Source organism: Galleria mellonella, unplaced genomic scaffold, assembly GCF_026898425.1.
Source record: "Galleria mellonella isolate WM207_F2 unplaced genomic scaffold, CSIRO_AGI_GalMel_v1 utg64, whole genome shotgun sequence".
NCBI classification, from domain to species: domain Eukaryota; kingdom Metazoa; phylum Arthropoda; class Insecta; order Lepidoptera; family Pyralidae; genus Galleria; species Galleria mellonella.
In genome coordinates, this window is record NW_026442133.1 from 3,710,409 (window position 1) to 3,846,341 (window position 135,933).

The following is a 135,933-nucleotide window of genomic DNA, read 5'->3' on the forward strand; positions in this document are numbered from 1 at the left end:
TTTCCAATAATTGTTTCGATTTATTCTGAATTCTTCTTCAAGGGGTATAAATATTTACGAGTATTATTATTATTTAACGGATATTTATTATGATACTGACTACTAATACCAAAATTATGTTGTATAATATATTTTGCAATGAAGTTTGACCTTACTGAAATGAGTGTAGACTTTATATTTTTAGATACAAATAAAACTTTAATAACAGCCGCTAATATGCCTATATGCATACGGCAAATTAATGAACTCACTGTGTTTTTGTCAATTGTTTCTACCTCATCCGGAAGTCACCTTCAGGAGGAGTTTAGGGCTTTGTGTCTTGCCTCGCACGTGTGCTAGTTTCACGTGTTTGTTTAACAAATGCAATAAATAATATAAACGAGTATCATTATTATATAACGAATATTTATTATGATACTTACACTTAATATCAAAATTATACCGTATTGTACAGTTTGCAATGCAGTTTAACCTTATTTAAAGGTTTAATCATATAAACTATTCTGTTTTTTTTTTCTGTTCATAGCTGAAGCACAAGGTGAGTTTAGACCTTTCATATTTAAATACAAATGAATTTTAATAACACAAAAAATTCATATGTATAAATATTATATCATTCAACCTTTAATATGTCTATATACACACGGGAAACTAATGAACTCACTGTGTATTTATCGTTTCCAACAATATAGTCTGTTTTTAATTCTTACTTTACACTTAATTTTTATTTTTTTACTTTTTTTTATATTAAATTACTTATAATTTTTTGTACTAGATTATAATTTTTACATATTCTATATAATCATAAATGATACCGTTTTTGGAAGAAAAGTGCATTTAATCCATCTAGCCATTAGGAACTATTCATGTTATGTAATACCGTTTTTGTGATGAAGTATTTGTTCAATATTAGTGTTAGGAATAAAATACCATTTTAATCAACTTAAACAATACAAAACGCAAAGTTAATACCATATGATTGCTATATTATCTAATAATCAGCCGTAATTAGAAATAATAGAAAATATAACTGAAAGTGGAACGTAGTGAGCAGATAGGAAACAGTGAGGTCTATCTTAACACAATATTATAAATGTGATTGTTTATTTGTTTGTTACTTATTTGCGCCTTAACGACTCAACGAATCTCCATGTTTGGTATAGACATACTATATGGAATGGAAAAGGATATAAGTTATATAGTTTTTTATCCCAATCAGTAAACATATTCCGATCACGCAGACGAAGTCGTGGGTTAAAAGCTGGTAGCAAATACAAAATTATTTTCATTTTCAATTTAAAAAGTAAAACAATGTATTTTTTTTTATTGTTTGTTTACATAAACATTATTGTTTATCTCTATAGCTGCATCAAACGGTGAGTTAACATTTAGTATATTATAAAAATAAATAAAAATACTAATTTGATTGAACGTAGATATATCTAAATTTTCAAACGAGCATAGCTATCAATTTATGTTATTTATTTTTATCTCTGTAGCAACAGCCACCGGTGAGTTAACATTTGGTGAATTAAATAAGTAAAAAAAATACTATTTTTGTTTGAAAATAGAAAAATCTTATTGTTAAAAGTTTCGTAAGTGCATATTATATTTTAATGTACTTATTTATATTGAAATATAATGTGATTAAGGACCCTGAATGGTTTCAAAACTTGTCGAGCTTCCTCGACCAAATAACACATAAATTAAACCAGTGGTAACTACTGGCAAAACCTCCCTTCTGGTAGAGATTTATGGCTAAATTGATAATCATGATTATATCTGTCATAAGATGATTTTGCTTCATACCTAGCAAATGCAAAAGCGGAGGAAAAACCTACTGGTTTTTGCTCACAAAAATATTGTAAGACGAACACGGAAGAATATTAAAAGGACAACATAACAAATACGTATTCTTTATGAAATAAACCTTTCGACAATGATTTAAATGATTAGCTTAGGATAAAATGTATATAGTCTAAGACATATCACAATATCAATATATTTAACTTTTTTTCCTAATTTTATACAAGAAGAAGAGTCTGGAGATGAAGGTATGTAGAGAGATTGAATCTTAAATACTAACTTAAAAAAACATATTTTATATAATTAACATATTTCGTTACGTAAAATAAAAAAAAAACCAGACAATACAGCGCCTACTGATCAAATAATTTGAATATTATTTGGCTTCAGAACCCGAAATATTGATTCAATAATTTTCTTCACACTCGTCAATATTTTGCTTCGAAAGAATGGGCATCTTCAATTGTCATTCTTATATTATTATGTTATAATCGTCAATAGCAGTCTTAAAAAAACAGCATATCGGTCATAATTTCACCTAGAACATTCACCTCTCTATTTGCCTCTTTGTTTTATGCTAATTAGGCATTTTTTAAAAACTTAAAAAGGTATATTAAGGTTTCTTCAGAATCGGCAATGCGCACATGATAGTCCTAGTGTTTCAGGTGTCCATAGGCTACAATAACTGTTTACTATCAGATGGGCTGTTTGAAATCTTCGTGGTAAAAATAAATAAATAAATAACCAAATACACCAAGCTTTTAACAATTATCTGACATATCAGATGAGGTTTGAACTTATTCGTATATAGTCTGTAACATAACAAAACACAATAAAATTAATATTTTCCCCAATTCCATAGAAAAAGATTCTGGAGATGAAGGTATAATATTCTAGAAGTAATATTCTTTTATACGATTTTAATCGGATAAAGTAATGCTAAGTAGATAGTCTTTAAAAAAACCAATGCATCAACATTTTAGCAATGGTCTGAAATTAGATTTGAATTTATATAGTCCACAGCAAAACAAACAATATAATCAATGTTGATTATATTGTTTGTTTTGCTGTAGACTGTATTAGATATATATCTAATTCATTATATCCATTACAATTAACAAACATACAGGCAGACAAAATTTATATAAATTATAGTTACGGCTTCTGTTACTTTAATTAAGATCCCATATATCATATCAATATTCCTTAAATAACTCCTACGCCTCGTCTAGTCATAATTGCATTACTTCATCAAGATTATAAATACTAATACAGTATATATGATATCGGTCGTTAACTGTCCACTGCTGAACGTAGGCCTCCCCCATAAAGAATATATACTTTATAATGAATACAATAAATATTTTTTCTAATTTCAACGAAAAATAAAATTAATCTCCTTTTAAAACGAACGAACGAAATTAACATATTTTAATAGAAAAAATTGAAACAAATATTTAAATCGTAACACAATACAGCGGCAAAAGATGAAATTTTTTGCAAAAGTTTGGACTTTGAGTGTGAAATTTTGAATACTAATTCACTCATACAAATCTGGGGTAAATAGCAGTAGATACAATAATTTAAAATAAAACTTTGCAAAAAAAATCAATTTTCTCTTATTCTTATGTGCATAAATATTAAAATATATTGTAAAAAGTTATTAAAAAATCGTTTAATAGCCTAGAACTCAATTAAAAACACACAGTGAGACTTTTTTCTAAGTACAGAAAATGGTATTTGGAAGAACAAAATACAAATTTTATTTATGCAACTATTAATATATAAATTCAAACGCTATAAGTATTCGCAATATCAAATTTTTCTTTGATTGTTATTGTAATGGCCATAGAATAACAATAATGTTATATTTAAAAGAAAAATTAACTAATAGAAATTTAATAATAAATATCAATATCCAAATTGACATTACACTTAAAATAAGGAAACTAGAGGAAAGTATCATACAATTTTTTTTTTCTTATTACAGGTCATGAATAATCGACCTGCGTTCCCTAGTAAAGAAGGTTTGTTGGACATAATATTAAAACAATATATCATATACGACCATAGATTTTATTTTAAAAGTTGCATTTAATATATAATATAAAATTTTATCAAACGTAAATATGTTAGAGCATTGTGGCCAACAGTTGTTATATTTAAATCTGTTGTTCACAAATCATCAAATACTTGTTGATATATGTAATTGTCCAATGATAAAAACTATCGTTTAAAATGTACGATTATTAGTAATTAGTTCTCCACTGCTAACAGCTAAGAGAGCTATTTGAAAACAATTTTATAATGGTCATTATTCTATATTTGGGATTTTAAATTTCGGTCAGAATAACGAGAGATTTGACTTCGAATTTTATTCTATCAAGCTGTCGCGAGACTATGTTTTCCAATATTAACAAACTAGTAACCTATTGATAGTTTGAGTTAAACAAAAAAATAACCGATACCAGAAATGGAAGGTAGGTGAGAATGAAAACAAATCATTTATCCTGTCGTGACGATTTCGCAATAGTTATTAACGACGGTTTCCAGGAGGGACCACGTGGAGGTCAACTGGCTGGTTGGGTATATTGCTAGCAATGGAGCCCTAAGTCTCCATTATTAACAATCCCTTCCCCCCAAAGCAGTGAGACTGTTAAACTCATTACTAAAAATCCCTTTCCCCCAAACTGAAATATTAACCAATATACACAATTTATAATACCTTCCTAATCAAGACAGCTAATATTTATTTAATAAGTATTCGCTGAGAAAGGATTTTTGAAAATTTCTACTTTAAGGCGACACCACGTGGACAATAGCTAGTGCTATATAAAATATAAAAAAAATTTACAGTATTAAATACGCATTTAATTAATAATACAATAATAATTTGTAAGGCAATGCTTCAGATATAAATAATTATTTCTTTTTTATATTTCCAGTACGAGACGACGACTGCACGCTACCTAGTTACATGGCATTGAAATACGGATATCGATCTAGACAATTATTATATTATATATTCCTTTTCGAATTTGTTATAGCTAAAAATTGTAAATCAAAATTCATGTAATAAAGAAGCATCCACAAAAAGTGTTTTATTTTTTGATGATCATTTATACGTCAATAAGCCAAAATATTGAACTAGTATAATACTAAAAATTGAGAAGATTGATTTTTGCATTTTCGCTTTTATACTAAATAGATTACCTAAACACACAAATAGTATAAATTTTAAATAAGAAATATATTTCATCGAACTAGGTATATCTGCTTGTACAGATCTGCGTATTCATGTTTTGCATATCAAAAAGAATTTTGTCCCTCAAAATACATTACGTTTTCTTTGAAAATAAAATGAGGTGTTTATAGTATAGCGACGCAGAAGCTCTGTCACTATTGAACGTAATAGCTATATTACGAATACAAAGCAGGAGAATATAGGCTACATCTGAAACAGAATCTAATTTAAAAATAAATAACCCTACGTCAGACATATACAGGATACGCGTTTACTTCTTCAAGTTTTTTAGTATTGTATTTGTATATTTTCTAAGTAATCAAAATTTATGGGTCTAATATAGCAAGTATCAAACACACAAAAAATACAGGCGAATAAAAACACGTTTCTTTTTAGAAGTAGCTTAAAAATATAGCACATAATCTTTGTCTAGTACTCATACGAATAGATACTATAAAGATTATACCACTGAGCACCATCTTGAGTATACTCAAAGTGTTTACCGTTTTTCAGAACTACAGTATTATAATACTGTTGTAAGGCAAGATACACCTTTACTTATTACGGTATTATAAACTAACTATATCGTACTCATATGTTTTATACAATTTATATGTCAAAGTACAATCAAAATTTTACAAAAAATAATGATTCACTTTCAAATCTTAATTAAGACTGTATATCATAATTTACGTTTGTTTACAAACTTTCAACCAACTTAAAAAAAAGGTTTTAAATTAGAATGTTTTTTTTTTATATTTTTATACCTCATAATTCCGTCAGTTGTAAGCCGATTTAGAAATTTTTTTTTTTTTATGTGGTAGAATACTTATAGATTAGTTCCATAGAAATTTTATCAAAATTAGTTGAGTAGTTTAGTTTTTAAATCAATATATTTATGGTTTTGCCACAAATGAAGTCGGTTTTTTATGAAACATAATTTAATTGTGACAATTTACCTACTTAGACAAATTCTTATAATTTTATATCATAAAGGGCAAAAAGTAGAATTTATTTTGCATACCTATCCATATGTTTCTGTCCTACTATTCCCACTTGGACAGAGAGAATTTCGTTTAGGCGACGAAATGGTGCATGTAACATGATGAAAGTAGCTGCACTACATCTGTACCTATAGGCAAATCTCATTTTTTATTTTTATTTTTTTATACAACTTAGAATGGCAAACAAGCTGACGGCCCACTTGATGGAAAGTGGTAACCGTTGCCTATAGACATGAGCAGTACCATGGACATAACAGAATATACTGTTTCGCCTCTGATACCCCCCATGCGTTGCCATTCCTGAAGACTCAGATGTTATTCCTCTGTACCCTGTAAATTCACGCCATATCCCACCCTTCAAACAGAAACACAGCCATGCAAACACAACTGCTTCACGTTCATTTAACTTTACTACATTCCTCATCCATCGAATTTGAAAATAACCTTTTATTATGATGACATAATAATGATCAAAATTAATATACTTTTCAAGGTATACAATATCATACAATACCACCTTTTATCATGCACTAGTACTATATATGTACATACCAAAAATTCCAGCAAATCCAGCATAAACCATTTTTACCTCATACAAAAATACAAGATGAAGTAAAAAGGAAAAGTCCGTTGTAAAAACATTATCTGTGCAGGTCTAATATCATATTTATATTGGGAAAGTAATTGCTAACAAAGTGGTTTAACAGCCCCGTTACTATATCCTAACAGATTGACCTGGGGGGAAAGGGGTTGATAGCAATGGAGTTTGACAGCCCCATTGCTAGCAATATGCCCTATCAGGTCGACCTCCACGTGGTTCCCCCTGGAAACCATCGTGAAGAATTCTTATTGAATTCGTCACGATGGGCTAACTGGCCTGCTTCATCCTCACCTATCATCTTTCACTGGTGCTACGCCGGTGTATACCGATAGCGCGGGTGGGGTTACCATTCCATTATCACCCATAAAACAGATCGACCTCCGCGCGGTTTCACTTGAAAACCACTATGTTTAATTATTGCTAAATTGGTCACGATAGGCTAACTGACCTGCTTTAATTTTCACCTATCATCTCTTTCTGGTAGGCATATACCATATATATGGTGCAGGCGGGGTTACCATTTCATCTTTGCCCATTGAAAAATATCATATTTATATACTTGAGAGAGCTAAAATATACCTCATTTGTAACATACATATACCTATTAATATAGTTTTTATAAAAATAAAAATGCCATATCATCATCATCATCATCATCATCATGTCGGCTATAAACTGACTACCGCTGAATATAGGCCTATTAAGACGCTTTGCCAGTAGTTGCCACGCTTGGCAGGCAGATTGGTAACCACAGGTTTTGATGATGTCTTAAGAGTGGCACTGCTGCCCATCCCTCAACTATTAAGTTCATTTCATTGCCTTTTATGATACCCACAAAAAGGAAGCTGTGGCCTTTTCTATGCCGGGACCACAAGCCAATATCATATGTGTAGGATAAAATTGATTACCAAATTAAAAGGATTAACAAAAATATCATCTTAAAAGATAAACTAAAATTTTTTACCAAAGAAAACAGGGTTGAAATATGGCAAAACATTATGAGCCTCTCATACTAACTTAATAGCTGAACGTATTTATTTCTTTTTTTTTTATATTTATTAAGCAATATTTTTTGGTGGAAATATTCATATTCTCTGGTAAACAAACAGTATAAAATTGTATAGTTTATTTAACTTTATATTACTACATACATTCCCATTCCAGCATTATACACGACATACATAAATTATTTGGAACCATACAATCTATTGACAGACAAGTCTAAAAAGACTGCTAGAATTATTTTACATAATTATTTTCAACTTGACTGTACCTAGTTTATCACAGATTTAAAATTTACAAATGTACATGTTTTGAATATACTATCTTTACATTATTGCACATAAATATATATATATGTGTATATATTACAAAATTATAACTTATTTAATATACATGACATGACATGAATCTGATTATTCACAATGGTTACATGTTCGTTAAATTATTTGTACATTTTTATATAATTTAGTTACTTGAAACACATTGTCTAATTTTCTTTTATCTTCTTAAAAAGAAGCCCTGGTAGAAGTATCTCGGCAGTGCGCGACCTGAAAAATTAAAATAAAATAAATGAAAACCATGAAAGTTACTGAAGCTTACGAAGCGGAATGTATATTTGTTCACTCAGGACCGACTCAGAGAGAAGGGCAAATTGTAATTTTTTTTATGCAACTTAGAATGGCAAATAAGCTGACAGCCTACCTGATGGAAAGTGCTAACCGTCGCCTATAGACATGAGCAGTACTATGTCCATGCGTTGTTATTCCTGAGGACTCAGATGTTCCTCTTTCTTCTTGAAGTCTTTGATAAAGTTTATTTCAATAATCTTAAAACTCTTAAACACGATAAAATCTGGTCTCCTCTCCGAGCCGTTCTGTGTGAATGGAACACTAAAATATGTGAATTTAATGTAGGTACATTATACAGGTTAAATCAAAATTATTATCATTATTATAAATCATTTTTATCAGATAAACTGAATATTTTTCCCAGAGAAACATAAGTAGAAAGATAGCAAAAACATTTTGAACCTCCCATATTAAAACGGCGCATCCAATTGTCAAGTTAGTATCATCGTATCATTTGTTATCTGTCCATTACTGGATCTATGTCTAGAGCTAGGCTAATGCTTCCCCCATAGACTGTCATAAGGAATAGTATAGAAAAAAATAATTTTTATAGCATTTCAAAGTTTCAGTTTTACTGATAAAAACTACATTTTTTTATGTAACTTAGAATGGTAAACAAGCTAACAACCCACCTGATGGAAAGTAATCATCGTCTATAGACATAAATAGTGTCATGGACATAATAGAGTATACTGGTTCACCCATGATACCCTCCATGCATTACCATTCCTTAAGACTAAAGTGTTATGCCTCTATACCCTGTAAATCTACTACCATATTCCACCCTTTAACCGAAACACAGCCATGCAAACACAACTGCTTTGAAACAAACAAACACGGTTGAAACACGAATAGGAATACCTACAATTATTTTAATTTCAACCTGTATGCCCATTAAAAAATAATACAATACTAGCTTCATACGTTTCAATATATTGTAATTAGTCAAGTGAAATAAATTTAATGCCAATTATATTTCGTAACTCGTTTCGTGCATCATGCATAAAGTTTTGACGTAATGTTAATTAAACTTAAGTTTAATAACAATTAATAACAGCTTCAATAAAATTGTTGTTTTTTGTAGTGTAAAAATAAGCAGTGAAACTGCCATAAGTGTCAAGAGCATGCATAAGCAATATTACTAGTTCATATCAACATTATGACTTATGGTACTGACTATAATTATATGACGTGGCTTCACCTACGTAAATCAGTATATAAAGTGCTAAGATATGATATAACCTAACCATATACTAAATTTCAATCAAATCTGTTCAGCATTTTTTATATGAAAAAGTAACAAACATCCAGCTATCAATCCATCGTTACAAACTTTCACATGTATATTATTAACAGGAACTCTGTTTTACTACTTATGTAAAAGTTACACAAATAAATGAAATATGAGATAAAAAATACTCCAGAACTTTAATATTACTACCGATATGGTTTTAACTGACTTGCACATATTTTTTAGCCTAAAGCGAAAAACAAGCCGTTTCTATTTGATATTTCATTGCAGTTAGAAATAAAGTCAAATACATTATATACCTGAATACCTACTTACTAATTTTTTTTAAATTTATTGCCTACTCATAAATAATATAAGCATATTAAAAAAAAATAAGATACACGGAAAATAAAACAATAAAATGTTAACAATGTAATTTTATAAACATTTTCAATATGAATTAGGAGAATAATCATTCAAGTTTAGTTGTACCAGAAAGCGTTCGAAGCCAGCCGAGCGAAAAAAGCGTTTCTGAATACAACTTTAAAGTAACAAATCGTTTGTTCACCACGCGCGTCGGATTTCACGCTCGTCGGTTCGGAAATGCACAAAGTTTCCTTTTGTGGCGTTTCTCATAACTTGATTTGTGACGGCGCAACCCTTCAGCCGAGTTCCGGCATGGCACGGCGCCGCAGTGGCGAGACGCGTCACTTCCTACGTGAGGCTCGGATATAGTACCGGCGCTTAAGACGTGTGAAGTAGCGGGTAAATAATATAGATAAAATGTTCCAACGTTACATTTGCCTCCGTAAAAAAATTGCAAGCTCAATCGCGACAAAATACTGTTAGTAAATTAATAAATAAAAATAAGAATATACATCATCGTCATAATATCAACCGTATTATTTATCGTATTATAACCTTGCATTCAGCAGTGGACAGTTAATGTCCACTGCTGAACATAAGCCTCCAGCATAAGAGAAGCTGCTACCTGTCTCTCGACCACTAAGTTAGAGTAGTAACTTCTTCAGACACCCACAGGAAAAGAAGGGGTATTCTTACTTTAAAAGGAACAAAATGTTCTTATATTAAAAATTATAAGACACATCGCAGGTATTATAAGAATAAGCGTATAAAAATATTCTACTAACAATCATTTCTACTAATAAAATTTTAAACAATTAGTTCAGATACATAACAAAAATTATTATTTATTTATTTTTAAGTATAACATTTGAGTCGATTGGTACTAATGTATGTTTAAAACGACAAAAAAACTGTCAGTTTATTAATCGTTTTAAATTTCTTTTAGAGATAAGCTCGATCTTGTGCTCTATTATGTTTAATTGTTTTTCTGATATAATTCCTTTTTATGTACAATAAAGAATAAAAAATAAAATTAGCGATTACAAACTTTTACTCGGAATTTTTAGTTTAAAGAATATGTTCGATATGTGATTGAAAATCTATCTTCTATGTGTACAAAGCGATTTACCTAGACTGACAAACCAAGTGATCCATCTAACTGCTGGGATTAGAAACTTAAAATTTACTAATGTTTTTCTAAGTCTCAAACCTATGCCTGTCTACCTTAGACTTCGTCTGTACCAAGAAAAGATTTTTTCAAAATTCTCACAAGACCATAATATAAATGTGTTGTGCAAATACTTGATTGATTGATAGTAAACGGATAGTATATAATTTACAAGGATCACTCATTAAAACACTAATATAAAAATAAATTTTTAGCAAACTTTTATTTAAAATTAGCAAATATTAAATTTATCGCATGTGACCCTGTATAAACGAACAAAATGTAAGACTATCTCTTACCGAAATGACAATATCAAATGTATTTTGATATTGTCAAACTAAGAGTTAGTGCATATAGGTGGCTTACGATAATATGGGGTGCCATATTCTGCAGCGAATTACTCAATGAATGTGATTGATGATTAATGTGTATCTACGATATATAAAAATAAACCAATAAAATGATTAAAATATAGCAATGATAAAAACTCCCATTAGGTATATACCTACTTTTACGCTTACGCTCAACATTATGTTGCCTACTTTACTATAGAGTAACAGTACTGAACAAGTATTACAGATGTGCAAAATATCAAGTAGACAAGAACCCTTGTTCATTAAAATGAGAACTATATATACTCATTGACGATGTGGGCTTCCAAATATGAATATATGTTATTTTAAGTTTAATCATTGTATATTTACAAAACGCACACAGAAGTTATTATTATTGGTTTAAAGTGATGATTAGTCATTCTCATCGTCATTTCAAATGTTCAGAGTTCGTCGTTAAATATCCCTTTTTTTGAAGCCCATCCTCCCCAAGTACTGGCACCAGGAATGATCCTGTGGTATTTGAAACTATCATGCAACATTCAAAATAAACATTTTTTACAAAATATTAATACTACATTTGCCTATTATAACTATAGCAATTACGACACTTGTCAGATTGACCTCCATAGAGGAAGGACTCTTGGAATTAATCATGGTTAATACACTCTTCACTCAGGTGATGACCCAACTAATCCTACCTCATCATCCTTCTTAATCTGGCACCCCGCCGCCAATTTAAATTAATAGTAGAGACGCTGTTACTATTCCATTTACATCTATTAAAAAAAAACTCTACCTAAACAACTAAGTTGTATGATTGAAAATGTATTTTATGTCTGTGTACTTCACAAAACGAAACAATTGTTTTAACAGAGGGTGGAAAAACGGATATGTCTCGAAAAGTTTCCCCAGAGTTTCCAACTTAAGACAGTTTCATAAGCTTTTTTGCTGTGACAGCTAAGACATGTATTTTCTCTTATAAAGAAAGGAATTGTTTGTTTTGTCTCGGACATAGTTCTGCTATCGTTCTCATGTCCACGTATTTTATTTAATTACATATATGTCAGTACTCTCTCTTTATAAAATAGAAACAGTCCAGTCAAATTATTAAATAACTTTAACATTGTAATGTTTGTCAAAAAATTGGAAATATTTTATAGATAAGCTAGTTTTCTGCCCGCTACCTCGTACACGTGAATTTTAGAAGAAGGAAAACTAGTGAAGTAGCTAAATTCTAAATGACGTATCTAGATAAAACATTCCAAACTATGTTGGAATAAAACTGTGAAAACTGTATTTAATTTAAAAGACATCATATATTTTCATATATTATTTATAGCAGTCATCATCACTATTATAGCATTCGTTGCAATATAATCATTTAAATCTACGTTCGTAATAAAGAGGCAAATTTTTACAAATGACTCACACCATACCTACATTTAAGGGATGAAATAGAGCCCCGTTTTCTAATGTGAATTAATTTAACAAACACACATGACAGAGAGCCCTTCGTTTTTGAGTGAGCAAACATATAAATATGCATTGAATAAACATCACAAAAAGCCGGACTAGAAATGGTACAGGCGGGCATGGAGTCGCAATTAATTTCATAAGTATAAACTCTTTTATTAAATCATAAAATGTGCGCGCCGCTGCACATTGACCCCGAACAATACTGGAGCGTATCCAGGGTGTTGAATTATATTGAAAGGTTCTGAGTTATGTCTTATGTCTATAATAATATTTCAATTCGATTTGTGTCTTTCTTCTGTACTATAATAAAATCTTAAGAATCTAAATGTGTCGATACTGAGTTATAATTTTATTGAACTGCAATAGAACTCAAGTCAGCCTGCCTAAGAATTTAAAGAAATGCTTCAATATATTTTAATTAAATTTTCTAATTAAGTAAGCGTAAGCTTTAAATAAAAACTGCTGTATATTATTTATTATATCAAAATCACAATCAACTGAATATACTGAACCTTTGATTGTATGAAATCTAATAGATAATTTCTGTAAAAATCTCATAATTATGTTTAATCATATTTAAATTGTTTTTGTATATGAAATTTATCTATATTTAATAATATTATAGTATCAATGTAATTCTAAAGAAATTAGAAATAACAAATTGTTTATAAAAAATAATCCTATCTTATTATTGTTTTAATGATTAACAATATTTTTTTATATTTTTGTCCTAAACCTGAATACAGCCCAGTAATGCTGGACTAGCGATATGTCAATTTCATAATTAAAATGCGTTTGACCGTGTTCCGAAGGGCCCACGAGATTAAGAGAGAGCGAAAATTGAATATTTCAGTGGACGGATAAAAACGATCCCCAAAATTTACCTAAATGAAGTTAACAAGGAATCTCTCTGAACGTAATTAAAAGTTTACCGATGAATAATTCAAATCTCGATAATAATATAAATTACTAACTGTGAATTGTGCTTTTTCTCATATGAATTATATAAAAAATTGTAACCATTCAAATCTCTATGCGTGATTAAGTAACAAATAGTTTGGATATTTCTTAACATATCAGCCGTTACCTGTCCAATACTAACATAGGCATCCCCAAAAATAGGGGGGGGGGGGGGGGGTTTGCTCGTAGTTGCCACACTTGTCAGACGAGTTGACAACCGCAGTTAAGCCTTAATGATATTTTAAGAGGGACGCTACTATCCAACCCTCGACCATAATTTCCCTTAGTCATCTCTTACGACGCCCACGAGAAGAGGTTAAAATCAATCAAGAATATAAATAAATATGTGAACAGATCTGATAAATACATTCGTTTCAAATACAGACAGCCGCAAAACATCTGAGACACTGTTACAAAAGACCGATCAACTATCGGTATCTAACAATTTGCCCTTGAATTAAAATATTTCGAACCATGTCACACAATCATTTTTAACATTTCCGTTACAACTCATGATATCTGATTGATTGCCTTTCCCTATCGTAATGTCTAAGCCTACAATCAACAATATAAGTAATAAAATATATGAATGTATTTCTATATACGAAAATGCTTGGTATAAATAATATATACTCTTAAATCCATATTATTACAATATCGGTGTATCTTTCATCCGTTAATAAATTTATTATTATGTATGATACATAATAAAATAAGTAATATCGAAGAGCGAAGAAAGTCCAATTTGGACGCGAAACATAATGCTCTTAAGGATAGACCACCTACGGTCATCACTACATAGTATAAAACAAAGTCGCTGTCGCTGTCTGTCCGTCCCTATGTATGCTTAAATCTTTAAAACTAACCAACGAATTTTAATAGTAGTAGTATTTTTTATAAACTGTAACTAATTGAGATAGGTTCTCTAACTATGGTTAGGATTTCAGTTATTTTAAATAACCGTGCAACGGAACGTAAAACCGGATCATGAAACCAAACAAAAATTTGTATTTTCTACCTGACTGCCTTCGCCTTACAGCATTCTCAAAGGTAACTTTTGTGTAGACGGATACGCGGTTGCATGAAAATTTCAATATGTATTCGCATAGTTCGACTTGTGTTCCTTAATGAAAATTGTTTAGTTATGACTACTTTCGCTGATTTTCAGCTTATAGTCCTTTATTCATTACATAAATAATATATTCTACTTTCCAACAATATTGTAAGTGTGAAATTCTGTAAACAGGACTAAATGTATTTTGATTGGTACATGAATACTTACTTATTTAGGTATTTTATCCCAGATCATTCCGGGATATACTTATAATTTATAGTGAATCAACACCTCAGCCGTTAACTGGCCACTGCTGAACATAGGCCTCTCCCATTAGGAAGGTTTTACCAGTTGTCCACCCGCCTACCAAGCGTGGTACCAAATGCATTTAGCCTTTGGTGATTTTTAAAGAGGGACGTTGCTACCCATCCCTCTTCGACTCTTCTGACACCCATGGGAAAGGAAAGGGTGGCCTATTGTATATCAAGACCACACAGCGATTAATAATGAATATGAGCCTTTATTTTCCAGTCGCTTAATGTAACTGTATATAAATAGTAAGAATAGATGTTACATCTTTCACAAATGTAAAACGACAAATTTACTTGAAATTTGTGACAATTTTTTTACTTAATAAAAAAACCGCAAATATTGTTAACGTTTCAAGTGTTTAAATTCCGAAATTGAACAAGCTCGTTATATATTACAGTAGTACATTTTTAAATACAGAACATAGATATATAAAAGAGATAAATAGTGAATGAAGTGACCTTCGCACTCGCAAATCGGTCTCCGGTTTCCCTCTATTTATTTAGACAATAAGTTATTTTCTTTTGTGGTCAATTGTTATATCTATATCAATCACGATTCGGTCTATTTGATTTTGTGACTAGTCGCTGCACGATTTTTTTTTTTACTTTTAATTCTAAAGACCAAAATAATTAGCATATAAGCTGTCCGTAAAGGTAAAGCTGTTAACGGAACTCTCCATTGAATTATAATTACAATAATATTCTACTATAATTCTTTGATATACAATATAATACAAAAAAGAAAGTCCATTAGATTTCAAGGTCACTTTATTTTTAAACAACTTTTAACAAAGAAGATTCTGAATTCATCTGTCTGTGTTAAACGACTAGGTACATTGACATTTCTGATAAATATTACTAGAATTAATGGGGGTTTACTCCCGTATTAGTTAATCTCGTATTAATTCTGTAATCACTGAAGTGCCTTTAAAGTATTTTTATTTGCGGATAAAAAATTGGTTATTGCAAATCAAAACCAATTTATCGCCCAATTCCATGTTGTAATTTGGATTATTTTTAATGTATTGTGTAAATAGTTTGGTTACTAACAATATAATAATTGGCTTTTTAATATAGATTTAAGAATTTGTAGTCATTAAAAAAAATCTCCCTAAATCTCATAAAAAATTTGACTAAAATCGGTTAAGGGGTTTAATCTGTTTCGAGCATCGTTAAAATAAGATATTTACATACAATTTTATTAATACCCGTCAGCATTATTTAGGTTTAATTAAGTACCATTACAACATAAAACCAACTATTTGAATATGTACACAACATTACAATAAAAAAAAAACTATTTACACCAGATAAGGAATACATAAAAATATCATGTAGGCATATTTCATAATAGCGATTTAGTAAAATGTCAAGTATATTTGTGCGATTTCCACTTCTAATAGGTACTTACCTAGTTTTAAATAGATAAAAATTATAAGCGGTTTGTCCAATTTCAACTAAATACTCTTGCAATATGTCTAATCATGTGAAATAAGCAAAAAACCGCTTTTTATTAGCATATTAGCTTTTCTCTACCTATTTTTTTTTTTATTTCCAATTAACGCTTGCGTTAATTGAGCGTAAAATGTATCAGAAATATCGATACAGTCCATCTGAGTAGGTATCTAGTAAAAAGAAGTATTTACTAGAGGGTAAGGATTATAGTAATAATAACCATATTCCCTGTTAGGTCGACCTCCACGCGGTTTCTCCTAGGAACAATCGTGATTAATTCTTGATGAATTCGTCACGATGAGCTAACTAACATGACTTCATCGTCATCTTTCGTCACTCACTGGTACTCTTCCAGCACTATATACCGAAAGCTAAGTTAACATTCCTTTTTCAAACCATTAAAATAGAAGGGAAAGGATTGTTGGTAATACGGACTGCCAGTCCTATTACTAACAATGTACCCTGTCAGATCGACCTCCACATGGTCCCTAAAAATTATAGTGGTGAATTCCAAATCATGCCAGCATATGCCAATAGCGCAGGCGGGAATTTTTTTTCAATCAGTGACGATAGAATTCACTGTGAGATATATAATATGTTTGTATAGTTGAGGATGAAAGTAGGTTGATTAGCTCATCGTAACGAATTCAACAAGAATTAACTACAATAGTTTTCAGGAGGAATCGCGTGAAAGTCGCCCTGATAGGGTGTTTTGATAGCAATGGAGCTAGAGATCCCATTACTAAGAATCCCTTTCCAACCGCACAGGCGGGGTTACCATTTCATGCAATAAAAAAAAAAAGGAAAATAAATTTTTACGTTTCATTCAGATCTGTTCAGCCATTTAAGAGTAATTGAATAAGAAAATTTCAAAGAACTTCACAAATTTCCCATTCAAATATAATATTAGTGATATTAATAGGATAACGACTTTTTTCTTTCAAAAGATACAACATTATGTAGGTATGTATTATATACTTACCATTATGACAGCTTTGATATATGTATGTATATAGAAATTACATTCTATTTTTAAAATATGTGCAAAATTCCTTAAAAAAATTTACTATATATCTATACAATAACCATTTCAATACCATACCTCACCATATATTAATACCAAACTGCATCACCTGCAACTTATATATACAACCTTAGTATCAGGCGCTTGCAATGTGCACACATGCTTATTACAGTGCAAATTAAAACTAAAGGGTCACCAATAAAACATATTACAATTCACGATATTTATTTATATAAAATATAATTACAATGGATCTATTTACAACCACATCCATAATAAAAAAAAACAACTACCTTTATACAATACAAAATTATTTCTTTTAAACCCTTGGGCTATATTCTTAACAATCAAGTTTTAATGAAATTGTATTAACCTTATCCAGGTGCCTACGTGTGGTGTGGGGATTCATGCAAAAACTATCCATGCACTTAAAGCTTCCATTAATTAACAAATAAATTATATTGAACTATACAGGTCTTTGTGTGTCATCAAAAAATTATATAGATTTAATTCAATGGAGTAATGTAGTGAAAATAAAAAATAATGAAATCTAAAAACAAAGAGCAATTAGAAATGTATATACAGGTTGATATTGAAATTTAAAATACCTTCTCAAGGTTGTATCCTGCTATTGATACACAACATGTTCTTCTAAGAAAAAAAAAACAATAACAACAAAACAATTGTTTACCTCTTATACTAACATGGCTTATCCAGCTAAATTAGTAGGAGAGACTCCAAATATTTGTCATTTTCTAATCACTTTCTTAAAAGGTATGATGTTTTTGATATCATTCTATATAAACTTAAATAGACTAATAAGAATAAACTTCTTTTCTTTGAGATTTGATGTCACACAAGGATAATGTATAGTATAATATTGTACCTAATCCAAGCAAATTAAAACAGAACAGTTAATTTGTACTAAGTTGACTAGGTTCATCGTCCATATGGTTTACCTTGGGAACCGGGCGGGACAAAGCCATATCCTGAAGCGCCTACAACGACGCCGCTAGTCTGGGATGGGTCTCCAGGCGGGGAGGGGGGGAACACTACTGGGCCTGGAAAATAAATTGTATAAATTACAATAAATGAAAATGTAATAATTTTTATTCTTGTATATTTAATACAGACCGAAGTCAATTCTACCGCACAAATAAAAATTCAGTTTATAATGAGAATATAGCATGACAATACGGAAGCAAAATGTAATCAATTAAAATAATTTAATATATTATTTAATATATGAATTAATTGTCCCAACAAGAAGAAACTCTTAAATAAAAAAAAACACCAACGTCAATCGTGGCAAAACCAGTTATTTTGATTTGTTTTACCGAACCGAATTTGATTAAGTACTAAGTATGTCCTTTCGGAAAAAGAACGTTTTCAAAATCGGTATATAAATGACGGGGTTATGAGGTAAAAAACAAAAAAAATCAATCGAATTTTTTATCTCCTACTTTTTTTAAGTTTTTTTAACCGATTAAAGATTTAGTAATAATAGATACCATTATACTTCTTATAATGCGACATCTAATTTCAAACTGAAAAGAACATATAATACTATTATTTTTGTAAATAGTAATAATAATTTGAAAGTCCCCCTTTTTCAAATTTGATTTTTTTTGACATAACCTTGTAATAACTAAGAAGATTTAATACCTTAATTTAAGGAGTATTTAATTGTCTACTAATCACAATTTATATTATTAAGCTAGCATTATTGTTTTTCGAGATTTATCGGTTTTTTAAGTGCCCTGGATTCATTGCTTTCGAGTGTATTTTATATATAGAAAACACCCAAACCAATACAAAACAAACATACTCATGAATACAAAATATTTATATGGTACAGTAATAAAACCCACGCAGGTGAGATATACATTGCTTCAGTGTGTTAATCACTAAATCACTAAGTAGTGACAGCAAGAAAAAATCCCCAACTCTTACGTATCTATGGATAAATATGAATGGCAAAAGATGACTTGAAAAAACCGGTACGATCCTTTCGACAATTTTTAATAACATAATATTGTTATAAAACGAAGCTTGTTTAATCAATTGCTATAATTTATTTACGTTTTCACTTACGATAATCGCATTAATGTTATGTGCATATTACGTAAAGTATCAGTAATCAAAACCAGCTTAAATATGAATTCTGCACAATCTGAAATTATAATTACATTTTTATACTTAGTAGATAATATTTGTGACAGAAAGTAGTAATTTATTTATGTAAATAAAAAATAGCCACATTTCCGAGCTATTGCGTAGTTACTAAGCTGGGACGGAAGCAGTGCTATAGGAAATCAGATTACAAACATCTAAGACCCATCTTAGAACACCCATACAAGTTAATTTCTTAATTAACCCATTTAAACGTTATTTACAAATTTTATAAATGTTAAAATACAAGCGGACTTGACTAAATTTAAATTACGACATAAATTGTGACGTAAATGTCAAACATATAATTTCCGCAATCGTAAACGGATCTTCTTTTAATTTTTATTTTTATTAATCTGTTTATAAATAAATATTAATATTTACTACAAATAAACAAAACTTGTAAGATGAATAATAGATGGCGCTATTGACACAAAATAAATATGAATACGTCCCTCTTAAAACATCATCAAAGGCTAACGGTAGCGGTTGCCAATCCGCCTGCTAAGCGTGGTAACTACTGGCGAAACCCCCCAAGGGGGAAGCTTTAGACCAGCAGAAGACAGTTAAAGGCTAATATAATGATGACATATAAATAGGTTTATTTTTACCATCGCAGTGGAAATAAAAACTAAATTTTCAAATTAAGATACTGTGTTATAAGGAACCACACAAAAAAAATTGGGACCCATTTATAAAAGTTTATTTCTTGCACTGACTTCCAAAACCATTATCTATATTTAAACTCCGAATGGACTTAAAGTGAGTTTAGGTTATGAAATAAACTGTGACATTTATAATGTACAACTTCCGTACCTACTATTTACGCCTTACGCGGAATTTTACTGTCCGATTTATTTGCAAATGAACTTGTATGAATTATAACTGATAATTTCCTTGCAAATTAATCAAAAACAAACGAAGTTGCAAAAGATGAATTGAAAATTCTCAATGAATTCAAATCATTTAAGATTTTGTTAAATAAAAGCATTACTGGCAATAACAAAGATTTTGATATAATTAAAGTGCTAAAAAGGATTCATTAAAAAAGATTAGAATCAGTACAGACAAGTAATACGCATACAGACAAATCCTCAATTTTTTGAAGACTGTTTAAAAAAAGACAAAAGTTATTAAGATTTGTTTTTAACTAGCCAATAATAAATATTTATTTAACTTAAGCGCGTTATCTAAAACAATATTCTGTTTCCATCTATTGTACATAAGAAAGAAACGGCAAAACACAATTCAAATTACACCACGAGCATTCTAAATAATTACAGTAGCTATGTTACAACATATACCCAAAAAACAAATACATTTAATACTTTCACGGCTACCTTGATTTAGTAAATTATATATTGGCTGTAGACATGTTAATGTTTAGAATGTTAAAAATATCATTGAACTGAATATAAGCCTGTTTTACAACATGGTCAATGGGCCTAGGCAAAAAAATAAACCAATTTTTTTTATACCTACTAGAGGTAGGTGAGGGGAGGGCTTGGTATTAATGCTGACTACCAGTACCATTGCTAGCAATATACCCCGTCCAGTCGACCTCTACGTGGTCCCCCTGGAAACCGTCGTGCTGAATTCCAAGTGTATTTATCACGATGGGCTAACTAACCTGCTCTATCGTTTTCACTTATCATTCACTGGTTCCCCGCCGGTGTATACCGATAGCACAGGCGGGGTTACCATTCTATAATCATCCATTAAAAAAAACTAGAGGTAGGTAAACGATATCTTATTCGTCGTCTCTATATGACAAATAAGATACTGGTTGTATTTATTTTTATTGCAGATATAAACTTTACCATGGACATCACAGCTTATATTGTGTCGTTAATTCCTGTGATCTAAGACGTTAGATATATCTATACCTGATATCAAAAATTATTTTTATTTCTTATTCTATAGGCCAAAACACAACAAAATAAGTTTCACAACAAAAATATGTAAAGCTATTCTATCGAGTTTACTGTAATCAATCTAAGAGTAAAGTATTTAAAAAATAACCAAGTTTTGTTGAAATTACTCACAGAAACACTCTAAGTGAAATTAGTAACGAGTTAAAACATTCAATGTCAAATGATTGAAATGAAATTGAGCATTAGCAGACTATCCTATAATTGTATTAAATATAAGTTAGTTTACATTTTCGACAAGATATATTGAAGCAAACTATTGCTTTACTATTTCAGCTAACGATACTTTAATGCAATTCAATTCAAAGTATAAAAATATTGCATTCTCTCTCTTTCTCTTCATGACGGGAAATGAACATTTAGCATTAATTTCAACAGTCAAGGATACAATAAAGTGCAGATACAAATAAAGTATGCAACTCGTTTTATTGCACTTTCGCTTATTTTAACCAAAACCGATTTAATATAGACTAAATAGGTATAGTTGTATTCGTGTTTCTTTAACATTAATTCTTGCCTTTTCCTGTATTACAATTAATTTTAACAGGACAAAAGGAAATGTTGAACTTAATTAACATGTTATAAACATATCATTATCCTTACTAATATTATTTATATAATAAACGTAAAAGTGAGTTCGTTTCTTTGTTTGCTACCTCTTAACGCCTTAACGACCATAATTGACTACTCATTATAAAATTTGCTATAAATGTACTAGATATATAAAATGAAGAAAGACATAAGCTACTCTTTATCCTAGGGGGAAGGGATTGTTAGTAATGCGGGCTACCAGTCACATTGCTAGCAATATACCTTGTCAGGTCGACCTCCGCGCGGTTCCCCTGGAAGCCATCGTGCTGAATTCCAAGTGTATCTATCATGGCCTGACTGACTGAGCTTTTTTATTATTCATTCCCCGTGCCCCCCAACGTATACCGTTAGCGCAGGCAGGGTTACCATTCCATTATCACCCATTGAAAAAAACTCTTTATCCTGATCGGTCAATATATCCCAATGGTTATAGTAAATCATATAAGTAACAAAGGTTTCATTAACATGTTACTGATAAATCTATAGCAATAACACCAGAACTTAAGAACAGATTAATAATAAATATAAGCTAGGAGTGTAAGTAAATCAGGTACACTATAGTAATGAAAATTCATTACTACTTTGTAGTTAAACTCATTTCTCACGAACGAAAAACCCAACTAGCGACCAACAAATGAACCGAAAAATTCTTAACGCGGCATTTCCGTATCGTGAATATATATAGATACTACCTGATAGATATCAGTGGCTTTGCCCACGTCCAGTTAATAAGTTACTAGTAGTTTTTTTTTTTTTTTATTATAGTTATTATAAGTTATATATATATATATATATATATATATATATATATATATATATATATATATATATATATATATATATATATATATATATATATATATATATATATATATATATATATATATATATATATATATATATATATATATATATATATATAACTTATAATATATATATATATATATTTCAGAAAAAAATTAATGATCTGTCCCATTCATGATTCTTACCCGACCCAAAGGTCCCCATGACACTTGCGGCATTTCCGCGTTGGATTGCTAGAGATATCCTTTGAGCCAGATACGAACCAGAACGGCAATCATGGCTAATGATGAATGTTATTTTATTATAATGTTATATTGTAATGTTTAGTAATAAATCTGAAATAATTTACTTTTTAATTGTTACTAAAAATTTGAAATTAAATGATTGTAACTTCTGTTTTTAACATTTGCATGCTTGATCTTGAATTTGTAAGATCTAATGTTTTATACTCAAAATCATAGCAAACAAAAGTATTATTATTATCATCAATTCACTCTCAGACATATTACAAAAGTCGATTGCTTGGGTACCTTTGTCCCATTCGTGTTTCTACCGTGAAGCAGTTGTGTCTGCATGGCTGTGTTTCGGTTTGAAGGGTGGGATATGGCGTGAATTTACAGGGTACAGAGAAATAACACCTGAATCCTCAGAAATGGCAACGCATGGGGGGTATCAGGGTCGAAACAGTTATGTCCATGGTACTGATCATGTCTATAGGCGACGGTTACCACTTTCCATCAGATGGGCCGTCAGCTTGTTTGTCATTCTAAGTCGTATATAAAAAAAAAATAAAACAACAGAGTGATTTCAAAATCATTGAGATAAATCGCCTATAAGTATATCTAATGTAATTGACATTTTATAATATGAGTAATAGTTTTCTTATGTACCGCTATATATAAAAATAATGATACTAAAACAATTACATTACAATTACCATGTCCATTATGTAAATAAATGATTTTTACGATCCGATTGATACTACTGACCTATATATTTAATTTGATTTATATAGTGCATGTTTTAAACATGTCGTTCAATATTAACTTATATTTGCTTGTAATTATGTATTCAAGGTTGAATTCTCTTTGTTTTATAATGATCACCATGCTTCCGTAGGCTGTTGTTTTAACCTACAAATACTTTGTACACGTTTATTCAAATAGTTTCATTTTTATCTTTATAAAAAACATAACTCTAAATAATAAGATTGTGTTTTTTCAAAACCAGTTAATTCGATTTAAAAACTAAACTCCTGAATCGACTTTGATAAATTTGTATGCGACCAATCTGAAAGTATATCCTTTCAGATAAAAAAAAATTACCAAATCGGTTTATTACTGACACCGTTATTAGGTGGCAAACATAAAACCGCAACCGAATTGTTATCAATCTTCTTTTTGAATTTGGTTGATATTCGAGCTTATTTAAGAGGTGACCGGGAGAGCCGTTCCCGACCCAGAATGCGAGCGAAGCTACAAAAAGACCCTGGAAAAAATCTTACCCGTAAATATGCCAAATAATAATTAGCGAAACTCTTTGTCTTTGAACCGCGAAGATGCCGTGAGGTAACAATGAAAGAACTCACATTCACAATTACAATTTGATGATGATTATTTAGCAAGACTCGTCTGCTACAATACAGAGATCTTGTGATAACATTTTGACATCAAATCACTACGAACCAGAGCGGACACTGTGATTGCAACCTGTAATTCACATTGCGTTCATAATACGACTTCCACAAGAAACAATTAAATGAAACATGTTCATATAAATTAACAGATAGGAACGGTGCTATTGTGAAATTGATTTAATATGTCTTTGTTTAATTACTATACAACAGTCGCAAATTATTTTGTCCTCATTATTTCTGATTGCAATTTTGAAACGTCCGAAAATGTAATTTAAATTATTAATATCAAACCAAAGAGTTTACTCATTATTCTTTTCATATATACCCACCTCGGTGTTTATATGAAAACAAGTCCATTTAACAGAATTCCAATCAAAAGCAATTATATTTATTTTTAATTGTTTGCCATTGGTATACAAAACACCGACATACAAAATCCCACGCATAAGTTACACATAAAATTCCAATATTTAATATATATTTTTATAAAATTTAAATGAATATTTCTTTAGGTTTAATTACAAATGTCACTGGAAAGTTAAATATATATATGACCAAAAATGAGTGAACGAAATTTAATGAAATGTGTTTTATTTTAGTGCAATTTTTTGTCTGTTCACTCAAAGATTCATCATTTATTAAACATTATTATTTTCTGATGATGTCATGATGATTTACTTTATTACATCTTCACTAGATTGATATTTCCAAACATTCCTTTCACTGGCAAAATTGTTATGTATATCACATAATATAATGGCACACCAAATTAATATAAATACATAAATTAAAGATATTGATACTGTCAATATCTTTCACATATATACATATTAAATACTTTATCTATATGTTAACTACCGTGATTAAGTATACTTCCTTATTTATAAGATAAAACATATGGAAGTAAAAATACCTTCCCATATTTTTTTCGCTTGTCTACTCGTATTTATTTTAATATATTATAACTTTAAATGAAGCTATTAGTAAGTAGATACATTTATTTTTATACTAATCGTATACAAAATACATAATATATATTTAAAACAGGCTAGAAATGTAAACTAAAAATAAAACCGACCAAATGCGAGTTAAACTTTCAAGCAGAGGGTTCCGTATGTAAAAAAAATATTAAATAGGATTTCAATTTCTTAAATACCAGTAAAATATTATTTAAGTATAAAGATATGAAATAAAATATCCTAACATACATGTACAAAAGTCGATTGCTTGGGTACCTCTGTCCTATTCGTGTTTCAACCGTGAAGCAGTTGTGTTTGCACGGCTGTGTTTCGGTTTGAAGGGTGGGATATGGCGTGAATTTACTGGGTACAGAGGAATAACACCTGAGTCCTCAGGAATGGCAACGCATGGGGGTATCATGAGCGAAACAGTATACTCTGTTATGTCCATGATACTGCTTATGTCTATAGGCGACGGTTACCACTTGCCGTCAGGTGAACCGTCAACTTCTTTGCCATTCTAAGTTGTATAAAAAAAAACTTAGACCATTATTAATATTGACATTTAAAATTCCTTATTTTGTGTCTCTAAACTGTTATAACAATATTACAACCGACCGTATGACTAAGTTTGTCAAAAACAATGCTAGTGTTAAGCATTGTTTTGTTTTTCCTGTGATATAAAAAAAAAACAACCCTTGATTGTAACGCTGTGATTCACAAAACAAACAGGAGCTACCAATTATTTATCAATGTCGTTATTTTTATCGTATTGCAACTCAGAATTGCTAACGACTAGACAATCGTGAATGACCACACGAGTTAATAAAGCTTATCACCCACCATCGTAATATAGGATGCATCATATATTATAACATGATACAAATCAAAATACAAATTACACCACCATAATATAGTATAATAATATGATAGAAATCAAAATACAAATTACTGTTTATAATAACTATATAGCAAGAATAGCACCTATGTTATTTGAAGTGTAAATAATAATAAAAATGATTCCTTATCGTGAGCTATGAATATAATCATAATAATCAGCTATAAATTGTCTTTTTGTAACAGATAGGTAGCATTTGTAATAATTGTTACAAATGGTACCTATTATAATATTTTATGAACTTACTATGTTTATTATTTTCGACATGAAATAGAGATAATCGTCAGGTAAGTTCATTAACTTCACATACACACACACACATATATATATATATATATATATATATATATATATATATATATATATATATATATATATATATATATATATATATATATATATATATATATATATATATATATATATATATTATAATCAATTAGAAGACTTTGCGTTTTCTATATTAATGTTTCAGACTTAGAATAATTATGGTATGGTAGAATATTGCCACCATTTATTTTACAGTTCCTAATATAAAAAATAATATATAGCAACGCTCAGTGGAAAAACATCCCAAAATAATACCTACAGAGTACAGAGCAGCATCAAATGCCGCCAACAAACAATGTCAAAACGTTAGAAGGGTCGTTTAATGACAGAATCATGCTCGGCTGAGCAAAAACTTGCGAGGACATTGCACAAGTGTTCGCCGCAGTATACTGTGTCCCTCAATCAGAATTAATTATGGCCGACAAACATTAACAGGCACCGAAATAAATATTATTAAACTACCCTTCTATTTGATATTTAATCTGTTAATGGAAATTTCGAATCGTATTCCATCTATTCGTTCTTAATTTGAATAGCGTAGTTTTCAAAAAAAGATTTCAATTTTAAATGTATCTTGTAAATTTTTAATAAGTATTATTTCAATTTTAACACGATTCAATTATTAATTTGGCTTTGAAGAATTCAACTAACAAGTTTTATTTCATATTATTCAGTGACAATTTCTCAGAATTCTGATTCGTATTATAATTTGAATATTTATCTTTTCTATACAATAAGAGTTTGCTGAGAGCGTTGAAGCCTACTAATTTAACCAAATATGAAATTTCAAATGTAATCTTTTTTTAATAGCTCTTTTTTTATGTGTCTCGCTGTTGAACAAAAGCCAGATTTCTATCCCTAGTCAATGTTTGCCATGCCTTTTCAAAGCTTAGTCTTGACTGACAAAAAATATAATAAGTTGACGTTACAGCGTATCTTCGGCACAATATAACCGAAAGTAACAAATTGTACGCAATTACCATAACCTATCATTACTCACGGACTTATTGTCCCAAATGAAGATGTACATTTTTACTCAATCACAGTCTATATTTTTTTAAACACAGCTATATCGGTAACTTTTTCGACCGTCTGATCCCGGCATAGAATAGGCCATCCATTCCTTCCCCATGGGTGTCCTAAGAGGCGACTAAAGAAACTTAATGGTAGAGGAAAGGGCAGCAGCGTCCTTCTTAAAACATCTCGAAAAGCCAATATGCTGTTGCCAACATGCCTATCAAGCGTGGCAACTACTGGCAAAAATCCTGTATTGGGAAAGGTTTATGTTCAGCAGTAGACAGTTAACGGCTAAAACGATAGCCGCGACTTCGACCACATGATATGCTAAAAATATTTCATGGGTTAATTAGGCAATTTAGCATTTGCTTGTCAATTAGTTGAACTAATAATGCGTCATGAAATAATAAACGAATTCGTTTTTTTAACATTAGTTAGGATAAGGATGAGAAAAATGGAATTAAAAAGGAAATGAAATCAGTTTTATCTTTAAGAAAACTAAGCATGTCAGTACTATGTACTTGCCATACGTACATACATACATATCTGTTACGCCTGTCTCAGAATGCCGCTCTCTCACGCCAAATGCTTCGATTCAAACAAACCTCTTTCGCTTCTTCCACATTCATCAATGAAATGAATGAATGAATGTGTACTTGCCATGATGTTACAAAATTCTTATTCTATTCTTATTGATAGCACAGCTTGAAAACATTTCTTGGCCAATGTACAAGATTGGATATAGGTATATGGTAGTAACTAATTATACCAGCATTTAAACAACATTGTCACATGAGCCCTATTTTCTAATTTTAATTTAATTTCATTCAATAATTACACTAATTAATATTCGTTACTTTCTGTTACTATATCCTTACTAATATTATAAATGTGAAAATGAGTTTGTTTTTTACCTCTTAACACCTTAGTGGTTTAATCAATGACTATGAAATTTAGTATATATGTACTACTAGCAACCCGTCCTGACTTCGCACGAGTATAACGTAGAAACAATGTGGTATCGGTGGGGAGTGATTAAAAATATTACTATTGTATCTATCTAAATAGCTTTCCAAACTCCACATAATTTGTACCTATAAATGTTTTTAAACATTAAAATGGTTATAGAAAGCTGTGTAAAATAGAATGTCATCGTTGGATTTTTAAGGTCCTAATAAAGAGCAATAATTCCATCATATATTATTAGGTATGTTATATTTCAGCATTTTCGATGAAAGCTCTCAGTCGACTTGATTTTTTCAAACACCTTGAGCAATTATCGGCATATTTCAACAAATTAACACGAAACAATATTGAATCATACATATATACCTTCCTCTTAAATCACTCTATCTATTAATGAAAACTGTATTAAAATCCGTTGCACAGTTTAAAAGATCTTAGTGTACAGACAGCGGCAAGCAAGTTTATTTTATACTATGTAGAGCTAAGAGACGAAGAAGAACATAGATAAATAGATAGATACACTTTATTGTCTTTTCCATAAGATTACAATAGTAAACTAATTATAAATATAAACAATTACAAGAAAAAAATTACACAGAAAATAATGGGCGGCCTTTGGATGGAAGTGTAATACTTATACATAGGTTACCTTTTACCCCAGTAAACATATTCCCATGTATTAAATCATTCTTTTTCATTGATTATAATATAGACAAAATTTCAAAATGACCAAATAATTATATTTTCGTGCTTTTAATTACAAATAACTAGCTATATTACAGGTTATTTACTAACCATTTTCTGGAGTCTCACGAACTAGTATATTAATTTTGCGGGCGACACGACGCGGCCAATTGGCCGTTACAGAAATAATTAAAGTAAATTATTCTTATCTATAGGAATAAATACCTAATTACTAAGTGTTTATTTACTATGTACAGTATCGTATAATTGAAACGTTTGCGACACCTCACGCTATTTGCATGCTTATATTTAATAACTTAATTTTGTAATGAAATCAGAATCTAATCTAAAATTTATAAAATATATTTACTTTTAAATGTGTTATTTAGTTTAGTTAATAGTTATCAAACTTGTATAAATCTGTACACGTATGCCTTAAACATATACCTACTACACACTACTTGAAAGAATGGCGTTTACTTTGTGTAAATTTGAAAATAATTGTCCTCTCCCCCCCTTCCTTTTTTTTACATGTGAAAATCTCATCTGAATCTCAATGACAGATTTCTCCATGTAAAAATGGGATTCGCGGAATTTTAGCGGGTTGTAGACCTATCTCGTGGTGCCGGGACCTACGGTTCACTTTTCTTTCTATCGCAACCCCATCATATTACTACCTACCTATTGACAACCGGTATTATAATTCACAAAGTATTGCCTATAACATTATTATAATAAAAATAAGTGTCAAACGCACACAATAATACTAACTGCCTAGTCATTAAACTAGAATACCCTATGTTATGAAAAACTAGGCAAAACCAGGCAACAAAGATTTGAGAGCACAACCCAGAACGCCCAGACACGAACCAATTCGGTGAAATTGACCTGATCGGAAATCGAACCCGTAACCTAATTTACGCAAAACAAAGTGCCCACCACTGCACCACGGAGGTCGTCAATTGTTAATTAATTAAATTATATTCAAATACAATTAAACTTGATCGTCGCCATTCCCTATATTTCAATATGATGCCTTAAGTCAATTTACTTTGATTATACAAGAAATGATAGAAATTTAACCCGCCCGTACTCATCAGTAGGTACATCTTCATTGCATATTAATTCATTTGTAGAATATTAAAGATAAGTAAACCGTGCTAAGTTTTCTAATATTACTCAACTGCTATAAAGTTTGCTTTCGGTAGGTAACCTGTTATTAAGCAATCACTTACAAGTCAATTTATTAGCACTTCAGCATTATTTAAAAGTATTTAATAACATTTAATTATACTAGTCTATGATCATCTAATTATGTAGGTACATTTTTGTTTTTTTTTATTTATCTATATTACACATTTCGTAATCATTACAATTAACATCTTCATATGCCGTGCCTTAAGTGTCCACTGCTGAACATAGGCCTCTTCGTTTGGCAATTTTGCCAGCAGTTTCTACGCTTAGTAGGCGAATTGGCAACCTATGAGAATGGAAGGAATAGCCCATTTTATGCCGGGATCACAGATGTTTATTGCCTAGTTCCCATTAAGAACATTGCAGAATATCCATACACGAGCTAATTAAATGCAGAAAGGTTCATTTTCTAAATTGACCCGACAGGCAATCGAAATCGAGGATCTGATTTACACAAAGCAACATACCCACTACTGCGCGGGGAGAAAGGGTTTGTTAGTAATAGGTTCCAATAGTTCCATTGCTAGCAATATACCCTATCAGGTCAACCTTCACGCGGTTCCCCCTGGAAATCATCATGGTTAATTCTTGTCGTATTCTTTAAGATGGCCGACTGACCTGCCTTCATCTTCAACTATCATCTATCACTGGTACCCCGCCAGCATACCGATAACGTAGACAGGGTTACCATTCCATTTTCAATTATTAAAAAAACCCACTACTGCGCCGCTGCGATCGTATATCAATCATCAAAGTAGAATGTCGATCGAATCGACGTCTACAATGAATGTGGTGCATATATCATATTATATTAGATACAATCTTTAAAAATGATCAGTTCCCAAAACTATTTTACCCTCTTATTAGGCAAAAATGTAATAAAAATAGTCATAACATACCTGCATATTTTAATAAAATATACATTCATCGCGATATTATATATCAAAATAATTGCGCGTTAACTTGAATTATCGTCACTAGTATAGTTGTTAAGCGCAATAATCTAATAAAATATAAACATTAACTATTAAAATAATTCGAATGCAACACTCTGATGTCGTAAGAAAAGGGTCTAGCCCTTGGACTAACAAATGCATTATACATAAACATAAGGTCATTTACTATTTACTTCTGTACAAATTGCACGATGTAAAAGCAACTTATCGCTACAAATTAGTGGTTTATCAATCATTCACGAATTAGTTGCAAAAACTTCGGTTGTCTCTTTATCTGAGACGGCTACTTAACGAAATACCTAGCTTGGAAATTAATTACATCGACAGAAGTAACGTATTGTGCAGACGAACTTAAGTTTACTATAATACGCCGTCAAATATGTATTCTTAAAAGACAAATTCAATAATGTAATTAATACAAGATAATTTCTAAATAGGGTTAACAATACATATTTTTGAAAATAAATAAAACATATACTATAACATACTATATCAGCTATTAATTATCCATTGCTGAGCATCGACCTCCCTCGCGGATTGGGCCTGTCAAGCGAGGCAACTACTGGCAACCAAATTCACGCCTTAGAGATATTTTAAGAAGGACGTTTTTGCTCATCCCTCTATCATTAAGTTTCATTTGTCACCTCACACGGTACCCAATGGAAAGGATGGAGTGGCCTATTCTATGCTGGTACCACACAACAAGGCAATAAAGTAATTGGCATTAATAAAAAAAAATATAATAATTAAAATATTATTCATAATATTAAATTAATTAATTATATACGAAAAACGATATCTAATACTCTGATACTACCGCCGCCTCTTTCTGCTTTTTTTATTAAAATTTTCTATAATATTTTCACAAAAATATCCAATTTGATAGACCCTATGTTATGAAATATTTTTCTTTTATTTAAAGTACATCAATGGTTTATTATTTTTGATAAATTGTTTAGATACCATTCTATATAATGTATTTATAGATAAGTATACCACTTAGCGTACTAAGATATATTTCCTCCCACGTCGTTCCCAAGTGATTACGACCGCGCCCATTGGAAATTATCATACATTAAGCAACTTCCAAATAATGTTCGTAACAATGACATTTGCGCTCCTTAACTGACAGTATTTACGTAATTGTAATAAGTTCTTTATGGTGCGCGTAAACGTCAAGATATGAATCTGTACACTAGCCATGGTCAAATTATTTTCGAGTGTTATTGTGAAATATTTCAAGTTAGCGGTGTTTGATTGAATATTTATTTGTTTCGTTAAGACACCATTGTGACTGATTGTTATAAATGCGCAAAAAAGAAATAGGATTCCTAGACAATGAGTTACTAAAAAGAAGCATCAAAAATAGATCAAGATGAACCAAAATGCAAGAAAAATAATATTAAATAAAAACGCACTCGTTTCTATAGACGCCAAAGGCGGCAGTGTTCTTTAAAAAATTATAATAACATACCATAATGTTCAAAATACTGAAATAATGACATTTCATATTTTTGGTAAATGCACTTTTTTTATTTTTATATCTCTGTTTAAATAAAACAATTTCTGATTGATTAGTTCTGAATTCTAAATCTTATTTTTGTATAGTAATGTAAAACTTGTATTTTTTTTTTTTACATATAATTCACTCATTATGTGACCGATGAGTCAGATTATCGTAAATTCATAACGACACTTCCTTATTATATTCGACTTTTACAAACTATACGAGATATTGCGATTCGCAATACCGAAAACACAAGTCATTGGACTTGTTTATTATGGGAAGTATTCGTGTATTCTAATATTATGAAATAATTTGTATTCAAATAATAAAAACTGATCGAAAGAAATATTCAGGAAATATTTTCTTTATGCAACTTAGAATGACATGATCTGCCTGATGAAAAAGTGTCGTCTCAAGATATGAACGTGCATTGAACAATCAAGAATACTATGTGATTGTCCATAGTAGATACCTGAGTACAATAAATAGTATTTTTTTTAACGGATGATAATGGAATGGTACCTGGACTATTGGTATATACTGGCGGGGCACCAGTAATATATGACAGGTGAGGATGAAGCAGGTCAGTTAGCCCAACTGTTTGTCCCAAAGGTTGACTGGTAGAGCACTAGCTTCAAGTTCGGCTTTTGTACCTTATTTTATTTTGGTCAATAAAGTTATTTAAATAAATAAAACCGTCTATCATTTATCTATTCATTATAATCATAATCCTATCAGCTTTTAACTATTCACGGCTGAACATAAGCCTCCCCCTAGGGGAGTTTTGCCAGTAGTTGTCACGTTTGACAGGTGGATTGACAATCGGAGTTAAGCTTTGAAGATGTTTTAAGAGGGACTCTGCTGCCCATCCCTCGCCATCCCTTAGTCGCCTCTTACGACACCCCCGGAAAAAGAAGGGGTGGCCTATTCTATGCCGAGACCACACCACATTATATACATGAAGAATAAATGATTTTTGAATTTTGAATTTTGAAGCATTTCTAAACATTCTCCACAACATTTAATTGGTACATTTAAAAGTAATTACTCAGAATTTAATCAATTTACATGCTGATAATTTACTTTTAAATTTACAATTTATAGAAACAAATGGTCATTCAGACGTTAGACAGAGTTAAGAAAACAATTAAATACCTAAGTAATTAATTAATGAAATCTTTAAGTTTAATTTAGACTACTAATATTTAATGGATTTTACTATTCATTGGACTCATCTCTATACTGATTTTAAAAGAAAATAAACACGACTATTAGAAAACCATATTATTTCTGGATATATTAATTCTAATGATAGGTATTCAATATACTTTTCAGTTAATTATATCAATTATATTATCCTATTATTATCGCTAAAGCATTTATTTTATTTATATTATAAAAACAAAAACATAAGAGGTACTATTAATTTTTTAATGACATACTCGTATAACAGAAATAACAAAGTATTTGTTATATTGAATTGGTTAGAGATCTGATGAAAAAAGAATTTGTATATAGGTACCGAACTATATTTATCCTCTGAGTGTACATTGTAATTAAAATGGAAATACCTAATAGATTCTAACCGATTTAAATTGCGTGTAATTAAGTTTTTACATAATTATTTATCCAATGCTTCGAACACTACAATTTTCTTAGTCGCCAGATAAACTAAGATGTTTGAACTTAAATACTATTAATACTCTATTTTTATTTATGTTATGGTATTTTTACTCGTGAAAACTGAGAAATATATAGTTATTATGTACATATATATTTATGTCATGTATGTGTATTAATTGCATAATTATGACAGTACCTAAAATATTTGTCTGTATGAATGTATTTCTTAAGTTTTTATGGTTGTAATATTTTCCTGTGTTCTCTCTTCACTTTCCTTTATCATTCTCTCCTGTTGTATATATGCGCCACCTACTCTTTGTCTTTTTCTCAATGTCCCAAAGGGTAGACCCAAAGGTTGTCTGTAAGAGATTGCTTAACGATAAGGCTGCCTTTTGTATCACTTCTGATTAATATTTACTGTATTTATTATTATTTTTTTACTTGGTGCAATAAAGTAAAATAAAACAAATAAATAAAGTAAACTACTCATATTTTGATTTAAAAAACATTATTAAAATTCAGTATTATCGAATATAATATGCGACTTATATAAAAATATTCTCCTTCCGTCTCCTTCCTTTGAGAGAACTTCCGCCTTCTTGAAGTCGCTTAAAAATAAATGTAATCAAACTAATCCTCGTATGACCTTCACTCGCTATTGCCCACTAATATGTGCAATTATATACTCAATGAAGGAAGGGCAAGTGTTTGACATTGCGCTTATTGCATCACATTGCGGAACTGATTATTACAAGTTGCAGCGAACATCATCGTTAAAAAAACGGAGAAGTACGAATAGGGTCATTATTACGTCATATTTTCGTTTCATTTTATACAAATTATGTATGTGTGTGTATATATATATATATATATATATATATATATATATATATATATATATATATATATATATATATATATATATATATATATATATATATATATATAAAATATAATGACGAAGGAAAATGAAGAGAAAACACAGACACAGAGGTTTAGACGCTAGTGACTTTGAGCGCACCGAATAGAGGCAGGTCGTCAGTTCCACAGGCAAATTGCCTGGATAGTAAAGGATTTACAATTTGCGGGCAATTTCCCTCATTTTTTTTCCTTATTAGAACCTTCCTCGCACTTTAACAATTATTTTAAAAAAAATAATAAACTGAATTCGTCCAACCATTTTCCAGATTTACACTTAGCAATAGCGATTAATTTTGATTTATATACGGGTTTTTATCCACTACTTCATCCACGTGACCGGGATATATCAATTGACCGGGATAAATGGGATTTCCTTCTCCATTCCGCATAGTACGTTTATATCAAATTTAATGACGTTAGGTTCAGCTGTTAAAACAAGAGATAACAATCAAACGAGTTTTCGCCTTTATAATATTAGTAGAGACATTAACCAACTTATATATTTATTTATGCAATTAAAATGTATATTAAACTTAATATATTTAACTACATGCTTCATTATCCCCTTTAATTACCCAATAAAATGTTCATACTTCATAAGTATTAACAAAATATCGTACATATTTTATTAAATTGTTATGACAATAACGTAACAAAACTTATATGTACTCGTAAACTTATTTTATTTTAATAAATAATTTGGATATTTTAGTCACATTTTCTTTTATAAATTTATGGAGAATTTAAAAAAAATATAAAATATAATGAATACAGCTACAGTTGTAAAAAAATGTTATTAATATTTATTTAAATATCTCTGATTGAATAATAAAGGTTTTGTTGAATATTATTAATCTACGTATATACAACATCGGTTGCCGAATGTAATGCTAATTTTTTTTTATTTTGTTTTTTATTATCAAGACAAAGTTTGTATGAAAGAAAATGTTTGAAAAATCATATATATAATATAAATAGGTAATCGCACTCATAGTCCCCAAGATACAGGTCTGGCCTAGTTTGGGGACTGATGTTTAAAAAAAATAAACTTTACTATTTACTAAAAAAATATTTTTTTTTATATTTACCAATATTTAAATATAGATCTACCTAGGTAGAATCAGTAACAGACAGGAAGTATCCAACATTCATTTTAATACGTCAAATTTTTTATTATAAATGTCAAATGTCATGTGTATCATGTATCATGAATAAAATATGTGTACATTATAATTTAAGATGTACAAAAATGTACTACAGTGAAATTACGTAATACGTGATATATTTTATTTTACAAATTATCACCTAATATGTTTTATATATAATATGTTTACTACTCGCGTAAGGGTATCACCCTCTGGTGTCAAGAGTCTTCAGGCCGTCTACATTGTATATTAAAGCCTCTTTAATATACTATATATAAATATTCTTAAGTGCAAAGCAAATAAAAACAATTTATTAATGATCTTTACATAAATTTAGAAATCCAAAGATTTTGACTCAGATTAATAACCTGCCTCCACTTCCGATGGTTATGTTACCTCACAATACAAAAGTTTGTACTCATGAGTATCATTTAATTAGTCTAGGTTTTTTTCTATATTAGAAAATAAAGAATTTTAATCAGTTGTTTGCTTAGGTTGGGGCTAGATGGCGCTATGTAATATAGTGGTATTTATTTATTTATATTTATTGTTATAATAACAAGATTTTATATTACTTACCCGTGTTGGCTCTGGGATCTCTCGCGGCTGCTGCTGAAAAGGTGTTGAAGCTTGGAGACCCGAAACTAGTGAGGTAATCGGCTGAGTAGTCATTCAAGCCGAATTGTGCTAAGCTTAGTGCTAAACACGCACATAACACTACCGCCTGTAACAAAGATAATAACTAATTAATAAATTAAATAATTTAATTATTTACTTATTCTTTATTGACCATATTACAAAAAAATTTTAGGTACTAAAGACGGATTTAATGCTACGTAACATTCTCTAGCAGTCAACCTTTGGCAAAACAGCAATATAATTATGGGGTAATCTAAAATTGAAAATTGTTTTAGATAAATAGTTACAGATGTATCTGTATTAACTTACAAATCATTAATAATATAATGTATTATAAAAAAAAGCATGCTCACAGATGTTATCACTAATGGGATAGTCAGAAATCTTTGCCGGCTCTGATAAAGAGCATAGCATATATAACTCGAAATACCCTTGAAATTACATAATATCTTTGTTATTATAATTAGGATCGGATTAAAAAAGACTCATGAATCGATTCAGAATTAGCAAGATTAGTTTACTTAATAAATACACAAAAAAAAAACAAATACATATCTAAGGTCCAGCTATTAACTTCAACTATTGCATTACCTATGCCTTAATTTCATATAGTTATAAAAACTTAAAAACTATTGCATTACCTATGCCTTAATTTCATATAGTTATAAAAACCTTGACAATGTCCGAACGTCATATTTAATATTTAAATTTACATAATTAATTCAATATCAATATCTCCATACAAAAATACTTGATAATGAACTAGACCTTCACCTGAATGGACGTAATAATTATAAGTAAAAAAACTCGGAAGTTATGAAGGAGCTTTTATCGGACCGCTAATCTTAAGAAGGCATAGCAAGCAATAATAGGAAATATTAACACCACAGTCCTTACATCTTATATAAGTATATATAATATTATACATACGAAGGCATGTTTATTTGTATATCCTCTTACTACCTTAAGAACATAAAATTTGTTGTACCAATAGTATTTGGAATTGAGAACATAATAGAATACTTTTTCTCCTTCAGTTAAACTTTGTTCCGTTAAGACATGTATAAGTATAATATCAAAGAACAGTATAACGATTAACAAACGCATTAATGCAATTAAAAAAAAATGCAATCGTCAATCAAATAAACTAATAGGTAAGACATACTTAATAGGTTATGAAGAAATTTTAATAATACGTAATTTATCGACTTCAAATTGACTGATACAATTAAGTAACGCGTAACATATCATTTATTTAATCGTATAACCAATCAATCTATTGTGATTATAAACTACAACAGTGCTTGGTCTTCAACGGCCTTGTGTACTTTCAAATCGTTATGCTCAATACACATGCTCCATATTACTTAAGTATTGACGAAATTATATCATATAGAAGAAACCACGTATTAGATACATCAAAGTATTGATTTGAGATTATAAATGAAATAGTTTTTTACCACGACTGCAGGGGAGAAAGGGATTGTTAGTAATGGATTTTAACAGCCCCATTACTAGCAATATACGCAATATATTCTCGCTGGAAACCATCGTGGTTAATTCTTGTTGAATTCTTCACGATGAGCCAACTGACCTGCTTTCGTCCTCACCTATCACCATCATCTATCACTGGAGCTCCGTCAGCGTATACCGATAGCGAATAAGGGGTTACTGTTCCCTTTTCACCCATTAAAAAAACTGCGACTGCATAACCAGAATATCTTGATAAACTGGGATAAAGGCTATCCTACTCGTATTAAGTTCTCCGTCCTAAATGGTACGTATATTCATGGAGTCATTTAAACGCCAGAGAGGTTATAAATAAAGTCACATTTGTACTTTTTAAAATACTTAGATAAACATTAAAATAACGTCGTTAAATCAAATATACATGTATATATATATATATATATATATATATATATATATATGGCCGTGGCTTTGTCCATGTGAATCAATATATAAAGTATGCTATGAGTTAAGTTACAATATAACCTACCCATGTACCAAATTTCATTAAAATCCGTTCAGCCGTTTAAACATAATTGAAGAAAAAACATACAAACATCTAAACATCTTTATAAAATTTCATATTTTAATAGGATATATAACATTCCTTCAAAGCTCCCGCTTTTCAAAACAGCACCGCCGCTATTTATAGATACAAAAATAAAGGAAGGAAATCGCACGGAAATATAACTTTGAACATTACGTAATATGGTCCAGCACTTGTTCATGTCATATGCACCAGTCCAACTGGTTTAAAACGAAACAAGTGCCTGAACTTGATATGTGACCTCAGCTAAGGTCTCCAGCCGAAGGCGTGTGCATATGGCGAACTCTACGTATGCACGATGTCACAATATATGTCGTTGCAGACTAGCGACTGTGTTATTTATAAAACTTATGTACATTTTTAACGATACCTATATTTATTTATTTATAAGTACATATATGTATACATGGCGGACTTAGTGCTAAAATCATTCTCTCCTAGTCAATCTTAGGGAAGTGTCAGAATACTCGAATACGGTTTTAGTAATTATTGATATGCTAAAATTACATACATAAACGAATCAATATATATGAACATCAAATATACTTACACATATATTAAATATACTATATTATACACGAAAATGAGAATAATATACTTACTGCTCGAATAAACTAAAAAAGTGAGCATGAACGTTTTATTTGAAAGACGGTTTAGTTATTAGTCTCTTAATGGGATATCAGAAATATTTATTAAAAGTACATACATCATTTGATTCACCATTGGATTTATATCAAAAACATATGTTTTATTTTATAGCATATGTTTTATGAAAATTTATACGATTTTAACTACGTTTATGTAGAATTACTACATACGAATGCATATTTTACATAAATTATAATAAACTGTTACAAAATACTTACATATTTTTTCGGTTACAAATTACTAAGTTTATGTAAAATTACATTTTAATAACAATAATTTTGTACAGTTATTATTTATTACTTAAACATAAAAATATGAATAAATAAAATCATTTGTTTATAATATCACTTGAATTATTTAAAGCGACTATTGTGCGTATCACCTTGAACATTAAAGGACTTATTTCTGATTCTTTTATTATTACAAAATTGTTAATAAAAACGAAAGCCTATTTAATGACAATAATAAAAAGCATTGTAAGTTTCAATAACTCACACCGTTTTCTATTGCGTCTTTCGTAACTGGCCCGCCGGCTTTATCCAGATGCCCGTCTGTGTTGGCAAGCTGTTAGTGATGTATCGAATTAAAATTTATCGGTATTCGATTATTTCAGTATTCATAAAAAAAATCAAATACTGACTCGAACTTCAAACTTGAGATATTCGAGTATTTTATCAAAGTTTACTAATTTCACAATTGATTTCTAAGCTTATTTTAATGAATATATAAAATTTTCAATAATCTAATTATTTTTCTTATGGAAATTAAGGAGAAAATCAATAAAATAAAAACAAAAAAATATAATAGAATTGAAGTGTCACAAGTTCTCTTAACCTATAATTGAATACCGTGTATTCGAATTCTGTAAATTGAGTACTAGAGTAACCGAGTACCTTGTAGGTATTCGAGTTAATACTCGAGTCAGTTTGACTCGCACAACACTCCAAGCTACGCAATATACCTATTACCATATTGGGATTCGTTGCAACTGCGCTATGAATAATCTAACAGTTTTCTTACTTGAATTTATAGCTGTCCGTGTGAATTGCGAATCTATTAACAACATTAATTGGGGCACTAAACCAGGAAATATAAAATGTCCTCTCATTTTCTAAATAAGGTAATGGTGTAATACAACTATTTAGGTAATTAAAATACTCATTAATTATCTTTAAATCGCGTGATCGACTTTGTAAATATATCTTATTTACTTCTATACCTTGCTCAGTAATATGAAATAAAACTATTAGAATCCTCAAGAGCTCAATTATTTACCAGTCTGCACATAATACTAATTTATACATAATCTAATTATAACCTCTATATCTTATAATATTAACAAGTACTTAAACAATATATAGTCATTGTTTTATATCTTTAATAACGTAAAAATAAAAAGTAATAAAAATAATGGCATAATAATTTACTTTTACTATCGGCTCCTTTTTAATATTTCGTATTTAAATTACAAAAAAAAACGGAATATTTATGTGTTTACACTAATATCTTCTATATGTAATAAATATTTTTTAAGATCATTTTATTTCGTAGTATATTGATTTAAATTATATGTAATCGCATTGAACAGATAAGTAAAGAGTTAAATATAAAATTCTCATCTTTGTAATTAGTATTAAAAATTTAAGGGAGTTTAAAATTGTTAAATTATCTAAGACAGAACAAGCCTTTTTATTATATATAATTCAAGAAATTTATATTTCGTAATTAAATGAAAACCATATATTGTAAATGATGTAACACACATACCGTTATTTAGAGACAACGGTAAAATATTAAAGGCTTCTTTAAAAGAGTTATCTTTTAAAAATCAAACAATCACACTTTCCAATGTAACAGTTTTAAGTAATACTCGTAAAATCAAATATGACGTAAGATTATGGAAGCATATCTACATTTAAAATTTTAAGCCAGTTTGCTAACAATATGCGGGCATTTGTGTCGGCGAGTGATAGGTACGGTCTAGGAAATATAACGAAATAGTGGTGTAATGAAACAGCAGTTCTAGATGGTTAAGATCAAATTTACATTAAGAATATAAGGTATTGCTTTTACACGCGACTTTGTCCGCTACCTACTTGATCGGAATATATAGTGGGATAAAAGTCTATGTTCTTCTCCTAAATGTATATCGAATGACCTGTATAATGATTAAGGCATTCAGACGCCAAAATGTGACGAACAAACTCACTTTCACGTTTACATTTATAAATCTAGTAAAAACTAGTCAGGATTATGTTTTCATTTTAAAATAATAAAATAACTTACTGTGAAATGTGTGTGTAATAAAATAAAATATACACTACTTTTTAAATTAAACCTTCTATAACATAACAGTGGAAACCGGGGGGAAAGGGATTGTTAGTGATGAGATTTAACAGTCCCATTGCTAGCAATACACACCATCAGATCGACCTCCACGCGGTTCCCCCTGGAAACCATAGTGGTTAATTGTTGTTCAATCGGTTACTATGGGCCAACTGACCTGCCTTCATCCTCATATGTCACCCTTCACTGGTGCCCCGCTTGTGTATACCAATAGCGTAGGCGGGGTTACCATTCCATCTTCATCCATTAAAAAAAACAGTAGAAACCGCATTCGATTGGCTGCAGTAATTTTTATACGATGCCAGAACAAACAGACAAATAGAGAGACAGATAGCGACAGATACACCAAAATTTCTAAAAAATATTATTTGTCTTCTATCATATTAAAACCTTTTTAATGATGTTGTTTTTATTTCCCATGTACAAATATCATACTTTTTATAATTTATTTATGTTAGTAAGATAGGATATTAAATATATATAGAAATAGGGTCAGATATACGTCACAAAAGATATGTATATATTTGTACCAAAATAAATAAGATTATTATTCATTGACTAAACTCGACTATATTTATCATGCTTTTGCAAGAAGTACTACTAGCGACTACTCCACTCCAGGTTTATTTGTACATTCTGATAAATCGTAACTTGCTAAATTCACAGCTGTACAGGCATACACAGCCTACGTTTGGTAACTAAGCAAAGATATCGAATAACCTGACTGCGGTCAAAACTTTAGATTAAATCGTGTCAAATATTTCCAAATATTTTTTTTTCTAGTTATATATATGATTTAATGTTTTTTCATGGTTTATATCCAAAATTATGGTAATAAATAAATATACGATTAAAATATAATGCTAAAAACGCTATTTTATTTAAAAATTCCATTGTAAAAAAAATATACGTGATAGAAAACTTTTTATACTATATTTCTATTTAGTACTATAATTAAAATTAATACATAGTCAAATTAATTGTGAACTTATTTACTTACATAAAACTAATATACTTTTTAGAATCATATTATATTAAAATATTACTCCAAAAAAACTGCTACTTTAACCGTGACCAAACTTTTATGTTACTATTTTTATGTTATTAAAATAAACTGATTGTAAAAAAAATCGATATAAAATCAGCAAAGATAATATACACACCGTATAATCCCGGCCACCCCTTCCTTTGCCATGGGTGTCGTAAGAGGCGATTAAGGGAATTTAATATTTGAGGAATGGGCAAGAATCCCCCTCTAAAAAGTCACCAAAACCTAACTGCGTATGCCAAACAAAATACTGGCAAACCCCGTCACCCCATTATGACCAAGAGGGAGGCCTATGTTCAGCTGTGGACAGATAACTGATATGATGATACAAGGACACAAGTAATACAAGCAAATTGAGAACATCCTATGTTTGCAAAGAATATTTTATTTCATTCATTGTTTTTTTTTTTTTTTTACTTATTCATAAAATAATAATAGCAAGTGTGAGAAAATCATACTAATTGTTTAGTCCTCACGCAAGGTCACCCTCTGTTATAAGAAACCAAAGATCTGGTACAACTAGAACACCCAAACCTAAGCCAATTAAAAAAAAAATGTATCCCAAAGTAGCCCGACCGGCAATAAAACCCGGAACTTTATTAGGTTACCCACCACAGATATTATCAATAATTTTATTTATTCTTATTGACATTTAAAAGTCAAAATAAAATTTTATTTAATTAGGTTTATCCAAAACATCTTTTAATCATGGGCGAAAAAACTCTGTTATGTCCATGGTTTAAATCATAATTTCCATCAGGTGGACCGTCAGCTTGTTTGCCATTCTAAGTTGTATAAAAAAAAATCATAATTTGTTGTTGTTTATGTTATTTACTACAGTTATAAACGTGAAAGTTTGTTTGTCTGTTAACTCTTCGTATTTTAACAGTTCAGTCGATTAAAAGTATATAGGCTACTTTTTATTCCGGTCGATTAACATATCCTGGTGATGCGGACAAAGTCGCGGCTAAAAACTAGCTGTTCATAAATCAAAAGACTTTAACGGCAACGATAAACGCTGTAGGCAAACACACCGGTTTTACAACCGGGCCCACCCCCTACTATGGGCCAACGTTTAATATATGGTTGAAACTTGATTTCCGCACTGTACTGCCTTCACATCGGCATTCAATAAGACATTTACAATACATTCAACTCGTAATAATCTTTTTTGTCTTAAAAATTTAACCTGTCTTTAGAAACAATTACACAAAGAATTGTTGTAGTTACTTTCTATCAATATTAATTTCCCCATAATGGGGGTTAATAATAAAGGGGGTTGGGAATGTGGCCCCTTAACACACATATTACCTTTTGAGGAGCCCAGTTCTAAAACCACAATTACTGTACCCTTTTAAAACTATAATATTAATATCGGGAACTACAGTTATGTTTTTTACGAATAATTCACATTTCTTTTAAAAACAAAAAATAAATATCGATCACATACATCAGAAAACTTTGAGGAAAACCTATGTACAGCATACAGAGATACAGGCTGAAATGAAGATATTTAAATTAAAAAAAAAATGAGAATCTGGGAACACTAATTTTAATATCTATACAATATGTACTACTCAAAAGTCGTAATTAAAGCCTTAAATAAAATTGTTCGAATCAAAAATTAAGTTAAAAGTGTCAAAATATAATTTAATTTTTGAAAAAGTTGGGAATAGTTTTTTTTTTTTATTATTTATCGGAATTATTGTAGTAGAAATGAGAAGCTTACTGCCAAATTATTAAAATAAAGGTGCTATTGTATTATAACGTCATAAACTCGATCTTTGCTAAAGCAGAATAAATTCTTTACTACAATATAATGCGAAATGCGAAAATAAAAACTATATTTTCCCATAGTTATATATTTTTTTTTAATTTACTCTTTGTCAATATATTACCAAATGGCGCCACATTCGCAAAGTCTTGCGTAATTAAGCATGCCTATTGAGAGAATAGAGATTATTAGTAATGGGAACTATGTCCCCATTGCTAGCAATATACCGAATCAGGTCACCCTCCACGCATTCCGCTCTGTAAACCATCGTAGTTAATTCTGGTTGAGTTAGACACAATAAGCCAATTAATCTGACTTCATCATCACTTATCATGCCGTATGGTCCCAGCATAGAATAGGTCACCCCTTCTTTTCCCATGGATGTCGTAAAAGCCGACTAAGGAAGGGCGAGAGAGCAGTTATCCTCATTAAAACATCTCCAAAGCCTAACTGCGGTTGCCGGATTGGCAAGCCTGCCAAGCGTGACAACTACTAGCAAAACACCCCAAGGGGACCTCCCTCTTATGTCCAGAAGTGGACAGTTATGATTATATAATTATATACAGGCTGATATGAGACCATTTGATCTGACTTGATCCTCACTTACCATCCCTCACTGACGATCTAATTACACCGTTTGCCCAGGAGGAGTTACCATAACATTAAAGAAAAGCTTCCTGATTACAATTGGTTCCTGCATATTTCAACTCGTTGGGTAATCCAATCTAGTAATCTTGTAATTGTTACTGAACTATAAAATTAAATTGCTTATTCAGTTCACTGCTGCACTATTAGATTCGCCACGTTGTATCTTGAATAATTCAAGCCGAAACCACGCATTATGTGTGTTTTAAAGTTTTTGTTTTCTAATTGATCTTAAACGTATACGCATTCTGGTTCGTCCTGCTATGATCAATTACGATAACAACATGCGTGGATATAATAAATATGTATGTAATAATCTGGCTATTTAATTACATTAAAATTCATATATCTAGCTGTAGGTTAATTCACTTCATCTCATAGGTTTTTTTTTTCTTAATATAGCAAATAAGCTAACTTAACTAGATGAAATTATTTACTTATTATATAAACATGAAATAAAAAAGCAATTATAATTATGTAATTTAGAGAAAATTATGATACATTAATTTTAAATTTGTATATAAATATATAATATCATGTACATATACTAAAAATAGTATTTATGCAATCATCTGTTTTACATATTCACAACATTAAAAATACATTAGCGTAACACATTTGGGGACATGAACAAATCAGATAATTAACTAGTAATGAAATGACAACATTAAATAAATAAAAATAAAGAAAATAGAGAACAAGTATCAACGAGTAATGTATTTTTAAATCCGCTTGATAAAGAATAAAAATCTATTAGAAAAATATAACGGGTATCAAATAAACGACTTTCCCATCTCGGAATAGATTAGCGGTTATATAATCTCTTTTAATAGCATTTAAGGAAAGGTAAATAATTTTTGTTATAATTATCAGAAAAATGCTCACTAAATGAAATTATTGCCGTGTGGTCCCGGCATAGAATGGGCCACATATTCCTTTCCCGTGGGTGTCGTAAGAGACGGATAGGGAAACTTATGATCGAGGGATGGATAGCAGCGTCCCTCTTAAAACATCCCCAAAGCCTTACTGTGTTTGCCAACCCGCTTGCTAAGCGTGACAACTACTATCATAATTCCCCTTATGGAGGTCTATATTCAGCAGTGGACAGTTAACGGCCGATATGGTGATGATGATGATGAAATGAAATTGTTAATGAAACATTCAATCGAGTAATTAATTTTTGATGATTTATACATCTATTGGACATTAGTAGATTGTCTTATGGTCGTATTAACTGTTTAATTGTTTACATTCTTAAACTCCATTCAAACAGACTATACAAGGTTATATTCCCGTGGAATGCGAATGCAGTAGATTCATTCAAATCAAGTGCATGCGTGCTGTGAAACCGAATCGAGTGTGACCGCACTTTGCTATGGTTGCGACACTATGACGAAACAGTGGACGTCGGACCATTGTCCTAAGATCTTGTATCCACAACCAACGTTAAACATTATACAACCTAGCTAAGGACATATACATACTATTCTAATATAGAGTGTGCTCTGTTTTTATTGTAGTAATAATATTACGGTTACGATGACCGTTTCCACTTTCCATCAGGTGGGCCTTCAGCTTCTTTGTCATTTTTAGTGTCATAAAAAACTTAATTATGTCAAATTTATAGATTTTGCAATACTTAAAATAGCAAATAATCTAACAGTTCATCTGATGAATCGTAAAACCATCGCCTATTGAATGTTCAAATTTAAACTGCTGGAGATCTACCTCAATATTGTTAGACTATGATCAATCAACTCTGAGAGGCTGGAAATACATGTGATGCAGGATTGTCTAGTTAACGTGTATCATGGCACAAATATTAGTTTTTCACATGATATGCAATTTTAGTCAAGTTTGGGCACTCTTTGCCTATAGACATAAACAGCGCCTGGTTGAAATATGGTAGTAATAAGAGTTTAGATTTACTATTTTTTTTTATTATTTTTATTCAAACATAATATGACACAGATAAAGAATATTTTATCTCTGTTTTTTTTCATCTGTTACATATAGAATATACTTGATTATGAGTATATTAATAGGTACAAAATATTAGATCAAACAACAAATATTATATGTAAAAGAATAGAAACGATTTGTATCTCCATAAAAGGATGCCATACATTTAAACTTTATTAACAGACTAACAATACGGTCCGGTCTCGCACGGATAAACAGAATTTTCGAAAATAATATATATCCTATGTTATTTGATGATAATATAAGTTTCTATAGGAGAAAGAATTTTTAAAGTCCATTAAATAGTTTTGAGTTTATCCATTACAAACAAACAGTCAAATCTTTCCTCTTTATATAATAATAACTCTCGAGATTTGTAATACTTGTCCGCAAATACTGTTTCAGCTATAACAATGAACACTTTAACAGCTATGAAATATAGAGTAATATAGTTAATAATACTATATTGCCCTACTTGTTTAGTTAAAACATTACAACAAGTATCGTAGCAAACGAATACGTAATGGTAGCATTAGCTATAGATAAATCTATATTGTGTAACTATAAGATATATGACCACTATATAGTTGTGCACATAGTTGCGTCTTGTGAATACATTAAAATTTTCATTTGTGCCGAATCAAATGTAAATACAAGAATTTACCAACTAAGAAAGGATTTCCTGACTAGAATTTAAAATTAATAGTAAGTGTACGATGGTATCTCCATTACATATTGGCCGTGTGATCCCGGCATAGAATGCAACTTAATGGTCGAGGGACGGGCGGCAGCTTCAAATCTTGCCAAACCGACTGCCAACGTGGCAAACGTGGTAACTACTGGCATACAACCCTAATGGACGAGGCGTAAATTCAAGGGTGGACAGTTGACGGGTAATAAATATGCTTAGAGATATTTGGTACATATAATACATCGTAGCATGGCACGACACGACACGATTTTACCGTTACAATATAATGCAAAAACAATCGTATAAGGCAGTATTTAAATATTCATGGAAGTCCTGTTGTGCACGTTTAAAATATTGTCATTTATAAATTATAAACATTCCCATATAGATCACATTTTTGCTCTCATATTATATCGTGACGATAAAATCGGGCCATAAAGTGCTATACTACGATATTTTACTAGAGATACAAACAGAATGGAGGTTAAGAATAACGTATTATCATTCGTATCACGCTGTTCGTCCTCAATATAGATTTCCTGATTTGTAATAAAATTAAGGAAAAATAAAACATTTAAAATTTCGATAATTTTTGAAGATTTAAATAAATAATTTAGATGAAGTATTAAATGTAGAAATTATAATGTATTTTCCATTGTATGAATTAAGTAAAAACGCGATAAGATACATGCCTATAAACAAAATTATCAGAATACAGAATTCATGGCGTGTAATTCTGACTAATCAAGCTTGCACTTGACCGGTTTTCGTAGTAAATAGGCACAGGGTATGTATTACAATTACAATCAGATGATAATTGGTGTAATGTGAAACTACGCGCGGATCTTCAAGGTTGAATCGTGTTTACTCAACAGAATTTTGCCGTGAGTTACTCGCAAAAACGGAAGTTGACGTGTTTTGAATACAAACGAAGAAGATATCCGCATTTCCTTTATCGTGGGAATTTGAATTTCCTAATGTAAAGTAATAATGAGATTTATAAAAAAAACATTGACATTAAAAAAATAATTGTCATTCAAAAATTATCGTATAGTCTTATGCATAAAATGGGCAACCCCTTCCTATCCTGTGGGTGTCGTAAGAGGCTACTAAAAGAATTTAATCTTTGAGGAATGGGTAGCAGTGTCTCTCTAAAAACATCACCGAAACCTAACTAAACTTGCCAACTCGCCTGGCTTACAACTATTTTTTTATGCAACTAAGAATAGCAAACAAGCTGAGGTCCCACCTGATTGAAAGTGGTAACCGTCACCCGTATAGACACGAGCAGTACCATGGACATAACAAAGTATACTGTTTCCGTCCATGATACTCCCCATGCGTTGCCATTCCTGAGGACTCAGGTATCATTTTTCTGTACCCTGTCACTGCCATATCCCACCCTTCAAACCGTAAGTAATGGTAAAACCCTCCAAGAGAGGAGCCTATCTTCAGCTATGGACAGTTAACGGCTAATATAATTATAATAAAAAAAATGACGATGAGTTTGTAAGACGTGAACAGAATTCTGCTATAAAACAATCAGTTTCTATATAATATAAACAAACGAATAATTAAACCTAACCAGAAGACGATATACCAGTAGAGCATACTGATATCCAATAGTAGCACAAATAAAAAATCGATTAATTGATTATATGTTTCGATTTATTATTAATATCCTTCAAATAATGTTTCTGTGATAATTTCAATAAAACTTGGTTACATTATTTTAATATATTTAAATAAACTATAACAACATTAATGATTTTATTAATATAAAAAAAAATACAGTACCATACACGACACTAAGAGAGAGAAACACATGTATTAAGTATGTCTAATTGTTCCAGCTTGAAATGTATATTGATTCTTAATTTTCAATGACTTTTGATCTGTCTCCAAGATTTTATAATACAGAATTTTACATTAAACTAGATAATTTTGACATAAAATATGATAAGTAATAAGTTAGTGATGGGATCTCGCTGGGAGTCGATCGCAATCGACTAGTGATGAACCTGAATACGAATCAACTTTTGAAGAACTATATACGAAACATAAAAGTATCTTAAATATTGTATTTTATTGATACTTCGTGTTCTTAAAATAAGTGATCATAATATCAACCGCCCGATATAATTACTTAATCTACTCATGTTAATTATTTATATGTAATAAAAAAGACGAATCGATTTGCCAAACAAAATATATTAATATCCTGTTTAAACTAAGTTTTAAAATAGACACTTAATTGAAATCAATTTATACAATCAATTAATAGTAATAAATGAAAAAAATAAAGGATAAGTAGGTATCTATATGTGTTTACAATATCAATATTGATTTCCATAGTCATCTGAGTTAACTTTGATAAAGAAGAATAACAACATCACAAATGTTAACGTTTCAGCTATACATATAAGTATACATACAAGCTGTTGCCCGCGGCTTTGCACGCGTGGTGCCGTGGTTCTCTTTAAGGTTGAAATTTTCAAAAATTCTTTCTTAGCGGATGATTAGATCATACAATAAATATATATTTCAAATTTCAGCTTTCTAGATTTAATAGTTTCGACTGTGTTGTTAGTCAGACAGAAGAAACTATTTTATAAGACGAATACATACATAATAAGGAGTAGTGTGTGTGGTCTTGGCATAGAATGGACCATCCCTTCCTTTATTGTCCATAAGTGTCATGAAAGGCGGCTAAGGGAACTTAATAATCGAGGAATGAACATCAGCGTTCCTTTTATCACCAAATCCTAATTGCGTTTGCCAACCCGCCTGCTAAGCGTAGCAAGTACCGGCAAATCCCATCTTATGGGGGAACCTTATATTTAGCACTGGTTAATAGTTGATATGATTATGATAATGATGAAGTAGAGGCAATGAGAAGATTCAATTTATAATGAACACCGAGCATTTAAGCTATGACTGATCTTATTAAAGAATAATTGAAACATTACTTATAGTATATACCGAATAAAGGAAATAGAAACTAATTAAAGTCAACATTCCTGTTCATACCATCTTATATGGTTTTAGTATTGGCACTTGTTAATTTCCGCACTGCCGTCTTCCTATAGTGCGAAATATAGAAGTTCCTCTAGAAACTCTTGATTTGAAGCGACACTACTAAATCAATTATAGTTATAAATGGATTACTAACTTAAACAAGGAAAATTCGGAATGAGCCAGAATAACCAGTTTGTTCCTCTACCAAATTTCACGATGGACTAGTCTATCTGCGTACAGGAAAGAAATTCGACATCAAATGAATATATATCATCTTCGCTTCTGCCTTCATGGCAAAGTTTCGTTTAAAAATGGTTTATGACAATGAAACTACAGAGTACGAAGACTTTGACACCTTGAGTTTCAAAAAGATAATGCAATGCATAAAATATCTATGACATTGTTTGATATCATGTAGACGTTTCCTATTGGATGGGCCGACAAATTATTTACAATTCCAAGTTGTAGTAAAAAAGTTAAATTTTTTGGTGTCTACGAAACGGCACTATTGTACTAAAGCAAAATTTAATTAACAATCTTTGGATACATAGCATTCCTATTTAAAATTAATGAAGAACTTGACAAAAACCTTGATTATATACATAATGTCGGTGTTTCTGCATAAATGCATTGTCACCTACATACCGAAGGTTACGTCAAAACCCATTATTACTGGTCTTGTAGAAACCACGCAACTGACGTCGTATTTGCTACCACGCCTATATATTTAAAGTCATTAAAAGATCTATACAGCAATTTACTTGTTAAAATCAATTATGTAGAATTGTAAGCATCGAAATCAATTGATGGTGGAAGGTCACAAAACGACCGCGAAATACGCATTTGTGTCCACTTTTTCATAAAACTATTTATGGCGTTAGACAGACAAAGTACAAGAAATATAATCAAAAATAATAAAAATGATGTAAGTGTCGAAAATAATTGAAAATAATTGTCAAAAAGTAACCACTAAATAAAATCTTTATTTTTCATAAAAAAAATTGTGATGTTAATTAAATAGAGAGTAAAAAAACAGAACAATATGTGTGTAAGATGATATAAATGTTAAAGTAATTCAGTCATCTTCTAGTCCGGATTTATTTAACTCGCAAAAAAAAATTGTGAATTTCCTATTTTACAAAATCGCTTAAAATGTCGTCCTATCCTATTCACTAATTTTCTATACCTATGTGGATTATGTTCTAAAACTTTAAATGTTACAAAATTACGCATTGATAGTTGAGTAAATTTGATAAGACCCTATATATTCACTCGAATAAAGCCGCAATTTACAACTAGTTTAAAATAAACGCTAGTAACAATATATACATATAGTATATGGGCTTTGAAACCGGCTTTTCTTCACACAATTTAGTTCCGTGCCCACATTGTAGTGCTGACAAAACGTCATATACTGTGTCAGCGGCGGTAAGTAGTTACCTTCAAGCACGTGCCGGATTTGGCGGCATCCGTCTTAATTTAACACGAATGATTCATTTATGAACTATATTTATAAACTGAATGGTTAATTTATATGTAAAGCGTTGATTCAGTTAATATGATACGGTAGAACTATACAACTTAGAGTGGGAAACAAGCAGATGGCTCGCTTGATGAAAAGGACTAATCGTCGCCTATAGACATGAATAACACCATCGATATCACAAAGTATACTATGACTCCCATAATATACTACTTACTTTACCATTTCTAATCTTATTTGTAATCAGTAGGTAACAAGTTTAATCTCGAATTTGAATTCACACTAATGTTATCCCACACATTAATATTTACCAGAGGGAGACTTTGTACAAAAGTCGTTTGCTTGAGCACCTCTCTCCCATTCGTATTTCTACCGTGAAGCAGTTGTGTTTACATGAGTGTGTTTCGATTTTAAGGGTGGGATATGGCCGTAAATTTACAGGCTACAGAGGAATAATACCTGAGTCCTCAGGAATGGCAACGCATACCCCGCATGCATGGGCGAAACAGTATATTCTGTTATGTCCATGATACTGCTCATGTCTATAAGCAGCGGTTACCACTTTGGCCATCACGTTGGCCGTCAGATTATTTACCATTCTAACTTGCATAAAAAAATCCCATAAAGCTATTTTTTGCATAACATATATTTAACCCTGTATTATCCCTATGGCAAACAATAATGTATTGTTGAATAGCAACATTGATGATTGGCAGTATTGATTGCAACAAAATAAATTAAATAGTCTAGCTCCTAAAGTGCACGCCCCTTGCAACCTATAATTGAGGTTTTTACTTTTACTCAACATTCAATTTGAAGTATTATGAGATATTATGCATGTCGATATTTGCAACAAGCGACATTTAACTGTCATAACCCAGTTGTAACGTTTAATTTTCAATTTAATCAATGTAACTGGCCTCTATTTGACATACTTCTACAATGCCTTGATATTTGAAATAATTAAAAAATGAACACGCAAATAGTTTTAAAAAATCATACAACAGTCGTCTGTATTTGTAACTATTTAAAACATGTTATTATATTATTTAAAAAGTAATAAATTTATTATATATAAAACTATTTAAAATTTTGATTCGCAAAAAAAAACAGCAATCGTGAGAAATGGAAAAATTAAGAAGCTTCTCCTTTTGAAATCGCATAAAAAGTTATACTAATAAAGACAAAATCAAATATCTAATTAATTACACTTTAATTAGAACTTGGCGTATTTTCAGAAACAATTCGATAAATATTGGAAGAGATTAAAATATATTTTGCGTAAGCAAAGTTACTTCGCGCAGTAATTTTCGCGCTGCACTTTTTATTGAATTGACGCTTTTGCATATGGGCAACCGTGTGGAACGACGTTTCGGTTTGCCGTCATTGGCAATACGCACTGGTTTTTGGAGCACTAGTTTAGTTGGAGGATTAGTGCTAATATTAAATAAGGGCAAACATAGCAAATTGCAACAACATGATTAATTATCCAGTTTCTATTACTATGTGCATAGCAATTTGAATAACAATGTCGCACTATTGGTAAGAATCACGTGCCGCGCAGTTCTTGGCTAACTTATAACCTAAATACATTTTTACGAAATCCATTAGTAATTTAATTTACAATTGAAAGTATTAATTACGTCTTTAATAAAATACGGAATGGCACTAACCAGTAAGTAATAAAGTGTTCTAGCACCGTTATGATTCGATAAATTAACATAATGATTAAATAATTAAGGCTCGGTAACTTTAAACGGTTTTACTATAAAAATAAAACATTGCTTGTCTAAATATCGATTAATAAAACACTGTCTAAGTGATTAGACATTGTTCAGTCTAAATTAATAAATATTGTTCAAATGTTTATTTGCAATTTTATGTTCCAAAATCTCTAAATTATTCTAATAAAATTTATTACTTTAAACATTTTTAATTTTTAAGAGGACAAACTTTCTTTTGTTTAGACATAAACAAATATTAGAGAGCATTTTGTAGTAAGAGCATGTATTTTATACGAGTTTATTATTATTTAACTTTTAAATAATTTAAAACTCAAATATAATAAGCGAATACGGTGTATTAACTATGAGACATTAAAATTCAAAAATTCAAAATTCAAAATTCAAAAATCATTTATTCATGTAGGACATTTTAGCCGCTTATGAACGTCAAATTTTTACATTATAATTTTATTTTTTTCCCTACCGTCCAGTTCGGTATATAGATCCAATTGAGAAGAACTGGCAAGAAACTCAATTGAATTACTTTTTTTTTAAAGCCAGTTTATTTACAATGTATATTTATATAGGTGTCTATGTCTAACATTAAATGAAAATTCAGTGCATGAACAACTATTGCCATGCACTCGTCATTCAAGTAATCGTTTAGTGAGTAATAGGCTTTGCTCAGTAAATATGATTTAACAGATGTTTTGAATTTATTTAAGGGTAATTCCAACATATCCTTTGGTATCTTATTGTAAATTTTTATACCTATTCCCATAAAAGACCTATTAACTTTTTCTAAACGATACTTGGGGACAGCAAGTTTGTCTTTAAATCTAGTATTAATATTATGAATATTGCTGTTTTTTGGAAATAAGTCAAGATTTTTATGAACATATAGGATATTTGAATATATAAATTGAGAAGCAACGGTGAGAATATTTGCCTCTTTGAATTTCTCTCTTAATGAGTCACGACTCTTCATACAGTAGATCGCTCGAACGGCACGTTTTTGTAATATGAATATATTCTTAATATCTGCCGCTTTTCCCCATAGTAATATTCCATAAGAGAGTAAACTATGAAAATAACTAAAATAGACTAATCTAGCAGTATCAGTATCAGTGTACTGTCTAACCTTACGCACGGCAAAAGCTGCTGAACTTAGTTTCGCTGCAAGGCTTTGAATTTGTGCACCCCATTGTGTTTTATTATCTAGTGTGATTCCTAGAAAGACAGTAGATTCTATATATTCGAGAGATTCGTCATTTAATTTAATATTGCAATTCAATTATTAAAAAAATTTACATACATATATATACGAAATCATTTGTATGATAAACTAAACAGGTTTACTACATATCTTTTTTTTTTATTACTGCATAATTAAAATTAACTCTGAAAAAATTCCACTATTAAAAATTAAGAGTAGTGTATAATTAATTAGACATTTTATACACATGCTTTCACTCGGCCGTCTAGTCCTCTTGTAATCTGTCGAGAGCTGGCGCTCGACATTCAAGTACGTTATTAGTCTACAATGAAAATCTTGTATAATATTTTGATGACGAATAACAAAGAACGAAGTCCAATCTCAACTATCGTCGACTGCACTACACCCACTTTAACTACTTTTCACCTAAGTTTAACAACAGTTTGAGACTCGGCAATTATAAAAAAAATCGGAAGCTAATTTATATTTTCCCTTTTTTATTATACAACTTAGAATGACAAACAACCTACCGACCCACCTGATGGAAAGTGTTAACCATCGTCTATAGGTATGAACAGTGCCATGGACATAACAGAGTATACCTGTCGTATGGGCGGCAGCGTCCCTCTAAAATATCTCCAAAGCCTAACTGCGGTTGCCAATCCACCTGCCAAGCGCAGTTACTACTGGCAAAACCCCTCAAGACGGAGACTTATGTTCAGCAATGAAAAGTTAAAGGTTATATATTATGATGATATATATACGCATTTACGGTAAAGAATTAAGTTATAAATGATATAACATTATATCAGACTATGGCTGAATTTCGCATCGTGTACAATATGATATGTATAATGAATGCGCGACATAACCACAATATGTAAATCTAAAACATACATATAAACATATAAGTGTGTAAAGAAGCTATAAATTTAATGACGGTAGTGAGTCGGAAAGTCAGAAAGCGGAAGTTGGCTAGCGGTCTGGGCTGACCGGTCATGTTGGTGAGTGAGTGAGACCGCATCTGTCACATACCAGTCGCATGAGTACGAAATGTGCAGTGCAACCATTGATCATATACCTCTAGATAGAATGATTCAATACAACCGCTTTGTGACTAACAGATCAACGTTATTCTTAATAAAATATAAAAACAATACAATATTTTCTCCATATTTAGAACAATGAGATAGAGAAAGCCGTGATGTTTAACGATACTTCTCTTTAGTTTACTTTAATCGATAACTGTAAATAGACTTGAAATGAGTATTTATTTATTTACGAAATCATTGAAAGGATAATAACGAATTAATACACGGATTTTAGTTTGTATACAATATAATATTTATATTTAATGAGTAAAAATAATGGTTATTTCGTATTACAAAAAATCGTTTTTTATAGTCGATGTTTCATCTTGAGGTATGTAATCTATGTGCAGAATGTGCAATGTAACATGTGCCCGCGCAACCTTACGCCACACATATGACGCCGCCGACTTCCCGCTGAGTGGCGCGTGCTATGCTCATTCATCGCTTTTTTAACACGTTTGCGTCTAAGGACCCGCATACACTAAACGCAAGGTTGCTTATTCGTTATTGTAATCAACTTAATGCATAATTTGTTTCATATGATAACCTAGTATGTTAAGGTGCAGTAGTTCAAGGTATAAATCTGAATAACTAGCATCCTTTTAAAAAAAAGTTCTATTCGGGAAACTGAACATTTTTTCCAATTAAACATAAACATTAAATATATGTCAGAAGAAGACTGCATGAAACTCATCTGCGTGGATACCTCTGTCTGTTCTGCATGGCTATGTTTCGATATGGCAACGAAATTATGGTGAATAAAAATATGTATATATTTGTTATCTTTTGTTTTGCCTCTGTACCCACTAAAGATTACCTTTATATATAGTAAGAACTAGCAAAATATCCCTACTACACACTACAATGCGCAAAATATAATTATTAAGTGTAAAACTGCTCGATACATAGGACTCCAAAGATTGTACATTGTTGATTACATAGAATGTGGGATCCGACTGAGGTCACCGATTATATAAATACACACAATGACAAGGCCTCGATAGACATTAAAACAAGTGCACATTTAAACCTGCCTTGACTCGTATACAGAGGCCGATGACGAGAATATTTTGCAAAGGAAGCGTGGACATCTCACAATGGAGAGTTCGGCTATTCACAATTAACGATAAAAAGCAATTTACAAGTTACCACTTAAGACATATACTATAGACAAGCATTCTTTCGACCTCTTCTTGTATCATTTATTCAGTAGCTCCTACTTTATTTCCATAATTAATCATTACATTACATTGAACATTACAATAAATTGTTAAAATACATTAACAACAAAAATCATATTATAAGAATCCATTTCATTTATTATATGGTATGAAAGTGGAATGATAACCCACTCATATAAACTGGCAAGTTATCAGTGAGTGGTGATAACTAAGAATGAAGTCAGATTAGTTAGCCATTGACTTCATAGAATGCACACGGAGGGTAACCATTTCATTATCAACAAAGAAATTTCATATTCGACTCTTACAATTTCCCGAGAATAAAAAGAGAGATGGCATTATAATATTCTGACTCAGTCACCACGACCAGCAAATAAAATGCTATAAAATATTAAAAACACGTATAAAAACACAAATTATGTAAGAATGATGCCATGTCATAACACAAATAAAACCATAGTGGTTTTCGCGTATACCTCGAGATATTATATGGAACAGTCAGCTACTTCGCTTTCTGTATTACACAATGTTTAGAAATTACCAAACAGATTTTTAAACTAGACATATCATTAGAGGCCTATTATTTTGGACCAAGTTTTTTTACATTCGTCAACAGAACAAATTGTCGCGTGCTATTGTCGTGAAGGACAATAAAGCCATTAGAGTAGAGTCTGTGCAAATTTTTTTAGTTAAATATTTTATATAAATATTTTTGCGTACCCTTTTTTTGTTCTCTTCACTGTAAAAACATTAATTTAATAAAGGATCTAGATAATTTAGTAGCTATTGTAAGTACAAAGTTTTTACAACAATTATAAAATGAAAAACGTGTTGTTAACGACACGGAAATTCCACAAAATATATAATTAACAGATACGTCTATAAAAAGTGAAATTTGAAAAAAACAATATATTCATAGAATTGATATGCAAAAACCTAAGATTTAAAAATACATATAAAAGTTTCATTTAAAATTGTTTTAAATTGTAGATTGAAAACAGAAATAGTAACAATAGACCAGAGCATAAGTGAAGAATATAATTAAAAGCTATTTGACAAAAAAGTCACTGGCTGGTTATAAATGAGTGCCGTTTTTTAGTCTCCAATTGTATACATCTAGGGTTTTTTTACATATCAATGATTTTTAAGCTAACAAATTAGGTCGTTCACCCATCGCACGTGAGGTCGCGAAGGTCGCTTTTTACATATCTCGGTCACGAACACAGCTGATGTTCATCAAAACGTGTACGAATTACAATAGTTGAGTATACCACAAAACTCACAATTCTACGTTTATGCATTACGGAACCATTTTCAATGTCAGACATTTTGAAATAATTTCATTATAATAGTGCATTAATAAATTATTCTACTTTGCCTTCATGTTAATTATTTCGTGACTGTTTGTATTTCAATGATAGATGTAATTAAAATAGCCTTTTTTATCTCACTTTTTATGTTTGCAATTTTTTTCTGTGTTTATAATACGAAGGTTAAATCATGTAAGTATTTACCAAATAATTAACAGATGTTGATAATAAATTATTTATATTTATGCTATAAAAGTAAATCCACTTAAAATAAATTTAAACAATACATTTTAAAATAAAGTTAATATAATGCATTCTTGTCTATTGACTAGAAACTAAGCAAGTATAATTATAGATTTTATACGCTAATAATTTTCTTTATGGTGGAAGCAAATATTGATCATACTAATTTGAATTAATCTTGTCGTGATACGACCATAACCGGATTAGTTTGACAAGATATGACTATAATTATAATAATTGTAATATATATACGCAAATTTTATACAACGCAAAAAAAGCCCTATTATAGTACATACATAATTAAAGCTACGATTATTTCCTGAATTTATAATTTGAGTTTTTATACGGTATTTACTACATTGATTTTATAAATAAATAATAATTTTAATAAATAAATTTACAGGGCACAGAGGAATTACACCTGAGTCCTCAGGAATGATAACGCATAGGGGGGGGGGGGGGGGTATCATGGGCGAAACAGTATACTCTGTTATGTTCATAGTACTGCTCATGCCTATAGAAAACGGTTACCACTTTCCATCAGGTGGGCCGTCAGCTTGTTTGCTATTCTAAGTTGAAAAAAATTTATAGTATTATGATAATATTTTTTTATGATACTTAAAATGGAAAATCAGCTTATTTTCCATTTTGAGTATCATAAAAACAATATTTTGTTACAACTATGTATTTTTTCTGAATATAAACCTTTTTAGTTAACAAAATAGGTAATATACATCAGCTTTAATTGTCCACTGCCGAACATAAACGTCCCCTTTGGGGGTTTTACCAGTAGGTGTCATGCTAAACAGGCGGATTGACAACTGCAACCAAGCTTCAAGTTTCATGTTTCAAGAGAGGCGCTGCTCTCTCTCCCTCCCTTGGTCGTCTCTTACGATACCCACGGGAAATGTAAGGGATTGCTCATTCCTATGCCTGGACCACATGGCATTTTTTAATAATATAATTAAAATATTATTTTAGTTATATTATGATCTAAAATAATATTGAAATATTAAAAAAAAATATGTTAAATATATAATAACAAAGCTATCACAAACAAATACTTACACCCTTATTCATAAAAAACCAGTCAAGTGCGAGCCGGACTCGCGAAACGAGGATACCGTACAAAATCGTCCAGTTTAAACTTTTTTCGGATTTTTTCTTTACATTTGCTATATGATTCTAGGTCAACGGGAAGTACCCTATAAATTTTTATTCCTTTCGCGAATGTCAAAATATGCAATATAAATAGCCGTATCTTTCGATAGCGTTGATTTAGAAGCTTAATTTTTTCACTGCTTTAAGATATTGCAGATCTGAGTATATGATATTTAATTTCAACTTACTATCTTTGCGCGTTTTTAAGAAAAAGGATCTTGACAGACGTACGGACGGATAGCGAAATGATACCCTATAAGGGTTCCGTTTTTCCCTTTGGAGGTACGAAACCCTAAAAACTAAAATATTCTACAAATCTATTTTAACTATTATACTGTTTTGATACTTCCTTTCAAATTGGGAATTTAACACAAATAAAGAGACAAAACAGTTCAATAGCTAAAATAGGTTTATGGGAGGTTTGATATTTTTATGAATAAAAAGGTTAGTCTACAGTACTTTTTTTAGGTTGCTCTTACAAATTATTTAGGCGTTAATAGAGCATAAAACAAAATATAGCAGCAATTATAGTTTCCAGTCATTATCTAGAGATAATAATAGCGTTTCGTGCAAAATTGGACTTAATTAAATCTTGGTTCTTTAATGCATAAAAAAGATTTTTTATTGAAATTGATTAGTTTCTGTACACGCTAAACAGACACTCCTGCTTAAATGATAACATTTGTGAAAACTTTCGGCTGTAATAACTCTAACTTCACCAGAGGTATTAAAGTATGCTCCAAAAGGACATCCTATTATTTTGTCGGGAACAGTATCTGATTTAAATAAGTTTTATAACAACAAAAGGAATCAACTTCAATCGTGATAATTATAAATAAAAAACAATCATCAAATTTCATTAAAAATTTACAAAAATACCACATAAAAATATCGTTGAATTGATACTTCTATATCGATATAGGTGATTGATTATTTATCAAAAATATTTAATATTTCAATATATTGTTTCTGTTTTAAAAATTTGAGAACCGCTGGTCTCCAACGCTATGGCAAATATACACATAACCTACATAGCAAGCAACATGTAAACTCTCATCGGATAATCCAATTAATTATCTCAATGCGCCGACATTACTTAACGAGGAAACGTGTAAGAAGCAATGATGTAATGAGAGGCTAACCAAAGATTTATTTTTTTATTTATGACCACTCTTTATGTACTGGTTATAATAATCGTCGCACGTAATTTTATCTTTACGCGGATGTTGGATCAGTGGAATGTTACTATATCGTTTTTTACATCACACAAATGAAAGGAAGATTCATGTGTTTCCGTTTGCGTCTATGGATATAAAGAACCATATTTATCTTGCCAAAAATGGAAGCGATTTCTCTATTGACTCTAGCTGAATTATGTTAAAAATATTATTGATTACTTTTTGGATACAAAAATGAAATTAAATTTTATAATATATGTATTATTACGTATATAACATAAAATATTGTGGATGTCTTAAAAGGCGACTAAGAGAATGTAATGATCGAAGGTTCATCTTTCGAATATTACATTCCTTTAGTGACCTCTTATCACATAGCAGTAATCCTCTAACGCATCATCAAGACCTAACTGCAGTTACCAACTCGCCTGCCAAGCCTGACAACTACTGGCAAATCCTCCCTTATTGAAAGGCCTATGTTCAGAAAAGACAGTTAACGGCTGATATGATGATGACGATGATGTAATATTACTGGATCATATATATAACAAAATAATGATGTAATTAAATGGAAAAATGGAAAAGAATAATCATACATATAGTGATGAAGAATATGCAAATATATGTAATAAGGACGCGACAAAAGCATACATAGATAATAATTATAATAATAAAAACAAATAAAAGAATTATTTTAAACTAACGCTCTCTAACAAAGAAAATAAGAAACTATCTAGCCAAATAAAACACTTTATGTTGAATATGTTGAAAAATCTTCATTAAATACGAAATAATACAAATTGCTTATAAGTTAATTAATTTATTAGTTTAATTGATTTATAGCTGGTCACGCATTTTTTGGATCTTACATCAGTTGAACTTGTAAGACTTGTATTAATCGTATGAACGACCCGAGTCAGATGATCGGCTATCAACAATCCGTCACTAACATTCTACTGTAAGTGGACGAATCACCTTGGACCGTTCCCAATCGTCTTTCTCTCCCATACATACATCCGCCATAACATCTAGGTCTTTTAGTGTTTTTGCTTGTTCATTTTATATTTGTTTTTTTTTTTTCTTTGCAGTGCGTGTTTATAACAACTCGTTAACTACAGGGTTTTATTCACTGTTACTTTCATATCAATGTTTTTTGCCATAAAAGTAAGAGATTCTGCATTTTTTTATGTATTATTACTGACTACTCCATCAATTGTGGATCGATTTTGAATTTTTTTTTTTTTTTTACTTTTAGTTAAAATATATCCTTGTCTGTAGTAAATAATAAATGGAGAAAATTTACACGTCGTTCATTATACATGTCATTAATATTTTAATGTACATTGTCTATTACAATGACTATTACAGTCATAGTTCAAAAATAAAGGGATTTTTCTAATAAAAATTTTAATTGTACCCCTCAAATCAATCTGTGACTTTCAACCCTATTCATCTAAACTCAACCCAAAATCTATCTCGCCAAGGATGATAATCGATGGATAATTTGATAATGAAATAATCAAATTAACGAGGCAAAATATGTATTATACGCTAAACTAGCTTATTAAAAAATCGGCATTATTATGTCTAATGAATATTGAACTATACAACATTACGTTAGACAATTATGATCTAATCCGCTCTAATAAATATTTCTCGGGCCGTCAAGTATCCGGTCGACCCGAACATTGGTAAATAGAAACATTATATGAAAATTTCATTGATTACATTTTACACATCGTTACACTGTAACCTGATCAAGTATGTATTGCGTTCTCTTTGTAATAAACGCACTATTTTAAATGAGATAATCCTATTAATATTTATAATTGCGAAAACTTGTAACGTTTAATTGATGGATGTTTGTTACTCTTTCATGGCAAAACTACTGAACGGATTTTAATAAAATTTATAACACGTATAGACCATATCCTAATTTAGCAGATAGAGTATTTTTTGTACTAATTTACACAGAAGAAGTCGCGGAATACAGCTAGTTTTATATACAGAGTGAAACCGAAATCGATAACATCTTTTTAAGAGCAACTAAATATTTTTCTCAAAGAAATATACGCTGAAAACGATAAAAAATGTTGAGTGTTATCTAAAGTTAGCTTTCGGAATATTGAAGCTTTTTTTCAGAATTTTCCAGCATATAAGGCAAAATGTTCAACTTCATATATAGAACACTACTTTAAAATGATGCCAATTACCTGTATTTTAATTTCCTTGTATATTTTTGTGTTAAATATTATTATGTCACCCGTTAACTATCTACTGCTGAACATAGACCTTCCCCAAAAGGGGTGTTTTGCTAGTAGTTGCCACACTTAGCAGGCGGGTTGGCAATTGGGCTTTGATGATGTTTTGCCCTGGGACGCTGCTACCCATCCCTCGATCATTAAGTTCTATTCGTCTTACGATACCCACGAAAAAGATATTTTTGCGTACAATTTGAAATATAGACATAGCTATCTGATTCTATAAATATTGCCTATTATGTATCTATCTACTCTAAGTGATATAATAAGTCGATGATATTTTCAACAATCAAGGCCGTTTATGACGTTTCGATCGATCTCTATTTTTATTTAGTTTACTTATATAACTGATTGAAGTAATACCACTTATTAATAATATCCACTTAATTATTTTAGATAGTTAATGAAAAAGTCTACCTTTTCAACAGACAAACTCTGCTAAGTGCATTCCAATTTTATAATTTGAACATTTATACATGATTAAAAGAAGTATTTTGTCAAGAATAAGACAATGTATAGACATTAATATACAAAATATAGTTTGTTTGTTTATGAAATGTTAACTTGTATATAGATTAGTTAAGCATTTCACAATTATACATACACAAACCAAATTACGTTATAAATATAGATACTTTCGTTTAAGTAGATGCTACCTATATAACGCGATGCGCTACATTTACTGTTGCGAACATTTAATTCGACACTCCATTGAGTAACGTTATTATTATAAGTAAAACTCATTGAATGCATTTCAAAGCAAAAAATAAACTCTTTGATTTTTCACAACACTCCTAATTCTAGTAAACGTTTATACTAATAATTATAATAACACACAGATACACACACTATATGTGTGTGTGCGTGCGTGTGTGCGTGCTCATGTGCGTGCGTGGGTGCGTGCGTACGTGCGTGCGGTGTATGTGTGTGTGCGGGGTGGTTTTTTAATAGTTGTAAATGAAATGGCATCTCTGTCTGCGCTATCAGTATACGATGGCACGAGTAAGAGTTAATAGGTGAAAATGATAGCAGGTCAGTTAGGCCATCATGACGAATTTATCGATAATTAAACACAATAACTTCCAGAGAGAATCACGTGGAGGTCGAACTGTTAATGTATATTGCTAATAATGGGCTGTTAGACTCCATTACTAACAATTGATGTTCCCCCCCCCCCCAACCCTGTGTTCGGCTGTTTCTTCAGGATCAACAACGCACACGTAACATCCCGTAACATGATGCTGCAGTCGTCCATAGGCTAATGTGGCAATTTAAATTTCCGATTGACTCACCGGTAATTGAAAACACCGATAACAAATTAAATGAATCCGAGTGACGACTAATACTTATGTTTGGCGAAGTTTGTGCATGTAGAGTGTTACGTTCACCACAATGCTAACAGAAAGCGGATGCCTTTGAATACCCCATTAAGAATTTATTTTAATGGATGACAATGGAATGGTAACTATGCCCGCGCTTACGGTATACACTGATAGGGCACTAGTGAGGGATGATAGGTGGAATGAAACGGTAGATCCGTTAGCCCATCGTGATGAATTTGGGGGATCAGAAGGGATCACTTGGAGGTCTGAAAGGATATATTACTGGCAATGGGACTGGTAGTCCGCATTACTAACAATCACTTCCCCCCCCCCCCACCACCACTATAAATTTACTCGTTCATATTTTTGACCTATTTCCTTTGTAACTCGATCGATTATAAACAATGTCAAAACTAGGAAATCCGTAATAAAACTGTTACTTTACTGATTAATATCTATCAATTGATACTGTTACCTATAATAAGCCTTTTATCTAAAAACAAAAGTACCTACTTCATCTAATTTGATATATATTATAGAAATCCAGGCAATGCTATTTATATAAAATGCTTTGAAGGAATTTTCAATTACACTGCTCGATTTATGTGTTGTACGTTATATTAAATTGAATATGTTCCTGAGGTGAATGTATTACCACTTCACTGCGCTCATTATGAACGTAAATTATAGACAATTTTTTTTTTATTCACTATAATTCTTTATATTAATTTTAACATGAGTAATCAACAAAACTTGGTTACATAATAGAAACAATGACCAAAATACATTGATTGACTGTAATAAAAAGTACTTTTTAATTCGCAAACTAAAAAACACGACTGTCTTCTATCAAAACCGAATTATATAAAAAAAATATAGCCAGTGTCATCTAGGATATAAAGATTATAACGATATTCCATACATCCAAATCTGGTCAAGAATTTAAAATTAATAGTAGAATAAAAACTCACATACTTACGTGAACATTACACTATTTTTTTGAGCAATTGTGTAAAAAGTAGTGTATGTCCTTCTCCATTTCAAATTATGAGTATGTATGTATATTATGACGACTGATTATACGTTATACTTATTTTTATAATAATAATATACTCGTATACCTAATCACTCATTTGTAAATTATAGAAATTTATAATATCTAATCAAACAAAACAAAACCCTATTATAATAAGATTTAATAGACGTTGATAAAACTATATTTTACCTATTTACTTAATAATGTATACATTGTCACGTTTAATTTTTGTTATCACCTCTTGTCAATCTAATCAGAGACCTCTGTGGGAAATGCCATTTATGGAATTTTATTGCACATTACATTGTATCGCGATCCATGTCCGAGGACAAGTTTATACGAAACAATTGTTTATTAATTTGTATAATATACAAATTCACATATTCTCCCATTTTTAATAAATTTTAAAAAGTTATTTATCTATTCAAAATTTACATACTAAACAATTACTTACTTTAAATTAGAATTCAGTTCATTTCAAATTAGAGCCGTACTTTATTTTTCCGATTTATAACTTAACTTTTGTATTGGCATGATAATGAACTTACGATTTTGACGTAGCTATTCATGTTGCTTGATATCTCGAACGTTACAGGCACTGTCACTGTATCACTAGGGGGCGCTGCTGAGCCCGAGCGGTGCGTACGCGCAGACTGACGCGCTCGTAAAACTTGGCCGCACCAGCTGCAACCAAACGAATGGTGGTGGTACAATTGCAACCAATGTCGCCCGCCATACGAACGTTGCACGTAATAATTATTTAGAGAAAAAAAAATGTGGTAGGTAACACATTTGTGACCTTGACCGTTCGATTGTGATTTTGTACGTACTGGTTGGGGAGTTGGTGGATGTTGGCGGTTTGCGCGTGAGTCGGGTTGTAAGCTGATCGGCGGTGTGTTGTCGTTATATAGGACAGACCGCGACCTCCGTCATTGGCACAGCGCGGGTAGTGCTGCCGCCACTAATTCCTTGCTGGACATATCGGAGGCTGGGATTCGAACGGTCCCCGAAAATCTAAACTAAATTTGTCCAACAGTTCAAGCTTATTATAAGCTCAGACAGTAAAAAATATATGTTTTGACATCTATGCGTAGTTGTCTATAACTACCAGGTGCCATTACCATTTAAAAAATATTCAAAAACGATATCGTTACAGTTTTATTATGTAATGTATAATATTTTGAGTAAAATATTTAAATTTGCTTATACGAATATATGTATATAAATCTTAAAATATAATTATGGGTTTTGGTGTTATATCCGCCATGAAAGGTACACTATTACATACATGAAAGTTAAATAAATAAAAATTGCAAAATTTTAAAGACTAAGTCCCTAAAAATAAAACTAAAATGAAAACGGTAAACTAAAAGTACAGACGTAGACATTTTAACATTTATTATTATTTTACAAAATTATTCCTTTTATTTTGTTATGCGTCATACAATCATTTTAAACGACCACATCCCGTGACACGTAACTGTATATAAAATATTCAAAACCCATTTGTAGTCCAAAAACCCATTAGTCAACATTTGTTTTAAAGATTTAGATGCTATGGGAAAATACAAATTAATTATTTATTTACACAAAAACCGTAACACGATTTGAAGAAGGTATTACTATACCTATTCTAATCCTTATTAATATTATAAATGTGAAAGTGAGTACGTTTTTTCTTTACCTTATAGCGCCTTGTCGGCTTAACCAATCACTATGAAATTTGGTATACATGTACTATATGAGATGGAAATGAGTATAGGCTACTTTTATCCTGATTAGTAAACAGGGTATGTTTATATGGTCACGCGGACAAAGTCACGGGTAAAAGTTAGTAATAATTTAATTGTGAACCTTTGTACAAATGTTTTAATTAATGCATAGATAATTTTAAATAAAATATATAAAATCATAAAATTTATCAAACAGATAACAACAAAAATATAGGTAACGTAACATAGATTCAATTAAAACATAAAATATTATTTTATCTGCGAGAAACAATTAAATATAAGCGTAATGGAAAGAAATTGTTTTGAAAATTATTAATATTTTTTATATAAAGGAAAAATTATATATTTAGGTTGTCAAAAACATATCACCCTAAAATACTTTATAAAATAAACCTATTTTCCAAATTTCCGCTTTCTAGACTAAGTAGCTTCAGCTGTGTGTTGATAGTCAATCAGGACGAGCGATTTTATAAGTATAATTACCTCAAAAAAGTGATCCAAAAAAAATATTGTATCAAATTGAATACGGTTTCCGTAGTTATATTCCTAAAGTCTAAAATTTAACGTATATGTAATCTTAACATAGAATGGATACCTACTTTCAAAATTTAGGCGGACAAATTGCAAGCAAAAGGCTACTCATGCCGATCATTTTTAGGCAAAAGCACCACAAACATGTGAATCTGTTTACAAATAATCAATTATCAATAAAAACACAGTGTTTTCATTACGATTTTAATAATATTACATTAAATGTCAATCAATGCAGTTGCATTCATTTTTACCTAAGTACTTCCTAATCTATGTTGTAATAAGTCGTTGGCCGTGACATCTGCGAGAGTTCTTTTTTATTCTGTAATTTAAATTTTGAATCTTATAGAGATTTCTGTTTGAGTTGAGCAGTACAGTTGAAATACGTCTTTGAAAATTCTATTAAAATCCCTCTATTACTTTCAACGCAATGCTTACACAAACACGATCTAAATGAAGTTAAAAAAACAACCATTTTTTCACTTTTTCTTCAAAAGTTGGACAATATTAATTAATTCTATACGTATTACCTACTCTATTTAGGCTACGGAACACTGCACGTAGACAAACTGCCTCATCACATAACACACTCGTGTTGGTCATATCAACAAACAGTTGTGTAATCGTTCTAGCATGCGGAACCCATTTGCGAATACAATAAATACAGATCATCTTATGAAGAAATCTAGCGTCTTTCGTTTATACTACTAACCGTACTTGATAGTTAACTTGTATTGATATTACTGTCATAATGTATCGTTTACTTATCAGCAACCGATACTATTGAATCGATATAAGATATATTATCGTAGATCTATGTACGGTCAGCACCAAAAGTCAATGAACACAGTATCATTTTCAAAACTCTTATATTTCATAGCAAACACATGCCATTGTGCATATTCTATTAATTTTGACTTTAAACAATTTTATACAATCGTGGAATCTTTTTGAGTTCTAATATACTCGTCGGTAATTACTAATTTTAAAAATCGGTTGATGTTCATCTAGTTTTAATGCTGACTATACTTACTGCTGACTTTGTATAAAAATAAATATCCATAACGATTACTAAAGGAATCACCATCATCATATCAGCGTTATCTGTCCACTGCTGAACATATGCCCATAGACAGCCATAAGGAACACACCCGAGCCAACTGCACCCACTGATTCTTTGCAATGCATTTGAGGTCATCACTCCATCTAGTAGGGGTCGTCCTACACTGCGTTTGCCTATACGTGGTCGCCACTCAAGAACAATTCTTTCCCATCGGTGGTCGGTTCTTTGAACAATGTGACCATCCCATTGTCGCTTCAGTGTGTTTATCCTTCAGGCCATGTCGGTCACTTTGGTATTTTTACGGAATTCCGCATTTCGAATTATATTGAGCGAGAAAACTCCAAGTATAGCCCTTTTTAAAGCTCGCTAAGTAAAGCTTTTGCATATGAGCTTTATTTTACTAAAGGAATATGAGTCTCTTTCTATGGACCAGTAATGTTGATTATTTGTTATAACGGCCATTATTAATTTTATTGTTACTTTATGTCGCATTGTTTAAATAATACACTAAGTTTTAATATGTCGTTACATAAAATTATGTCGTTAATTTATTTGCCTTGCCTTTCATGGTCCAATAGTAAAAGAACTACACAATTTTTTTTTTATAAATTCACATGTACCTACAATACATGTATACAAACATCGTTAGTGGAGGGAGGAATTATTAGTAATGGGGTCTAACTGTGTGGAAATCATTGTGGTTAATTAATTGTTTAATTCAACGCCCTGAGCCAGCTTAACCAGAGGGAGACTTTGTACAAAAGTCGATTGCTTGGGTACCTCTGTCCCATTCGTGTTTCAACCGTGAAGCAGCTGTGTTTGCATGGCTGTGTTTTGGTTTGAAAGGTGGGATATGGCGTGATTTTACTGGGTACAGAGGAATAACACCTTAGTCCTCAGGAATAGCAGCGTATGGGGGGTATCATGGGCGAAACAGAATACTCTGTTATGTCCATGGTACTGCTCATGTCTATAGGCGACGGTTACCACTTTCCATCAGGTGGGCCGTCAGCTTGTTTGCCATTCTAAGTTTGTATAAAAAAACTAACCTGTTTCGTCCTCACCTATCACCGTTCACTGGTGCCCTGCCAATATATACCGATAGTGCAGCTGGTCATTATTTCATTTTCACCTATTAAAAATCATACATACATCGTGGTGGCGTTCATTCACCACTCACATAATTACACTGTACATAGATACACGCTGCAAATTAAGGCATAAGATCTGTAAGTCCATATAAAACAAAAGCTTGTACACACTTATACTAAGATTTTTTTACCAATGTGTGAACTCGAACACGTCTTTCTATATTCAACTACATGTAAAATAATTTCGACAATTTCTGAACATGCCTTGCCCTGCCATGGACTTGTGAAAACTTATTTCACAAGTCCCTACTAAGTAAATCGAACCATTCGTTTGGAAATTACGATTCCAAAATATAGAAGATAACGGGACTGATTCAGAGGTGCCATTTTTCTAAAACTAATCTTCTATTTTAATTTGATAATTTTGCAAAATTACTGTTTTATAGACCATCATAAACTAAAATTTAACTTAATTCTATTAGAAAATTAGTTCATATTGATGCTTAAAATAAAGATTTTTTTATAATATTGAATTTAAATTTTAGAGATAGATTTAGAGAAACGACGCCTGAGAATCGTCCTGGATAAGCTATATATATATATATATATATATATATATATATATATATATATATATATATATATATATATATATATATATATATATATATATATATATATATATATATATATATATACATTTTATATATAACACATTTTATGAGTAAATTAAAAATATAAAACAATATATACAAAATTTTTACTCACGATATAAAAACTTGTTAAGCGATTTATATAGTTACATAAAAAAAAAATTGTTTAAATTTATTACCTTATTATTTTATATACAAATGTGCACACAACCTAACAAGTAAAACACAACAACAGTACTTTCTAATAAAAACACAGCTATAAATAGCCTCCGTAAACTTGATAAATTATTACTTCACACATTTAAACTTTTATTTATATACACTGTATTTCTGTGATAGTGTATCACTATTACAGAAATACTACGTGAGAAATAATACTTTACGTAAATTTACTATGAAAAATATTTTATTTACTAAATAATAGATAGATTATTTTTTATGCAATGTGATATGGGAAACAAGCTGACCTAATGGAGCGTGATAACAGTTACATATAAACGTGCTATATTAATAATACCATGGGCATCACAAAATACTCTGAAGATACCTCTTTTGGACGGGAACCATGTGTGGCAAAACGTGCTTAGACAAAATGGCGGTCGGAAATTTATGGCTAATTGTAAAACTTCTGGTAACAAGAATAGTAGTCAATGTTTGAAATAAATCTGGCCCATAATGCGGGATGTAAGCCGCCCTTGCTCCAGTTGAAATAAAAAAAAATGTCTCGATAACCGACAAATACTTCCGCATGGTCCAGCACCGAAGGTGAACGCCCGGAGGCTGGATACTGGACAATGTCAGTGAATGGGACATGAAATCCTTCTTTGCATATTTTTATTCAAGATATTGTATTATTGGCAGCATTACAATATCTCGAACTTAAAATATATATTTTAAAGTAGGTCATTTCAGATAAAAAGTATTTCAAGTGTTAATTTGGATGTAGCCTATATACCAAGTTACATTCAAGCAACAATTTTTTGTTGCATAAAAATTTATTGTTAATAAAAATTAAATACCATTAGACAAAACGTCATCCAATCCCAAATTAAGCAGAACTGGTTTATGGATTATTAGATAACTGTCAGAAATATATAAATAAATTTTAGGGTTCCGTACTTAGGAAGTCCAAAGGAAAAACGGAACTGAAAACCGTAAATTTATAATTAATTCACAAAAAAATTAAACTTGATGATGTTATACGGAACCCGCGTAGCGCAAGTCCGACTCGCAATTGACTAGCTTTTTTGTAAATAAATGGGTACATATTATAGAAATTTCCGTGTTGTCCCGACATAGAATGGGCCACCCCTTCTTTTCCCGTGGGTGTTGTAAAAGGCAACAAAGGAAACTTAATGGTGGAGGAATAGGCAGCAGCGTCCTTCTTTAAACATCACCAAAGCCTAACTGCGCTTGCCAACCCGCCTGCCAAGCATGACAACTACTGGCAAACTTCCTCTTATGGGGGAGGCTTATGTTGAGCAATAGACATTTAACGGCTGATATAAATATGAATAATAATAAAAGGAAATAAAGAAAAAAAAAGAAAACACCAAAACTACTACAAATAGATAAACTCATAAATACAAATATCTGTGTTGTGCGGGGATCGAACCCGTAACTATCAGACTGTGAGGAATCGTATTAAACTACTACACCACCAAGGCCTAAAAGGCCGGCAGCACACCTGCAATGCCGCTGGTGTTGTGGGTGATCATGGGCGGCGGTAGTCACTTACCATCAGGTGAGCCGCATGCTCGTTTGCCCCCTGTGTTGTAAAAAAAAAAAAAAAAAAAAACCAAGGTCGTCAAGAGTTTCGTAAAGACACATAACAATAAGAATAAACAGATTTACAAATATTTTTGTCGATAATGCTCGACTAATTTCGGGATCATCCGGAACCCTTAATCGTCAGTGGTTATAATGCAAGTATTTTTTGTTTATCGTTATAGTAAAAGTGCACTTTACGAATTTATTATATAATAATGTTATATACGAGTAAATAATAAATAACGCCCAATTACATAGGTATTTGCAAAAAAAGATGCTCTACTAACCGCGAGCGTGTATCTATTTAAATCAGATAAAAATCTCAAATCTAAAGTACGTAACATTATTTTACATGTTTATTAGCTTCATTTTCACTTCATTTAAGAAAAAAGAAATAAATTTCAGGTAATGTCGACGTAGTTATGATACCTCATATATTATATCTCAATTGATAATTTTCATATTTACTTATAATATTCCTTTATTTCCCAATAAATAAATTCATTTAAGTCACAAAATAACGGAATTTTAGGTTTTAATAATGTTTATAGAAACAAAAAGGATCATTATTTTATATAAGTAAGCCTCGGGGCCTAGGAAAACGAATTTCTAAATTAAACAAGTTTTTACGAAGTACTTGAATAAAAACAAAATTAAAATCATTTTACCATTCCATTACCATACATTAAAAAAAAAACTATACAACGGGGACGCATGAGAGGTCATAATTCATTACCAAAGATGAGCCTACCATTATCTCTCGAACTTATTTGTATTACATTGTAAGTTGTACTATTTAATCGGGTTTGTTAACCGATGTTTTATCATATTTAAAATGTGAAAGTACAAAAAACCAAGAATTTTACATCAACCTTTTTTCCAACTAAACTCTTATATTCATGTTATATTAAATTATAGATTTATTTCTAATTATTATTAGGAAAAACCTAGTGCACGAACGCGAAACAATGAACTTGAGGATCTGATATTGACCTAATTGTAATCCATGGTTCAATGAACCAAGAAACCTTTGCAAATACTTCTCATCAATTTCATAAGCATTGTTATCTAATCGAATGTAATAATTGTTGGCATATTTAGTTCTGTTATATTACTTCTTTTATTATCAATATTATACAAAACGGTGACCAGCCCCGGATTCGCACGAATGCATTTAGTCAATATGTAGTATACGAGTATAGTATTTAGTATATATATAGTATTTAGTAAAATTATATGATCTCATAGGTATAGCGCCTGAAATTCATTTAAATTTTTGCACCTTGGTTATAAAGTTATAAAAAAGATATCATAATTAATTCCTGGTCAATTCATTACCAATGACCAAGAGATGTGACTTCATCTTTACCTGTCATCACTCACTGGTAGCATAAACTATCTCATTATCACCCCATAAAAAATTATACCATTAACGGATACGTACAGAAGGTTCGTTATCGAATTTTTAGCTGCAGAATCCTAACAAAGGCGTGCACAATACTGAATACGTTTGGCCCCGTTTCCATGAAAAATAATTAGTGTCATAGAACGCCTTTTAGATCAACTAGAGTCCCATCGTTTTTTACATCCTAGGCTTAATGAGAACTATTTCTAACAATGTCGCACTGCAATCTTAATTACTTGGCGTCACGGTGTTAAGTAATTAAAAATTATAAAACATAAATTTGCAAATCAATCATTAATTTTTAAAATACTCAATAATGGACTGAGTTTATAGCAGACAGAGATTGATAATTACATAATAAATCATGCAATCATGCTTCCTCATTTTTTTGTTGTATTAATAGAGGCACAGAAATCCGCAAGCATTATTAATAAATTATATACTACATGGTGTCTTTTAATACAATACTGGTGTTTGCCTGCGACTTCGTACACGTGAATTTTGGAAATAGGAGGACCAATGAAATAAATTACATATATCAAAATAAATGTAATAAAACAAAAGGAGGCCTACGTTCAGCATAGTACAGTTAAGGGTTGATATGACAATAATGATCAAGATAAAACACATAGATTTTAAATTCTTTTCCGAGGTTTTCCCAAGAGACTACAGCATGGGGTTCTTCAAAAGGAGGGTAAAGAGGTTTCTTCAGGGTCGGCAACGCGCGCGTAATACCTCTGGTATTGCAGGGGTTCATAGGCTACGGTAACCGCTTACCATCAGGTGGGTCGTATGCTTGTTTGCCACCTCAGTGGTATAAAATAAATTCTTCAAATTTTAAAATTGCATCCAATTTGGTACATAAGCTTTTCAATGAGCTCGAAACAAACATACAGACAGAAAAACAAATATTGTAAAGAATATTTTACCTTCTATTGCTCTTATTAAGACCCCTTTTATTTATTTTTTTAATATCGCCTCGATCTACACAAACATCATCTAGCTCCAATTTTATTATATGTACTCGTAGATACAAATTATATTTCGACACGTTTTTATGTATTAATTTCCCAAGCCACAAGTTAAATAATAGGCATTGTAAAAAATATATACCTACCTACGAACATTTCATATCTAATTCAATTAATCGACTTGTAAAAGAAGAAGAGCCTTTTTTTTCGATCTGTTCTCACTGTTGGCCACAGATGGCCTTTACAGCTTCACCGGGCGCGTACAGGGGCGTGTACAGATGACACTCCAAGCAAAAACAAAAATTTGTCAGAAGAGGGATTCGAACCCTCGCCCAGAGAACTGGACTGCGACCTGAACGCAGCGCCTTAGACCGCTCGGCCATCCTGACTGTCTATGGAGCTTCTCAATTCTTGTTTTTTGTATATTACGGGAAATCTTTGCCAATTCTGAAATGATTGATAAATCTTGTTTCAGTGATGTAAATTCCATTGTCAGGTAAATGTGGCTGTTTTATTCTAAATCACTATCCTATCTGCATCAAGTACCAAATGATACAAGAGGTTGAATAGTAGAAAAAGCATTATACCTATACATACATACATAATCCACATTTTGTATGTGGATTGCCCATATTTAATATATAATAGTGTAGTTTGTATAAATACGTAAAATGACCAATTTATTGTAGATTAGCGATTTGATTGAAAAGTGAAAATTTTTATGTGAAATTCAAGAGGCTTTTAGAAATTTGCACTTGATTGTATTTTTTCCGGATGTAACTGGAAACCCATTCGGCTTGGACAGTTAAGAGATACGGAACCGAATCTTGCTCGAATCCTTATGGAAAAACCTGTAGTACTTAGGATATACCTGTAGTACTATACAGAAAAACAAAAGTACAAAAGTAACGCTGTAATACATTATTATAATTATGATGGCTTACTGGTTACAATTTATCATCACAACGATCCAAAGGAACGTTAACATTCACATGAACTATAGTATAGATCCATGACCCCCACGTAAGTTCTCGTATGTAAGATCAACAAATAGTACGGAAAATCACTTGAACTAGAAGAACATATCATATCATCACACGTAATAAAAGTGGACCTTCACCTTGCAAATGCCAATTTGATTCCAAATCAACCGTGAATTCACGTAAAAAGTTATTACTTAATAATCCCAATTATTTAGGCCAAGTTCAGTAGACACGCTCTTCGATATTGTTTGGGCGACTATTTTGAATTATTCACAGCTGATCAACACAATAGAAATGAGAAATTGTGTTGATGGCACAACATTGAAAGGAACAACGCCTCTTTTATCACACAATATATATACGCGTAACAAGTTTATTATTATTTATTTAGACTATATTATACTATATTCATATATTATAGGCGAAACAGTATACTCTGTTATGTCCATGTACTGCTCATGTCTATAGGCGACGGTTACCACTTTTCATCAGGTGGGCCGTCAGCTTGTTTGCCATTATACTCGTAAGTTGCACAAAAAAAAAAAGATAGAGATCTATCTTGCCGATATGTGATGGTTTTGGGGATGTAGCGATTTAACACACTGTATCACATTTCGATAGTTGCAGTAGGCTCGAAGAGAAAAGTAGATTCTGATCATATTTAAAATTAAAGTTTTAGAATATTGAGATTAGGTAAACTTTTGCATTTCATTTTTTGTCGACTCTCAAACGTTCTGATATAATAAAAGAAATGACATGTAAAAGTAAACCTTGTTTTAATGATTTTAAAACTCTAAACGCGATCACAATCAGCTCTTCTTCTTTGAATCGACCTGTGTAAACGGACATTTACTCCGTTATCACACGGAACACGAATTCGTAGTGTCGTAAGCGGTATCTGATGGATACGATACACGATTATAAGTTTAATTGAAACAGCATATTATTAGAATAATAATCATTGCGGAAGGAAGGATGAGGTCTGTAACGAGACCTTGCTACCACTTCCGAGCTTTAGTCGGAAACAGCGGGATCAATTTCCGACCTTCTAATGTCCATTAATGAAATTAATGTATGGATTAATTTGTAATACAGCGGCGTGACATGACTCGAAAGCAATGTCAGGTTATTATCGGTTTATGAAAAACCTCGTTCACTAATACTTGTTTATCTTGAAAAATAAACTGTCACCGCAATATCTACTGTAAATGCTGTACAAGATCGATTTATGTTTTTTAAACTTAATAAAAAAACTGACTTAAGTACGTATGTACCGACATTGGTATTAATGTGTAGAAATAAATTATGGGCTGAACCAGGACGATAGTTATTATTTATGAGCCGGTAAATAGGTAGTACTATTTTTAGTTTCGAAAATAAAACACAAGCAAAAAACATGGAAAACAAAACCAAACAAATCACCGTAAAAATTAAGTACCTATACATACAAAGGTCGCCTTAGCTACATCTGAACTAAACCTTTTCGATTAAAGAAATCATCAAAATTTGATTTAGAATTAATGAAGATGGCTATGGCGTCCTATAATAATATATATTTAAAAAAATAAGTTTAAATTGTAAATCTGAATTAAAATTGTTGAAAACTTGAACCCATTAAAGCAAAAACCTACCTACAAGTCTGCATAATTATGTAGAATTGTTTTTATACTTCCTTGTCTTCGATAATATTAAAAATATCTTTATATATAGTATAAAAGCGTCTTATCTCCCCTTTTATTTACCTTGTTTATCAACAATATCACGTCTCAACTTCTATCTTCCTATCATCTTTATGCAATAAGTACAATAAACGAAGATCTTGGACGTATATCTGTCTGGAGCAAATTCTATGGTCTTGCTGTAAATCCGACCAAGAGCCAGATTATAATCATTGGTTAGGCAGGCCTAGTTACATTACTCTCTATATATCTATCCATTTTTCCGTCTATCTATCTATCCATCTATCCGTCTATCTATCTATCCATCCATCCATCTATCCAAATCCAAAAATAGTACAAAATAAAAAAATATATTATTACTCTGGTACTTACAGTAGTAGTAATCGATGACAAAAATATGGCCAATAAGTGTGATTGTAAATAAATAATTGAAAGTATTTAATTTTATTTTAATATACAACTACTAGTTAATTTTAAACTTTCGCGTTGTTTACACATATTTTAAATACACAATCGGGACTTAACGCAATGAAAAAGCTTTTACAGGTAACACGTCATTGTCGACGTGCATGCACCACGTCGTGACCACGACGTCGAGCAATCCACGTCGAAACGTCGGCAATAAAGAAGCAGATATGTAGGTACTATTTACCTGTAAAAACTTTTTCATTACGTTAAATCCTAATTGTGTATTTAAAATATATAGAATAACTAGTTTTTACCCGAAACTTCGTCCGCGTATCCGGGATATGGGTAATCAACAGCCTATATCATTCTCCATCCCGAATATATATTAATACTGTAAAGGGTAAAGATTTAAACATAAGCATAAGAAAGTTAAAGTAATTTATCTCAAGGGTTTTTAACCGTCGCCTATAAACATGAACAGTATCGTGGACAGAAACAGAATATACTGTTTCGCCCACGATACCCCCCCATGAGTTGCCATTCCTGAGGACTCAGGTGTTATTCCTTTGTACCCTGTAAATTCACTGTAAAAAATTAAAGGCATCAAAAATTTGTCTATTAAAGCTAATATAATATGCTAATTTATCTTCTCGTGCAAAGCCAGGGCGGATAACATATAAACAAACTTACTTTCACATTTGTAATATCGGTAAGGAAGTAAACATTTTAGCGTTATTTATATTAAAAAATAAATAGGTAAGGATATATATTTTTGATTAAATTGTGTACCTGACACAGGTTATATGAGAAAAACCTACTTGAGTCGAATTTTCATAAATCTAAAGCTTCAGTGCGGAATCCTTGATCTTGCATTTACAATGCAGGCTTACGTGACTACCAGCACGGTCGAACTAACAGCACTGTTTAGTGTTAAATTGTACCTTAACACAACCGCATACGATTAATTTTACAAAATGGTAATAATAATAAAATCGAAAGCGTCGTCGTTTAGTTAGTCTCTGACTACTATACAGACTCTGACTGAAAGAGAGGAGGATTGTTAGTAATAGTAACAAACGATCCCATTCCTGTCAACAGGTCTACTCCGTTAGCGCCGCTATGGAGTCCCCTTTTAAAAACCACCGTGGTTAATTCCTAATAAATTAATCACAATGAGTCAACTCACTTGACTTCATCCTCACTTATCATCCCTCACTGGTGCCCTGCTAGCTCATACTGATAGCACAGGCGAGGTTTCAATATTATTCATAACAACCATCCCTTATTGGTACGCCTCCAGCGTAAACCAATAGCGCAGATGGAGTACCGTTTCGACTTACCATTTTTAACATTATAAATACTATGGAAACATCTGCCGTAGGTTCTAAATTATAACCTGACCAATACTTTAAAATATTTATTAATTAAAATTTTTTAACAACTTGCTAACTATAATAAGAGACTACCGACTAAACCGTCTTTCAAAAAAAGCGTTAACGCACACTTTTTATTTTTATCCGACCAGTAAGTACTTTATATTATTCTCAATTTCGTGTATAATATAGTATATGTCATATATGTGTAAGTATATTTGTTATTTATATATATTTATTCGTTTATATATGTAATTTTAGTATGTATGTATATCAATAATTAGTAGTACCGCATTTGAGTATTCTGACACTTCCCTATGGTTGACTGGGAAAGAATGCTTTTAGCATTAAGTCCGCCATGTACACATATTTGTACTAATGAATAAATAAAATAAATAAATACATCATAATAATCCTAAGTATATTTATACTTAGCTTATTAGCTTAGCTTTTAATAAGCTTATTCCTTGTCACATTTCGTTGAGCATATTGAAATCTGACATTCCAATGTCCTAATAACTATGGATAATAGTGATTAGTGGGGGGAAAGGGATTGTTAGTAATAGAGACTAAGAATCCTATTGCTAGCAATATACCTAACCAGGTGGACCTCCACGCGGTTCCCCCTGGAAACTATCATGGTTAATTCCTGATGAATTCATCATGATGGGCTAATTGGCCCGTTTTCATTTTCATCGATCACCCTTCACTGGTGCCCCACCAGCGTATATCGTTAGCGCAGGCGGGGTTATCATTCCATTTTCACCTATCAAAAAAAAAAGTGATTAGTGCACTATAACTATAATATGTAGTTGACAAACTGCCTCTAACTAATATGCTAGTGTATCCTGTGATGTCCATGTTTGGGCAGTCTTTTCTAATGCATTAAAATAAATGGTTACCACATGCACTGTCGGTAAAGGCTGGTGGGGCACCGGTAAGAGATGATAAGAATGAGGATCAGTTCAGAAAGCGGGTTAGTCGGCCTATCATGAAAAATTCATTAAAAAATAATCACAATGGTTTCTAGAGGGAACTGGGTGGAAGTCTATCTTTTAGGATATATAGCTAACAATAGGGTTTATAAACCCCATTACTACCAATCCCTTTCCCCTGTCCACAATGTTATTCATGCCTACAGGTGATGGTGCAACATTTATCACTTTACATCAATGGACTTTCAAGTATCATAAAAAAACATCAGAGATTACAATAAAGTTCACATTTTTTTGTTTGTAGATTATTATTAGATAAATTAGATAGCTAATTACACACTGCGGTTTTACCACCTCTGTTACTTTAGTAGCCCTGGGAGTACCCAAAACTGAGTACATAAGTTACAAGAGATTTTTTTACAAAATTTTCAAATTTATATACTTTACGAGACTGCGTGATTACTCATAGAGCGGTAGATATTGAAAAACTTTAAAACCATACGCTGACAAGCATTTTGTCCGTAGAGCAATAGTACATTTCTCTTTGTAAACCGCACAGGCTTGTGCCCGCTATTTAATGTTTTATGATGACGGGCCAAAATGTACGCCGAGGGTTATTCATCATCTCACCAGGCCTTAACAATGGCAGATAGCAAACAATTTCAGTAGAAATATGAAAGTTTCATATTTAGGTGAATACCTATGTCCTAAGAAATTATTTTTTCCTATAAAGATCAATACAAATAGATGAAAGGCGAGTCTGTGATGAATAATATCGGACTATTCTAAATACAATGCACTTGTAAATTATGTTTATTGTTCCACAGTACTATGGAAAAATTATCTGTCGTGCAATTATGTCAAATATCTAGGTCTCATTATCCCTAGAAGAGTGGATAATTTTAAATTTAAATTATCAATTGCATGCAATAATTTTTTCGTGCGGCCTCCCGCAGGTATTGTATAATTCATATGCACCACCTTGTCAATACGATGTCAAGGTAAAAATTGGATGGAAACATGGGAAATTGTTCTCGTGTTTAGTGATGCATTACTCAATTTTTATGTTAACGATTAGTGTTGAAAGTCGGCGATTCTCAAAATATATTTTGAATAGGTAACTGTGTAGGTTCTGAGGAACCATTCTCAAAAATTTAAGGTTTCAAGCCATTGAAGTCAATTCTGAGGTAATATTTCTCTAATCCTACCCCTAAAATTATATTTAGTTTCGTTCACATGCTGATTTGTTGGGAGAAACATCAGACGGTTAGAAGTTAAACCAGCTCCACAACACACTGGCTTACTGTGTAGAACTGGATCACCCCATTAAAATTAAAATTTTAATTCGACATCACTACGAAATCTTTATTCTAAGAGGCAATATGAGCTGAATTTCTAGTAGATTTAAGTCAAAATTATTATAAATTTTGTTTATGGTGGTTCATAAACTAGTAATTTCACAACATTATTCTCCTTTCTTGTTAAATAATGGATTCATGCCTTCAAAACTTTTTTTTTTCTGTAACCAATATAAAAACAAAATAAGCTAGTAACACATTTTTGTTCAGAACTTGCAATAATTATAATATTAAATTTACTAGTATAAATCTATTAAACTGTAAGGTCCTTTCCTACAGGAAATATCTTAGAGAAGTATTTATACCTAATTATGTATTTGTAGTTACTTAATTCTCTGTGATCATTATAACGAAGAACTCGCTGTAAAGTTGAACTCAAAATTTAAGAGATAGAAATGACGTAGCTCAATTGACCCCAGTAAAATATGTAATATTACATTTATTTCTACCAAAAAATAGAGAAGCACTCATAACAAAGACGTGAACAAAATTTATCATATTTTAATCGCAATTAGATAAGTGCTCAGAACACAATGCTTTGACAAATATATTTAATGTTGTTTTAACCTTATGACTGTTCATATATATTTTTATTTATACTGGTGAACCGACTTCAAAAGAGATTCTAAATTAGTTGTATTCTTTTAATTTTGTTGCCTCATAACTACATCAGTTAAAAAATTATTTGGAAATTTCTTTTTTATCTGAAAATTTATATAGGATATAAAAAAAATATATAAAAAATAACTTTCCAGATCAGTCAGATTTCTTTCAGTTCAGTCCCATAGAGGTTTTAACGAAACTGATTTCGCAATTTAGTTTTTAGATTAAAGTAACTAGTGTTGAGAAAATTAAGTCGGCTTTATTTTGTAGGGCATAATTTTATTTATTAGTATTTCAGCTCACAATTGGACACTCAACAAAATTTTTTATATTTTAATTGGTTACATATAAGTAATGAATTAAAAAATTTGATATTAATCTGTAAACATGGATTTATATTTGGAACAAGTAGGTCTAGGAATAATGAAACAAATTTATTTTATAGGTAAATTTAATTATAAAATGTTACCTGGAACAGTATTTATTATATTACCTGGGACATTGATATTAATTTATAAAATGGCTATCCTGCAAACACTAAACTACCGTAATAGCTTTTTATGGTATTTTCTGTAGTATGGAATAGTGATCAATGTAAAAAATCCTAACAACTATATCTAAACTATTTATCTCTATGAACTCGAAAACGAATTATGTATTTTTATAGATAAAAATAGGTCAAAACGCTTGTCTTTGACAATTTTTTTTTTTACCATATTTCTCTTACGGTAATTTAGTTTGTAGGACAACAGGTTAGATATAACAATCAAAATAAACACATTAATTGCAATATGAAAACAAAGTTATTTTTCCTAACCATATTTAATAATTTTGAAATTGATAGTTTAACAATTTTTTTTTATACCACTGAGGTGGCAAACAAGCATACGGCCCACCTGATGGCAAGTGGTTACCATAGCCTATGAACACCTGCAATACCAGAGGTATTACGCGTGCGTTGCCGACCCTGAAAAAACCTCTTTATCCCCTTTTGAAGAACCCCATGCTGTAGTCTCTGGGGAAAATCTCGGCAGGGAGCTCATTCCACATCCTGAGTGTTCGTGGGAGGAAACATCTCTGAAACCGCGCAGTACGCAATAATACAAATCTAACTACGAAACAATATTTTCAGTCGATCTTCCAAAATGCAATTAATTCCAATTAGCTACATGTTCAAACTCAATCACGAAACGAAATCAATTTTCTTCCTTACACCATGTTTATGAAGTAGGTTTAGTTTATTTTTAAGAATTTACAAAAAACAAAAAAAAATGCTATACAATCACCAAACTACCAACCGCCTGGTTCTAATCTGAGATACCCTGTATTATAAGGAACCAGTCAAAGAATATATATTATTATTAAAAAAAAGTAGAAATAAAAATGAAAATAAACACTAAATAAAAAAAAAATATTAAAATACGCCGATTGAAGGGCATGTAACAAGCATAAAAATATAACGAAATTCATAACAGATATCATTCAAGTCATGGAATTTCATCACAATATTGTTTTTGTGATTGAAAGATAATCATACCACTTTTTTACTTGAACTATCCACTGCTGAACATAAATCTCCCCCTTGGGGGGTTTTGCCAGTAGTTGGCACACTTGGCAGGCAGGTTGGTAACAGCAGTTAGGCTTTGGAGATGTTTTAAGAGAGATGCTGCTGCCCATCTCTCGCCCTCCCTTAGTCGCCTCTTACAAAATCCACGGGATAGGAAGGGGTGGCCTATTCTATGCCGGGACCACACGGCGGATAGAAAGATGAATGATGAATGATTATAAATAACATGAATATTATAAGGGCAAAAAGGCCGCGCGGTCTTAGCGATCTATCAAAATTTTTAGATTTAATAAATACAAAAAAGGATTTATACCTTCTTTAACATCTCAATTTTCAATTTAAAACCCATAAACAAATGGTATACAAACACGACTAAACAAACAAATATAAAAAGCAATGTCAAAGCATAAAATAATAAATTAATTTAAACAAACATATTTTACTATACAAATTAAACATATCTATAATAATCAAGTCTTTTTTTTTAAGGATTATTTAATTATTTTATTATTTTTTTATTTTATTTATTATTGTTTTTAATTATTAAAATGCAATTTTATACTTATTTTAAAAGTTAATCAATTATAAGATTACAAAAACTGAATAGAATAAAAATATTATAAACGACAGCATAAGGATAAGAAAAAAAGGAATCTTTTTTCTTAAGGTTAGAAACGATGATCACTAGGAATTACAAATTCTGTATTTTCTCTTAAGTGCCCCCATCATTTTCACAAATTCACATACGAAAAACGAACAAGGACACAAAGTTCAAAATTTAAAGTGCCCGTCAAAAAAAAATAATTATGTGCCGCATACATGTCGATCATATAACCCGATTCCATAACGGTGCCGTAACGACAAAATATAACTTGTACAATGAGTAATTATTATCAAAGTTGTATATTATTAATTTTGCAAAATCATTATCATAAACAATACAAATATAAATATTATTTTGCAGTCTCAATACACATTATTTATTGAATATAATTTATAATCATAGACATTACAAAATGTGTATGAACGATTCTTAACTTTATAATTGATATTGTCGAAGAATCGAGCTCTAGATTAGCAAAGCAGTTTCATTCTTTTGGCCGGCGCTATGATTTTTGAACCGAACATATTCTTTACAAAGAAAAATACATTATGAGTAACATACAATGTTATGTTATATTACTAAATATTTATTATTTTAATGATTACACAATAAAATGTATTATAAAATAGAATACAGTTTTATTTTTAATCTATAGGTATATAAACGAATTGCTAGGAAATCAAAAGCAACTCATTTACTACAGTAAAATCGTTTAATAGTACATTACTGCAGCGGCCAGCAACTGAAGCATTGATGAACGAACATTCAAATGTGGGCCGAGACGTAGCCGAGGCACACATACGTGAATCCATCAATGGCTAGTTGTGGCCAAGGCTTGTATAGTACTTTTCTCAAACAATGCGCGGAAATAAAAAACACAATTTAACTTTTTAAGTTCAATGACGACTAACGAACAATAATAATTTTTCACGCGCCATAATGTTCCTTTGTTTTTTTTTTTTCAATAAACAGCTTTCTATTTGCAAACCAGTTCGAAATTTAAATTTATTTATTTTATTAGTTATCTCCTTAGTAGCCATGTTTCGAAGTAAAAGGTCATTCCATTTTTAAATTACAGGACAGATATGAGTATACATAGTAATTTATCTGGCCGCAAAACAAGACAGATATGGATTTTCATACAACTTTAGCCGGCCGCTGCCCGCATGTATCTAGCCAGTACGGCAATTTTGATTTATCTCAAAGAAGATTGTCAAAATAATGCTAATATTTCCAAGTATGTTTGAGAAAACATTATTTTTTTTCAAAGATTATTTATACGAAGAACATTCTGCTCAACTGCAAGATGCTATCCATTACGTGCAAACGCTTTGGTTGTTTTTCTAACTGACTGTTGTCATACTTGTCACCGCTGTAAAGATAAAAAAAAATTGTAAAATACATAATTAATTATGCTGTATTTATGTACGATAAAAATTTATTTTTCAAAAAAATAGCCACTTAAATAGTAATAAAATTAGTGTAAAATTACTATGGATTGAAAAAGAAACTATTCTAAACTATTGTTGGAAATAACTTATAAATTAATATTGATATATCTGAAATAAAGCGTAACTTTGTATAAGTGGCCACTGGATAGCACTGTAAAATATCGAAACCACAGATCATCAAATGGATATACATATATTTGTTCACTTTAAACATAATTACATGGCAATAGTCAATAGGAACATTTTATTCTCGTATGTGGCAATAAATCAATCATTGGAGATAAAAGAAAATTATCCATTCCCTTAAACTGAAATATTAACATTTTTCTTTGTCGTTTTTAAATAAGAAAAGGTAACAAATCTAGTTCCACAATCTTAAAACATATAGGGAATTTATTGCCGTTCTTATTGTCGATTTCAATTATACAAATAGTCAGCTGGTTTGTCGTTAAAAAGACACTTCAAGATTCGAACCTCTATAGGAACTTTCAAGATCAAACCCTTAGTATTTACAACATTTACGGATAATCTCAGGTAACCTTATCATTTTGTTTTAGGGAACTGAGCGATCTGAGTACATATGTTATTGTCCGAGGAATTTCGCAAATAAAATGGTAAGTCTTCTGACCATTGTTTGAATCGCATTTTCGTGTCTAATTTATTTTTAAACTTTATCACAGTCACTTAGTATTTTCACTTTACATCGCAATATCATACCCCTCAAACTGTAACACAGCCTTGCAAAATTATTTAGTAGCAGAAACACGAGTGTTGTATAAGATACTCATGTAAACAACTTTTATACAGTCTTATGATATACAAATATAACTATATATATATAAAAGGCAAGAGATTTGCAGAATTTTGCTGTTTATAATAGTAATACATACTGAGTAAGAGATTTTGCACGGAGACACGCCAAATGCGCGTAATAAGTCGGCGTGGGGTACGAGACGGCCCGCATACAGCGCGAGTACAAATGACATAAATAGTACGTCAATTGCTCCACTTCGTCGGAGGGGATCATGCCGTCGTTGCACACTGCGTGGTAGCGAGTCGGACGGGCCGTTCCCTTTATAGCTTGGTGGGAAACCTGGGAAATAAAATAGAACATAAATATATTTAAATTAATACTTTTAAGAGAAAAAATTATATTTATTAGTTTGTAATGGATAAACCCAAAATAAATATAACCGTTTTTTTTTTCACCTATAGAAAGCTACGTTATCAAAGAAAAACAGGGCTTCTAAAAAAACTTTGCTTAGAAGAAGCGGTATGATTCGTAAAAAGCGATATCGATCGCTTATTGGGCTATGTTTATTTGAAAAAAAAATCTGTATTACTGGTAAACCAATCCCTTAAAAGATTTTTTTATGATACTTAAAATGGCAAACAAGTTAACAGTCCAGATGTAGCCCTCAGGAATGTACGTGGTACTGCTCATGTCTATAGGCGATAGTTACCACTTTCCATCAGGTAGGTACTTGTTTGCCATTCTAAGTCGTATAAAAAAAAAACTATCAATCATAAAATTTTATACACACATAGTGTATGAGATGGAGAAAGACATTATTACACCAGTCAATCAATACAACAAGATTAAGCGGAAAAGAAGCGGGCAAAGACTAGTATATAAATAAATACACACCAAATAAAAGTCCAGTTCGCTCGCGTGAACAATGTCCTTATCAACAACAGTACCAGGTTCCACGTTGTACTTACTGTTTGGTACGAACATTCTGAAAGAAATGCCATTATTTTTAACATTGTTATCACCTTGACTACGGACTTAACCTTTATTAATAAAAACTAAAACCTTTTTGCTAAATTATTTTTTACTATTACACTGTTTTGTCACTTTCATTCAAATTGGGAATTATAATTATCTTTATAATAATAATCTTTATTTCAAACAGTAGATTACATAATTGATTAACAACGGTCCCCATATGGGTCGAGCCTGTATCTGGGGAACCTATTAACTAATATGGATAAATATAATTTTAATATAAATGTATATAATTTGTAATAGTTTGTGTGTGTAGTTGTGTGTGTGCGTATGCGTGTGCGTGTGTGTGTGTTTAATTTAATTCAAAAGAAAGACTAAACAGTTCAATACCTAAAAACTATTTATGTTTGGCGTTTTTATGAATTTTATATATTTATGGGTTAGTTATAGGTCAAGGATATGACCTGGGATAGAACTGGCTGAAGGAAGATGCATGAATTAGTTGCACCGACAAGAGGAAACTCTTAAATTAAAAGAAGAGATACTAACCCATAAATAAACCAAACGAAACAACGTGACTAGATTAGAGACTAAAGGCTACTGGGTATACAAATGCAAAGTCATATAAAATTAAAATAAATAAATTAACAAAATAAAACTAATATGTTCAAAAATAGTTAATTCAATATGATCTAAAAGTAGTAAAAGTAGTAAGTACTATTTATAGTAGCCAAATGTTAGTAATTTTTTTTTTGTTTTTACTGACACGTAAAAAAAGTTACAGTATTTATACAAAAAGTAATTTATTTTTTAAAAAGTTGTTTTAATAAATAAAGTTAATGTAAGTATTCCGTTCCTAATTACATTTTATATCAATTGTCAGATAATATGGATATATGTAATATAATTACATTATGGTGATTAAGTAATAAATAACTAAACATCTTTACATCAATATTTTATATGTATGTATTTGGAGCACAATAGGACTCGTAATATTGTTTATCTCGATCAATCAATAAGTAAAAAAAGTCGCGAGCATAAAATAAAAAAAATATAAAACAATACCTGGTATGGTGTCGTTTTTGAACGAGTAAAAATAATACTTCGGGCTTCATATTTGGATTTCCGGTCATCCTTTGATACGCATTATGCACAGCAGTAAGTTCGCTAGCCATCACCTAAAAATTCACATTTTCGTTTAAAAATAAAAGTATTAATATTTTCTAGAGCGTATACTTTGTACAAAACGCACGTATTTCTATCGTGAAGTAAGAGTACTTGTAAAGTGAATATAACAGTACGTGGTACGGAAGCATAACATTATAGTCTTCAGGAAATGATAATGCATGAGGGATGACAGTTTATTCTGTGATGCCCATGGTACTGTCCATGTCTGTGAGCGATAGTTATCACTTTTTATCAAGTGGGTAATCAGACTTACTCAACTTCCTAAGTCACATAAAAAATATAAAATTATTTAGCAATTATGATATAGATATTGGGTTTGCCAAATAAGTGAAATGGTTTGTCAGTTAAATTTCTAGCTTGACAAGTGATAAGCAGCGTGGACTTTTTCAAAAGACCGATACAAAATATTACGCCAAATACCTCAGCAAACTGGCCTTCTGAAACACCGTCGCGGTAAACATATATCTTTCGAGGCAACTTGTTCTGCCGCTGTTTGTACACCTTCAGATGATCCACCATCATGTCTTCAAACTGCATAATCATCTCTTTCTGTAAAATATACAATAAATAACGTCAAGACACAGGTGAAGAAAATATATGTACATAACAGTAAACTTCCTGCCATAAATTCCATGCGCAATTGCCTACTATGAAAATTAATCTGATATTTCGGAACTGAACGATATGGTTCAGGTACTATATGATATCATGTATGACGAACGTATTTTTACTGTCTGTGTACTGACTTAATTTCAATATAAACGTGTTGTATTAAACACAGGCTCGAAAACTTCGTTTGAACGACCTCAGATCTTCCAAAAAAGGTAGATACAGCCAGATCGCTATAGTGTCATATCCACGCGGTTTCAAGACTTATCTCTTAGACAAGTGGCAAAGGATATTATAGTAGAATCATTAATATTAGCGAATCCATGAGACAGAAAAATAATAAGTAGTATATTGTTATACTAATTGTATATTCCAGTATTATATGGCCTAGTTTCTAGATATAAACGTAATTAAAAAATAACTAAAGATAAATAAATAAATTAAATAAAATTCTAAAAGATAATTCTAAATCTCCTACAATGAAGATTTTAAAAAATTACATATACAATTGTAATTATTTACATATAATATAAATTATAGTCATCGCTTCTGGGTTTTTAATTTTAGGAAAATTAAAGTGACAAGAACAGTAACCCCAAGGCGCTTTTTGAGGTAATGTGGTTTCTTAGTCCTATAAACTTAACGATACTATCGTAAATAAATTTTTATTGATTTACGCACAGAAAAGAACATGATACCGGACGTTGATTGCTCGTTTAATCTGGTGTGCTTGCGATATCAGTAAGATCCTAACGATACTGTATTTTATATATAAACCGATTTTTAAAAAAAATACTTTTAAATGGATAAAATTTATTCCTATCATAATTGAAGTCAATATTGAAAGTAAGTTTAATTGTACTTAGAACAACTTATAACTACATATTACATAATTACAAACACATTACATGCCCACTGTAGACTAACTTCGACTATCCCATATGAGATCTGAAGTAAACATTAAGTATAACTGTCTTAACACTTAACTCTAATTTATAATTTTATATATCTACAATAAACTAAGAATAAATTATAAATAATATATTTACCTTGGGAGTTTGTATGCTAAGCTCTATATTATATTGATAACATTGGGGATCTATTGAAGCTGTCACAGCAGCAATACTCGGTATGGAAGACTGAAATAAAGTAAATATTAATACATACATGTAAATTGCAAACAACCTAATGGCTGATAAAATGGAAAATATTAACAGTTACCGATATGAACAGTACCATTATCATCATATCAGCCGTTAACTGTCCAATGCTGAACATAGGCCTCCCCCACAAGGAAGGTTTTGCAGATAGTTGTCACACTTGGCAGGCAGATAAGCGGGCAATCGTAGTTAGGATTTGGTGACGTTTTAAAAGGGAAGCTGCTGTTCGTCCCTCGACCATTAAATTCCTTTAGTCGCCAATTACGACGCCCGTGGGCAAGGAAGGGGTGACCCACTCTATACAGGAACCACATGACATCAAAACCATGGACATTACAAAATACTGTGTAATATAGTATAATTTCATTGCCATATCCCGGCCTTCAATTCGAATCACTTTCAATTTTTCGTCGACGAAACCATGATTATACAGTGAATTTGCACTTAAAAACGTATATAAGGATACTCTTTTATAGGAATAAATGCAGATATAACAATATGTATATTTTGTAGTTAAAATATCTATATATTGACCTAATAATTAACATTAAATATTCATTATCCAATATATAATATCGAAATGTTTTTTTATAAGAATTGTTAATATTTATTTCAAATTTTGCATGCCTAATTGTGGCGAAATATGTGGACTTAATATTATTTTATCTATCTGTATATTTACCATATTTCTTGCAAATAAATATTCATTCATTCATTCATTCATTCAACGACTACACTATACCCGATCAAAATGAATATAAAAATGCGACTGATATGAGCGATATCGAAATAGGTGATGACTTTTTATTCAGCCATCAAAGTTCAGAGAAAGCCAACATATAGATATTGGAGCGGTACCCATATTACCCATGCCTACTCTTTTAAATTATGTAAAGATAATCAACCAACCAACGATAAAGCTGTGTGTTAAGCCATTAGGTCAATAATATACCTGGTCTGGCGACGGATGCGTGACGTCAGCACCCACCACCATAACATCACCGCCGGCCAAACATCGCGGCGTGCTGCGATTGTCTAGTACTTGGTTTATACCCATCAACTTAGAATTTACCTAGAAATAAAGATTTCAAAATTATTTATTGACTAGCTCTGATTATCTGACAAGCGTTGTTTTACTCCTACCGCCATCTCTCGGGACCTTTTCTTCTAATCGAAATAAAAACCATAGTGTCTTCCCAGTTCGAGCAAAAAATATACATTTGCAATTTCATCAAAATCGATACAACTTCGGAAATTAACGTGAATGAACATCATATAACACGGGATTTTTATACTAAGTTATGTTATGTACCAATAAATCACTCAGCAAATACAGAAATATGTAAGAATTCAAAAATAATCAATTATAATTAAATTTTCACCTTCTCTTACACCACACACTGAACTTTAGATTTGAATATTTAATTAACTGTAATCTTCTAGTTAAACTTTAATTTCTTTTTTTTTCTTTATTCATTCTGTTTTATTTATATTGTAACTTAACATTGTTAATTTCTGCATGTACAAATACATAATGTAAGTATTAGTTCCTGTATGTTGCAAGCTTACAAGGCACCTGTTACCCTAATTTGTAAGGCAGGACAAAAAATATATAATAATTCAACCCTGTATTTGTTAAAAGGTTTTATTATTATTAACATACCTTTAGAAGTATATTACGAGCAGTTTGAGGGTTCATACGACGAGCAGCTGTAACTTCTTTTATGCATTGTGTTAAAATACCGATATCTCGTTCCGCAGTTCTCTTGACCTGAAAAGTAAGTTTTATATTTAAACGCTAAGACACATCACAGAGACATGGAAATGTTAATAAAAACTCCCATCTAAGCCCTTCGTTGAATGTGCATGGAAAATAAATATCAATAAAAATATTATTTAGTGAAACATATGTAAAGTGAAAGCAAACTATAGCTAGTATATAGTATAATTTAAAATTACCTTATGATATAAGTCACGCGCACGTGTTCCTACTATCACAAATAAGAACTTAATGCCTTTTTTCAAAGCGTTGAAAAGAATATTTTCAAAATCTCTCATTGTTGCATTGAAATACGTCATATCAGGCCTTGAGGCGGACATGCCCATTTCTCCCGCCATTTTCATCATCTGTGTGAAAAAAAAATAGATAGATAGATACTCTTTATTATTTCCTCCAAAAGATTACAATAATAAACTTATTATAAATATAAATAATTACAAGAAATAATCACAATAAGAAAACAATGGGCGACCTTATCGCCACGAGCGATCTCTTCCAGGCAACCTTTGGATAGAGAGGAGTAATTATAAACAATTTGGTGGGAGGCACGATGAAAAATTTTGTAAGTTCTAAATATGGGAGATGTGATACATACGAGGTTTGTCCGGAAAGTACGTATAAAAGTTTTTTAAAAATTTTATTTTACAATTATTCAGGTAAATCAATTTTATCCCCTTCAAAGTACTCCCCCTGTGACATAATGAACTTGTGCCAACGCCGTTTCCACTGTGAGAAGGCTCCTTGAAAGTAAATATATAGGTTTCTCAGCTGCCCCGTCGTAGCTTTTTTTATCTCATGTATGTCCCCCAAATGCCGCCCCCGAAGTACCAATTTGGTTTTTGGGAACAAGAAGAAGTCACACGGGGCCAAATCCGGCGAATAGGGGGGTGTTCGGTCACCGTAATGGAATTTTTACTCAAAAACTCACGGACAACAAGAGAGGTGTGGGCAGGGGCATTGTCGTGGTGAAGAATTAACGCCCCTCTCGCGCCAATTATTAAAATGACGAACTCGTGCCACACGAGCTTTGAGGCGTCTGAGCACATCGACGTAGAATTTTCCATCAACTGTCTGGCCTGGAGGGACGAATTCTTGATGCTTTCTCGGCCCTCTCTGAATCTTTTTAGCCACTTGTGGATCCTTCACAGCATCATCCCCATAAACTGTTCTGAGATCGGCAAAAATTTCACGGCCATTCTTGCCGAGTTTCGAGAGACAACTTGATTACGACGCGCTGCTCTTCAACGGAAGCGGGCTCCATGCCGACGGGGTTTCGTTAAAATAACTTCACAGATGGCGTGACAAGCCATGGAATATAATAGAAATATTATAACCGCACGGCGGTCAGACCAGAACTGAAGCATTGTTAGGGACATAAGGAAGGGGTATCCTCTTTCTCGCATTCCAGAACACTTTTATACGAACTTTCCGGACAGACATCGTATAATAATATAAATATTATCCCTACTCATTATTACATATATATACACACACAAAATAGTTTCTCATCACGCCATATATCCACTGATAAAACAAAATAATAATATTGGTTAAGTAAATTTAGTATTTACTCTTTTTTTATCACTGGTTTTACTGCACTGATTTATTTAAGACATGATATATGGTTATTTATATTAAAAGTCTATCTTTTTTGCAAGTTGGCTAAGGATTGCAGCTTAATTATAAATATATAAAATATCTTTTCAAATAAATCCTAACTAAAAAGCACTCTTCGATTGCCTTTGCCTGCCCTCAGAACCACCACCTAGTTACATACGACCATTTTTTATTATAGGAAAACCTATGTTGTCGTAAAGAAATAATAAATAAACATACGTTAAGTTTTATAAAAAAAAAACCTGTAACTACCGTACCATCATGTAGAATAAAACTAGATGTTGGCATTATATTTTCGTTGATATTTTATTTAAACCAAGTTTCATTAGTCTTATGCCTACAGTAGTAAGCAGCGGAATCTTAAGCTATAATACAAATAATATGTGTACATAATACCCCGTAGGGTTCAGAAATGTTCTGATAATATAACACTGGACTACCATTGAGGCGGTTATCGTCACTATAATATTATGATAAGGTAAATTATACATATACCTTTCAAATAATAAAAATATTAAAATCTACGATTGTCTGGTAGAGACTACCATATGGTGTTAAATCCGCCATTTATACTGTCTAGGTGCATTAGTGTAATAAATAAATAAATGATTAAAAAATAATAAATATAAAATCTTACCAATGATATAATATTTTGAAAATCACAAGTGGGCGCCGTATCTATTGCTATGAATCCCCATGATCGCAAAGGCTCCGGTTTCAAAAGGCCATTTGTTTGCCATACTCCTAATCTGTTGAATAAATATAATAATTAAAAGACATATATTATTATAAATATAATAATAAATAATGAAATCGAATTAAAAAGAAACACATTATTGTATTGTATAGATAATGCAGCTGATTTAAAAAGTGTTTTCATTTTAGAAAATAAGCTGGTGGTTGTCTAAATTTTTCACATATCTAAATTTATCAATATAATATACTCAAATAACGTAATGCAGTACCTTGACATGACGTTTTCACTTCTATTTAGAAGAACGGATGGAAAATAATAGAAATACTAGCCACTGAGGCCCTCTCTTTTATATTTATAGACAAGGAATAAGGTGAAAATAGAAACTTTAATAAATATTCAAAACAAAACTAACCTGGGTGTGACTGTTCTTCCAGGGGCGACCTCCAATTGAGGAGGCGCAAGTACCTTAGCATCCACTAAATGGAATTGGTCATCTATTGTTAATCCAAACTTCTTGAAGTTTTCATTTTTGGAATAATTCATCTGGAATAAAATAATAAATATTACATTCCATATGCCATCGTGACATTGACCTAATACTAATACCGAAACCCGGCGTTGTACGCTTTCTTCCTGCATTATAATCAGCTGTCTGTCCTACAGTTTTTATATACGTATATCAAATTACAAGTCTGCATGTTTGCCTCTGTCCGACTCATATTACAAAAGAAAATCCAATCCAATCTGTAGGGAGGAAAAGGATTGTTAGCAATGGAGTTTGACAGCCCCATTGCTAGCAATATGCCTTATTAGGTCGACCTCCACGTGGTTCCCCCTGGAAACCATCGTGAACCATTCTTGTTGAATTCGTCACGATGGGCTAACTGACCTACTTCATCCTCACCTATCATCCTTCACTGGTGCCCCGCCGGTGTATACCGATAGCGCGGTGGGGTTGCCATTCCATTATTATCCATTGAAAAAAAAAATCCAATCTGTATTATATAATTTGGTCTACAGTACTATTTTTGTGTGAAACGGCTTTGCTTACATGGCTGTGACTCATCATCATATCAGCCGTTAACTCTTTACTGCTAAACATAGGCCTCCCTATTAAGGAGGGTTTTGCCAGGAGCTGCCACGCTTGGCAGACAAATTGGCATTGATGTTTTAAGAGGATCGCTGATGTCCATCACTCGCCTTCCCTTAGGTGTCTTTTACGACACTCGCGGGAAAGAAAGGGATGACCTATCCTATGCTGGGACCACTCGGTAATGAACAATAGGATATAGAAGAGAAATTATAGGATAACAGACAAGGCCTAATGGGGTACCGTGTGTATAATAATCTATTTTGCAATATCCATGACTGTTTAGGTCTATAGGCGACGATTACCTCTTTCCATTTGGTGGACCTTAAACTTGTTCGACATTCGAAGAATCGTTGAAAAAAACCATATATGAACTTATCATAGTCTTTTAGCCCAATAAATTTAAGATATTTTACGAACAAAACAAAACAACTGTACTTACGGCTCTTATCACGTCCTCAATTTTACGTTTGCGATCGTCTGGCGGCGTTGCCGCCTCCTTTACCATCGTCGCTAATTGCCTTTCATTAAGCTGTTTACTATTAACCTAAAGGATATTATAAAAATATTATAATAAAATTATTTTTACAAATCAAAACAATCCAAAATTATTAAGGTTAACACATCATATTTACCTGTCCGTAGGCTACTTCCAGTAACTCCATGGGATAGTAAATTGTCTTATCCCTCGGGCCTACCCAAATACAATTTAGATTTGGATATTTGATTCTAAAAAGCATAACACACATTAAGAATTAAAAATATAAAATAATATTTATTTTACTGTGAACAATTTGGATATTAAAAGCTTGATTTAGGGAGAACGCTCTGTACTCACTACACTTAATAATAAACTGTTATTTTATTGCATTAAAAACAGTAAGTCATTAATAGTCTAAGACTGAATGAATCATTTTCTGAATAAAAAGAAACACAATTCTTTCACTAGGTTAGTAGAGTAACTATTAGGTACGCAGATTAGGAAAGATATAAAAATTAAAAATTGTTAAAGATATAAAAAGTAATAATGTGACTATGACAGTCACATTATTATTATCTCTATTATAATGAGTACACTTTATTTGTATTATTTGAAAAGTGAGTTTGTTTGTTACCTCTTAGTGTAGTAACGGCTTAACCAATCACTATACGTAATATTTCTATTTTCATCCCATTAAGATGAAAATGGAATAAAAGGCCCGTCGTTAACACCCCGTTTTTATGCCGCGTTTTTTTAAATCGCGTGCATAGCTAATAGGGAATCAAAAGCAAAAATAATATCATGAATTTGAAGTGCACTTAGAGGTTAGACTTGTGTTTTTGAATGTTTTTATTTCATATTTCTTTTATTAGCCATATAAAAACTCCCATTGCATTTTTATTTTGCAGTAAAGGAAATCAATCAGCGTAAAATAATACAGCACAAACATGGGGGAAACAATAGTGATTAACAAATAGAATTATCAAAATCACTCCATATTGGCAACAAAATCGGATAACGTAACCAAATAAAAAAACTCAGGAAGAACCATGAAAAGTCACATACATTCATCAAAATATCACGTTTATAGGCGACAGTTACCACTTTCCATCAGATGAGGCGCTAGTTTGTTTGACATTCTAAGTTGAAAAAAAATAATCACTTATAATTTACCTGCACCCTTTGATTTTAGTGAAGAAATCGGCAACTGTGATTTTTTGTTGTCTCCCAGTATTAGGGTCGGTGTAATCAAATTTTTCCTGATTAGCGGGGCCCACTGCGCCGTTGCAAATGAATTCTCGCCTCTGTCCGCCGGATGACGTGTCCCCACCTATTGCGGCGATCACCTACCGCAAAGATATATAATAAACTAGCGATCCGACCCGTATTCGCACGAATAGACAGAATTGTCTAAAATCAATACATATAATAAAAAAATTGTTTCAGTTTCATGTGATTTTTTTAATTGATAAACTTTTTTATTTATAAACCGATTGAAATAAAACAAATACTAAATAAAAAAAAAATGGATCAAACAGCAACGCATTACTGAAAACCGCATTCAAATCGATTAAGCTGTTTCTGAGATTAGCGTAAAGATAAAAATTCTAAAAATCATTGTTTTGGATTCTGTTGCGTTTATAATATTTTTTTTTTTTTATATATATATTTCATATACAGACAGCAACCAGTTACGATTTTGAAGTGAAATTTTTTTCATCGGTAAAGAGGATATTTCTGTGCCTTTCACCTGCGTATCGCGACAGAAGGCGTTTTGATCGATCCACTCTCTTTAATTGTAAAGATTGATTTAGGGCATGTCCTGTATGTCGACGATAAGCGCCAAGCTTCAAGTCTTGTTTTATAATACACAATTAAGTCCTAGCGGGAATCTTCATTTCTCGAGATAAGATTTTTTGCTTCCTAATGGGGTTTCGACGAATTTTGGCTTTAACAACATTAACAGCCTTTGTAGTCCTAACAGCACGCGGCCGCCCCGATCTTTTCTGGTCTTCGACAGAGGAAGTGTTGTTTGTATCTGTTGATAGTACTATATACAAGCATATGTGCAAGGCGATCACTGAAATCCTATTTTTTTAACACCCCATTCCATATTGTAATTTGATAATAAACACGAAAAATATGTGAAGTGGCGCGAAATCGAAAGAAGTTTTTAAAATAATAAACGTGTTTCAAATTCAAAATAATTAAATTGTTGTAAAAAAAAAAGTTTTTATGTAACAGTATTTATGGCTAGACTAGTTAGTTGTATATACCCTTAGGCCTTTAAGAAAATCTTGAAATGCAGAAGTATTCCAATTTCTCTGCTGCAAATTCTGGGTTGGATCTAATCCAAAGTCCTTCGTGAATGTGGTTAACAAGGATTGGCATTTTGGAAACCCTTTATGGACAACTGAAATAAAAAAATAAAAAAATAAATATTTTAGACACCGTACAGCACTATCTAGTCCCGAATTAGGTAAGGGTATTGCTGGCTTTTTTCCTATGTTCATAATGAAATACTAACCTCGCCTCCCCTAAGAGTATACGATGAAGAGGTACCAGTTATTGATATTGCAGAGATGAAAACACGTAGCAATGATTTAGCCATTTTATTTTGAGAAAGAGCAATCATAAAGAATAGAATACAGGTAAATAGACAACATAAACATTGTAGTGCGGAAACCATACATACACTCCTCGCAAAAATTAAGGGAACATAAAAATTTTTGAAATTTTTGGGTGATTTTCAACAGGCTGTATTTCAGTGAAAAATAATCGTACAGGAAATTTAAAAAAAGGGTTTTGAAGCTTGAAAACTCTAGTTTTCAGATTTTTTGGTGAAAAAATTTTTTGAGCTCCTGTTTCCATGCAATTCTTAAACAAAGCTGAAAATAAAATTTCTAAATTTTCTAGGTTTCGTTTTTCACTCTATGGGCATGGAAAAATTTTTTCGAGCTACTCCATTGTATAGGTCTCTTAGCGTGTTTATTCAGCTTCAAAAATCGCTTTGGATGGCTTCATTACGACCATTTGTCTCCGAGATCGAACTATCGATTAATTTTGAATGCAAAAGCATCCTTTTCCATTCAACTGCTAATATCTCTGGAACTACTGGTCGCACAGCAAGCGGGCGCCGAGTTTCTTTATCCCTTCTCCCCCAAGAATTGTTAGAGTTAGTATAGGGATCTCATTTGTAGCAATATAACATATATATAATATTAGGCAGGTTAAACTGTTTAAAGTTTCCCTTGAAAACCTTTCTGATTAATGCTTCATGTATTCATCACGACGAGCCAACTAGCCTACATCGGGGGGAAAGGGATTGTTAGTAATGGAGACTGAGAATCCCATTGCTAGCAATATACCTAACCAGGTCGATCTCCTCGCGGTTCCCCCTGGAAACTATCATGGTTAATTCCTGATAAATTCGTCATGATGGGCTAACTGGCCTGTTTTCATTCTCATCTATCACCCTTCACTGGTGCTTCGCCAGCGTATCCCGGCAGCGCAGGCGGAGTTACCATACCATTTTCACCCATCAAAAAAAAACTAACCTTCTATCACTCCTCATCTATCACCCCCACTGTTACTATCAAGCATAAACCGGTAGCGCAGGTAGGGTTATCGTTTTATTATTATGATTTTGGAAAAAGTACAGCTAGTATTACTTAATAGTCAAGGGATGGGGAACTATTGGCAATACCCCCCCCCCCCCCCTCTTTATGGTGGGAGGCCTATGTTCTACAGTGGACAGTTAACGGCTGATATAATGATGATGATATAACAGTATTAAACAACTGGATAAGATACTTATATGCCTATGTCCTATTCCAGCAGAACTTTAAGAAAACATAAACTAAGAAATAATTGACCCGACCATAAAACGGTCTGATGATGTACAATAGTACAATAGTTCAAATATAAAAAAAAAAACATTAACTGATTTAAATTTCGAATTTGTTAATGATTTCAGTCCAGTTTCTCCATAAAACTAATCTCAATCTTATTTATTTATTTAATAAGGTTCACATACAACTTTTACATTTTACATGCAACTTAATAACACAAAAAAAGAATTTTGCCTAATGTAAAAGTCTTTTACAGGCGAACACCACATGCACTATATAATATATAATAAATTATTAACAATGACAATAAGATTATCTGAGTAATAAGTAGATTAAGAACTTATGTCTAAAATTTTCCTCAATAAGTTATATTTGCTGTTGGTGGGTAAGTGGTGGGGATCTTGACAAAATGAATATAAAATCATCAGTAAAAAAAACGATATATTTACTTATTGATTCTAATTTATTTCTATGAGCCCAGTCATAAGGTCATAAGTAAAAAACAATGCCAAGATTACCTATACCCCATTTAGTTTATGTCGAAATGGTGCTTCAGAATATGAATAAAAACTACAGTTTTAAATAAACGTTCACTTACCATCTACGTTTATAAAAGGTCTGCTTGTAAATATAGCCGACTGGAATAATCCGGTCCACATCTCGAGACCACCTGTTAGGTCAATTGGCGCCGGAGGACGCTTGTAAAATTGACGGCCGCACTGTAAAAGTAAATATACAAATTGTATTATATCATAATCAATTTAGATTTATTAATGAATAGTATATTCTGATATCTATGATGCCATTCACGTGTATAGATGACAATCATGATTTTATGGGCATATTATTATTATCTTTATAGAATTATTGTTTATAATTTATAATTAAAATATACATATCTCTTTTTCAAAATCATTAAATAGTGTGGGTTTCTTTCTGTAACTATTTAATCTCTGCCTATATCAACAACTAAGATGAATACACCTATCTCCCGATTTACACGGTAGATACGTTCCTGAGAAAAACGTGTAAATCGAAAATTAAAAATTTTCAAGTCAAAACCGTGTAAATCGAAAAGCTTGCAGAAAATGCATAATTTTGCTATTTAAAAATTGTGATTTTTTTCAATATTTTTAGGTGTACACAGAAATAAAAATAAAAATTTTAATTTGTTCTTATTGTAGCTACGTTCATGTTATATGATTTTGCAACATCTACTACTCTATCTCCCTTTCGTAAGGGATCCAAAATTTCGATTTTAGTTTCTAAAGAAATAACTTTTCTTTTAACTTCTTTCGACATTATAAGCCTATATATTTTTTTTTAATTTATGTTAATTTATAAAAATCTTAATTATGTACTCACTTGTAATTTACGAATATGAAAAATTAAATCTTTCTGACACTGTGAAACTTTCACACAAATACAATTTTCCGTAGATAAAACTTTAATTTTATGCGAAGAAATACAGCCACAGTGTGCATGTGCAGCAAGTCAGCACATAAGCTCGGGATTCCCTGTGAAATGTGTACACAGCGCACATGTTCAAACACAGTAGCATTTAGTACAGTGCGATAAAAACAAAAAAAAATACTTATTTGGAAAACCGTGTAAAAGCGAAAACGTGTAAAACAAGTACCGTGTAAATCGGGGGATAGGTGTATTATGAATATTAACATGAGCGAAGCCGCGGGTTAAACTTAGTTATAAAAAAAAAGTACCTTAACGTAGGACTCTAAGGTACCCTGCCTTAATATAACGTCGATGCATTGTATAGCTTCAGTAGGCGGATTCAATGAAGTACCTCCCGTTTTTATATAACTGAAAAAATTTACAATAAACGTGACATCGTGGTTCATTATTGATAATACTTAGTTGCCATTTTTATAAATATATAAAAAAAGTATAAAATTAAAGTAATATAACTTTTACAATTCTTATTAATATTTTAATGTGACAGAAATGTGTTTGTTTATGCAGGTCAGTCAATTAATTCTCATTAAATTTAATATATATTATACATGTCCTTTCTCTCCAATTTAATAGTATTTGGACAACAAATCGTTTATTTAACAGAGCTTTTCCCATTTTATATTATCGTTTTAATAATGATTGGCCCAAATGTAACAACACTTTGACCCTTCTATCAATATAAATAAGTATGAATTGTGCAATGATATAAATGGTGTGATAATCATGTATTAAACACTTACAAAAATGCAATTAATTTTACTGTCATGTTAACAAAACTTTTTAAAAAAATGTATAATAACTTACGTCACTATTCTTCCCAAGTCAACAATTCCTGTATGTTTGAAAGATACGTCAAAGGGTACGTTTCTTCCATTGTTATCGACTACCTCCACCTACAAACATCTTTAACATTAGCATCACAGAAAGATTCATCATTTATCAGAGATTACATAATATCATCTAAAACATAAAACATTAAAAAGTAAACCAACCTTAGTAATTAAGCGGTCATTTTCTGGTACACCTGGTAGTGGATCCAGGGTATAACAATTCTTCATTTGATCAAAAGCAATAAAAGCTTTTGGAAAAAGTAAAGTTTTAGCTAGAGCAAACGCTTTGGGAATCAACTTTTTCACTCGGTCTGGTTTAAATGACACGTCATAGCGGTGCTGAAAAGAGAAAATTTTATATTGGAACTGGTCATAGACAATTTTTACACAATTAAAATAATAAATTAAATTAATTACTTTAACTTACAATTTTTCGAGGCTCCATATTCATTTTGAGGTAATTTGTCAATACTTTAGTTGGTTTAGAATATACAGTTGGTTGTTTGCTAATAATTTTAGGTGGTATTTTGAACCGACTCGGTTGAGCTGGATGTTGCATTTGTGATTGTATTGTACCTGCTGTAGGTACAGATGTTGTTTCAGTCGGAGTCACTGCAGGTGCAGTGTCTATTTTTTTTCGTTGAAGTTTTTTACCTCCTAATCCTAAACCTGTATCATGGTCATCAGGTTCTGGAGGTTTCGTAGACGTTCCAGCTGTAGGTAGAAAGCCTGAAGTAGATGGTGTTTCGCCCAAAGTCAATGAGCCCATTAATTGTTCAGTTTGGTGTACTGTTATTGATTCTGTAAAATGAAAATGTCTTAAAAGAAGTTTATAATAATAAATAATTACAACGCTTATCAGGTTTTGTCTTTTATTATCATCTGTTTGTACTTTGAGTAGGTACTACGTATTTAGTGCCTCTTTTTCACCGCTTCATTTTTAGCTCATACACAACGATATCAACACTCAATGCATCAGTAACTGATTGTTAATAAAAAACAGTTTTTTAACTCACGGAAATAAATTTAAAAAGACATTAACGCAATGCACATATATATTTTCTCTAAGTTATGAAAAAATGCCCACATAAACTAAATGTTTACCCTGAGTTACTACATGAAATTAGTATTAATAAAATTGAAATGACTGTCAACTTGCAACAACAGCAGTGTTTGTATTTAGAGGGTATAATTTAGCAATTTAGATGATAGAATATGGAAGTGAAATTACAGGGTATGGAGACGCAACATCTTATTTCTTAGAAATGGCGACAAATAAAGTATAAATGCATCAACATGTATTCTGTAATGTCCATGGTAATGCTAATGTATATAAGCGCCAGTTATCAATTTCTATTAAATGGACAGTAAACTTATTTACTACTTTATAATTTTTTTTTTTGTTATGATATCAGCCGTTGCAATGAGGAGGGGACCAAGTATCACAACTGGACACTGCTGCACATTAGGTCTCCTTAAGTCCCCTTTAGGGGTTTTGCCCATAGTTGCCACTTTAGCAGTGTTTTAAGAAAAGTGTTACTGCCCATCCCTCGAACATTAAATTCATTAAATTTTCTCGCACTCCCTTAGTCGCCTCTTAAGACACCCATGAGAAAGGAAAGGATGGCCTATTCTATGCAGAGACCACATGGCAACTACAGGGTTTTGTTATTTGCAGATGGTATTTTTAATTTTTGTTAACAATTTTCATTAGAGCACAATAAGAATAACAAATAATTTTTAATTTAGATTTGCCAACTTTTGTAACTTATTTCTCGAGGTGTGTGTGCTATAATGTAACATAAGTTTTTAATATGGACACTGCCATTTTATGTATCCTTTCAGCAATGTTAGTTTCGTTTCATGTTGAATAAGTAAGAGGCAAAGATATTCCTGTTATGAGACACAACACAAAAGAGTCCACAAAAGAGGTACAATAGAGGTGAATATGGGCATTACAAATTAATATTCTGTAGTCTATAGTAATGTTTATATATCTACAGATTGATAGTTACCACTTTCTTGTACAGAAGGTAGTGATGAGGATGCTGGTTTAGCAACTGCAGATGCAGCCTCTTTTTTCTTTTTTCGTTGTCGTTTTTTACTCTCTAAACCTAACCCCACATCTTCATCTTCGGGTTCTGGAGGTTTAGTTGTTTCCTCTGGTAGATTTTCAGAAGTAGAAGGTGTCTCACTGACTGGTACTACCTCCTCAGCCTCCTTCTTCTTCCCCCCTTTTTTCTTTCCTATAGCATAAAAATTTCATAAAATGCCTATTCAATTAGAATGACAATGAGATCAACTCTAAAGCAAGATTCCCTAAATGTATTTCAACAATTAAAATTTCAATAATGACAGTTTAGCAAAATTACTATGTTATGAATCAACAAAAATTAAAAGTAAATATGTAGTTCTGGACCAAATCTTTAAATTTATAAATTTAATTCATACCCGTTTTTAGAAAAAATATTATGAAAACAATGGGATTGATTTTTAATAGATTTGAGTTAAAATTATTATAAATTTAGTTTAGATTTTAGACCATAAAATTGTATTTTTTTTTTTAACTATAAAATTAAAATATTAATTTTTGAGATAGGTTTACAGAATTGCGCCTCAGAAACAAAGTCAAGAGATATTTTGCAATACAAAAATATAATTAATAGGTGGGTGCTACAAATTCCATCTCAATATCACCAAATCTTCGAGACTAACACTAGTCCTGAATAGAAATCCAAAATTCTACTCACTCACTGAACTTTTCTAAAACCAAAATTGGTTAATTGATAAGTACTACATATAATATTTCTCTCCTACAGATTGCTAGGGGTGTTCACCTCTAATGAACTGTTTAGTTCTAAAGTAAGGGAATACAGGTATACGAGCTCACCCTCCTGAACCATAGCAATTTTTGACTAGTTTCAGACCAAGACCTGACTCCACAAGGGAAAAAAGGGGTATCCCTTGATCCTTTACACCATAAATCCTTCATTCCTCTTTTTCTAACTTTCTTTATTAACACCCAACTCAATTAATCAAGCAGCAAGGAAACATGGCATTCCTTCCACACTCTGTAGGTGGATAGACTATGCTTAAAGGCAGAGTTATAGAATCTGAGTTACTAGGGGCAAAAATAAAAGCACTACTAAGGGATGTCCCCAGGGAGGGATACTGTCACCTATACTATAGAGTCTTGTAGTGCATTCTCTTATGACATTATTAAATGAAGGGCCAGTCTATACTAGTGGATATGCAGATGATATGGTTATAATGGTGAATGGAAAATCCTCAAATACGGTACCACGATTGATACAAACAGCTCTACAGAAAGTAGAACAATGGTGTGTAACGCATCATCTCTCAGTAAATCCTGGGAAGACTACGGTTATACCTTTTACCTGACAGAGAAACCTAAAGGGACTCACAACTACAAGCGTATATGGAAAGAGACTAGTATGGTCAAATGAGGTCAAATATCTTGGTTTAATACTTGATAGAGGACTCATGTGGAAAACGCATGTGGACGGGGCTATTAAAAAGACACTAAGACTCCTGGATATGTCTGGTAAAGCTTATGACATTATTAAATGAAGGGCCAGTCTATACTAGTGGATATGCAGATGATATGGTTATAATGGTGAATGGAAAATCCTCAAATACGGTACCACGGCGATTGATACAAACAGCTCTACAGAAAGTAGAACAATGGTGTGTAGTTTACGGGTTGCATCATCTATTCAGAAAATCCTGGGAAGACAGAGATACGCAGTTATACGGACTTTTACCTGACAGAGAAACCTAAAGTGAGGATTCCATGTGTCACAACTACAAGCGTTATATGGAAAGAGACTAGTATGGTCAAATGAGGTCAAATATCTTGGTTTAATACTTGATAGAGGACTCATGTGGAAAACGCATGTGGACGGGGCTATTAAAAAGACACTAAGACTCCTGGATATGTGCAGATCATCATATGGTAAAGCATAGGAACTGAAACCACAAATAATGAAATGGATCTATGAAATGATGGTGAAACCCATTTTTACATATGGAGCCTCATCTGGTGGCCTATAACTAAGTTAGTAACATACAGAAATACACTTAGTAAAGTACAAAGAACTGCATGTCTGGCAATATCTGGTGCTTTTAAAAACACACCAACAGTGGCAATGATGATAGATGATATTGAATCTCCTTCCACTGCATATAGTGATTGAAAAGGAAGCAAGAAAGGCGCTTCTTAGATTGCAAGAGAGAGAATTATGGAACAGATCTATGCCACTTACAAATCACACAAAAATAGAGGTCGATAAAGACCTGGACATTTATATGGGCATAAGATGTGACAAAATAACACCTAAATACATCTACAAAAAGAACTTCAAAGTTCATATACCACAGAGAGAAGAGTGGGAACATGGCCCGTCATCTCTAAAGAAGAATGACCTATATTAGTATATGGATCGCTCCAAAATGGCAACAGGTACTGGAGCTGGAATCTTTTCAAGTGAAAACGAAATAAGTCAAAGCACAGGGAAATACTCTACTATTTTCCAAACAGAAATATATGCTGTTGCCACCTGTGCAGCTATGAATCTGGATAATCATGTAGAAAACAAAAATATCTATATTTTGAGTTACAGTCAAGCTACTATCAAAGCACTTGCATCAACAAGGTAAACAATTTGGGTAGGCATAATAGAGTTAGTTTGGTATGGGTTCCTGGACATATAGGGACTAAAGGTAATGAAAGAGCCCATGAGTTGGCGAGAAGGAGATCAGAATCAAAAACGATAGGTCCTAAGCCATATGTTGCACTTGCATCAAGTGTTGTTAACTCTGCTCTTGAGGAGTATATGAGAAAAAAACAGCAAAAGGAATGGAGGACTTTAAAAGGTCTTATATATATACTAAAAAGTTTTTAAATGACAATGCTGAAGGATGAGATGAGATAAACTCATCTACAGTGGTGGTAAACAACAGGCAAGACTCATTATGAGTGCCCTAACTGAGCATATACCAGCAAGGCATATACTATACAAAATGAATTTATCTTCAGAAACAATGTGCAAACTATGCGATGAGCAATCGGACTCCATGGAACACTTGATGTGCAACTGTAATTCATTGGCAAATATGCATATGAGTCTACTGGGAACAGCTTATCCAGAGCCAGGGGACTATAGATATGTTAAACCGTGGGATATTGTTAAGGTAACATATAGTATCTATAAAATGATGGTATAAGGCAGGAGGAAGCACAAAATATCGGAATGGACATACAACAGCTTAGCTGACCCCATATGTGAAAATAAGATAACACCCAATGTAGCCCTCCTTTTACTCAATTCTTTAATCCATACCACAAATGATGCATACCACCAATAAAACATTCCTAAAGAGGTGAATTCAAGTGATGATAGGTCATAATGTTCCAAGACACTTATTTGGTAAAGTCAGGCAGGTTGTAAAACCAAAAGACAAAATGGTGGATAATTTAAATAAAACAATATTACAGCAACCTCAAATAACTGGGATAAAGGCAGCAAGAGGATAAAGATGATAATAAATATTTATAAAGCAATCCATTAAATAAATACTACTAATCAATTCTATTTTATTACATGTTATTCTGTAGAAATCAATATCACTGATTAGTTGATTAAAATTATCTTATTTAATTCTACTGTCATTCATATATATGAGTAATAAGATAATAACTTAATATTAATAAAAATATATGAATAATAACATTCTAGAATGATTCAAGCCTTCATATATGTCAAATATAATGTAATAAAGCAGTTTTTCAGTTTGAAGGATTTTTAATGGGTGATAATGGTATGGTAACCCCACCCACACTATTGGTATACACCGGCGGGGCACCGGTGAAGGATGATAGGTGACGATGAAGCAAGTCAGTTAGCCACATCCTGACGAATTCCACAAGAATTGTTCACAATGGTTTCCAGGGGGAACCACATGGAGGTAGACCCTATGGGGCATACTGCTAGTAATGGGGCTGTCAAACTCCTTTGCTAACGATCCCTTTCCCCCCGGTTTGAAGGGTGGGATATGGTGTGAATTTACAGGATAGAGGAATAACACCTGAGTCCTCAGGAATGGCAATACATGGGGGTATCATGAGCAAAACAATATACTCTGTTATGTCCATGGTACTGCTCATTTCTATAGGTGACGGTTACCACTGTCCATCAGGTGGGCCGTCGGCTTGTTTGCCATTCTAAGTTGTACAAAAAAAAATATATAACACAATAAGTGTATTATTAGGCAAATATACAGAAATAAGTTTTTTTATATATAAAATCATATTATAAAGAGAAAAGATTTGATTGTTTGTAACAGAGAAACTGAAAGAAATTAAGCAATTTTAAAAATTCTTACATGTATAGAAAAATACATTACAACAGTAATATAGGTATTAAAAAAAATAATCAAATAAGCTAAGCAAGTGATTAAAGTAACATCAGTCACAGTAATCAGGAGAACATATCTATGTACATAAATCTTACACAAGTAGAATTAAGTTACCACTCACCTCCTCCTCTCCCCATTTTTAGTATTCACTGAATTTGACTCAATAAAAAACTGATCTGAAAAGGAAAAAACAAATTGTATTACTACACCATAGCCACTGGCTAGCAGAATCAGAAAGACTATAATTAGCTGAAAACAATGGGAAATAAAAAGGTCTCTTTTATACAATTGAACAAAGTAATGAGAGCATCTACCTATAACTAAAAATTTATATCCACTGAACACGTTGACATTTAGGGAAATTCCCGTGCCTATGAAAAATTGTTACGAAATTAAGTTATGAAACAAAATGTTAATAGGAAAAATTCACTAAATACCTAGTGAACAAAATTAGCTACAATCGACATCACAGATGTAATAATTGGAATGATATTATGATAGGAACGAAAATTATGGTGCAATAGTCATGGCTCTAGCTCACAATACACAAAATCCAATATTCTGATGGTTCTAGAAAATGTAAACAAGTGCATTCATTAACATTAACAAATAGTCCTTACTATAATCAACTACTCAAATAGATATACATTTGAATTAATAGTAAATACCAATTAAATAATAAGACACTGATGAAGACAAAATTAAAAATTTTAAAGAAAATAATTTCTTACCAAATAGTAAACACACACAAGGAGAAACAAAACAGCACTAGGGGTATTCGATATATATCGATAAAAAATATAGGTATTAGCTTTCGATATATCGAATTGATTTGATATTATCAAATAACTAAATATCGATATAAAAATCGATATATTTTTTTCGATACAAAAAATTGTCTCTAATACTTGATCTGATGTGGTATTACTCTATGGTAGGCTTACATTATGATATAACATTATGATTTGGAGTAGTAGTTGCCTTTGTGGCAGTGTACAAATAGGGCTGCTCGACCGGCGAAATGCCAACCTCTTACAGAATCTCGTTGTGAAATAACAGTACTTGTACTGCCGTGTTTCGTTCGGTAAGTGAGAGTTCCGAAAGCCCAAACTCCTGATCCCCTTACTTGTTCAAATGCCGTAAATAAAATTAAAGAGATGGTCAGATCAAATCGACAAGAGGATTTATGTGCTGCTGCGGGATCGGATTCTGATAGTTCATCAGACAAACTTTCTCAGAGAGAGTTTCGTCTCTGGAGTGATCATCACAAATTAGTTCAGTGGAATTGGAAAACCAATAAAACTGACCAAAGCTTTTCAGATGAGATAACGCTTTATTTAAGGGCTCCAGTTAGTAGATTTAATGAAAATCCTTTGGAAGTATAGATGGATTACAAGGTACAGCTCTGTTCCAACTGAAAGGCTTTTTTCAAAGGCCGCGCAGGTCTTAACATAACAGAAAAATCGACTGCAAGCTAAACGAGTCAATAAAATTTTATTTATGCAAGGGTTAAATAAGAAATATTGGGATCTTTAAATATTTTTCTTGAAATTAAAGTTGATTGAAATATTTACATGGTTTAATTCTCTACTCTTAATTAATTTTTATCTTTCCTTTTTTGATTAATAATTGAATATTATATATGATATATCGAAAATATCGATATTTTGAAACGATATATCGCATAATATCGATACGACAATTTGATATATCGAAAAAAATATCGATATATTTTTCAGGTGACATCCCTAAACAGCACAAATTAGAAAGAATAAGTCCACAGAGTGAGCAATTTACCACAGATTAGGAAACTATATTACATATGTCAAATGAACATATTGTTATAGAACGATTTAGAGTGTGACGAATAGTGCAAGTAATCACAGAGAGAGTATTTTCTGTATTCATTATTTAATTTATTTAAATTTAAGTAATCACTACGTTAAAAAAGATTAATCTGTGTGGTATTATATTATCTGTGGTGGCCAACAGTTTCACTACAGCTGAAAGTTATTTTATTATTGATTTATATAGAATTATCCAGAAATAATAATAAAAAAATTCTGTCACATCTTGTTGAAGGAAGATTTATTAACTTAACTGAAATACATAATTTTGATATTAATATTAAAAAAAATAGAAATGATAAATTTAAAAAAATAAATTCTTTTTATAGTTATTTGAATCTGTTTCTCTTATAATAGACCAACAGTAATCTCCTAACATGTTCTCATCCCAAAATCCTTGATGTCATTCTTCAAAAACTTTTAAATCTTGGTGAAAACGTACCCCTTCCTATCACTCGTATTTTCTAAATTTTCAGAGAAAAAGCTCAGATGTATGTAGAAAATGAATCTTTAACGACATATTTATAAATCGAAAACTTCTGTTTCTGAAAAACGTAACTTTTGTGTCTAGTACTAACAAGTTCGATTGTTGTAAGCGAAAACCAAGAAACTCTGCTTTAAATCTAAATAATTGTAAATGTCTTATAAGATAAATTAATTTAGCTTGGTTAATTAAATGTGGAGTATTTTCTTGAAGTGACAACTCGTCAGAATCATTAGAAATCGATTGGAATTCAACATCACTTTCATCGTCATCTAGTACAGTTGCACTCGAATTACCGGGACAAACTGGATATACTTAGTAGATCTTTTGAATATAATATGGGCTTAGTAATAGACGGAACTTCGACATATGCCTTATTTTTTTATTATATCCCAATATCCTTTATGTCTACGTAACACAAAAGTAACAATCATTTTCATGATTACTAGGTTTTCTCTATAACATTGTTGAACCAAATGGAAGGAATGCTCTACAAATTGCAAATCCGGCCTCACATGGAGTATTGCTGTCACTTATGGGCCGAAGCACCTAAATACCAGGTTGAACCTTTCGACTCGTCGATGATCCCAGGCTCAAAAGAGGTATCGAACCCTCGAGTCTTAGGAGAGATTTTGCCTCACTCTGCGTGTTCTACCGCCTGTACAATAGATTGTGCTAAAAGGAATTGTTCAATATGATGCCCACAGCCACTTTCTACCATCGTACGGCTCGCCATCGACAGGGAGTTCATCCTCATGTCCTACAGCCTCAATGGTCGCGTACTGCGCGGTTACAGAGATGTTTCCTCCCACGAACACTCAGATTGTGGAATGAACTCCCTGCCGAGGTTTTCCCAAAAGACTACAGCATCGGGTTCTTCAAAAGGGAATAAAGAGGTTTCTTCAGGGTCGGCAACGCACGCGTAATACCTCTGGTATTGCAGGTGTTCATAGGCTACGGTAACTACTTACCATCAGGTGGGCCGTATGCTTGTTTGCCACCTCAGTGGTATAAAAAAAGGTAAACGTTATCTCCTGATGGCTACTGGAGTAATACAATTCTACAGCTTTCGCAAAATATATGAAGCACCCACTTTTTATCCAGATTTGCAACAGAAAATGCAAAATAATGAAGATATGCACTTTTTAAAGAATATATAATGAGTCTTTTCTTTTTTGAGAATATAAACTACCCACAAACACAACAAAATGATCAGAATTTTATTTGCATTTTATACTTGATATTTTAAGTCAATCCGAAACAAGATAATTATCGTTTGAAGCGGACGAATTAACATTAAACTGTTGTCAACACATTAGGTAGTTAAAAAAATCAATTGCCTACAGGAAGAAATTGTGACGTGATAAAATATTTCAGCTAACACTTTTAGATTTAACGAAGGTAGATTACCTATTTATATACATTTATTTTGGGGTATAAAAAAAAGTTCAATTTTGTAGTGTTATTTGTCAATAATAATTTTTACATTACTAGATTATATATTCGACACAGTTTATGTAGGAAGTACGCAAGCATGTTGTCTGAATTTGGTAAAGTTTACAGCCGTACGAGTATAACATTTTCTGTACACTATCCTGCTATGAATTGACAATTTTATCACTCATTCTATGTAATTCTTGTTTTTTGAAAAAAGTAACTCATCTATTGATGGAGGAGTAGTGATTACTTGCTCTGTGGTGTTGATGAATGATTGACGGCTGTGACTGATGTGATAACTGATTGACTGACTGCATCTAATGTATATAGTAGAAACTTCATAATTCTCTTTTAATATTTTTATGTGTTTTTCTTGTTTTTTACTGAATGTGTGTAAAATTATTACTATTACCAGACATAATGGACTAATACACTTGTATTTTACAAGACACAATTGCATACCTTGAAAAATACAGACAACTAATGTAGCATTCTGTATCACAAATTGAATGCTACAGTCATGAGTATTGTAATGTTTACTATCCCGGCCTTTGCTAGTAATTTTGTGCTTTCGAATGAAATATGGCCTGTAATTCTCGTCAAAGTGATGTAAATTCAAGCACTATATCCGATTTAACTGATGAAAACAATATTGTTGATGATTTATCAATAATTCCTCTCGAAAAAGACAGTTTTGGTGAGTCCATGAACACGATTTGGTATTTCATTGATTTTCAGAGTTTACTGAAAATCAAACCACGAAACCTATCTTTAAGTTTTTTTAAAGTGTTCATATTTTAAGTACTTATCATTTTGTTTCTAGAAGATTATTATCGACAATAACTTATTTTGATTTGGCCTTAACAAACAGCAATACATGAGACATAAAAATTAATTATACATACTTAAATGAATTTTTTTTTTTACTGATAAATATTACCTGTTTCTTTATTGTCTTTTTTTCGATGTGGATTGAATCATGTAGCTTGGTAGTCTATACATAGGTACTGTAACACTAGGTGTTTAAAAGATAGACTGTACCTGTATTAGCTCATATATAGGCCAAACTAAATGGACCATAGATGAAAGGCTCAAAAAACACATAGCAGCAGTCAAAAATAAACAAATATATGGGGGATTGCAAAACATTTATTACCATTAGAAAGATGAAAAAATCTATTTACTTACAAGGATGGTTACTGGTCAAATGACTGCCTGAATTTAATAATTTTTTTTTTTTTATTTAAGTGCTAAAAATGGTAACTATAGTAATAAGACAGAGTATAATGTATGATTGATTATTTAATTTACACAAAATTTTTACATTTTAACATTTTGTTTTTGCTACAACAGCTGCAAAGTTGCTATTTGCAAGTGTTTCATACTGTATTAATTTTATTTTTGCACTTCTGTATATAACACCCTCACCTTTTTTGAATTTCTAGAGTTTGAAGAAGATCGGAAAGTAGAAGGTGTGGATTCTTTAGGCAAGGGTTCGGTTTCAGAGAGTCTCACTTTACTAGTCTGCTCCTAAGTTCACTTGCTAAACTTAGTATGAAATTCCTTCGTTAGATGTTGGTACCTAAGATTTTCTTATACAAAATGAAGAAAGTTATCCCTAGTAGGTCTAAAATATTGAAAAAAAAAAACTTGTACAGGCTACCTTCAACATACTGCTTTGACATCATATTTTTTTGCCAGCCTCATCCACACTTTACTTGGTTGCTTGTAAAGTCATAATTTCTGACTTTTTCTTAGGTTATTAGCGTCTATTTCAACATTGTCATGTAAGTGTGAATTCTTGTTTCATTTCCCTTGATAAATTATAAGAGTACATCTATTAGATTTCAGCATAACAATGGATTCACCGAGGCTTTGATTTTGTGGCCTGCTTTCTTCCTTTCCTAAGTAAGGAAAGCCGTTGAGCATAAATTTGGAATTTACATCAACATAAAGCCAAAATTTTATTCCAAACTTATCAGGATTATTAGCAATTTATTGAAGGAACCTACATCTAACCTTAGTAGAAAATAAAAAAAAAAAACAGTTTGTCTATTGTAATGTTTTCTTCTGGCTTGTAGCAAGATAAGCAGTTCTGAATTATTTTTTCCAAATGTCGGATATTAGTGCAAATTTATCTTGTTAGTCATGAACTTCTCTGATCTGTTATCAAATCGCAAAAACTTAGTTATTTCTTTGAGTCTGTTACAGGCATAACTTTCGAAAAAAATGTATTCACCAAATATTATTACACAACTCATTTACTTGAATATTTTTTGCATTATAAGCACTTCCAGCGTAGCATATAGCAATAAAACTTACCACTTGTTCCAAAGTTAGTATCCAGTTGTTGTGTCCTAGTTGCTTCTTCTAGAGTACATTTTTGAATGTCTCAATATGGATCCATCAATCAGAAGCCTCGATGATTTTGATAAATTTCCTGTGAAATTTCTTCATGTATATGAGATAGGTGCCTGCTTGCTCAGTTATGATATTGTAGGGTACTCGGCGACCACTTTAAGTAGATTCCATTTGAAGTGTCCATGACGTCGTGGTAGACCGTTGATAGAAGTGATAAGACCTCGAAGCTCAGAATCTTTCGAATTATGACTCCTACCACGAGCACGGCTATGACCACGGCCACGAGATCTCGACCTGTCAACGTTTTATAAGGTTGCATGAGGTATCTGGTCATCCAGGTCACTTTCTTCTATAGAAGAACTCGAACTGATAACTGGTACCGCATAATCATCATCGCTATCGCGTTCTGTACTTTCAGAGCCCTAATCGGATTCATCTTAACGTATATTTTATGTATGTATGTATATATTACGTTATAAAATATACTTTATTTTGCAAGGTTGAAAGTATTTCTTCATTTGGAAGACTTCGAGACATTTTCCACGAATTACTTACAATAATTTGGAAAAAATTCACATGCAGTCAAAACTATACTGACTCATTTGACTAGCGAACTTCAACCAATGGATAAGCGTACATTATTTGTATTCTACCTTCTTATATTACAAGTAAACGCTTATCGAATGTCTGCCTCCCGTCTTCGTTAGTATATAAAAATTTTAAATAATAAACAAAAGGGTGATGTAAGTTATTTTCATACATAGTTTTATTTAACTAGTAATATTAATAAATGTCACCAAGTCTCAGAACATTAAGTCGAATGGTTTTTGAGTTATACAACATTTAAATTCAAATTTTAATCAAATAACTGCACCCGTGTTTCTAGTGTTAAACAGCTCTAACAGATATAGGCTTTCAATAGCATGGAATGGAACCCCGTGATTGGTACGTTAAAAACACGCGATAATTTGTTTAATTATAGTGTAGATATCATGCGTTTTTTTATACAACTTAAAATGGCAAATAAGCTGACGGCCCACCTGATGAAAAGTGGTAACCGTCGCCTATAAACATGAGCAGTACCATGGACATAACAGAGCATACTGTTTCCCCCATGATACCCCCCTGTGTGTGTGTGTGTGTGTGTGTGTGTGTGTGATGTGTGGGGTGGACCTAGACAATAATAGTAACACTTGAGTGTGCCTGAAGTGAATGCGCGGGTTGCCAGATGAAGATGCCGCTTACTTCAATCCTGTTGTGATTCACGTCGAAATGTCGGCAATAAAAAGCAGGTTTGTAGGTATCTACTATTTGCCTACAAATAATTTTTAATCGCGTTAAGTCCCGATAGTGTCTTTAAAATATGTGTAAACAACGCGAAAATTTCAAATTAATTACCTATATGAACTGTTTATTTCAGCAATATGTGAATTATGTGGACGCGTTGGTCGCCGTACTCATTTTTACCAGCGCAATAATAAATTCTGTTCATTACGATGTTCTAACAGTAGTGCTAGGCGTAGGCATTGTAACTGGAGATTCAAACTCATGGAAGGCACGGAACACATGGCGGGGATGATCCCATTGGAGCCCTTACCACAGCTGCAGCAATGGCAGACTACATTAAATGATTTGCAGGTAATTTATAAATAAACAAAAATTACCTTTATTTCTCTGACTTGTTTATAAATTATTGCATTTATGCAGCTAGGTATATTTTTTAGTACCTGTTAACATATTTTTCTTTATTTCTGTCTGGCCTCTCAGATCATCTCACCTTTCTTTTTTAATCTCTTCTAACTTTTTTTGGGTATTACAAAGGTATATTTAGGAAAGATGTGCTCATCCCAGAATCGGGAGGGAAGGGATCGTTAGTGATGGGTACTTATCAACCCCATTGCTAGCAATATACTATGTCAAGTTGACCTTCATGCTTAATCCAGGTAAATTTATTACTATGTTACCTGACCTGCCTTTTAATTCCTCACTGGTACTCTGCTAACACATATCGTTAGTGCAGATGGTACTGTTATTCCATTTTCATCCATTAAAAAAAATCTTAGAATTATCTAGTACTTTTTAAAATTTCTGTGACCTCAAAGTTTAAATATCACAGTAATTATAAAAGAAGCCTGGGGATGAAAATATATGAAGACACATTGTTTTACTGTAACTATATGAGATGAACTACTATGTATGTATGTTTAACATTTTTTTTTTATTATAACATTCCTTTTTGCAAAAGAAGAAATCACTTTCAATTTTAAGTTTTTATTTACAATAGTATAAAAATTTGTATTCATTTTTGTACTTTTATACACAAATATTTTTTATTGTCTTCAAAAGTCACACAGAGATCATTGTTTTGGGATTACAATAAAAATTAGTTTACAAAATATTTGTCCTAATATATTATATATAATATGAGTATCTTCTTATTTTTTTCTTTTCTTAGTATTACATATGGTTAAGGACTTCAGTTTACATTTTTATAATGAAGACACTGTTTATGAAATTGTTTTATAGGCTGGTCCAATAAAGCAGTCAGCATCATTGGTGGCAAATAGTTATGAATGGAAAGATGAACTGTTTGGCTGCGATTTTTTAGCTGCTCCAGTCAGTTTGTTTAAACATGCACCATTACACGAAATGTGGGACAATACTTTTGAAGGCATGAAAGTGGAAGTGAAGAACACTGATTGTGATAATTCATCTGAAAAGTTAAATGATTATTTTTGGGTTGCCACTGTATTAAAAGTATGTAATGTTCTTATTTCACATAAATTACTATTATTATTTTACAAATGTATTAATATTATTGAAGTTTTGAAATAAAACATGAGACTGAATAATGTATACATTGTTAGTATTTTTTATAATGTTTTGATTAATAAGATTCTTATTTATCTAAATACTTAATTATAATTTAAATACTTTTTTCTAAACACAACATTAGATTCAATATTGGAAAGGTTATATGAAATTAACAAAGGAACAAATCCTTTTAATTAAAACAGAATCTTCTAGATCAGTGGTGGTTAACGAATCGATCGCGACTATTAGTCCAGTCGATCGTGGCAAGGCAAAACATTTTTTGCTAATCTAGCGGAAGATGCTCAGACGCAATGCTCACACTAATATAAATAAGTATTGGCCGCCCCTGCTCTAGATCATTTAATAGTTTAACACTTTAGCTAATTTTTCAAATAGGTAAGAGTATTAAATAAAAATAGAATAAATTATTTACTAAATATACTAATATATTTGTTCTTAGTTATAGACCAAATTTTATTTTTACAGGTAAAAGGCTATATGGGTTTATTAAGATATGAAGGTTTTGGAAGTGATGACTCAAAGGATTTTTGGGTGAATTTGTGTTGTTCTGAAGTCCATCCAGTAGGTTGGTGCGCGACTAGAGGAAAACCGCTCATACCCCCTCGTACTATAGAGGACAAATATACTGATTGGAAGAAGTAAGAATGTAGAATGAATCAAATAGCTCTTTATTAAATCCAGCAATATAACATATAAAAATGCATTTTTATCGACGTTCTATTTATCAATTTATAGTTTTTGTTTATTTGGGATAATATATGGTTTAATATGAAAGTCACATTAAAAGAACATTTTGACTATTATTGATATGATATTCTATTTTTAATATCCCTTTTTGGTGTGTGATTATGGCCTAGGATTTTATGTATACATATATCTATGTGTGATTTTTTTTTAGATTTTTAGTGAAGCAGCTTACTGGTGCTCGTACATTACCAGCTAACTTCTATAGTAAATTAAATGACAGCTTAATATCAAGATTTTCTATCGGCTCTATCATGGAGGTTGTGGACAAAAATAGAATTTCACAAGTAAAGGTTAGTTTGTCTGGACAGACATATGACCATTCCGTTTGTTTTAGGGTGGCCCTATATTGTGGGATTTTTTATATATATATTTTTTTTTATTTTTAAGGCGAGGGATAGGTAGTATGTCCTCTTAAAATATCTCCATAATTTAACTGCGATTCCCATTCCGCCTGCCAAGCATGGTAACTACGGACAAAACCCCCAAGGGAGAGGCTTGTGTTCAGCAATGGATAGTTAAAGGCTGATATGTTGAAGATGATGACATATGTTGACGATCGACACAATCTGTTAGTCTTCTAAATGGCACTCATTTAGTCTGTGCTTATTTATTTTGAATGCGGCTTCCTTTTAATAAAATTATAATTCTGTGTTACTCATATAAGATGTACTACGAAAAGTAAAAGAAGTGTTTTTTTTAATCTTCAAATAATGGGTATGATAATAATATTTATGTAACTATTCTAATATATAATAATCCTGTGTTACAATGTTTATTCGTGCTAATCTCTGATACAGCTTAACCGATTCTAATGGAATTTTGTATACACATATACACTTACTTACTTTTTAGTACATAGTTTTATTCCATTAAGAAAAATGAAACCAATAGATTGTAGTAAGGAGCAAAACAATTTTTGATATGTTAACTAGTTTAATATATGACGTTATATCCCATTATATTGTATTATATATTTTTGTTTAGGTGGCTAGTGTGTGTGAAATTGTGGGGAAGAGGTTGCACGTGAAATATTATGACAGTTCTCCGGAAGACAACGGATTTTGGTGTCATGAAGACTCGCCCCTTATACACCCAGTGGGCTGGGCGTTTCGGATCGGTCATCCCTTGGACGCGCCACAGAGCTACTGTCAAAGGGTAGCGGCGGGACGATTCATACCAAGTGACTCCACTCCCGATATGTTTCATAAATATCCTAGCAATGAACCTCCATTGTTTGCCAAGGGAATGAAATTGGAAGCAATAGATCCCCTTAACTTGTCAGCTATTTGTTCAGCAACTGTAATGCAGATTTTAAATGAGGGTTACATGATGATCAGAATAGATTTCTATCCAGCTGACGCATCGGGTGCTGATTGGTTCTGCTATCATCAGCGGTCGCCGTGTATATTTCCAGTTGGTTTTGCATTAGCAAACAATATACCTCTAGTTCCTCCTGCTGGGTAAGTATGCCTACATAATGTATTTCTTTTATTATTAGCTCAACGGCCTAGAGCGTACTATACTATAAGTAAATAAACACATAGCGACATGTCAAATTAAGTATGCTATAAAAATGATAAAAAGGTTTGTTTTTCTCATACTAACTTTTTGTTTTTTTTTTACATTAATTTTCAACCGACTTCAAAAAGAAGGAGGTTTTCAATTCAGTTGTATTTTTTTTTGTTTGTTACCTCATAATTTCAACAGTTGTAAACCGATTTGGAAAATTATTTTTTTTTTATCTGAAAGGATATACTCGTAGATTAGTCCCGTAGAAATTTTATTAAAATTGTTTCATTAGTTTAGTTTTTAAATCAAAATGATTTTGCCACAATTGAAGTTGATTTCTTTTTGTGGAACATAAATATGTATATGGGACAGATAAAAGAAACACTAGGTGTCATGTCGTATAGGGAGGTCACGGATATGGCCTGGGATAGAGCTGGCTGGCATGAATTAGTTGCATCGACAAGAGGAAACTCTTAAATGAAAAGAGAGAAATATATACAATCATAATATTCGCTAGTATTAATCCTATGTCCTTGTTTAATTAATATATATATATGGCTTACCGATAGCGAAGATGGGGTAACTATTTAATTTTCATCCATAAAAAAGTTGAAGTAGTTAAAAGAAGTAAAGTGGTGTGATAACCAGTTATCACCCTCACTTATCATCCCTCTCTAGTATCCTGCCAGCGTAAATTGCATACAGAAACCTAAGCGAGGTACAATATTCTACCTCCTCTTTTCTCATCTGTCGTAGATTTACACCTGAGGAGTTCAGTTGGGAGCAATATCTATCGATGACCGGTAGTCGCGCGGCCAGTCGGTCACTGTTTGCGGCGCGTGGTCACGTGGTCTCGCATGGGTTCGTAGCAGGTATGCGGCTCGAGTGCGCCGACCTTATGGATCCACGGTTAGTCTGCGTCGCCACTATAGCGAGGGTGGTCGCCGACCTTCTCAAGGTAAGCATTGGAAGAATTAATGAAATTTGAATTAATAAATTTTATTGCCACTATTAGGAGTCGATACTTTTAGGCCTCGAACCTTTCTACAGGATTTACTGATGATAGACTTAACAGCCGAATTTTTTGCAACTTAGAATGGCAAACAAGCTGACGGCCCACCTAATGGAAAGTAGTAACTGTCACCTAGAGATAACCAGAGATGACGCAAAACCGTCGGAAGTAACGTAAAAGGAAGAGCTAACCCCAAATAGCGAAACAGCCAGAATATTGATTGATTGCTACTGTTAGGAGTATTAATTACGATAAAATTTTTAATTAAATTACATTTCAGTAAAATTTATATTTAAAAAAATATTCAAGGTTGATAACGCACACGTGATAGCCCTGGTATTGTAAACTATATTAACTGATAAAGCTCAATACTTTTATTTCCAAAGAGTCGATACTACACAGACCATGTTACCATTACCAGAGGGAGACTTTGTACAAAAGTCGAATGCTTGGGTACCTCTGTCCCATTCGTGTTTCAACCGTGAAGCAGTTGTGTTTGCATGGCTGTGTTTCGGTTTGAAGGGTGGGATATGGCGTCAATTTACTGGGTACAGAAGAATAACACCTGAGTCCTCAGGAATGGCAACGCATGGAAGGTATCATGGGCGAAACAGTATACTCTGTTATGTCCATGGTACTGCTCATGTCTATAGGCGACGGTTACCACTTTCCATCAGGTGGACCGTCAGTTTGTTTGCCATTCTAAGTTGTATAAAGAAAAAAAAAATGTTACCGGCGGGTAGTACACTATCAGTTGCACGGTTGCTTATAACACTAGGGTTGTTACGTAAGACATAGCAGATGATTTTTGTATCGTTTTCCTTAGTAAAGGACACACTGTGTGAAATTGCTGTGTGTACCTGTCTTAAAGGGATTATGTGTATATGTGTGATAGGTACACTTCGACGGTTGGGGCACGGAGTACGACCAGTGGTTGTGGGCGCACAGCACAGACGTGTACCCGGTGGGATGGTGTCGCGCCGTAGGGCATCGCCTCGAGGGGCCGCTGCAGCCGCCGCCACGGCTGCAGAGGCTCGCCCGCAAGCCGCCGCCCAAGCAGCAGCGACGCCGTCGTCGTCCGCACGGTAATTATCATGTTTTTAAGTAACACAGTAGATTAGTAACAATTCAGTTAGATGCACGTTGACCCTTATTTTGAGATTATGAATGCGATGTACTGTTGTTCAAATGAACCCCCGCTTTTTCTTGTTAGAACCAGTTTGTTGGTAATAAATCCTACTGCTAGCAATATTCCTCATCAGGATGACCTCCCCATGGCCCCCTTTAGAAAACCATCGTGGTTTTTTCGTCACGATGGGCTAACTAACCTAACTTCATCTTCACTTATCATCCTTCATTGGTCTCCAACCAGTGTATATTGATAACGCAAGTGGAGTTATGATACCACTTTCACCTAAAAGAAATGTGTTCACTTTACAGAGTACTAAGCGTATACCGTATAAAAGTCTAGTATATTATTAATTAATTACGAATGTTTGTTTTTTATAGTCACAAAAATAACCAGCCAACCACCAAACACAACAGAAGAAAGCTCTCAGAATTCTGATATGGGCGATACCAAAAGTCTTTCGCCTCCGACTAGTGTATCGGAAGTGTCTGCTGACAATGAGCCTAGGACGGATACGGAAACCGCAACAAATAAAATGGAAGTAGACACAGAAACGAAGAATGATATAGTGCCCACTCAGGAAGCCCCTGAAGAGCATGTACCCGATATCAGCCAGGATTTCTCGGTAGGTTTAACTGCCGAAGTCTTTTGAATATTATGCTTTAGATAGTTAAACTATAATTAATAATTAAATACATTATTTAGAGATACAATAAGGTTTCTTATCTATTTTCCTCAGCTGGAACTGTATCCCGAGTTGAGCTGTGGTATTTGTAAAGTCTAATCGAAAATACCGGAGAGTTTACTTAAATAAAAATAATATTTCTATTTGATTTCAGAATCTTCCTGCAGACATATCACAAGATTCAGGTCAACTCGTCGCCCAGCCTTCCCCTGAAGTGCCATCGGAGATTAACGAGAAGGTGATACCTAGACTAGTCAACACCACTGTGCCCTTAGATGTACTAAATACAGTCGACCCAGAAAACTGGACAACCGCAGACGTAGCGAAATTTCTCACCGTCAACGATTGCCAACCATACTGTGTTAATTTTGGTCACATAACAGGACCAATGATGTTACAGTTATCAAAAGATGAAATCATAGAGTTATTGGAAATGAAAGTAGGTCCATCATTAAAGATTTTCGACTTAATACAACAATTGAAATGCAAAATAAAACAACCGCAATGTAGATTGTTAAGTAGCTTTAAGTAGTTTTTAATATATTAGCTGCTTCGCTCTATGTATATTAAAGGGCTCTTTTGATAAAATTGGCAATGTTGCTATCCTCTGTCATTTTAATGACTTTTCATTATCAATTACCCATAGGTACAATACGTTGTCCTATATTGTAGCTTTCTATAAATAAATTATTTGGAATCGATTTCATAATTTCGAGTATTGCTTCCTACATACCTATATCTCCAATGTATAAGACAGTATTTTAGAATAATACTAAAATAGTGTGCAATTTTTTATAAGTGTATTATAATTAAAAAGTACAAAACACATTGCCATTAATATTCAAAAGGGCTTCGTTCATTTTGGAAGGTACGGAACTGATTATATAATTGTGGCCTTTAATACTTCCAAAATTGTTTGATGTATCTCGCAGTTTGTATATACATGCAGCGAAGGAGATACCATTACAAACTATCGTTTATTTACTCCCACCTCATTTTTATATAATGTAAGTGGGCGAATATTCTTAACATTTCATTTACAATAATTTAATGCGGTAAATGTGAAGCATATTTGTTGTATTCGCTTTTTATTATATTATTCAGAGTTTTTTTTTTTGTGAAGCCCTGTTTACGAATTGACAACAAATCATGTTCTAAACAATTGAATCACCTATATCGAAAATAAACTTTAAATCACAATTAAGTTTGCGCAGAGTCAACACGAGAAGGCTATGTTAAGGCCCATACTTGTACGGATTATGATGGATACAAATGTACACTAACCGATAGTTCATTGTCCGCGCAGACTTTTAGCAATTATTTTTATTATAAAAATACAAATCTCAATAGGATAATAGGATTACTTTTAGTATAAAAGTAGTAACAATGTGGCATCAGAAGTTATCTATTTATGAATAAATAGTGTGTCGTTCAGTGATATGTGATTTACAATCAACAAATTCCGTGTTATTTATTAGTATATTTTTTTTAAGCTTTGACTGTTTTCATAGTAGTAATGGATCGAATAATTAATTCTGGACAGCTAATTACATTTAGGTTTTTTAACTAAATCATCAATAAAAAAAAAGATCATTAATATTTTTAATTTTCATCTCAACTACATCACAAATTGCTAGCATTTGATTAAATTATTTTTCAAGATATAAATACTCTTGTACTATTATTATTTTATAATAGATAGGTACTGAATAGATTTCTAAGTCATAAAAAATATAAGGGTTTATTAAACTCTACAAGGATACGCTTGAACTTGGAGCTTAGTTTTTTTAACATTTCTTATTTTTGGAATGTAGAAATGCAATTGTGTTTAATACTGTGTTGTACATGATGTACACACAATTACACTCAAATAATAACATCACGTATGGGCAACTTATGCGCTTTTGGCGGAAATATGGGCAACATGTGACTGTTTCACTCTAATGCAAGCTGTTCAGTGCATGTTACCTTTGTCCGCATATCTTTAGTGTAAGAAATTCATCAAATCCATCTAAATAAATACGTACCTATCTAGAAGTTTTACGTACATTTTTAATCCGTATATTTTCGGTGGAGAGCCTTGATACAGTTTTGCTGTACGTAAGGTATATAATTTATTCAAGTGTGATTTAGTATATATAATTGTACTCGACGTAATATTTATTAATTAGACTGAAAAATCAGATCAGTAGGTTTTTGCCTAATAATAGGAAGCTGCGTTTATTTTACTAGTACTTTTTGACATCAGTATTTTCTAAGTTCGAAAACTTTTGAACAATTTAGATTCATGAGTTTATATTATAATCTAGTGGGTCAAGCTTTGGGATAGATAATTCTATTAATGGCTTTCTCTTAATACTACTAAGTGATGCAAATTTAGTAGATTTTGATTTTAAAATTTTAAAATGTTTAAGCAAAATGTTTTTATACTTCAAATTAAGACTTGTGGGGTTAAAATAACTTTATGCGATTTTCGTATACGCAAGCCGCTGCAACTATTAGTACTGCTTTGGCAGTACATGTACCAATGATTAGTTAGAGTCATCAACAAAAGTATCAGATTAAAACTGAAGTCAGTATTAATAGTTGAAGGTAAATTATTATTAGTGACTACTTTAACCCCTCCCCTTTTTGCTAAATCACAAAATATTCGCGTCAAGTGTCGTTTATCACCAATATATCCATTGTATATATTATTATGTTGTTGTGATCAATATTACTTATATACAAAATTGCCTTAGTGATTTATAATGAATGGTCATCACATTATTGTGTGTAATAGAATTGGAATGTTCTGGTACAGTGCATTGAATAGAAATAAATTATTTCAGCAATTTCATGTTTTTTTTTTTATTTGGACGGATTTTACAATTTTTATAAATTAAATTTATCACCAATATATTTCTTTGTTTGTATTCAACTCTTGCAGAATTTGATTGGTAATCATCCTGTAACAAAAGTAAAATATACATTATAACAATAAACAGTTATGATTAATTTATGACAGTTTTGTCTTTACTAAAATATTACTACTTTTATGGAAGTGTGTTTTATTACTTCTTGGTATCTTAATGTTGATTACATAAAGAAAGAAAATATAGAGGAATAATTACCAAATATATATTGTATACCCCGGTTTTGGGGAAAAATTATTTCTCTTATACTTTGCTATCATTTGCTACTTATATTTTGCTATCATTGACAAAGTCATCGATTGTAGTAGCGTAATTTTTATAAAGGAACTAATATTTTCATTAATTGGATCTTTTCATTAGAAATATCTATAGATAATATTGATCAGCGGCGGTAAGCTCGCTCGCTCATGTTGGATCCTAATATGCTTTGTGAAATGTGGTTATGTTCACCACAATGCTGGATAAATATCTCTATGTAATTAGGGATTATTGATGTATTGAGCATATTAATTTTGTACTAGCTTTTACACGAAACTTCATCTGCATGACCGGGATATATTTACCTGACCAAGATAAAATTTAGCTTATACACTTTTTCCATCCCATTATACTGTATTTTCCACACAAATTAGATAGAGGTTTGTTAAGTCATTAAGGCACTATAAGGCAATAAACAAACTGATTTTCAAATTTATAATATTGTAAGCATATTGTATACACTTATTACCTCATGGTGTGAATGTGAACGGTAGATGCATAAAGCACACAGCACAACATATTTCCAGATCTTTGTCCATGGCACTTGTGGTATTCAGAAGTCCAATATGTTTCACATATACAATCCTCTTGATCCTGAACTGTCGAACCTCCTGCTTCTGAAATTGTATTCCAGGTACAAGGTCAAAATTTGATCTATTACAAAATATTCGTGCAGTGATATATAAAGGTTCCAGGTTTATTTCACAGACAACCTAAAATACCCCAATTTGATACTATGGGTTGTTTCCACAAAAAATTGTTCTTAGTTTCTTATAACATTACCATAAAAATAGACTATCCTGTAAGTTTAATATTAGACAATTGATGTAAACATGTAATTTTCTAGACAAAGTTGTGATGAAGTTGTCACGATGGGTCAATCTGTCTTCATCGTCACTGGTACCTTGCCAGCATATACCGATATCTCAGACGGGGTCACCACTCAATAGTCATCTAATATTAAATTATGTTTTAAGAAAAATATATAAGTAATCACCTTCACTCTTATGCACTTTAACTTTTAATTCTGGTGCTAAATCTCTGGCAGTTGTGACGTAGAACGTGCGTAAAATGTCCATCCGATGAGCACCCGATATGCTACGACTTTTTTGATTTAGTGTGTGCAAGTGACGAGAAAAGACACATCTTCGCTTGTTTATGTTTATTAAAAGAATTCTGTAATCAAAATTACATCGTTTCTCCTAAATTACGAAACAAAGCCAGTTGTTTAATATATATTATTGTACAAATGTGTTTTAAAACAATGATTATAAACTAAAAATTCCACTTGGTTGTTGCATAATGCTTTGGAATGGTAAATAAGTTGATCGCTCAACTGATAAAAGGTAGCAATCGTCACTTATAGACATGAGCAACACATGCATATGACAGAATATACTGTGTATCTCATAGATGGGTTTATAATTAAAGAACATATCACGTAAAATAACTATACAAAAATATACGACAATTAAGAATCTTCTTCTTTCGTTATCGCTTAAAACTAAACAACATAATAACTGTCTTTACCCCAAAACACTGCTCTCAAATGTAATGCTCATAGGAAAATTCCTTGGATAAACCAGTTTGGCTTCTTTTATTATTTGGGCGTAACTTTCCCAGCATTGGAGAACTATTTCGTCTATTTGTGAAAGGGGGGGCGTTGCACCACATATCACTATCACATAGACATCGGCCAACAATTTGCAAGTAACTGCTCGGAATGCTACCTGGAACAGAGTTAAGTATAATGTACACTTTTATTAATATATCTTGTTGTGTTCGTCTGTTGTCTTCGGTAAGCCAAAATTAGGAACACTTAAGGAGCAAAATATTATGAATACATACATCTGGACTCATTTGCGGCAAATAAACGGGCGTGTCTCTTAGTGGAGCGCCATCTTGCGCAGCTGCTAGTAGGAGCATCAGTCGAGCCTCTCTTGGATCCAGTTCAGTGAAATCAGAGCTGGTCGCAACTAAATGTCCATGAATGGCGAGACATGCCCATCGACCTGTTACATTTTCCGCATAAATGTCTAATGCTTGCTAGAATGAAAAAGTTTATTTAATTTTCATAACGGCTAGAGAGTAGTGACTGATTATTTTTTTGTTCATCTTTCGATAAGCTTTTAATAAATTGAGTATGGATTTTCGTGGTTGTACTTATTCTTAATATTCCAAGACCTTGCTGTAAATTCGTTTACTTCCCAAGAGGCTCAGCTGTAAGTTTTGCATATTATATATAAAACAGATATATAAAGTAATCAAGCATTCAGATAAATAAGTTTCTTTTCCAAATAACTTACCTGTAATTGTTGAGCCTGCGGGCATAAAATACTTTGAATGAGATCAAGCACTAATGTTGGAAATGGACTGGAGACTACATTGGGATCTAATGATTCTAATAGATAGTCCAAAATTGGATAGCACTGCCGCAGGTCTCTTTTCAATTGGTCTATATTTTTGATATTTTCTAACTCTTTCTTGCCAACGGAGAACACCATAACATCGTGAACACAGGATAGTAAAAGTTCAAGGTCACACTCGAGGCCCCCTGTAGCTATCCCAATTAATGTGACACTGAAATTCAATTCAGAATCAAACAATTTTGTACACTGAGTCTTTTTAAATAGAATTGAATAAAAAGTATTAGGATATATACAAATTATATATGCATTTTATATTAAGTCATTTCCCTTACTCAATGTATAGCAACATTAATTCAACTGCTGTTGATTACTTTACAAAATATTATCTGTAAACAAAGTCTATTTTGAGCTTATAATTATATCCAATATTTATTTAAAAACCTTGAGAACATAAGACTTCCGAGGTTTTCCCAAGAGACTACAGCATGGGGTTTTACAAAAGGGGGGTAAAGAGGTTTCTTCAGGGTCGGCAACGCACGCGTAATACCTCTGGTATTGCAGGTGTTCATAGGCTACGGTAACCACTTACTATCAAGTGGGCCGTATGCTTGTTTGCCACCTCAGTGGTATAAAAAGACTATTTTCAAATAACATATTAATTGCAAGTTCCTGTTTCTTTTTTATATACATAATAATAATTAATGCGCACAGTAGAGATGCAAGTATTTTCCTATTTGCAGGATTTCATAGTTTTTTTTTTTTTATATACATAATAATAATAATAAATTATAATAATAATAATAAAAATAATCTTTATTGCCATCGCTTAACAGTAGAGATGTATAGTTTCTCTCAACTCGGGAAGATCTATTTATACAGAATGTGCATATACCAAATTCCGACGAAAACTCTTAACCGTCGTTTAATACCTTAATTTTGCTAAGAAACGAACTTCAAATGAAAAAAATTTGGATTTCGTGAGTTTTTGAGTAAAAATTCCATAGAACACCCCCTATTCGCCGGATTTGGCCCCGTGTTTTTTCTTGTTAATGTTGTAGATGAGATAAAAAAATGCCATTAACAATCAGGAAATTTTGAATTTGTAAAATTTTTATTTCAAATATATACCGTTTATGTGACATACTGTCTATTGTTCTTCTAGTAATAGTGTCAATAACCAACTTCTATGGAGTAAATTAAATACAAGCTGGACATAAATATAGTCTATGGAATTCACTGGTAATAATAATAAAAAAATACAATTTTACCTTTTACAATATTCTTTCCAAATTATTGTTCCACTATCTACATGAGTGTCTACCATTGATAAATTGTGGCATTTACTAAACATATTTATGCCATGTAGGGAAGCAATAGTTGAAAACTGTATCTGGAAGAAATAGTAACAATCTTTAAAATATAAATATGAAATTGTATACTTTTAAAATTTATAGCTGCTATTTGAATCATCAAATTAGTTTGTGTATGAAATTGAGTTTCTTTTTTTTTATGTAATTTAGAATAGCAAACACACTGATGGGATGCGAGGCTCCGGGTGGTAGGTCTTTGCGAGGCCATTTGTCCTTCGTGAAAAGTATGTGCTGCAAAACTAGGTCTGGTTATTTGGTTTAGGTATTTGTCATGTTTATTGAGAAATGTTAAAGTTATACAAGAAATATAATATTATATATATATATATATATATATATATATATGTTCGCCACCCCCTAAGGCCGCTACTGTGATAACCATTACCACTATAGGCATTAGGCATTACAGAATACACTGTAACATCCATAGTATTACTCCTACATTGACTATTCCTAAGAACTACTAATTTGTTATGCTTCCATGCTCTTAAATACCACTGACCACCATTTAAGTCGAAATTTAAAAATTAATAAAATAATGAGCACCTAGGCAATTGTAAAAATAAAAATATGAATAGTGTAATTTCAGTTTCAGAGAAGGAAGTAGAACCTTCTGTTAATGATAAATACACATGTAAAAATTAGATCTAAAGCTAGGTATCAAGAACTTTTTCTTTTATTAATTTCAATAATTTATTTATTTATATTAAATTTATTAAGTACTTACATTTTCATTGTTACCGCGTTTTCTTGAAAATATTGGTACACCACTTTCACTAGCAATCGCTATTACTATTACAGACATTGTTTTTATGCTTTATATAAATAATATATATTTTTATTAGTATTTATCAGAAGTTATCTCTTTACTTTTTATTTCCCATCTTATTATTTATTAAATCTTATAAATTATAAATATTTATAAAGAAAAATATTTTGGAATAAAATTAACAATGAATAAACATAAAAAACGAAAGCATAAATGGTTTTTAACTATTTCAAACAAAATAAGTAAGACAAAAAAGTTACTACATGCCGAAGAATTTCATAATTATCAGTTTACTTGCTCAGTAATTGTTTTCTTAACTATTATTCTTTTGTTTGTTAATAAAATTACAAATCAAATAAAGAAAAGTAGAAATTAAGTCAAAACTTTATTTCTACTGCCAAAGTTTTGTTATATATCAAAAAGTAAACGTTGTTTAAAAGTTGGCACTATTTTTATATTGACGAAACTTGAAAATAAATCTATGCAACCTACTAAAGCAAACGAGCTGACGACCTATCTGATGGAAAGTGGTAATCGTCGCCTATAGCCATGAGCTATACCATGGATATAACAGAGTATACTGTTTCGTCTATGATACCCTCCCACGCGCTGCCCTTTCTGAGGACTCAGGTGTTATTTTTCTGTACCTTGTAAATTCACTGCCATATCCCACCCTTCAAATCGAAATACAGTCATATATGGAAATTTGTAGCTGCTGCAAAATTATTATATTCAGTGAACTGGTTGCATAGATTGTTTTTCTAACTAAAGTGATTTAAATCTCAATATTTCTTGTAGTAGCGATGGGCCAACTCGTATAGTTTTGAATTCGAATAAACCGAATTGAAATGGTGGCTGATTCGAATCGCAGCTCGAATCAGCTCGCATTCACTTCGTATAGAGTCAATATTGCAGTTGAATATGAACTCAGTAGGTCGGTTACTTAACTCGCTTTAGATTTAAATCGTCGATAGCGCGAACTCGCGGGTTTAAATCAATTCGAATATAATATACTAGTGTAACGTAGTAAACACTCAGAATTCATATTATCAATCTATTTTAGTTATAGAACAGTTTTGTTCTTTACTTTCGAGCTATTAATTTGAAAGAAAAATACAAAATACTAATATTTAAAATATAGGTTTTTATTTTTAACCGACTTCCAAAAAAGGAGGTGGTTCTCAATTCGACTAATATTGTATGTTTTTTTATATGTTTGTTACGTGATTACTCCGTCAATTGTAGACCAATTTTGAAAATTATTTTTTTGTCGGAAGAGGTATTATCTTGAGGTGGTCCCATTGTCACTATGTCAGGATCTGATGATGGGATCCCAGGGAAATCGAGGGCAACTCTCTATACTTTATAGACACCTACAATATTTTTCATGTACTTTCTAAAACTATTCAGATATTTGCGTCTGGTAGTCATCATCTTATGTTGTTTAACTGATGATGGGAGGTACAACTCCTTAACGGTTAGGAGTTAAGAGGTAATTCCTGAAATTTTAGGCACGTTTAGATCGTTAGTAGTATTTTTTCAAGTAATATTCAGATGAGCTGATGATGAAGTACAACTCCTTAACGGTTAGGAATTAAGGGATAATTCTTTAAATATTATAGGCAATCGTTATCGCAAAAAAAGATTATGAAAATTCTTTTTTTGTCACCAAGTCAGAATCTGGATCCCATGAAAATGGAGGGAAATCCTCAAAATTTGTAATGTAAATATAAAAATATACTAAAAATGGAAAAATAAATAAATTCGAAATAAAATCAACAGACTTCAAAAAAAAAAACAAAACGTAAAAAATACAAAAAATAAAAAATAACAAAATATAAATTTAATCTAATTCAAATAAATTTCATTTCATTTTATAAAAATTTAAATAGTTATGTAATCACCTAAGAAAATACATAAAAGTTTAATACTTATATTTTTACTATTTATTTTAACATTAATTAATTAACTAAATATTAAAAAACGGAACAGTAACATTTCTAAGAAAAAAAGCTCGTCGTCAGCCAATCATGAATCAATCGCCTTCTCTTCCTTTAACTTGCGCCTCATGTGATGTTACTATCTCATTCTGCTTCGCAGCTTGTTCGGTTGGTGTAGTTATGTCGAGTATTATACACCACACGCTATGGCATGGTGCAGTGCAGGTAATAGGTACATACACATATCAGTATATAATTCAAAATACTTGTACAACGCAAACAGTAAAGCATAGATAATTTACAAAAGTTCATTGTATGCGACAAATCTATGGATCGGTAACAGTAACTTGCTTTTCCAGTCATATAAAAATAATAAATATATAATTAGATTGACTTTGACTCCATAAATCTCACTCAACACTATTCTGTTAATTTATAATAAAAAGTGCCAAAATCTCAACTATCACCGCACCATGATATAGCGCGCGGAGTGTAACTGTAAAACACGCTGACAGAAATATCACGCACACGAGAGTCTTGCTCGTTGTATAATGTTTCTGTTGCGTCGCACGCACACAGCCACGCAGCATTCACAGCAACCGAATCGAGTTGACGTTATGACGAAGTACGAACACAGTCGGCCGAGTTGCGTGCTATAGTGATCCGAGCATAGATCGCATTCATATCACGGTTGTAACGTAGGTAGCGCCGTATTGGCTTTATACGAGTTGATTCGAATTGATAGAAAAGCTAATTCGAATTGAGCCGGCGGCAATGCAGCTCGAGTAACTCGAGTTTTTTGATTCGAATCGCCCATCGTTATCTTGTAGTGTAGCCAAAATTAATTCAAGAATGTCAATACTGTGTCTTGAAAATTAGAATTGAAATCTAATAGACTGTACATTACATGATCATCAGATTTAGTAAAACACATTGTTGGCGTGCAAACAAATTAAAAAGCTTAGTTTTTGTTATATACTTAGATTTAATAAGTACGTCTATGGTACCTATATAAAATATCCTGTGTGTTGAGTTAGAATATAACCTACCTGTGAATCAGGACAATTGTCTGTTATATTAAATTTCATTCAAATTTGGTCAGCCGTTTAAATATGACCGAGTAGTTAATATATCTACTAACTATGTAAATATACATACATCTTTATAAACTTTGTTTAGGAATACGTTAATAAAAAATAATGAACAGGATGTGTTTAGAATTGACCAATATACCATGTAATATACCATATATAAATATCAGTGATCATATTACACAATGCCATCGAGTCCTATAGTAAGTACAATGTACTACGGATACTAGACAACCTTACCTCATTACTCGTAAAAAGTAAAACGTCCTACAAACCTATTTTAATTATACGAATGATTTATTATTGTATTTCAAATTCATATCGAGAAATTAATGCATAGCTAAAATAGGTGTATAATTTAGGTTTATAAAAGGTTTGGCATTTTTATGAATAAAAGGGTTAATATTAGAAGCCGAATAATAGGTAACTGATACACATATTTTTTTTTATAAACGCCTAAGGTAAATACAAATTATTCAAAGAAATCATCCAGACTAATATATATAGATATACTCATAATTACAAATATTTGTATTGTGTGAAATTCAAAATTTATTAACAATGCGAACTCCTAATCCCCCTTCCTTCTTCGTGGTCCTCCCTGGAAACTATAGTGCTGAATTCTAGGTGTATTCATCGTGATGGGCTTACTGACCTGCATTTTCATTCTTACCTATCATCCCTTACTGGTGCTCCATCAGCGTATACCGTTAACGCAGGAGGATTCGATTATAATGTATTTAAAAAAAGAATTTGGTTAGTTAAGCCATTAAATTCACAAAGGTAATAAAGCAACAGTCGAATTACTTGCCAGTTCTTCTCAGCTGAGAAATGTATTAGCAATAGATTCATAAAAATGTTTTTTAAAAATCTTTATAATTACTTTATAGTCGTATAATTAGTTTATAGTTTACTTAAATAAAACTTATTTGGAGTCGGTTAAATATATTATAATCAAGTGATCATGATATATGTATAAGAAAAAAAGGGGTTATGAGGACTGGATGCTTAGAAACAT

At 31.7% G+C, this 135,933-nt stretch overlaps 4 protein-coding genes and 1 non-coding gene across 10 annotated transcripts; 1 reads left to right on the forward strand and 4 right to left on the reverse strand.

Annotated features, from left to right (window-relative positions):
• Positions 1-7,766: 7,766 nt before the first annotated feature.
• On the reverse strand, positions 7,767-72,375 carry LOC113512554 (uncharacterized). Of its 2 annotated transcripts, none has more exons than XM_052900036.1 (5): positions 72,284-72,375; positions 67,582-67,717; positions 37,580-37,724; positions 18,626-18,727; positions 7,767-8,205 (listed from the first exon to the last, which is right to left on the reverse strand). In XM_052900036.1, exons 2-5 carry the CDS (start codon positions 67,600-67,602, stop codon positions 8,156-8,158), a joined length of 318 nt encoding a protein of 105 aa, XP_052755996.1. In that variant the 5' UTR covers positions 67,603-67,717; positions 72,284-72,375; the 3' UTR covers positions 7,767-8,155. The 2 variants fall into 2 exon arrangements, with proteins under 2 accessions (XP_052755996.1, XP_052755995.1); XM_052900035.1 differs by lacking the exon at positions 72,284-72,375 and adding an exon at positions 67,864-67,986.
• Positions 72,376-76,555: 4,180 nt separating this feature from the next.
• On the reverse strand, positions 76,556-76,639 carry Trnal-cag (transfer RNA leucine (anticodon CAG)). Its single transcript has one exon. It is a non-coding gene; the product is annotated as a tRNA-Leu (tRNA).
• Positions 76,640-84,022: 7,383 nt separating this feature from the next.
• Positions 84,023-110,976, reverse strand: LOC113512641 (protein argonaute-2-like). 4 transcript variants are annotated; one of them, XM_026896553.3, is made up of 23 exons: positions 110,889-110,976; positions 110,279-110,333; positions 105,735-105,965; positions 104,147-104,520; positions 103,882-104,058; positions 103,694-103,782; positions 103,138-103,237; positions 102,015-102,135; positions 99,842-99,978; positions 98,739-98,911; positions 97,720-97,813; positions 97,527-97,631; positions 96,407-96,537; positions 95,935-96,046; positions 93,860-94,027; positions 93,564-93,671; positions 92,853-92,972; positions 91,790-91,879; positions 90,552-90,680; positions 90,009-90,121; positions 88,860-88,950; positions 88,102-88,304; positions 84,023-87,132 (listed from the first exon to the last, which is right to left on the reverse strand). In XM_026896553.3, the coding sequence occupies exons 2-23, from the start codon at positions 110,292-110,294 to the stop codon at positions 87,036-87,038; spliced, it is 2,979 nt and encodes a 992-aa protein (XP_026752354.2). In that variant the 5' UTR covers positions 110,295-110,333; positions 110,889-110,976; the 3' UTR covers positions 84,023-87,035. The 4 variants fall into 4 exon arrangements, with proteins under 4 accessions (XP_026752354.2, XP_052755993.1, XP_026752356.2 ...); XM_052900033.1 differs by lacking the exon at positions 110,889-110,976 and adding an exon at positions 110,826-110,844; XM_026896555.3 differs by lacking the exon at positions 110,889-110,976 and adding an exon at positions 110,595-110,694.
• Positions 110,977-114,221: 3,245 nt separating this feature from the next.
• Positions 114,222-127,042, forward strand: LOC113512421 (polycomb protein Sfmbt-like). Of its 2 annotated transcripts, none has more exons than XM_026896304.3 (10): positions 114,222-114,622; positions 117,707-117,924; positions 118,813-119,043; positions 119,587-119,759; positions 120,020-120,158; positions 120,853-121,328; positions 122,134-122,335; positions 123,285-123,474; positions 123,899-124,143; positions 124,358-127,042. In XM_026896304.3, exons 1-10 carry the CDS (start codon positions 114,508-114,510, stop codon positions 124,733-124,735), a joined length of 2,367 nt encoding a protein of 788 aa, XP_026752105.1. In that variant the 5' UTR covers positions 114,222-114,507; the 3' UTR covers positions 124,736-127,042. The 2 variants fall into 2 exon arrangements, with proteins under 2 accessions (XP_026752105.1, XP_031770703.1); XM_031914843.2 differs by lacking the exon at positions 114,222-114,622 and adding an exon at positions 115,245-117,231.
• On the reverse strand, positions 127,026-132,500 carry LOC113512392 (protein fuzzy homolog). Its single transcript, XM_026896271.3, has 8 exons — positions 131,843-132,500; positions 131,014-131,135; positions 129,683-129,956; positions 129,225-129,422; positions 128,907-129,106; positions 128,374-128,552; positions 127,846-127,993; positions 127,026-127,151 (listed from the first exon to the last, which is right to left on the reverse strand). The coding sequence occupies exons 1-8, from the start codon at positions 131,918-131,920 to the stop codon at positions 127,094-127,096; spliced, it is 1,257 nt and encodes a 418-aa protein (XP_026752072.2). The 5' UTR covers positions 131,921-132,500; the 3' UTR covers positions 127,026-127,093.
• Between the last annotated feature and the right edge of the window lie 3,433 nt (positions 132,501-135,933).

Bases quoted from the DNA above. Each gene is read 5' to 3' on its own strand.
- LOC113512392 (XM_026896271.3), bottom strand. From the start codon at position 131,920: ATGTCTGTAATAGTAATAGCGATTGCTAGTGAAAGTGGTGTACCAATA. The intron at 129,957-131,013 runs GTAAAATTGTAT...ATTGAATTTCAG, and splicing joins TGGAAAGAATATTGTAAAAG to TGTCACATTAATTGGGATAG. The intron at 129,107-129,224 runs GTATGTATTCAT...ACTCTGTTCCAG, and splicing joins TGCCGCAAATGAGTCCAGAT to GTAGCATTCCGAGCAGTTAC.
- LOC113512641 (XM_026896553.3), bottom strand. The intron at 102,136-103,137 runs GTACTTTTTTTT...TTACTTTTACAG, and splicing joins CCTTAGAGTCCTACGTTAAG to TGCGGCCGTCAATTTTACAA. The intron at 92,973-93,563 runs GTATGTTAATAA...CTTTATTTCTAG, and splicing joins CTCGTAATATACTTCTAAAG to GTAAATTCTAAGTTGATGGG.
- LOC113512421 (XM_026896304.3), top strand. From the start codon at position 114,508: ATGGCCTGTAATTCTCGTCAAAGTGATGTAAATTCAAGCACTATATCC. The intron at 123,475-123,898 runs GTAATTATCATG...TGTTTTTTATAG, and splicing joins ACGCCGTCGTCGTCCGCACG to TCACAAAAATAACCAGCCAA. The intron at 124,144-124,357 runs GTAGGTTTAACT...ATTTGATTTCAG, and splicing joins ATATCAGCCAGGATTTCTCG to AATCTTCCTGCAGACATATC.
- LOC113512554 (XM_052900036.1), bottom strand. From the start codon at position 67,602: ATGAATAGCTACGTCAAAATC. The intron at 18,728-37,579 runs GTAAGTAATATA...TTTATTTTCCAG, and splicing joins AGATCCCAGAGCCAACACGG to GCCCAGTAGTGTTCCCCCCC. The intron at 8,206-18,625 runs GTAAACCATATG...TTAATTTTTCAG, and splicing joins TGTCCCGCCCGGTTCCCAAG to GTCGCGCACTGCCGAGATAC.